Source organism: Takifugu flavidus, chromosome 21 (genome assembly GCF_003711565.1).
Source record: "Takifugu flavidus isolate HTHZ2018 chromosome 21, ASM371156v2, whole genome shotgun sequence".
In the NCBI taxonomy this organism is placed as follows: domain Eukaryota; kingdom Metazoa; phylum Chordata; class Actinopteri; order Tetraodontiformes; family Tetraodontidae; genus Takifugu; species Takifugu flavidus.
The window spans coordinates 1,363,645-1,505,069 of record NC_079540.1 but is presented as its reverse complement, the minus strand read 5'-3'; the positions used below and the strand labels follow the sequence as shown (position 1 = coordinate 1,505,069).

At 46.5% G+C, this 141,425-nt stretch overlaps 6 protein-coding genes, 3 long non-coding RNA genes and 1 other non-coding gene across 15 annotated transcripts; 3 read left to right on the top strand and 7 right to left on the bottom strand.

Annotated features, from left to right (window-relative positions):
- The first annotated feature begins 23,385 nt into the window (after nt 1–23,385).
- jarid2b (jumonji, AT rich interactive domain 2b) lies at nt 23,386–92,363 on the top strand. Its single transcript, XM_057020165.1, has 18 exons — nt 23,386–23,991; nt 57,718–57,841; nt 63,659–63,788; nt 73,291–73,502; nt 79,263–79,478; nt 81,655–81,899; nt 84,343–85,786; nt 85,858–86,405; nt 87,543–87,635; nt 87,746–87,864; nt 87,965–88,035; nt 88,105–88,219; nt 88,313–88,418; nt 88,492–88,674; nt 89,157–89,287; nt 89,371–89,557; nt 89,688–89,795; nt 89,912–92,363. The coding sequence occupies exons 1-18, from the start codon at nt 23,947–23,949 to the stop codon at nt 90,137–90,139; spliced, it is 4,305 nt and encodes a 1,434-aa protein (XP_056876145.1). The 5' UTR covers nt 23,386–23,946; the 3' UTR covers nt 90,140–92,363.
- On the bottom strand, nt 27,558–32,119 carry LOC130517941 (uncharacterized). The gene is made up of 3 exons (XR_008947858.1): nt 31,881–32,119; nt 31,474–31,544; nt 27,558–28,003 (listed from the first exon to the last, which is right to left on the bottom strand). It is a non-coding gene; the product is annotated as an uncharacterized LOC130517941 (long non-coding RNA).
- Nucleotides 92,364–92,934: 571 nt separating the features above from the next.
- On the top strand, nt 92,935–93,006 carry trnam-cau (transfer RNA methionine (anticodon CAU)). Its single transcript has one exon. It is a non-coding gene; the product is annotated as a tRNA-Met (tRNA).
- A 459-nt stretch (nt 93,007–93,465) lies between these two features.
- dtnbp1b (dystrobrevin binding protein 1b) lies at nt 93,466–107,745 on the bottom strand. Of its 2 annotated transcripts, none has more exons than XM_057020166.1 (4): nt 107,400–107,745; nt 97,118–97,285; nt 95,071–95,208; nt 93,466–94,982 (listed from the first exon to the last, which is right to left on the bottom strand). In XM_057020166.1, exons 1-4 carry the CDS (start codon nt 107,443–107,445, stop codon nt 94,657–94,659), a joined length of 678 nt encoding a protein of 225 aa, XP_056876146.1. In that variant the 5' UTR covers nt 107,446–107,745; the 3' UTR covers nt 93,466–94,656. The 2 variants fall into 2 exon arrangements, with proteins under 2 accessions (XP_056876146.1, XP_056876147.1); XM_057020167.1 differs by having other exon boundaries at nt 95,071–95,199; nt 107,400–107,744.
- A 953-nt stretch (nt 107,746–108,698) lies between these two features.
- Nucleotides 108,699–111,292, top strand: LOC130518008 (uncharacterized). Its single transcript, XR_008947890.1, has 2 exons — nt 108,699–109,994; nt 110,205–111,292. It is a non-coding gene; the product is annotated as an uncharacterized LOC130518008 (long non-coding RNA).
- Nucleotides 111,293–111,955: 663 nt separating this feature from the next.
- LOC130518009 (uncharacterized) lies at nt 111,956–112,663 on the bottom strand. The gene is made up of 2 exons (XR_008947891.1): nt 112,531–112,663; nt 111,956–112,419 (listed from the first exon to the last, which is right to left on the bottom strand). It is a non-coding gene; the product is annotated as an uncharacterized LOC130518009 (long non-coding RNA).
- A 5,039-nt stretch (nt 112,664–117,702) lies between these two features.
- Nucleotides 117,703–118,804, bottom strand: LOC130518006 (homeodomain-interacting protein kinase 2-like). The gene is made up of 4 exons (XM_057020300.1): nt 118,703–118,804; nt 118,533–118,589; nt 118,279–118,415; nt 117,703–118,166 (listed from the first exon to the last, which is right to left on the bottom strand). Exons 1-4 carry the CDS (start codon nt 118,778–118,780, stop codon nt 117,794–117,796), a joined length of 645 nt encoding a protein of 214 aa, XP_056876280.1. The 5' UTR covers nt 118,781–118,804; the 3' UTR covers nt 117,703–117,793.
- Nucleotides 118,772–120,612, bottom strand: LOC130518703 (homeodomain-interacting protein kinase 1-like). Its single transcript, XM_057021522.1, has 5 exons — nt 120,602–120,612; nt 119,677–119,896; nt 119,406–119,597; nt 119,137–119,318; nt 118,772–119,055 (listed from the first exon to the last, which is right to left on the bottom strand). The coding sequence occupies exons 1-5, from the start codon at nt 120,610–120,612 to the stop codon at nt 118,854–118,856; spliced, it is 807 nt and encodes a 268-aa protein (XP_056877502.1). The 3' UTR covers nt 118,772–118,853.
- A 2,382-nt stretch (nt 120,613–122,994) lies between these two features.
- On the bottom strand, nt 122,995–128,537 carry LOC130518002 (uncharacterized). Of its 5 annotated transcripts, XM_057020294.1 has the most exons (13): nt 127,585–128,531; nt 127,354–127,472; nt 126,778–127,081; nt 126,597–126,673; nt 126,400–126,452; nt 126,210–126,249; nt 126,064–126,131; nt 125,891–125,980; nt 125,453–125,766; nt 125,148–125,326; nt 124,854–125,026; nt 123,610–123,824; nt 122,995–123,530 (listed from the first exon to the last, which is right to left on the bottom strand). In XM_057020294.1, exons 1-13 carry the CDS (start codon nt 127,766–127,768, stop codon nt 123,295–123,297), a joined length of 2,052 nt encoding a protein of 683 aa, XP_056876274.1. In that variant the 5' UTR covers nt 127,769–128,531; the 3' UTR covers nt 122,995–123,294. The 5 variants fall into 5 exon arrangements, 4 of the variants coding, with proteins under 4 accessions (XP_056876274.1, XP_056876273.1, XP_056876272.1 ...); XM_057020293.1 differs by having other exon boundaries at nt 126,064–126,249; nt 127,354–127,469; nt 127,585–128,533; XM_057020292.1 differs by having other exon boundaries at nt 126,064–126,249; nt 127,585–128,532.
- Nucleotides 128,538–130,157: 1,620 nt separating this feature from the next.
- Nucleotides 130,158–132,774, bottom strand: LOC130518702 (homeodomain-interacting protein kinase 2-like). Its single transcript, XM_057021521.1, has 9 exons — nt 132,764–132,774; nt 131,838–132,057; nt 131,567–131,758; nt 131,298–131,479; nt 131,092–131,215; nt 130,862–130,981; nt 130,692–130,748; nt 130,438–130,574; nt 130,158–130,326 (listed from the first exon to the last, which is right to left on the bottom strand). The coding sequence occupies exons 1-9, from the start codon at nt 132,772–132,774 to the stop codon at nt 130,158–130,160; spliced, it is 1,212 nt and encodes a 403-aa protein (XP_056877501.1).
- Nucleotides 132,775–141,425: the final 8,651 nt, after the last annotated feature.

Below are 141,425 nucleotides of genomic sequence, written 5' to 3'. Positions count from 1 at the left end.
TGAACAAAGAAGGTAGAAATATTCCTACAATCCTACTCACTCTCCCTAACATCTGTCCCAATTAGCCTGTCAGGAAGACCAATGAAACCCATTGTGGGCGTGTCAGAAGGACAATGTGGTCCAGAGTCCATTTATCTCCATATGTCAACGGGTAGAGGCCAGGCTGAGAGCCACATTCTGGCCACGGTTAATGGGCCACTGATGGACGCACACAGGCAGGTGCTGCTTCTGGAGCCTGAAAAATAGACCTCAGTTTATTCGTTTGAGTCATTCGCTGTGATCCACTTCACACATTCCTCCCGCACTCCTCCATTTTTGCGAAATGTCAGTTAGGAGCGAAATGCCATGACGTTCCAACGCTTTTGTCTCTTGCTTCTTTGGTTCTGACTGTTTCCTGGCACTGATGCATCTTGCAGCTGCTTTCAACAGTCCAGCTGAAGCTTTGCTAGACGTTATGGATTAATATGACCTGGATAATTGGGAACCTACCCGGACATATCAATTAGTCTTGATAAGTCTGGGATTATAAATGCTGCCTTTGATCGTCAATTGATGAGGTGATGGAATGGATGGACGGACGGACGGACAGATGGATGGAGAGATGCATCATCTATATGCCTGCAGACAGATTATTAAAGCAATGCAATATTCCGTCAAGGTGCAATAAATTCATTACACATTCCTGAGCAGCCGCCGTGCTCTCATCTCATTCCCAGGGTGACAACGATCAAAACCAACAGCCGCAAATCACATTTGGACCAAATAACTGTCAGCTGGGGTAGATTAATGAAGGCAATACAGTCCTTTGTGGTGAAATGATGGTGTGTGACAGTCAGCGTGGGACAGTGTGCTTTCACGCCTGCTTTGGAAAAACAAAAGAAAAAAAAAGGTTGCGCATCTGCCTGGATCTATTATTGGCTTGTATATTTCTGCCTCCGCGCTCACCTGAAAGCTGCGTGACAGTCCTGGTCCATATTCAAATGCAGACGGCGGCGCGTTCTCTGAGGAGGAAAAGAGAATAACTGAATAGCTAATGTGGCTGAGAGTGGAGCTGACTTGTTTTGGTTGCCTTCTGCAGACGGCTGCAGAAACAGGCGCAAACATGGCTGAAATCTACTGAAATAGAGCCGCGTCAAAATGTTACACATTTACATTTTAATCATTTAGCAGACTGACAGTGAAAATAGTGAGAAAAATGGCAAATTAAGGTCGACTTGTTGAGTGTATTTACAGGAAATTCAATCCCATTGTTTCACATCAAAGTGCCAGAGCTTGTTATTTCCTTCTTCTTCTTCTTCTTCTTCAGCAGAATTGAGTGAAACACCTGCTGCCTGAACAGGTGTGATGCTATCCCTCTCTGAGGATAGATCCAAACACTCCGACTCACTGAGGTGTTAATTAAAAGGGAGGGGGAGGATGTAAGAACAGCTTCTCCAGCCCTCCCTGAGCCGGGACGGCAGGTTCCCACTAACGGGTGTCAGATTCCTCAGCAGAGGCTACTTTTCTGTCAGCCTGGCCTGTTTTTCATGTCAAACTTGCCTCTTTTCCTTGTTTCCCCCCAACAATGTAGGTCAGGAAGCTGCAAAAAAAGAGGCTGTGTGTTAATTTTTGGTGTCCAAACCTGCCAGAACGTCTATAAATCTATAAACACACTTTTTCCAGCTTCAGCGGTTTAAAAAAAAATGACCTCAGTGCATCATTTTTGGGCCCAAAACCTGCAGCGTTAGCACCGGCGGCTACCGCAAGAATTAATTGTTTAGCGGTGTGTTGTCAAATCCGCTCGTGGTGCCATTTTTCAGGACAGACACGCACGTGATGTGTGTGTGAACGCAGCGTGTGTGTGTGTGTGTGTTTGTGTGTTGGACCAGTCACGTTTTTTTCACCAGCGCCGAATGCCAAAAAGATGCAATCGTGAATGAGTGTGTCAAAGATGCTCTGTCATTACAGACGTGGGAGTGTGCTGAGCAAAGTGTGTGTGGCATTTTGAAAAGCTGACTCATTCACACACACACACACACACACACACACACACACACACACACTGATGTCTCGCAGCCCTCTCTCTGTCTGCCTCCTGTTTACTTTAAGCTCATGTTTTCCTTTGTGGCTTGTTTGAAGAGGATGAGGTCTGCTTGCGCGGCTCCTCGTTCTCCCAGGAGCGAGCGTGTGTTGTGGCCTGTCATTGCCTGCACGTGCGTCTTCCTGTCTGCGTGTGTGAAATGGAGGCATTTAGCGTCGTGGAAGCAGTTGTAAATGCTTCTTGCCGCGCGGCGTGTTCTGTCTTCTGCCAATTTGCGTAATGATCAGCCTGTTTTCCTGTTCCATCTTCGATTTCTGCACATATAACCACACATGACGGAAAAGTGGGTGCACGGGCTTTGAGTGTTTGTCGGGAACACTGGGTTGGATGGTTTTCAAGAACAGGCCTGGAATATTGGCTTGTGCGATGTTTAAGGTTAACAAATGAAGGGCTGTCTGTGCACTCAGAAAGGTGAGGAAGCCCTGCTGTGTAGCATGTATCCTGATTAATTTAATGTTCCATCACACAAGAAATGGATGGAATGGAAATGGAAAGAAGAGGTGGCCCAAATAATATTACTTTGTGTGGAGGTGTGAGTGTGTCTTTTTCAACATGTTTTCACAAATTTAGTAGGAAAATACTAATTTTACTTGAAAATTGGGGACAATTAGGAGAAGTCGGGTCAGTTTGGCACCATAACTTCAGAGGAATGTTTGAGGGTTGAGACAATTGAGGCTAGTTTGAATTCAGTTTAGGTTAGGGATTAGGACGAGGGGAGAGAACTGGGAAATGTATTAAGTCCTACAAAGATAGACATAAAGATATGTGTGTGTGTGTGTGTGTGTTTCCTGGTCTTTGGAGGCCTTTTGTGTCTCATTTGGTTTTGTTAAATGTTACCCATGTGGAATAGAAACAGGTGTTATGTGTTGTTAATAATTACTGCATATTTCTCTCTCTCTTTCTGTGTGTGTGTGTCTGTGTATGTGTGTGTGTGTGTGTGGTCCCATATGTTTTTGATGGGTATTTGGACAGGTGACAGCATGTCAAAACGAAAAAAACAACAGGCCTTTTGAATTCCCCCGTGGCTCCGTTTGCAAATACAGAACAGCTTTTATCCAAACTAATTTGCTCTTTTTCACATTCCTCTTTTCTCCATGGACACTTTGCCTCTTTCACTCCTCCTGCCATTTGTTTCGCATCACCAGTTAAACGAGACGTCCCCCGATGCAAATTGTGCATCATGAACTGCGCAAAGACGACAAAGAGCTCAACATTGTTATTTAGAAGATTTTCCCAGTGATTATTAAAAATGTCCCCACAAGTACTGATGCGTAAATACAACTGGAATGCCTTCCAGGTGGGTTTCACTACACTAACAAAAGTGTACTGCAGGCATGCCAAAGTCACACTAATCTCTTAATCCACGACTCTCAGTTGAGGGCAACTTTTGTTCAGAGATTTGCATTGTTCCTCGCTGCTCTGACATCTGCCTGCAGTTTCTCCCAAAACAAAAGCATCAATCCTTTTGCTGGTAAAACCTTATGTGCAACAAATGCGTCCCCCAGCGGACCCTCCCCGGCGAACACAATCAAATAAACAATGCGGCTCCTTTCACTGAAAAGCAGAGTGCCTATTAGAGAGAGCAAACGACCTGATTGTTGATTGTGTTAGCATGTCTGAGTGCCTCGCCAAATTGCCCACAAGGGTTGAACGCAGGAGTATGGAGGGGAGGGAGGGGTAGGAGGGGTAGGAGGGGAGGGGAGGGGAGACAATCTGGGGAAAAAAAAAAGAAATAACAAAACTCTTGACTTCGAGATGAGAGGGAATAAATGAGTCCTCGTTGTGAGACACAGGAATAGATTAGCCAGGTTTCCGGGGGTTGCAGCGTGATTACAGAGCTATTGTTGCTCTTGGAATATATCATATCACAACGTCTCCTGCAGCTCGGGCTAAATAAATCTGTCGTAATCCCCCCCGGTGAGCCCCGCCGGTTTCACGAGGGCCTCCTTAACCAGGCTAATTAAAACTCTTCCTTGTCTTGCCTTCTCTAAATGTACATGGCAGCAAGCATTGCATGTACCCCAACCCCCATAAAGAATGAACACACACACACACACACATACATATACACACATTTGTATGTAAAAAAGTGCCAGTTTGTAAAAGGAGACCGAGAAATCATCTGCATATCCAAATATGTGGTGTTTCATTGATGACCCATTTTATCAGACCACACACACACACACACACACACACGGAGTGAGAGAGAGAGAGCAAGAGAACAACTCTAGCTTTATCAGTTCAACAATTATTGTCACTCGGCTAATTATGAAAGGCAATTAGCCCTGCTTACATGGCAGGGCCGAGACAGGCAGAGAGGGAGACGTTGGGGGGGGGGGGGGTTGGGATGTTTTCCTCAGTATTTTCAGATTAGCATTTTGAAAATTGGATGGGAGGAAAGACGCTGGTGTTTCCAGGGAAATAATGTGTCCTCACGTGGGAGTTCTTGTCACTTAATCATCTGGATTTGTTCAAGGTGACATGCCGGCTGCACCAGGGAGTTGACGGTCCAATTCCTCCTTTGGGGCGGAGGGTCCCTTAATGAATGGCTGTGTCCTCGGGCACCCTGCAAGCACCGATCCTCAAGGCACAAGAGATGGATGAAGTTTTTTTTATGAACTTATTACACTATATACAGTGTGTAGAGAGAAAAGAGGATGATGGGAAATGAACAGGATGACATGCAGTCAAGGTTGCGAGTCGGATGTGAAAGCTGGCACCGGTGATCTCTCTGAAGGAAAATCTCATCTGGTGATTACAAGAATAAGGAACAACAGTGCTGTGTCATTCTGAAGTGACCAAAGACTTTCTGTCCTGCTCAAGGACCCTTTTTAAAATTACTTTTCTGCTAATGGGCCCACTTTATTACTGTCCAGACACTTGGTTTTAATTATTGCCTAAATTTCTCACAGGACAAAATTTTACCTTAGCAGTTGAGTAAATGGATTGGACGGAGACTATTGTTTATGTTATAGAAACATGTAGTCTAACAGCTGGCTTACCTAACTCCCTTTCTCTCCCCTAGCAAACTTCTTTTTTTTTTAAAAAAACTGCATGTTGCAACAGTTGTTGTTTTTATGTCTTTTTTGCAGGGTGCATGCAAGAGCCTCAGAGCAGTAGTGGACGGCCCTGCCACAGAGACGGAAGAAGCCCAGACTAAACACGGTGATGTTGATCGATTGTACCCAAGATCTTTGACTCCTTGCTGCTGCTGCTGCCTGAGTCCACCCCCATCACCTTAGAGAGGTCAATGACGGTCCTCATTTTTAACACTCCTCAGCACTTGATCTGAGGCCAGAACAAATGAAGGTTTTCCCCGGCTTTACTGATGCTAATGAACTAGTTACAGAAATGGGAGGATGGAGGCGCCAACAAAAATATGATGCATAATTTTTGCTGGAGTTTTTGAGCCCTCTGGTCAGGGCAACCGTGATTCGCCTCCGGGAGGGTAACTGTTGTCTGCATTCAGGAATGTGGGGGAGTCCAGCTGCGGCGGGATATCCCCTTTCGCTCTGGGGTAAGAAGAAAAAAGGACAGGAGGAGAGACCTTGTGGGGCCTCCCTCTCAGGCATGTAGGGGGGCGACATCACGTTCCACTGGCCTACTTCCAGTTCTTAGAAAGCCTGAACAAGCTAAATACTTGGAAGGTAACCAAACAGCCACCAGAGACATAGTCCAAACCACATTCAGGTGGGACAGCACAAAAGTGTGACTTCTATATGTTCTTGAAAAAAAAATCATCCTCTACACAGATGATGACATTTGAAATCCAAGTCTTCTGATCGAAGACCTGATGCCATCCGCTCACTTTCACACTTCCTCCTGTGCATCCTTACGAGACTCTTGCAGTTGCGTGCATGCCTCTGTGTTGGCTGAGGGTGTGTTTGGTAAATCTCACCACTTGTGTTCCCTTGCATTCTTATCCAGCTTCAAGCCCAAGCTGTCAGGGACATGCTGTATTTACACACAATTAGTTGGTTGCAAATTTGTTTTGACAGGGGTCTTCGAGGGATCGGAGACCTCCTCATTACTACTTTTCCCTCTGGCATCTGTCAACAAACGGAGAAAAAATACACCACAAAGTTGTATTTATTTTTGGTGTAATCGTTAGGATTAAGCTGCCGTTAAATCCTAATCCTGCCTGTGCCCCTTCTCTCTATCTTATTGCCTCCCCCGTTACCCCCACATCTCCTTTCTCCTCTTCTGCCCCCCTCAGCCTCCTTTGCCGGTTCTTCCCTGCACCAAACGCTTTTAATTTGTCAGGGAGGGCTGGTCGGGTTCAGGAGGTTTAGTGAGAGGCACTCGTTCAGAGCAGCTTTGAGCCTCTGCCAAGCTCTCGTTCGCATTGTTCTGCTTACAGTTGGGCTTGTCCTCCTTCCCTACTCTCTCTCTCTGTATCCACCACGTTCGTCGGGATCCTTTGTTTTTGTCTTGACTATGGGGGTTTCTCCAGCGTCTGCCATCCTTCATCATTTTTACAACAAGGGAATTGTAAAGAAGGAGGAGGTCACTTGTCACAGGGCCAGTTTTTTTTTTTTGGGGGGGGGGGGTTCTTATCCGCTTTTCCATGGACGCACAATGAGGCGATGTCCGTGCAGAAACATACGCCCGTGTTACCAAAACATTGAGGAGGTAAGATGAGGAGGAGGGGGACACCAGAGAGGGGTGAGGGGGGTAAAAGGGGCAACTTCGAGTTCCCTGTTTTCCCCCTTCCCTTATTTCCTCTTTGCTGCTTCGAGGTTCGTTATATAGCAGGAAATTGGGGATGTTGTGGAATTCCCTCCTGGACCAGGACAGCCCCAAAAGAATCTGAGGACTAATGTTTATGTGAGGGAGACATGAGTAGATAGCCAGGAGCTCTGTAACTGATGTCTGTAGTGTATGGACTTCAACCTGGCGGCGTAATCCAGCTCTCGGGGGTGAGACGGGCAGCTCGTATGAGTGGTTCAGGAGGCAACTGACAGTCGTGGAACACTCAGAGATCTTGGTCCCACTGATGAGGAAGCCCATCTCTCTGTCTGTTAGCTCTGCTTTCCTCTATGAATTATGATCTTAAAACTGCCCACCTCCCCCCAACTCTGTATAGATGTCCCCAGTCAGTAGCTCCCCATGCAAACAGTAGTGTGGACAAGATGTCTCTTTCCCCTCAACAGACTGGGGAGTTTGTCAGAATATCTTTGGGACTGAGTGAACAATTTGCTCATTTTTGCCTCTGGGTCTGTCAGTTTGTCATCAACCATTGCGGCACCTTGAAAACCCTGAAACCACATCCAAGGTGAAATCATTCTGGAATAGACCCGTTTAGTTTTAGTTCTGTATCTTCCTGCCAATAAATAATTTACATGTGTGATGTATGTGTCTGTTCCTTTGCACCTTCCTGTCCTTCTGCCCACCTCTCCCTCCTTGTCTACCCAGCCAGCCATCAGCACAAGAGTCCCACCCTTATGGACCTGGACCTATTTAAGGTTTCCTACTGTTTAAAGGGATTATTTCCTGTCGCTTTTGCATGGGTTTCCTTAAGGCACCGTGAGGTAATTTTGTATTTTTGTGATTTTGTATTTATGTATTTGTGCTTTTTTTTTGCATGATTCCTGATTATAACTATACAATTATGTGCTACATAAAAAGAACAGAGAAAAACCCAGATCAATGGATGAAACCAAAGAAGAGAAGGAATGAAAGAGGTAGAATCAGAGGGAAGCACGAGGACTGCAGCAGAAAAGACAGAGATAAACAGTTGAAAGGAGACAGGGAGGCAGCGCAGAAACTCCAATAATGGAGCAGATCAGATAACCGCTTCTCTGAGGACTTCCAAATGTCCTTTTATCTCAGGGAGAAACGCCGATATTAAAAAGTTGGGAATGAGAAGGCGCCATCACAGACCACGTTTACAGAGGAGGGAGGTGTTCCTGCAAACTGGATCAGAAACTCCTCATTGATTCTCATTTCCAACACAGTAAAATTCCCTCGTGATAATCCTTAAAGGAAACACACACACATTCTTGTACTGCTATCTTTGTGAAGACTTTCTGGGATTTAATATATTCTCCGGCCCCCGACTAACCACCTAACCCAACCTAAACCCAACTCTAACCTCAACCTTAAAACTATTCTAAACCCTCAAACAGACCTTTGAATGTGTGAGGACGAGCCAAAATGTCCTCACTTCCCAAAAAGTGCTGACATTGCTTGTAGAATGAGTATTTTGGTACCCAGCAAGTACAAGAACAGACATGCGCACGTACACGCGCACATGCACGCAAACACACAGGTGTGAACTACAACTGTCAATGAGATAACTAACTGTTTACATGGAGGGTAATCGAGGGGAATTCTGGAATACCGGATACGAATAATCCAGTTTCCAGCAAAATGATCCCTAGTTATTGTTGGTTATTGGCCTGTCAGAGGAGCTAATAGCAGCAGAAGGGGGTTTGATAAAGTCATTGACATAAATATATTTCTACTTTTAAAGGCGGCTGGTGGATGGACAGTTTTTCTGCATTTATCGGATACTCAATTGAAATCATCATAGACACACGCTTTCTAAATGCTGCTCTGTAATGATCAAACTGAGCAGATCAAGTTTAAACTTACTTTGTTGTCATCTTCTAACAAAGAACTGACAAAGTAGCAACTGGATCTGTCATCCTCACATCAGTCCAAACCCTGAGAAGCTGGGGTTCCCCATAGGCCGGAGTAAAAGATCAAATAAACTAAAACAGCATTGGCAACTGGAGGACACTGTTGTTAATTGATATACTTAAATTAAACTTCCTGATGCAATAAAAGCAGAATCTTTCATCACAAAGCAGCCTTGAATGTTTTTGCAGGCATCCAACTATAAATGTTAAAATGCTTCAGAAATTTGGCCTCTTTTGTTGGTTGAATGATTTGATCTGATCAAAAACACCCAAGAACACATTTGTGATGTAGAGTGTCTGTATTAGTGGGTCATGAGCCCCTTTCCCACCGGAACAACCTCAATCTTTGACCTTAGGTTTTAGAATAATGGGAGTTCCCTTGCGACAGGTAGGTATCTCACACAAATATCGTCTTGGAGCAGCCCACAACAGTTTGGTGTCCTCAGTTCACAGGAGGAAACGTGACCAAGCCGTGACTCCTCCAGGCTTTTATTCTCTCTAATCGCCTGGGAAAACAGGAAATTACAGGGGGGGAGGGGGATCCAAAAAGCCTTGTTGCTTGCATGTACTTAGGGTGCTTTTACACAACACCCCCACACCTATTTAACACATTCGACTCTCCTTTTGTGGTTCAATTTTCCTTTCAGCTCTTTTTAGAGGTTTCTTCACGCCTCTGATGTAACCGTAAGTTTTACTACCGTTTAAATGCTGCTGTAAACCTGATTTAAAGGGCGACGTCAGGACTGCAACTCCGTAGTGGCAATCAAATTCTTTACAGCCATGTTGCGTCAGCAGATTTGGTCTTATTTTCTTTATATCCTTGCGTTGCTCTTGAGATTTGACCGATTTTTCTTGTCCAACCTGCCTTGGACCCTCCGAAAGTACCCGTAACACTACCTGCCTGACTTCTTCATCAATCACTCCCTTTCCTTCCTCTTCACGGCATTCACACTGGCCTCACTCACTCCTTATTTCATGGATCATGCACCCTCTTATCCCTCTGTGTGTGTATATGTGTGAGAATGATGAGAAACATGAGATGCGTGTAACCTGATCGTCAGACACCTCCAGTGTCTCTCCTCTCCTCTCGTCTCCTCTCCTTGAAGGGACGTTAATGGTGGGCGTACCTAGATCCCTGCGGCATCATGTGCACAAACGCACACATGCTGTAGCCTACGCTAGCGCCGCTCCGCCAGCCTCTTCGGTGTCTCATTTACAGGGCTGTGAAGTGTTGACAGTTGCACATTAAGGAGACAAATTAGGCTGCATTTCCTGATGAGCAAGACGGATGTTCCAAAATTACTAAGAAGCTCCCAGACTTTTTTGTGATGTGCAGCCAGATTATTTTTTTGCAAGTGCTCTACCCTCATATGAAGCAGCAAAAGCTCTCTTTTACATCTAAATGTATCTGTTATTGTAACAGTGTGATGATTACCGAGCAGAACAGCTCGGTTCTGGGTTATTTCTGTTGAAGTCAAGAGTGTCTGTACTCTGGAGCTGTGGTGAGGATCCTCCAGATTAGCATATAAATACATAGAATTTTATTTTTGCATCCATGGAGGGAGGGCAGACAGGGGTTAAGTGCCCACACTTTGTTGGTTTAGCGAGTAATCTTTGATTTAGTCTGTGGTGAAGGGCAAAGCTATCATTAGGACTTCAGGCTCACCACTTGTACACGCTAATAATATAGCAGCCCAATGCTATCTGCTGGAGCTGCTGGTACAGGGAAAGTGTACCGGCAGTGGTGATATCTTACAGTATCAGTTTGGACTTTAAGAAGTGAAATTTTCTGGACCCAAAGATCTTTTAGGGGATTATTATGAAAAAAGTCCCGAACTGGATGTGTTTTCACCTGTGTACATTAGAATCCTCACCAGTAAACTGCTGATGGAGGAAGTGTGTGTTCCATCGTACAATCTGTTATTTCAGAGCTCAGGAACATTGTAGATGAAGTTGCCATATTTTTTCTCAGAGTAAAACTATGTCAAACCAATCGGTGTGTATTTTCAAAGCAGCTGCTGTTTCTGAGCGTCTCCAGTGGTCTGGAGGAACTTCTGCTACATGCTCTGCTTAAGAACCTCCAGCCGTCCTCTACCGCTGGATCCCGGATGAGATGCCAATCTCGCTCTAGTAGCCTGATTATGGGTGGGGTCGAGCCACCTCCTTTCACTGGAGGGCACTTTGCTCTGTTTTACTTTGTTCTGCTTGGGCCACACTGGCTGACGTTGGATATCACACCACAAGAATCCATAACTAAGTTAGCCAGCGATGGGCGACGTGGGAATCAGCATCGCGGCAGTCTCTGCATCCTTCTAAGAACACTTGCTAGGCTCCTACCGGTTGCTACCCCACACAGTGGTCTGTGTGTGCAGAACTCGGTGGGATGCTTTTGCTTTCAGGTTCGCAAAATATAAGTGAAATGTAGCGCATGCGCGGATGACATAGGCTGGCTATATTTGGACTTTCCTGGAATGATTTTAGTCGAGCTAAGGCGTCCACGTGCATTTTATGTCATCAAACTACAGCAGGAATTAATTTTTCTTCCGTTGTAAAGGTACTTGTGCTGGAGTGCTGGAAAATATTTACTTTCAGTTATGTTGTTAATTTAGAAATAACATGTTAATGAGAATGTATATTCTTTTTAAGTCTTTATTCCCCCAATATACAGAATGGCCTTTTTAATGTTTCTGTGTTTGTGATGGCAATTACTTCCTAAAATTAATAAAATCTCTGGTTTTATGAATTACTGTTTGTTCATCATTGTGTGGTTCCTGCTAAATTCTTACATTAATCATATTTTTAAAAATGCTACACAAGATTCTGTGTTTTTCCTTTTAAAGAGAAGATCACTTCTGAACACTCTCTTTTCAGATTCATGTTTCTTCTCTTTTAAAACAGTTTTGTATTTGTGTGTGTGTGTGTGTGTGTGTGTGTGTGTGTATTGAGATGTTTCCTGTCCCTGAGCACTTCTTTTCCTTTGTTTTTAATTTTAAGAGGGATTCAACCTCATTGTCGACAATAAAAACAACAAAGGGTCTTACACACACACACACACACACACACACACACACACACACACACACACACACACACACACACACACACACACACAAAATGATCACGTCCTTTTTAAGATGGTTTTTAGCCCACTTTTCTTGCCTGGTGTAGGAAATGGAACATGCATAAATCTGCTCCTCTTTGTTTTTTATATTTAAAAAAACTGTAGGAAATTGTTTCCATGGAGAAACGTTCCTTCTACACATTATTGCAAACATCTATGAGCTGTGAGCCCCTAAAGAGTAACTGATGAATTATATAAATTGAGTGTGTGTTTGTGTGTGAGTGTCTGTTGTTATATTTTCTACATATTTTAGAACAAAATATTCATTCTACCAGCAAAGTGAGAACATTTTTGTAAAGTCGGACCAGGTTGGCTGGGCCTCACAGCTTGAAAGGACTGTTTGAGTGTTCAGTCATGGTTTTACGTTTTGGTGGTTAGAATTGGGCTTAGGTTGAGCTAAAAGTAAGTGTTAGCATTAGGGGTTTGTTGGGATGGTTAGGGTAGCTAATGATGGGATGGTTAGCTGGCTAATGTATCATGTCAATCATGAAAGTACCTACAAAGATAGAAACACAAGGATGTGTGTTTTGTCAAAGTCTGATGGATGAAAATGCCCCGGTGCAAAGTTTCACAGCCGGGGATCGTTTGTTCAGGTTGTGTTTAAGGATTACAGATGTCGTCAATTACGCCAAACACAAACCGTGCGTTATGATCTCCATCGAACGCTCTCTAATGAGAAGGGATGGATTTCGGTTCACATTCCGTGAGTCGTCCTCTCAGCCACCGAGGACGTATCCAGTCCGCTGACAAATGTTTAACATTAAACCTACGAGTACTCAGCTGTCTTCAGCTGCAAATAAAAAAGTGTTTGCAGCATTTACCCACAAGCCATAAACCTAAAACAGATCCTCAGAATATGGCGCCTTTGTGTTCCATCCGTGTTCCCATCAGAGCGCTCAACATATTTATATAATATATTTTGCAGTTGGCTCATCTTAGGAAATCTGGTGGGTTATTTTGTCAAAGCACAACAATAGCCAGGAGAGGAGTTAGATACGTAGACTGGGGGGGTTAGAAACGTATATTTGATGACTGGTGTGACACTTCAGAAAGGATGGACTTTATTTCCTGTTTCCCCCCTTTGGTGAGGTTCCAGGGGTGTGTCTGTCTTTGAAGTTGGGCCCAACAAAATGGCTCCACTTCGCAAACATGGCCCAACTTTGCGAGTAGAATGAGGATTCTGGTGCTAAATATGCAGAATATGTGAGAGGTCCACCATGACACACACACAAACACACACTTCAAACAAATGGGACTTCATCAATGTACATCAGTAATGGTTTCAGGCTGCCCCCCGAGCCTTAATCATTTCCAGAGGGGAGAGCCAGAGTTGCGAGCAAATTACCTTGAGCGAATCAAACGCTAAGCAGATTGTGGGATAAATTCCATCTGCAGGCAGAGACATGCGAAGGACATTATAGAGATAATATAAAGAAATACGCTCACACATGCTCCCATTTCTGGTGGGTTCAAGTAAACTTGCCTGGTGTTTTTGTTCAGCCTGCGCAGGAGACGGGTCTGGACATAATCCCCGGTGACTGCGATCTAACCCGGCGCTAAGTCGTGCAAACAGAGACCAAGAGAGGTTGTCTTCGAGGAACCGCAGAGGACCTTTCTGTTGGAAACAGCTGGCTGTGTGATTGGGAACAAAGCGGCGTTGCAGGTTCTCCTCGATTGGCCATATTTCATCTGAGGCGATCCAGATGAGGCCGGGCCAACTTTTCTTTATGTCCAAAACAAACAGGGTGTTTGTTGTTCTTGGGAGAGTTAATGTAGTGTGGATGTCAAATGTGGAATTTGCAGTGTTTAGAACCAAGTCAGGCTGAAAATGACCAGGTGGCGTGGCTGCGAAAGACACGGGTCGTCCGCCGGGATCGGGGCGGGTTTCCATGAGGACGGCGATAACGCTTGCTCGCACCTGCGGAGAGATTTTTGTGCGGAGTGAAACATGCTTTCAATTCTGAGATGAAAGAGGGAAAAACAGCTGGAAAACAGAGAGGAACACAGGGGAGACTTCCTGCAAGAATCACTGACATCAGCAAAACTTTGAGCTTCAGAAATGTGTTATCTATCGGAGCACAGCATGTCCTCAAACCTGGGTAACGGTGGGGGGGGGGGCTGATCGAACTGAATAAACCCTCAAATAAGCAGCAGAACAACGACAAATGGATGGATTGTTTGTCAGGCTGGAGCAGATTTGAGACCGCGTGTGGTGACAGTTGGTGTGGCCATGTGACACCGCTTTGGCAGACTGGTGAGACCAGGACCGGTTGGCTGGATGTGGTCGCTGGGTCACGCCTGATTGGACACCGGTCAACAGCATGGCCACGCCCCTCCATGGACAGCTAATCTGGAGGTCGCAGGCGGACAATACATAAAAGGGTGTGTGTGTGTATGTGTGTGTGTGTGTGCAGTCATTTCCTGGTGACCTTCCACCACAGACACCTAACGGGTCACATGCTGTCATCATATAATACTAATGTAGTTCAGGAGCCCTGACATCGTAGAGTCCCAGACACAGTTTTTTTTTAGCATGGCTAATTTTACCATCATTCAATGGTTACTTATGCACATAAATGCGGAAATTGCCCTTGTGAAGCGAAATATTTAGACCAGATGAGGAATTTAGGGCAGTCTTTAATGACACAACTCTAGCCATTTCTGTCAGTGTGATAGGAAATATTGTTTCTTCTTTTGTTGGTGATTTACTTCCCATCATGCTGAAGACTCTTACTTAAAAAGTCTTTCTTGCTCTCTTTTCTCTTGCTTGAGTTTTCTTCCAGACACACAACATCGCTCTGTTCAAGTCCCGCTGGACCATTAGCCCCTTTCTTAAGGTCTGACCTCCATCCCTTCATAATACCAAGTTGCCACACCAGAGTGCTGCATGGAGAAACCTCACAACTAGCTTCTGTTTGACCTGGTGAATGGATGGATGGATGGATGGATGGATGGATGGATGGATGGATGGATGGATGGATGGATGGATGGATGGATAGATAGATAGATAGATAGATAGATAGATAGATAGATAGATAGATAGATAGATGATAGATAGATAGATAGATGGCCCAGTCATCTATCCCGCCCAGTTAAGAGCGATCACGTGTAACCAGGAAGTTCAAACTGACAGTCCTGACATTGAGAAACAGATGTCCTCCCCTCTCTCTCAACCACAACTCCTGTTTTCCTTATTATAGGGGAACTCACACGCGCTTGTCAAGCCTGTCTCACCCTCGCTTGTTTATCTGGTTTGCAGGATTGGCCACAACGTTTCAGCGATGTGGTCAGGAGGGCTGGCTGAGCGAGGCGAGGCGAGGCGAGGCAGCCGAGGCATCCAGAAAGAGCCTGTTTCCTGTAGGGAATATTGATCGGATCCTTCCCTTCCTCTTTCTCAGAAGAAGATGGCGAGCGATAAAGACAGTGGGGAGTGCATGGAAAGGAAATGATGAAGAAGAAGAAGAAGAAGATAGAGATAAGGGCTTGATGGCGCCACTACATTGATGGCCTAGTAAACAGATTAATAATATATCCTCTAAAATGGGGAGGGGTCCATTATAACCACAAATGCACAAGACACTGAAGCACTTTAGTCGGCGAGCCATCAGAACGTTTATTGGCAATACTCGAGTTCATCTCCATCAATCAAAAGCTATTAGACCCGTGGAGAAAAAAAAGCCCACCGACGAACCCCCCCCCGAAATACACCTTAATTGATGCTTCCACACCCATCCATCATGTCCCCAAGGTGCGACGCTGACGTGATATACGCATGTGTCAGCAGGAAACGAGCCAGCTCAACAGGCCGCCGTCCATCCGGCGAGGCCCGCCAAGTAAATACGCTAAGATGTCTGAGCTCATCCCGCCATCACTCACCACATTTTCCTCCATTCCTGTTGCAAGCCCCCCACTTCACACCTCCACCCTAATACGCTGATTTTTGTCGTTGGGTGTATGTTTTTATGCTATAAAAATAAAGAAAATTACACTTGATTGATAAACTACTCAATTGTTTAAATGTATATCCTAAATGTATATGTTAAATGTACAGTATATCAAGAGTGGATTTTCTAAATATTAAATGCACCAAAAGTACCAGGAGCCTGACAGAAATTCAGATTTATAATGCTAGCGTTAACCTCTCCGGCTATCTATGATCTAAATTATGAATGAAATATGTCACCCGAGAGCATGAACTTCCTGATTACAACGAAAACAAGCCAAGGGTATGTGAAGGACAGTACCGTTAGCAAAAATGCTATGTCTGCATTTGACAATGACGAATGGAGTTCTGAACCAGGAAAACTGTTGCACCATTTTTCATTTAAATAATCCAAAACTAATTCCAATTCTACCTGCAGTACATTATTTTAATTATTATTATTATTATTATTATTATTATTATTATTATATTATTATTATTATTATTATTATTATTATATCAGGAGTTGAAAGTAATTGATTTGACTAGCGCTCACTAACTTTCATTTCTCACTCATGCAGATCACCTCAGCACGCCAGCCTGCGGCTTACGCAATATTATGATGATTTATTTGACTCCAAACGAGGGTCACGGCAGGATCAGCTAAAGCAAAACAGGCAGAGTGTAGGCATGGATCGAGTGTTTCCTGCGTGTTTTGCCACAATACATTTTTTTAAAAAGGTCGTGCAAAAGATAACGTTTTTTCTGAGCACTGTCATGATGTCCAGCAGGTGTAGATTTTCGTATATTTGAGGGGACCGGACCGGCCTGAGAAGCCCAAGTCTCTCTCCCTGCATGCACGCGTGCTGCTACCCTGTAAACAATTCATGAGGACCCCCTCCATATTTTATCGCAAAGAAATGGATGTTTCATGTCTGGAGAAAAGGTGGCTTTGCCAAGCGAAGGAGCGCAACGGGTGAAAGAGCCGGGACAGGTGACAGAGAGAGGAAAATAAAGGCAACTCTTTCATTCATACAGTACGTGTTTACTCCTGATGGCAGGCGAGGCGTTTTTGGTTCCTTGACACATGGCCAAAACAACACCGATGAAAAAAGAAGGGAGGAATACAAGGCTGCAGAGCTTCGCACAAGCACCGAGCTTTAGCTAATGAATGTACGGCAGCAGTGGCACCTCCTCCGCAGGGAGCTGCCCTCTTAACCGACAGGGCTTGGCTGCGTGTAGTAATTGAAAGTAATGATAATTAATATCATCGGCATAATCACCGTTCATTTTTAACATGGTGGATGTTTATGGCTTCCCCTGAACGGAAGGAATAAGCAGCGGCGTGTTCTGAAGAAAGGAATCTCGTTAACCTTTGAGCCATGCTAATCTTGTTTAATATTGGGGAAACAGAAAGAAGCGGTTAGCTGCGAGTATTGTTTAGGAGATTATTCATGTATACGCCGATGCTTTTCCTCTCTACTGAACTGAGGACCAATGCTAAATCTGGATAAATTGGGTATCATGTCATGGATAACAAGTTAGGATTAGCGCACACAAATGCAGGCAACTGTAGCATACAGCAGAACATTTGAGAGGCAAATCATAGCAGTCAAATACGACAGATAAGCAGTGGGCTATGAGCAGAAACAGAGCATGTCCTCAATTTCCCCTGGCCTGTGGTTCGTTGCATACCAGCTAATGTCATTTAAGTCCCTCTGTGCAGGAAACTTGGACCAGGAAACGCAAATACATATCATGAATAGATTTGGACTTGGATATATTGTAACATGGCAGCTGATTAGCGACGCTATGATTCCAGATATGGACTGAAACTGCCACCGGTGTCATCAGTGATATACCGAGATGATTGCCCTCGGTGCAGACCAGCTCAGATCCAGCCTCCCCCAACGCCTCTCATGTTAAAGAAAAACAAACCCTGTAGTTATTCGGTTAGCACGAGTACAATCGCGCCCCTTTTACTTGCAAATCAGAGCAGAGGCTCAGCGCGAGCCAGCAATCAGACAAGGTTGCCTCCAAAACCACGAGCCTCGCAACTCCAGCCTATTAGGGGAAGAGACATATGTAGCTAAATTACGCAGCGCACCCAGGGGGATATGTAAATGTGGAGGACCTCCCGCCTGACTTCTCTGTTTTATTATGCATGGTGTGATAAGCCTCGTTTGTAAAAGAACAGGGATACTGGCTCCACGTACCACGGAGGGCTTCTTTATTTATTTAGTTTAGTTCCAAAAGGTTATCGAATGCCTCCCAAATAATAAGCGTTCCAACGTTGGAGCAGTGGGAGGATTAATTATGTTGTTCTGATAACGGCGGCCAGGTTGAAACGTTGTTCCACGGGCCGAAACACATGTTTATTCCACGGCTGGGAGGAACCGCTCCCGCTCCTACTTGTGCCTGTTTTCCAGCCAATCCAACTCTTTGCACAAACTGGCTCCTCCTGCACTTGTGTCAGGTCTTTCAGTGGCGGGTCGTCATTGAATAATTAGATATTGACAAGCATCAACTCGCAGTAATTACTGGGATAAAGGGGGGGGGGGGCACAAGTAGCTGCTTCCCTCCAACCTCTCTCCTCCTCTTTTCTTTTCTCCTGTCCTTCCCTGCGCTGCTCTCTCTTAAATACCTCCTATTTTCAATGTCTCAATCTCGGGCGCAAAACTTCTCGGCATATTTCGTTCCTCCCTCTTTCTCTCCCCCCTTCCTCGCTGCTGGACCACCCAGACTGTCCCCCCCGTGTGCTCCAGCTGTTCCCCTGCTGTGGCTCCAGTTTGTGTTACTTTGTTTCCGCATGGCTACAATTGAGGCAGCCCCCCCCCCACCCAACAACCGCGACCAATCCAGCTCTGTCTCCCCTGCTTCGTTCTTCCCCACATCCTTTTCCTCCCTCTGCTCCTGCCCTGAAAGAACTGGAGAAGGGGGTGGCTTTTGTCTCCCGTGCAGGTGTCCCAGTTTGCTGAAAAGGGGGTACAGAGGCCACGGCTGCCTACTGTTGGGGAGGGAGGTTATTCAAGCGGGGATCCCCCACCTGTGGCAGGTCTTGACCCGCGTGAGTCGACCAGTCACTCCTGGGATACAGGATCTTTGTGGGTGAACGCTAGCACTCGCTGTGTGGCTAGATATACACAAGGGACCTGGCAAGGCTGCTTGTTCCTCATGAGTGATTCATGCTTAGCGACCGAGCCACTCCAGTCCAGACCGGTTTCAGATGAAAAAAAAAAGGGAACAGGAGTGTTGAACAAAACCAAATGAGGGAAATGGACTCGCCATGGAATAAATGAGTAAACACAGAAGGCACATTGATTATTCATTAATGCGGCCCGCGTGGTGACATTGAATTGAGAAACAATGCGCATGTGAATGGAAACAAAAGCATGAATTAAAATGAGAAAAATTGAATTTTCGCCCCTTAATGATGAGGGATTTTACCCTCCACCCAGCATCAGGAGCCCAGAACAGGGCAAGTTTTTCAATTCGCACCTTGTTTTTAGTGCAAAAAAGGGTCTGGATCAGTAGCCAATAGAGCCGCAGAGGTTCTGCTGTGTTCTGATTGTCAACCACGTCGTCTTCAGAGACATTTAAGTATCCTCATTCGTTGAAGCACAGTCTCCAACTACGTATATGTGCTTAAAGTCAAAGCAACCCAGCAAATCTACATTTGGGGGAATGTGGGATGCCAGACTAGTTTACTGGGGCAGGACTCTCCCATCAGAGCTCCAAGACAATGTTCCATGTAGAGCTCACACTCTTTGCTAAGCCCATACAACTTACTCGCCACAAGCTAATTAATGTTTCAACAGACAAAAGATGGTGTTTTCCTGCACAATAACTCATTTATGCTCATGCTCAATAAAAGCATGATGAGCATTAGCTTGATTCATACGGAGGTGAATGGTGATTTCCGAAATTAACCCCAGCTTTGTTGAGATGAATGACTTGATGGGCGTTTTCTATACGGCAGGTGAGCGCGAAGCGTTGGGCCTCATTATTCAAAGACAGCAACAGCCTGGGGGCAGGGGTAAGGGTAAGTCATCCCTTGGCTCTGATCTCCAGGCAGTTCTGCATTTGGCCTCCCAGAAGGGTCAACTCAGGGTCCGCGGTGAGGACCCCACTGATCTCAGCTCACGTGCCCCGAGGACAGAGCCCCCCCCCGGGAGCCTGAGGGTGTGGATATTCCTCCTGTTGATCCCGACGCTTTGGTCCGCCTGCTCTGGAAGCGAGCCGTTCGAATAAGAAAGAACAATTGTGCTCGTATTTGATCAAATTCGACACACAGTGTCGCCGCCTGGATTTGCTTCTTGTGCAAGAAGGTGTCCAATTATTAGACTCTCCAGTCTCTGGAGAACGGGAGGTGTGTGTCTGTGTGCGGTGAGGGAGTTGTTGAAAAAATAAATTGTGTTTGTGATCTCAGCAGGTCTCTCAACGGTATTCGAGGAGGAGGGCTTGTTGGGATGGGATTACCCTCACGTTAATGAGAGTTTCACCTTGTTTTGAAGTTCCGGAGTTCTTGTATTGCTCCTTTATTTGTATTATAATGTATCATTGCTTCGAAAAGACTTTCAGCTGAAAGGAGTTTTTAACTTCCTCAATTTCCAAAAATGCGCTATTTTTTAAAAAAGTCCATTGCAGCAGCATCCTGTTTGGTAAATGACTTTCCACCGGAGCTCTAATTCCCCAAACCAGCACCAGATTGTTTCCAGCGAGCTGACTCATGGTGTCGGTTTTGTCTGATTGATAGAACCCATCTTGGCTGACCTGGGTTGACCACCGTCACCTGCACGACTTTTAAAAGGTCTCACCAGCCTGTGAGTTTCCTGTGTCCTACCCCACCCCCACAGTCCGCTGACATCACTCATGGGAACTCTGGGTATTGAGTACAAAACATCAATTTGTCTGGTCAAAGCACACTTTGCTCTTACACATGCAACAACTTTGACCACACCATAAAAAATAATTCCACGAGCACATAAATGCAGAAACACCTGCAGGATCCAACGACACTATGAGGTGATACACAGGTGAAACACAGACGCACCCGGAAGACATTTTCATCATTTCGGACAGGCAGATTGGTGCTTTTCAAAGGCGACTACATGGGTTTATTACCACAATTCGCAACCACTCAGTCACGTGACATTACCCCCACCCCCACCCAGGCCCCTCCCTTCCCTCCCACTGTGCACACAAACACCCCCGACTCTTGGCCATCGGACATCAATCTACCCAGCACCGTCTGCTAAGCCTCACTGGGCAATTAACCACATTGAGAGTGAAAGCTCTAATCAATCCCTGGCCTTCTCCTGCAAACACACACACACACACACACACACACACACACACACACACACACACACACACACACACACAGGGCTGTCCAAACAGTTTTGAAACCCAACGTCCCTCCAAGAATAGAAGCAAAACATCACAAACAGAACCGAGTAAATCACAAGGATCCGGTTTGTGTTCCTCCTACATCAGGCAGAATTGGACCTTCAGGGTCTTTCAGGAATTATTGTTTCATGTGGAATCCACTTTCTCAAAAACTCTCCTGTTTTTTTCCCAACATTTATCTTGGCCAAACATGTGACGCCTCTTCAAATCCAAACATCTCAGGAGGTGGTTTTGTTTCCGAATATTTTTTGTTCTTTTTTCTATTTTAGAGCTCGACGTGTCCTTGAAATATGAGCAGAAACATAAAAATCGCATTTGGGGCCATTGTATTCTTTGTGGTAACCATCGAAAAAACAAGGAGAGCTCACAGAGACGCCAGCTTTCAATGGCGGCCTCCTTATTTCTCCCAAATTCGGCACATTAAATCACCACGTGGGTGTAAATGTGGGCAGCGATGGGGCGAACCACTCTAAAGCCCCCTTGAGAGTGCAGGGCGATGGGGGCTAAAGAGGTGATCTTCCAGAAACTAATCTCAAAATCGGCTGCTTGACCGTGAGAGGACAAAATATAGAAGATGTAATGTGTATGTATGTAATGTGAAATGTAATGGGACCCCCCTGGATGAACCTCCCTTTCAAGTTGTTTAGAATAACTACTTAAATTCTATGCCATCATCAACGATTCTACCGCTCCCACATCTAATGACGGACAGCACACTCTTAATGGGGGGTGTGGGGGGGTTATAAATATCACACCACCCTTCAGAATTATTGACCTGCCCGCTATTGATTTGGTGTCTTTGTTTATGCATTCATGGGTAAGTTTAGTGCTTTGATCATTTGGTGCTTTACATTGATCTTCATCAAACACAGGAGTCAATGGTTCTTCCTCGCTACGCGAATGACGAAAACATCAGCGTGATCGCGTAGATTATGGAAGACTGAGCGTCGTCCGGGCAACCCAACTTTCATCAATCACATTTAACAGGAAGGAGATGGAAAATTTAAGCTAACACCAATGAATTCAGATGCTGATGAACTGGATCATTTTGATCATTTGTGAAAGACACATGATCGTACCATTAGCACCCCCCCCCCCCCCCCACACACACACACACACACACACACAACACACACACACACACACCTCCTCACTACCTCCTGGGATCATCCCACTCAGGTTATTGGAACGCTGACACAGCGAGCCCACTCCAGATGAGTGGATCGTGGACACGACTCAGTTCTTAGTCACAGCAGCGTGGGTCAAACCAAATTACGGGAACAAATACACCAACCCTCCGACACTGTTACACTCACCTCCTCATTTTGTAAAATTTGCAAAACTGCGTTCTTTCATATCAGAAGTAAAGCCCAAGAACGTGCAGTCCGTGGCTGAGGAAAAGGTCACGGATGACGTTTGATCTTAGAAAACCGGGAAAACTTGATGTTCGGGTCTGAGCTTGTTTACTCCTTGTAAACAGAGCTGATGTTCCCTGGAGCTCCAGGTGATAGATGATTCGTTTAATGTCGTTGCCTACTGACTCAATGAAGGGGAAAAAAGGAAAAAACTTACACCAACTGTCCTCCGAGTCAAAATATTGAGCTTGTGTTCCTCAACACTTAAAGAAAAAGACTCATGTAAGGTCCTGGAACGTCCCACCTTTAATGGAAAACACCAGTTTATGACATTTATGGTTTTCTCACACAGAGTCTGAGAAGTCATTTAATAGACAGTTCTGTCACTCATCCCATGTAAATAAAGTATATAATGACATTAATTTGATTGTGTTTGTTCACTTTCACGATTGTTACTTTACTTTTTTGTCAGTCTCAATGATTTTTTGTGCGTGTATTCAGTCCCTGGAACTAATGAACGAGCCCCTTTTAATCATTTAAATAAGTCACACTCTTTTACTTTCACCAAAGTAATGTTTTCAACATTCTATCATTGTCTTCATCACAACTGTCGTGAAAAGCCGTTTTGCTGCTGTGGACCCTCCTCACGAGGACGTTCTCTCATCCCAATGTGGAAAGAAACACATCAAAAGTCAAACGTCCGGATTTCAAACGCACCATTTGCGCTCATATTTTGGACGCACCTCTTCTAATCCCCGCAAACGCACAACAAAGTCGCCTCTTTAGAGGATGATTTGGCGGTGGTCCGTGTGCGGGCCCGTCTCACGCACAGTTTGAAGTTGCCGCTGAAGGCCGGAGGACGTGATAGGCTGAGGGGCCGAGGCTGAGGAAGAAAGGAGCTGCGCGCACTCAGCAGAGCAGTGCCGCTGGAGAGCTCTCTCGTCGACCGCAGGCTCCGGCTCCAACAAGACGCAACGTCGATTTCTTTTTACCTTTTATTTATTCTCCTCCTCGCCGTCACACGAGTGCAATATGTGACTTGGTGACGCCACCTCAAGCTTATTCATGCGTTTGAGAAGAGCCCGGAGCGAGTGCGTACGGACGAGAAGCAGAGCCGTTCCGGCGAATGGAACTTATTGTTGTGCGTTTGTTTTGACTATGTTATCCCCAAGTGAGTTTGGGTTCGGTCCGTCGCTGTCCCTCGACCCTTGAATCCGCGCATTCTTTTGGGATTTATAGCGAACATTTGAAGTGGAACGCCGACGGAGGATCCTGCAAAGCGAGCGAGCTCTCTCCTTCCGAAGCCGGGGATTTAATCGTCATTTGTCGGTGCTCCGGGAGAGGCGAGGAATCAAAAGAAAGAAATTCATGTGGCCATTCTCTTTATAGCCAAACATTGTTTTGGGGATTGCATAATGAGCAAGGAAAGACCTAAGAGGAATATCATCCAGAAGAAATACGTAAGTGAAGCCTTTTTCGCCCTTTTATTGCCCCCTGGCGCGGCTGCTCTTATTCAAGTTCGCTCGCTCGTTTCGGCCAAAATGCGTAAACTTTCATCGCGGACCGTGAAGGTTACAGCCGGCCAGTTTGTGCGCGATATTCTTTTAAAGGGATCGGCTTCAAGTTGGCCCAACGTGTTCCCATTTCTGTGGCTTCTCTTTAAAGAGACAGCGGTGTTTATTCGGCGGCTGCGTTGCGAGCGAGTCTCCGACACCAGACATGTCGGAGGCGATGCGGGGCTCGGCTGCTGCGGGAGGCTGCCTCGCTCGCTGCCGGTCCGATCCAGGGCGCGATGGGCCGGCACAGAGTGGCCCTGCCGCGGTCATCAAGCCGTGGGGGGTGGGGGGGGTGTTTGAATGAAATGACTTGGAATTGTTTCCAGAAATCGCTTTTGTCTGTGCGTTTCTCCCCGTTCGGAGCCGTGAAGACGAGCCTGTCGGCCATGGCTTCCATTTCGTCCCGTGCCGAGCGTTTTATTTTAGCTTTAACCTCCCTAAAAAATCACAAGAATTCGCCACCAGCCCTCCTCTCTGTCTCCAACACCAAGCATTATTGTTGAACACAGCTACTCGTCTGCTCTTTATTTTAATACCGAAGGGGTTTGGTGGTCCGACATGTTTCACAGACTGCTGTGGCTCTTTAATTTTCTCCATAAAGAGTAGGAGAGCAGCAGGGAGAAAGAGGAGGAGGAGGGGGTGTCATGAAATTCAGGATATCGGCTGAAACATTGGTGGACATTGTCGGATTGTCCTGCGGTTTCTGGGCCGGGGTCTCGGTGGGGTTCTGCAGCTCTCCCTGTGACCTTCTGTGCGCGATATCGCTGCAACTCATCGGAAACAGTACCGGTTTTTTCCCCTTTCTTTTCCCTTTTTCCCCCCAACACCGCCGGTGTTTGGCTTCCGGGGGGTTTAAACTTGCCCCCTTACATGGTGGTTGTGAGCTCGGTGCTTCCTAACGGGCTCGGAGGCTTTTTTTTAGAGGCTGTGTTCAGTCGCATTGCAGAGGAGGCTCATGTATGAAGCGAGAAGCGACCATTTTCTTTCTGCGAGTAACGCCTTGACTTTAACAAGGGGGCGAAAATAAAACGCAATAGCCTGAGGAATAAACGAGTTCGATCCCAGCTTCGTCACATTTTCATTTTTGCTTAACACCCGGTCCCTGAAATGTGGCCGGATCCATTTGACAGACAAAAACTAAGACAACTAAAGTTGTCTTTTCTACCCGGACTATAAACTTGGTTGCACGTGTGCGGGGACGCTTTTCTGGATTAATGGAAACGTTGCGTTTAATTGCAGGAGGCAGCGCAAGTCTGCTTGAGTCAGCAGGATGACCTCCCCCTTCCCAACAACACGTGGAGTCTCTCTTTATTAATCTCTTCCTACTCCTGCTGAATGTTGCTTCCATAGGTTTGAAAAGGTGGTGGCGAATAAAACACCATAGCAACAGGTTAATGCGCGCTGCACAGCTGGGGATGGGCGTCAAGTCTGCATGAATACAAGACTCTGAGGCGTTTGTGTGTTCGAATCCCCCCCAAAATGAATTTCCATTCTTGTCAGTGGTGCATATTGTTGCAGATTTTCGTCCAAAGAAAGAAATCCCTTCTGCAAATGCCAACGTACGACAACTTTTCTCACACCTCAACACAATGCGAGGGTGTGGATGTATTCGATAGAGCCCAACTTGGTCGGCAAGATATGCATAGCCAACAAGTTCTGCGTCTCTTTGGTTAGCTACAAAATTGCGGCCCAAATTTGGCCTCTTTTCCAATATTAGCGTCCAGATTCCCCTGCTAATTCGAGGCCTAATTTGTGGCGCTCAACCCGATGGCTGAATCGTACGGCCAAGTGAAAATGAAGCCGGGCTACAATAACCGGGAGTGTCACATTTATTTTGGTTTGGCCGGTTAATAATTCACCGCTGCTAAAATAATAAGAGCAGGGTTGGGGAAGTGGTTTGTTTTAGTGCGGCGAGATGAATGTTTCATGCGCGGAGGTGCATGTGCGCCGCATCTGTCGCGTGTTTTTTCGGCAGCTGCAGTTAATGCAGAAAATCTGGTCTGGAACATGTAGGCTCACAGACCGGCATCCCAACAGCCTCCAGGAGTTGACACCCCCACCCTCTCCTTGCAACCCCCCCTAAAAGGCTTTGAGACAGGACTCTTGGCCCCTAGTGATCCATCCCCTCCCCCTCTGCAACCCCCCTTAATTAGCGTAAGACAATTATACATGCTCGGCTTAACCATTTCCCCTGAAACACGGGTGCACGTTGTAACTCCTCCACCCATGACGTCTGCAGCAAACAAACACGGGACGGTATTAAAATTCATCATGAAACGGTCCAGGGCGAGGGGTTTGTCATTTCTCCGGAGCTGAACCGAAAAGACGACCCAAACGACCACCCCCCCAGGACTTCCTGCTGAAGGTGCTTGTCTACCGCTGAGGCTGCGGAGGGAACACGCACGCACACACACAAACACTCTCACGCACCTTTCTGTGTTTCAAAATGAAAACGTTAAACCAAAATTACTCCAGCTGTCACACACCAGCCGAAAGCCGCCGCTGAGGTAACGAGCGCTAATGTGTGACGTCGTTGTTGTGTCTAACCAAACATGACGCACGGTGTGCGGGTGTTTGTAGAATTGTGTAAGCGAGGGTAGCGGGAGCGCACGGCAGAGTGCAACCAGGGCCATTTTGTGCAGACGGCTCTTCCTGTAGGCCCCAGCTGGGGCTAGGCCTCCGATTCAAAGGTTTTGTGTGTGTGTGTGTGTGTGTGTGTGTGTGTGGGACAAGCCCAGCTGCTGCAGGGGCCTTTACAAATGTAAAGAGGCTGTCAGTGTTTGTTTCATCAGGCGCACAACTGATGAGGTCCAAGTTGAAAATCCATTGCGCAGTGAGTGTGTGTTGAGCACGCACAAAAAGAGGAAACAAAAATAGAGAGCGGGGGGCAGAACGGGGAGTGCAAAGGCACAGACTCTATCTCCCCTCCTCCTTTTCCTCTCTTTATCTCCATCTCTCCGTCTCGCTCTTTCGTTCTCGGCCTGTCCAAATGAAATGTGGGCCTCATGTAGGCCCGTGAAAAAAGGGTCACCGGGTTGTTTTTTCACCGTGCCGGGGCTTCGGCGCGCTTCATTTAACCTTGTGTTTCAATGCAAATGATTCTTTCATAAGCCCGTTTCTCCTCACGTGTGCAACATGGCAGGGTTCACTTCGCAACCCCTCCGTCACTATGACGACTGGCCAGACCACAGCGCACCGTGGCAGAAGTGGCTTTTTACAACTGTTTGTTTGACCACGCTGTCTTTGGTCATGTTCCACGTGCCGCCCGGCAATAATAACAAAAAACCCCAAGATCCCTCGAGTGATGCAGTGCAGCTCATTTAGCTGTCGGTTATTCGTGTTTCCAGTCAAACTTCGAGAACGCCGCGGCAGTGTCGACGAAATGGAACGGAATGCCTCAGAGGAAACGTCAGAACCCTGTTCTGAAAGGAATAAATTTGTCACTGTTTTGAGCAGAGGAGAAACGTACATCCAGATGTGTTTGCTTTTTTGGTTTTGGGGGAAGGGGGGACCTCATCTCTCCTTTCAAACTTGTCACCGAGCAAAGACTCATTTCTTGATGCGTACAAGCAGGCAGGAAGTGGTTCTTCCCACGCTCCAAGCACAGCCTCGCGTCCCCTGGCTTCATCTCTCCTCTCACAGTCTCTCGCAGTCATGCTGGCTGCATGTAGAAAGACCAGAACCAAGATGCTGACAGGATCAAAGTTTATTTATGTGGGCACTGCATCGTTATAGGCGTCCTCTGAGCTGCCGGCTTCAATTTTGGGAGGGCGACGGACGTCCGGAGGCCGAACGCATCGCCGCTCGGCTCACAGTTCCACCCTCTTCACCCTTTATTCTCTGCGCCTCCACTCGTTCGCTCTCCTCTTTTCTTGCACCTTGCTTTTCAGGATTATGTCACCCATGGCACGAACTCCTGTTACACAACATGACCTTTTCTCTTATCAGCTCTTGACACCGCGTACATTCTCCGAGTCTTTGCTAACGCACGCGCGCGCGCACGTAGGCAAAGGTCTGTGGGTGTGCACCTGCAGTTAGTAGTTAAGATGCAGCCGCGACACAAATGGGTGTGACCATCTTTGTTGCACGGCTGCGCTGAGTGTGTTTCACAGCAGTAGCTGGACACGCGCGGCGTAGGTGCGTGCGCGTGTCACGAACACCACGTGCACTCCCCGCGTGTGCGTTGTCTTTCTTCTCGGTGATTTATATCCTCGTGGGCTCGGAAGGAGAAAGGGAGGAGAGCGACAGCTGGTCGTGTGGGTGTGTGTGTGTGTGTGTGTGTGTGTGGTGTGTGTGTGTGTGTGTGTGTGGCTTATCCATTCAGGATCCCCATGAAGCTGAATCGACACTTCAGCCTTGTCTTTACTTTGGCCTTACAGGGGCCATTGAAGGGCATTCAGGAGCATTAGCATAAACAAAAAGACCCTATGGAATTATTTATTTATTTACAACATTTTTGGCTAGCTGGCTTTTTTTTTTTTTTTTTTTTGCAGAGCTCCACCGTCTTTGTCTTGCTTCACTTTAAACTCCGGAGTTTGAAAAGGTCTCTGTCTCCGCTTCCACTCGTCCGACCCTCCTAGTCTTGCGTTAGCCACGGGCATCCCTTTGAACCCCCTCCCCATCCCAGTAGCATCAGTTTAATAAACACTTTACATTTATTATCCGGCGGTCAATCCCATCTGATCCACTTTTGTGACACTATCGTCTTCACACGTCTAAAGAATTAAGCCTCGGGGGATGTAGCAACAGAGTGGTATCGATCGCTCCAGTCTCCCCTCTTTCTACCCAGAATACCACAAATTTATTCTCTGTGGTATTCTGGTAAGACTGTAAGCACATCATAAGTGTCTGGGTGCTTCGCTACATATTGTCTGATGGTGGCAGATCGTGAGATTACAGGAAGTAATCTTTTATCGTTAAGTGTACGTTTAAACTGTTAGAGCATAGCAGGCGCCTGTCCAGGCCCCCCCGAATCTTTGATTTGCCACTTTTATGACGGAGCAATACAAATCTTGTGCCAGCAGGCCACCGGCTACTCCATTCAGGTCTGTTTTGGCACGGCCCTGCCCCTGCTAATGAATCATTTTCTCGTTTAATCTCTTGTCTGGGTATTTTCCTGCGATGACTTTTCAAAACATTTGAATATCATTATGTCGCTTTTTCCACTTGTTTGAACCATTATTGCGCTACTGTTAAGGTGCTCTCGAACACAACCTTATTTTAGCACGGCGTCACCCTCTCCCCACCTATGTGTTCCCCCAACAGTTTGGGGGGGGGGGGGTAATTATAAGCCAGTGAAGCAAAGTGCCTTTTGTGACAGCAAAATTACCCATTTAGATTTCGACACTAAACTTCTTCATAGAGACGATCGCTGCTTGCTGTAGACCTGCTGTAAACGCATGACAAGGTTAACGAGGCAAGCAGGATGTCCTCCGCTACTTTGCGTTAATAAAGCTTTTTGAAGACAGAATTGTGGCACTTCTTGATATATATTTTTTTTATTTGCGGAGTGAAACGAGAAGCCGTGGAAAAGGCATTAGCCGCATCTGCCGTCGCAACTTCCTGCCAAGCTGGATTTGCCAGATAGACGAGGGGAGGTTTAATGCTGGAACAGTCAGTGGAGACGTGTGTGGGCTCTCAGGTGATACGACAGGAGCGACGAGGAGGCAGCGGCAGCGGCTTGACCCCTGGAGAGGCTTTAAAAACCGCTTCATTTGACGGCGGGGTCAACATATACAAATGTTTTATCCCATTTGTCCTACAGCCCATCAACCCTCCACCCTGGAAAGATGCATTTTCTCCCCCACAATCGTGTAATAGAATACTGAGCAGAGCTGTTTCCCACATCTCTTCCACTCTATCTCCCTTCCGTCTTCCATCTCAGCTCTTTCACTCTATTACTCAGCACAGATAGAAACAGGGAACTGAGGCTTTTTTCCTTTTTGTTGTTATTTGTGGGCTAGACGGAAGGGCTGGAAAAGTGGGAATATCTTCCCCCTCACCTAGCTGGTAGGTTTCAGATCGGTTGGTTGAGGTAGGCTGCGTGTTCAGAGATCAGACGGCCCTGCAACATGATTTATTTTGTTGCTGTTGGTTTTGCATCTCTCTCTTATCTCACTTCCCAACATCCCCCATCTGACATTCCTCCACCCATACTGGTCCACCGCAGGAAACTTTGGAGTCCTCCAGTTTGATGTTTGCACGGCAGCTTATATTAACCCCTGCCTGCATCCGCATCCACGATCTGGCCCTCTGAAGCGGTCATTTTGTATCTGCCCCATAATGCTTTTGTAAAACTTAAATAGTGGAGGTGTTGTGTTTATTTATCGTCATTTTCAGGCTGATTCCGGGCTTATTATTCCCAGGAATCAAAAGAGGTATTCAAACCAGTCTGTAGTGACAGAATTCATTGAAGGAGTATTGATTTATTTTCCATTGCCTACTGATTTTTTTTTTCTTCTTTACCGCAAGGTGTTGTTTTCCCCCAGAAAAGATTGTACCCCCGCTGTTTTTAACCTGTGTTCAATGGCTGAGGGGTTTTTGCAATTTCTAAAGGCTGCGTGATTTCCTCAAGGCCTCACAGCAGGGAGGTAGAGTGCACAGTAAGACCGAGGGCAAGGTGCCAGGTTCTAGGCTGCATGTCTGGCCAGCCTCCCCTGGCCCCGGATCAAACATCACAAGGTCTGAGCATGGGAGGGGAGGGGTAGTCCTGGAAGTCGCAGCCTGTAATCGCCAGCGAGTAGAAATCCAAAAGGATAGAAATAATCAAATTAGACTCCATCTCAGGTGGAACATCCGCAGGGACGGAGGTGAGGGCCCGGCCCGCTTCGCGACGTCCGTCACAAAAACTTTATCGAAGGCACAGGTCCCCAAAAGGCACAAAGGCTCTGCTGTTTATAGCCTGAATGGCTCGAGAACGTGGGGAGGAAATGAGACAATCGCTGGCTGAATCCAGGCCCTGCGCTTGCGTTCACACGTTCGATATGAGAAATCCTGATGTTGGTCGGCACTTTAGCGAAATTGAAACCGTGTCAGGGTAAATATAAATTTGATAGCCGGCTAGCGGGACGTTACTATGGAGACCTGACAGCACATCCACTCTCGGGCTGTCTTCTGCGTTTCGCTGTTTATTCAGAACAAAAGTAATGACATTATAACAACACTCGAATGTGTAATCCCCCCCATCAAAACAAAGTAACAGAAGTAACAAAACAGCATCAGTGTTGTGTGTTTTATAAGCATAATGTGGTAGTTTCTGTTATTACTGTGTTACGTCACGTGCAATAAGGAAAATGATGTTATCATTTCAGTGCTATACGTCTTTAAAAAAGAATCTCCGAGCGGCACGTTGCTCACGATGAAATGGCAATGTCATGTTTTACGGACCTGTATTGACGTTCCGCTTCAGCAGCAGCATCGCTTTTTGCACTTGCGTTGATTCAGAGCTGCTCCTACATCTGCTGAAATGGAAGCAGGAGAATTTGACCTGGGTTCTTCCCCTGCGCCATAGAAAAATTCCAGTACCGGCAAAATCATTCTTCACAGTAATTAATTTAAATATCTTTAGAAGCTGAATTGGAATAATACGTAGAACCGCACTGTCCTCGATTCAGTCATCTGGTTTCGTTTGATTGCAAAGTGAAACCAGTAACCTTTCACCATTTCCTGATGCTTCAGCTATTTTTAAAAACTTTAGTCAGTATTATTTCTCTTCCATTTGGTCACATTCGTCGTTCCGTCATCTTTTATTTGTCAAAAACACCCGTTGTGGTCAGAATAAAATGTAATTTCACCTTAATTTCTGGTCTTCAAGCTCCCCTCCCCTGCATTTCGGCAGGCTTCCACTGCAAGAAATTGGGGATAATTTTACGCAGCTGAGGAGCTTAACGCATGTCTCCTCTGACCAAACCTCCTCAGAAAGGGGGAGGAACTTTTAATATACCTAATGGAGTTCCTGCTCAAGGATAGGTGCTTTGGTACTGAAAAACTTCCTTGGTGGAGGCTTCAGGTTTACTTGACGGAGAGTGGTTAAACCTAGAGCACCATGTGATGTGAAACCCAGCAGAAATGGAGCATCTGCCTCGCAAACACTGCTTCTGCTTTTGTTCGTGACTTTGACTGCCATGTCTGAGAACACACAGACCAGAAACACCATAACCGCATGTCTTGTTTGACACTTTATAAGTATCAACAACACGTGCTGTTTCTTTAATATTAACACACGTGTACACAGATACAACTTGCATTGACAGATTAGAGCAAAAAAGTCACATGGGTAAAATTCCTTAACTGCACACTCCTAGGAGCTGTCGGAAACCATTTTCCCTTAGAGTATCTCACCACTTCAGCTTCTTCCATTCTGACATCAGTCGAAACTGTCGCACAGTAATCACGCAGTGATTGAAACGCCTGACGTTTCCAGGGTTCTACACCACAGTGGACACGGCCATCGAGAGCGCCAAGTTAGAGGAAGAGTTCCTGTAATGTTCCTGCAACGTTCCTGCCCCCAGTATTTACTGGGAGCTCTCGCAGTGGAAATGCGCCCATTGTCAGTCATGTCCCTTTCTGTGGGCCCCCCTCAGGCGTTAGACTTTGCCTTTGTGTGTGATAGTGCCAGAGAGTGCAGCAAACAAAGGAGGGGGTGGTAAAATATGAAGGCCTTTCCCAAGCTGTGAGGTGAGAATTGTTTCTTGATTGCACCTCATCTTTTCTGTGCCAGTGGTGTTGCCAGGGACGGAGTCCTGAGGCTCCGCTACAACTCGCTAAGCAGCGGAACTCTTGCAAAGTCTTGGCTTTGATTCATAATGTAACACACACACACAGAGGCATTCAAAGGGCTTAAGATTTTGGACACTGTAGCATATAGAGAAAATAGGCTTTGGGTATGAGGTCGGGGCAACTTGGAAATGAGCGGTTGGCTACGTGAGTGCAGAATGGTTGGATCGGAATCACATTTTAGGGATATTCAAGGCTTGTGTTTTGACATTTTAAATTCCCTACAATGCAGGTGCAATCAGGCTTTGAAGCTCCTCCAGTTTTGATCTTTCAGAAATGAGCTGTGGAATCACAGCAGCCGTGCTACTTTGAGTTATACTAAATGGGTTTACATGCACATCGGACTACATTTCGCTCATGATTGCCATGAATAATTTATGCCACCGGACTTTGCCTTCTATTTGCAAATGTGTGCCTGTCCTAAATTCTCGCAGGAATACTTTGTGTGCATTTCACAAGTACAAATAAACTGAGGGCATGTTGTCATTATTAGGCCATCTTGTAATATTTCCAGTCAGTGGTTTCAGTGGGACAAAAATGGGCCATGGCTCATTCGGCATCGTCAGCGGGGCTTGACAACACAGTGGAGGATGCGGGGGTACCTCTGGCGCAGCTAGTGAGCTGGAGTGGCCATATAGCCATTTATTTGCAAAGTTCATAATAAGGCCACTCGTTGTGTCCCAGGCTGGCTGGTGATGTGGCTGAAATGGGCACGGGGCGATTAGTTGATACAAAAAACGTGCATCGACGCGTTGCCCCCTTAGTAATTTGACTTTGTGTCCCAATGCTGGCACCAGGATTATCGACACGCAAAACACCGTTACCCACTGTGCAATGTAGCGTGCAGTGATATCCAACAGCTGTTAACCTGACGTGATTTAGCTGCTCCGTGGCTGCATCTGTTTGAAGTAATCACCATTGCGGCAATGTCTAGGATGGCCAGACATCCTCTTTGCCTCAACTATTTCCTCTTTTTGAGATCTAAAAATGTGTCCAGGTGGGTTTGTTTTTTCTGTTTTAAAAAAAAAAAAAAAAATAAAAAAAATAAAAATCTACTGGAGCCTCAAGCATTTACATTGAATTGTTTTGTTTTTCTGTGTCGGTCACAACGTAGTTCTCATATCAAAATCCAAAAGCAAGAGGCAGATCAGCGCCAATGGGCACATTTAGGGGGACCATGCTAGAAGCCTTTCATTTAAAATGCCCCGACAACCCTTTCCCTGTGCCGGAAAGACCCATGTTGATCCGGGACAACTAAACGCAGGAATAGCTTTGAAAACATCACAGCAAACAAAGCAGATATTAACCCATGATTGACGATCAGCGTTTTCTTAGCCTAGCAAGGAAAGTTGCTAAATGTTGTTAAATGTTTTTCTTCTCGCATCACAACAGGATGCTGTTGTGGCTTTCATTAGCCAGCCGCTTAGCTAGTAATCTTATCTCCTGATCCTGATCTTCCAATCTGAGCCAGCCTGGACCTGCAGCCAAGACTTCAGCAGTCACATCCCAACATACCTGTGTAGCCTGTGACTGATGATTTTGCTCGCTGAAACAGGCCCACACGGCTGGAGCGCCAGGTCACTTTTTGCGGAGGACATTGATCTCCATAAAATCTGGCTTCCACTCCCCTCTAATTTTACCCTGGTGTACCCTCTCACCAAGACCCTGATTGTTATTTACAGAGAACTGGAGCAGCACTGTTGGAAGATAATCATTTAGTCCCCCTTATGTGGCTGCTTGCTAGAGCCGCCTTTTTCCCCGATAGGGCCACATTTGTTGCAGCTCCTGTGACTTTGTTGTGTGGATATCTCCCCTGCAAAACATTTTACAGATGACACACGTTTTTATACACATTTAATATACCCCTGAGGTCGGGCTCCTGAATGCGATTAGTGCAGCTAAAATATGATTGTTGTGATATTGAGTGACTCGGCCCATATTGGATTTTTAATCGCCGTGTCAGCTTTCGGCTTGTGTGACGTTTCATTTCTCCCAATCAGCGTTGTCGGGCCCGGAGCAACAGAACTGCTCGGCAACTCTGTCATGTGGAATGGATGTGTAGATGTTGCGGGCTTGTTGCAGAATCAAACAATCACAGGAGAGTTTCTGCTGCCCCGAGGCAAATTATTCCAATCTAATGAACCCCGAATCTCAGAAATGTCAGGGGATTTTCATTACATTAGTGCCGCATCCACTTGGGTTTAAGGATTACTGATGGTAATCTGGTGGTCACATGTCAGGGTTCTCTTAAAAAAAACCGCAAAGTGGGTTTTTAGCTACTCTACTGATTTAGGTTGTGGTAACCTCTAAATTACCTGACATGGTAGTAACATGTGTAAAACCATACTTTTAAAGAGAGGCGGTATGTCTGTCTTACTTGGGGCAGTTCACCTGAATCTGAATGACTGTTTTTGGTTTTTAGCAGTGCAGTATGCTCACTTCACCTCAAGTGGCGCTTGTCTTTTACACCTGATCACCCAGGCTGCGTTGAGATATTGCTCCAACCAGGCCGTAAAAAGTTTTGTTTTTTTTTTAACATAGTTAGGTTCAGCGATAGATGTTTTGACTGACCAGGTCAGCTCTAACCCAGCTTTGACAGCTTTTATCTGGCCCTGTTTGGGAAGGCCTCTTTCAGATGTCATTGCTCTTAGCAGAAAATGGAGGCTGAGGTATTTTCTTTGAGGGAGGTTTGATCCTCTAGATAACTTATTTTCCTATCAATTGGGTTAGCATTAAGGAAAATGGTTTTACTTTATTTTGTTTTTCAGAAAGAACATCATGGATGGTTCTTTAGCATCTCTATGATCCTCTGAGGTGTTCCACAGGGTTTTGTTTTGAGCCTACACATATACATAATTTGAATTTTCTAAGCAAGCGTATTTCTTTCCTTCCCTGCAGTCGTAAGTGTGGGGGGAAAAACAATTTTCCTTCATGCAAACAGAATAGCGAGAGGACTTGGACGAGTCCCTTGTAAATGTATCTACAGCTTGACAGTGGATTTGCACATGATTTCCATAAATGAGGGTGCTGATATATGAATTACTTGTCAAGTAGATTGATTTATGGAGGCGGCTGTCGCTCACTGGCAGAGTGAGTTTATTCTGAGCATGCAGGGGCCTTCCCTACCCTTGATTGACTGGTTGACTGACTGGTTGATTGAATAAATATCTAAATGGCAAAATACAGATGGTTTCTTTATCTGCTTTTTAAAATGGTTTCGACCAAACGATGACCGACATTATTAAACGACTGGCTGCAATTCCACTTTCCTTGTATTTGTCTTTGTCCTTTTTCTGCGCCCTCTTCCTTCCTTTTGTGTCTCCGTTGCTGGAAGGTGTTATCAAAGCAGTTATTGTCAAGGCTGAAAGAGCAGGGGGCTCATGAGACCTCTTGACAATAGACGCACACTTCCCCCTCGGTGGCCTTGCAGCATTGCGTGTAGCATTCAGAAGTGTACCATAAGGCTTGTCTGTGTCTTGGGAGCACTTCTTTTTCTTCTTCTTCTCATTTTCACCTGTTTCAGCGGCAGGTGTTGAGGCACAAAATGGATTATGAAGGCCTGTAACACCTTCTCCAAAAGGCACCACAGGTGTTGGGTAATGTGATACTGCGCTGATTAAACTGGAGACCTATCAGATTGCATTTGGAAACTACCCGGTATTCCGTGAGTGGGTGCAGGTAAACCAACCTTCCATACCAGCCTGTATTTTTAAAACCTAGAGATATTTTACCTTTTTTGCAAATAACAGATGATTTTGTTCTTGCTCAGATGCCTTGCACACTTATCTTATAAGTTAGCAGGCCAGGTTCTGTTTGGTCCCTCGTTGGAAAGTAGTTTCCAAATTTGCCCGGGCTGTGTGTTCCCTTCATTGGTAGTGCTGTATCCTCAGTGCAGATGTTAAATGGGTCTTTGGGATTCTTTAAAAAAATGATAGGTTTATCGAGCCTGTCGGTAACCACAGAACCAAGAACAGACGGCGCAAATGCTGCTTTATTTGTTGGAGTCTCCATTCATGGGCAAAGGCCAAAAAAGATATGTAGCAGTAGGAGCTAACTGGAATTAGAACATGTTTGAAAGTTTGCTTTGAACAAATATGTTAAACAGGAAAGACGCATGTCCCTGGGACTGCACAGGTGGCATTTCAAATATTAGCTACTTTAACAATGTTGCGTGCATAAAAGAACAAGATGGCTGCTGGAGACTGTAGCTGCCTGTTCCCCCTTTCTACAGAACGGGAGGGAAGCGCTTCTTTTTTCTGCTCATCTTCACTACAGGAATTAGGTCTGGCACCGGAGGTCAGAGTCCAGGTCTTCAGCTACAAATTTCCTTTAACCTTGGTGACGCGAACTGCTTTACTGCTGCGTTTACGTTGTGTGAGCGCATTTGCGTTTGAGTGGCAGAGAATAAGTAGGTCAGCAGAGAGACCCCGTTCAACCCGAGCTGAGCTGCCTGCGTGTGTGTGCGTGTGTGTGAGAGAGAGAGAGAGAGGGAGAGAGAGGGAGATAGAGAGACCAACCGTGTGGGCATTTGTAGCACACTGTGTAATTTGTTTCCTTCCGCCAGGAGCTAGCCTATCCTGCCCTGGCTTCCACTCCAGTGTGTGTGTCTGTGATGACAGACACTCTGGTTAAGCTCTGTTCAGTGCCGCTGTGAGCCACAGAGTAGTCGTAGTCGTACACAGACTATCGGGGAAGGGGGGGGGGGGGTGGCACAATTTTGTGTGCATGGGAGATCTCAAGAAAAGCTGAAAAAGACATGACGAGCAATGAAAGACAAACACTCGAGAGGGAGAAATTTGACAAACAGATCTTCTGTCTCTCATGCTCGCTCACTTATCTCACAGCATGCTGCTGTTGTTGGGGAACAACAACAGTCCCCCCCCCCCGCAAGCCAATCCACTATCGCATTCCTCCCCATCCTTCCATCTGATTGGTGGGTTATTCGAGCCAGCAAAATAAAACGGGATTGATGGGTAGTCCGGGATTGGTGGGAGGAGGAGGGACGGGGGCAGGGAGAAGATGAGACCAACTCGGCCGCCGGGACTGAAATAAGCGGGGCGAGGGTGAGACCGCGTCAGTGCTGATACATTAGCGAGGCGTGTGGCAGAGTTTCCTGTGTGCACAATGACAACCGAACAATGTGGGGTGGAAGGTTGCCGCATGGCTGCTAAGCTATGACCTTTGACCTTGAGGAAACTACATTTTGGTAAATTGTGTTTTCATATTTAGAAGAGAGTGTAAATAGAAGTCACAAACATTGTGTAGTGTGTGCGCCTCTGTGAGTCTGTGTGTACCTCTGTCTCTTTAAGTTGCTGAGATGTCCAAATGAATATTGATGAACCAAAAGCACGTGTGAAATCAATGTGCTGCCAAACGCGATAAAAACGGCTCCTCGCCACCAGTCCCGTCGATGAAACATTGACTTTGGAAATGCACACTTTGCATCTCTCCTCCTCTTTTGTGTTTCGCAGCTTTAGGTCTGGACCAACTTGTAAATTAAATGTAAATGCACTTGTTCAGTGTTTGTCTTGCTAAGTGGCACGAAACCCAAGCTATGCTGACAACTTATATTTTATAACGTGCGGCAACTTGACACTTTCTGTCGGGCTGTCGGCCCCTTTGAACCTCCGATGAAGGTTGTCGGTAGCTGCCTGACAGTCGTGACACATTTCATTGCAAATGTTCAGAAGCGTACAGTGTGACTGTATGATACAACTTTCCACACGTCTCATTTTCATCCTTGTACACTGTCAATAGCCCCATCAGCTGAACTCAAGCGTCGCCGTGTACACAGAAAAGAAGCAAAAATCCCCACTGCTTTGGGTAACCGGAATTACATCAGAGAAGCTCATCTTGTTCTATTTTATTTTCTTCTGGAAGTGACTCGGCCTCCGTAAGCCACAAACTTTCACACCCACACACCCCCTCTGTGGGTGTATCGCATCACGGCTATCACCGTCTCCACATTTGTAGCTTGGGTCTAAAGGGGTTAAATAAGCCTGGAGGACAAAACAGCCCCCGAGTTAATCATTCAGAACAGCAGGGGACATACAAGGGGTTTCCTAAGCCACAACCCAGGGGCCCCTCTGCATGGCTTCCTGCGGTTTGCTGTAATAAACTACCGCCACTTCAAATATCAACGCAGATGTTGTCTGATTCTGTTCTACATTTCTTAGTCACCGTCTTCACACTTTCCTCTACAGACAGGAAGTTTTCAGATTAGTTTCCAAATGAGACTGTTGACAAGAAAAACCTCCATCGCCAATAAACATCAGGAGGGGAAAGTCTCGCTGTTTTTCCAAAATCATATCTTGCCTTTGCAAAATTCTCTCTGGCTGTTATACATAAGTTAGATTCAGTGAATAATACTTTAGGTATTCACAATTAATTCGCTGTAACTGGGATCCAAACCTGACGTGTGCGCTGCCTGTATGGTAAACTACATTTAAACATCTTGTAGTTTTAGTGAGCGTGCTCTTGTGTACGAGAGGCAACGGTAGCATTTGTTTGGAACAGCAGGACACATATTCTTTCCTCTGACATAGAAGTCTGACTTGATGGTAGAGGTGACCTGCTAGCACATGGGGAATGTGGGAGTCAGTAAATGCACTGACGCGCCCTCCTCCACGGAGATGAGCAGTGCTGAGATGATGCAAAGGAACACACTCGTTTAGAACTCCCCCGCGGTAATGAGCAAGAGTATTGAGTCTCATCTGTGTGTGTGTGTAGGCACTGAACACGGACAGAACATAACACCCAACTTCTGCATCTAAAACCAGCTGTTTGTTGGTCATAATATGGTGGCAAATCTGCTCTTGACTCATCTAGACCACCCTAATAAACCCATTATCCAGTGTTGGGGTCAAAAACCAGAGCAGGCAAGTGTGAAGAGTGACTCAGCTGCTGCCAAATATAACCTAGTAATAGCCGGTTACTGTGATAGTTTAATGGCACCCACAGCCACCAGAAAAACGGCACCATCACGAACTGCAGGATCGCTGCTCCGACTCCATATCTGATCTCTAGAGCCTGCGAAGCGTTTCAAAAAAGTTCCTGAGCTGTTCATCCAGTGTCATTCCCAGGTCATCAGATTATACTTGAGTTAAGTGTTGCACAGTTCAGGCCCCAGTGTAGCGCATTTTGGAACGCAGCTATTGGCTCTCTGGTCATGTGTATCTGCTAGCATAGCAGCACATGTGGGTAGGTGGGCGGCTGCCTGACTTTCAATGGCTTCAGTGTGCTGGTCCGTCTCCTCACTGAGTCCACACTGTGTCCAGCACTCCAGAATTCCTGGACCTTTCAGACAGGATACTGTCCCTCCCCCACGCTGGGAAGGCTCTGGTGGGAAACGGAACCGGGATCATTAAGTGGGGGAGGGACCCTGACAACTGTCAAAATTCCTGGTCTCCCACTTGGCAAATTTATGATGAAAAAACACGGTTGTCCTGCGATTCACATCATTCTGGAAGCGCAAGGGGACTGTTAGTGTGGGAAAACAATCTTGGAAAGTGGATTGGTGCGAAGGCAAGGGGTCGTTGCGCCGCTGCCCGTGCGGTTTGCGCAGCTAAAGGGCCATTCTGATTCGAGCAGTGACCCCATCCAGCATGGAGTGATGTCGTTTGACGTAGGTGCAAATACGCGGTGGTGGTGAGGAGGCAGGAAGGAAGGAGGAGGAAGCCCTGAATAATAGATGCCTGCTGCTGCGGCGCACCTTCTGCTGGCTGCAGATGGACACATACTCACCCCCCCCACACACACGCATCATCCTATGGCTGTCCATATTCTGTCTCTTCTGTAGCTGGAGTTTGACTCAATCCCAAGAGCTTCCTGGGAGTTCTAGTGGTTGTGGAGCCTAATCCAAATGCCTCCACCCCAAACCGGGAGGGCGTGTTGAGGTTTAGGCTTGCAAAACGACTTTAAGCCGATTGTTACAACACTGATGTCCAAGTTTGAGGGAGCGACTGCATTCTTTTTGAAATTATCTCTTCCTGCTCGTCGGGTTATAGCGAATGCCTCGTTTCAGGATTTCCAGGAATGTCAGGGCATCACTCGAGACGCTTTCAGCGTGACTGCCGGCGGTGCCGCGCCAGGTCTCCTATTGATCTACATTCCGCTCACTCTGTCTGTCGACGTGGAACCGAACGGACAAGAGATTGAGATTGATTTTTATGTGCGTGGAAAAATGCGAACATTTTTCTTCTGTGCCACATTATAATTGCTCGCGGTGACCTTTTGTCTACTGCGGCAAAGGGAGCGACACGCGTGGGTGTGTTGAGCATTTAGGGCAGGATAAACACATTGCAAATAAATTTGAGCGTGTTCCTCCTGCTCTGGCGTGATAAGGGTCCATGTGCCAAAACTCAGACGAACTTTCATTTTTTCCTCCTCCTACTAGTGGAATCTACAAACAACAATCTGACGAGGCTAGGCTTTGTTGCCCGAGTGACATGGGAGTATAGGACCCATTCGAGTCACCCTGTAAAGGCCTAAATGTGTGACAAATGCTGGAATGTCTCAGCAAGAAAGATGACGGAAAGCTCGAGTGGACTCCTCCTAGTGCGTTGACTGGTTAAATCAAATTGCTGAATGATCTTACTGAATTGAGTTAAAACAAAAGTGTTGTAGAGATTTTGCGGGGATGCTAGATGCTAATTTATAGCCCATTTTCCAAAATGGTCCTGTGATTTTTGCCCCTTTTCAACCACTAAAACAACAAAAGCTTCTCTGAGACACCTGGCCGCGGCTGGCACGACCAGTATAACTTGTGCACACCCACGCATAACAGCAACGTTTCCACGTTCAACGTTCCTCTGCCCCCCCCTTCCCCCTGCCAGCATACAGACATTTCCCCCGTGAGGAATAGCTGCTGTAAACCAACGATGACGCCAATGCTAAAGAGTGATTTGGGAGATTCTGACTCACACCTGACTCTGCCTCCACCCCTCCTCCCCGGTCACCGTCGGGGGCTGCATGTGATCTCTGCGGAGTGAGTTCTGTACGTCTGACTCGGCGATATAATTTCAGCAGCTACGTTTGTTGTGAGTGACGGTGTGGTGACGTCATTTCCCTGAGACGTGTGGAAGAACGCCCCCGGAGGTGTTTCCCAAAACACGCAGAGATGTGTTAACCCCCACTGATCACTCCTGTACTTGTAAAAGTTCCTCTCTTTTGTACGTGTAGGAGACAAATCTGAACGCCAACAAGTCCAGTATGCGCCATGGCTTTTTCTACTTTTATCGCCCCACTCTTCGCCGAATGTCTTTGCGAAATGGTCTGGTTTTGGTTAACATCTTGTTATTATTAGTACTGCAATTTAGCTTTGTGGTTTCAATCATCTTCGCTGTAGTTTCACAAGATTAAGACAGACAGCGACCGTGGCCAGGAAAGGCCTACAGTCGTGTGGGCGTCCCGCAGCACTGAAAGCAGAAGAGATCATATCCAGCCTGTTCTCCTTTTGATTTTGCATTTTTGTCCCTTATATTTAAGGCGGTGCAAGGCCTGCGGTGGGTTTCAGTCTAGATTGCAGTTTGAAACCTTTCCCACGGCGACACTCCGCGGGGATGGTCACAAAAGAAGAGAAGTGGCTACTGGAGAGCGTTTACGTGACAGAGTGGGGTCATTTTGGAGAGCCAGTGAAGTTCGCAGCATTGAAATAACTAAACAGTGGTCACATGGAGCTTTTTTTAAAGTCGATACACAAACATGATGTTTAAAGTTGCTGACTGACCTCATTTTTCTGGACTTAGTCCACTTTTTTCCCCGTGAGCCCGGGTGTGTAACTGCCCCACTCCTTTTGTGGTCCCGTAGGTTTGGGAATCGGAAATGTACGTACTTCAAAGACCTGCAAGTGCGTACCTGCATACTTGGGATTGAGAACCAGCTTCCATCTGCACATTCATAGCAAAGTCAACAAATAAATTTGAATCAAAATTTCAAGCAGACCCCCTGAACAGTAGAGTGTAGGAAGCTTTACCTCTGCTGTTAACTCATAGTTTGGTTAACGTCCTGACAATAAAAGGTATAGTTACCGCTACAGTGAGCAGGTCACCACTTCCCTATAGAGCAGAGCAAGAAGTGAAAGTAAATGCACTCTATTGACATTGATCGCGTTCTGGCCAGAACCAGACCATCTTGTCTCTCCTATTTAATGGGACGGCTGTACTGGAAATTACTTTTCCATTAGTATGCAGGAGCGCTAATGGGCTTATATGGATTTATAGCAGGCCGGTGAGCTTTGAATGCAGTTCGAGCAGATTATTTTAAAGCTCTTCCTTCTCTTCGAGTCTCAAAATAGCAAGTGCTGCAGTTCGTTGCATGTCAGGCCCGTTGTGTTGGCGCGCGTAATTTGGTGCTTTAAGGTGGCTTTTTGATGCCCCAACGACAGGCTAAACTACGTATGAGGCTTAAGTCACCTGACGAAGCTCACGCTCCTTCCATGGATGATGCTCCGCCCATATCGCTAGGCAGCATGACTTGTCAACTACTTTTCACAATGCATTATGGGATATATTGAGTACACTATATAGTGGTTTTGGACACATTCCTTTTTAGAATTGCTAGAAGAATCAACATAGTGTCAAATATCCATAAAGTTAGAGCTTTTCAGGGGGAAACAGGTTGGTCTGTTCCTTCTACAGATCCAATAAACAAGATATTTTAGTGGGACAGCTACATTTTGCCGCTCCAGCCTGTGTTTTAGCATGTGGCCCAGACACATTTCCATGTACTTCCTCAGCCACTTTTACTGGCTGCACATCAAGATCGGCGCTCTGTAAATCAGGCCTGACTCCTTCTGTCTTGGGCTTCTGCGGTCTGCTCATCGGCCTGACTAATACAGGTCTCCATCACAGATGCCTCGGCTGTGTGTGTGTGTGTGTGTGTGTGTCTGTACGTGCCTCCTGCTAGTCCTCAGCAGGACTGCCAGTCAGTTTGTGACTACACTCCCACTCATGTCCACATCTACTGCTTTCTCACCATTACTCCCCCCCCATCCTTTCACGGTTTTTAATATCCTAATCAAATCAGCAGAGGACATGTTCCGTGCAAGTAAATGAGGCTTTAATTGCAATATTCGCCATCCCTCCTTCATTAACACAACTTCACAGTGCGCTGCAGGCCCCTGTCTCTCTCTCTCTATCTGTCTGTCTCTCTCTCTGTCCCCCCTACCTCCCTCTCTCCCCCTTCTTCTCTTTCTCTCTTTACATGGATGAAATGAGAAAGGGGGACTTGGATGCAGGCCGGACATGAATGTGAGAACCATTCCCGGGTCACGATGTAATGTCTGGATCGAGGTTGAGTCAAACTGTGCGACTCCCTCTTTCCCACGTGTTTCCTCATCTGTGGCTCATTTTGGGGACCCCCCCAAGACAACGTTGCCATTTCTAATAACACACATACAAACATCTGGGTATCCAGGCTGACCTTTTAGCTCTTTGAATGTGACTTGGTTTCCAATAGGGGTTTGTCTTACAGCGTTCCGTTCCCTCCATTCTTCCTCCAGTCAGTGTTAATGCGATTAGGCGTGTGCCTGCTTCCTGCATGCTGTTTTCATTGTTTGTTTTTTTTCCCTTCTTTCCCTCCTCTACTTCGCCTGCTCCTCCGTCGTAGCCGAGGCAGTGCCCTGCCGAGGCGGCTCTTGTTTGGCGGACCTCTGCAGAGTGCTAATTCACTTCACCCCGACGCTGTTTGCGGTGGAGCGCTCCGTGTTCCTAATCCAATCGCAGTCACTTCAAGTCTGTTCTTCCCTTCCTCCTGTGGCCTCCGTCCCTCCCTGCTCAATACTCATCTCTGCCTCCGCTCGGCATTGCCAACACGATGTCATTTCCTTCCTAAATTGGGTAAACGTAGCAGGGCCGAGGGATTCACCGCATGTTTAATGAAGCGTAGCCCCCACTTTACCTGCCGGGGGCTCCTGAGTATTTTATCTCACCCTTCCAGTGGGTGTCTGTTATGTTTCTCTTTGCGTCATAAATATATGTGCGTAGCTCCAGTCTACCCCTGTTATGCTGAGGTGAGCCCTGCGACGGTGGTGAAGCCATCTTGATGATGGCGTGCAAAGCCTGAATTTGCACACTGGGAGGCAGAGCAGCCTTGTTATTCCCTTCTATTATATATATTACAATGAAATCCTGACATAGTGGGATACAGACACAACATTAAAGAATTTTCATTTAATTTGCTACCAGACGGTCACGCTTAAGCTAGCAAGAAGCTGAAGCCAACGTGGATTATTTAAAATAAAAACTAGTCAACCCGGCTTCCTTCAGTCGCTGCAGCTCTCCTGAATCTCCTCAGGCAGCAGATTGAGGCATATTCAGCTTCAGTGAAGCATGTGGACTTCCATTTGCCTTATTGGGATTTTTCCGGTTTATATTTAGCTTCCTGGGGGCGGCGGAAGCTCAGTCCGTAGGGGACTGAGCTGAGAAGTGGAGGGTTCTTGGCTGAAGCTCAGGTGCATCCAAAATTTGGAAAGTGTGCTGACAACAGGTGCCAGGAGTACTGCCAAGGAACCCTTTAGCAAAGAATGAACCCCCAAATGCTCACATAGGGCCCTGCTATGGACTCATCTAGACACATACCCCAACGTCTCTCATATACAGCTGGGATAGGCTCCAGTCCCCCCACCCCCCCAACCTGCAAGAGAATATAGCAGTCAAGAAAAAATATATATTTACCTTTCCTTTATCACGATGTCTGGAGTCAGAATGGTTGGAAGGCAATAATAGGAGAACAGATGAGATATGGTGAGAAATGATGACCGGAGGGGATGGGGGGTGTGGTGATGACCTCACTTGGGAGACCCCTCTGGCGGCGCCTCCTGGATGTTCTGCCCGTCTGTAATCTTCTCCTTTGCCTCCTACCTTTAGCAGCAGGCGCCAGGCTGGCCAGCTTTAAATGTGCGTCTGTGTCAAACGTCCCGAGTAAATATGCCACCATCTCCCCCAGAATGCAGGAAGCCGAGCACGTTTTGAATCTCCCAACTGATTTTTGTCTCCCGTTACTGCCGGCAGTGTGGATTTTAAGCGTTTTAAACGCCTTTCTCGCCACCACTGCACCGGGGAATCGCATCCCAATAAGGATAAGTTGAGTAAAAGACGACAGAAAACAGCTGTTGGTCCTCTAAGACCTCCGGCCCGCTGCCCGGCCGGCCGGCCTGCAGCCATATTTATGGCCTTTTTTTGGCAGGTAACCGAGCAAGTGTTTGTTACTTGGCAGTGGCGTCCAGCCTTGTTCTGCGGTTTTAACATGCTGCTAATTTGGTTAGATTCAGACAGCAGCTGTAATATTTATTGGATGATGAGGGTGGGGGGGCGTTCTCTTTCTGCCCGTTCATACGTGATGAAAATCTGACACTTGCGATCCTCAAACCGGCCTTTTTATTTGCAATGGTTGGCCAGAGAGGAACTCGCTCATAGAGGGGATTTGAATAAAGTCGACAGTTTCTGCTGATATTAACGCCAAGCGAGCGGCGTGACGTTTTCCAAGTGCACGAATTTCTGCTCAGTCAGCGTTCGACTTTTTAAAAAAAAATTTCAATTATTTTTATTTTTTTAACCCAATCCAGTCCGTTAAGGCCCGTTGTCACGGCAGCCATATTTAACTGTTGTCCCTAGATTGTTGATTCCACTTGGTTGTTATTAGCAGAGTTGGGGTGATTTGTAAATGAGCAATTATGCTCTCTCGTTTCCTCGGCCGCCCAACAGTCCCACTTGTAAATGAAATAAAGCGTTCCTCACTGAGCGAATACAGTGCGACGATTGTGTGTTTTTGAAGGAGAATATCAGTTTAAAGCGCTGTAAATCACGCAGCTCTGCTCTAAACTGCGACTGGCGCAGGTTTAAATGGTACTTTTGGGCTCAATTAAACACCGGCGGTGGACGGAAAAGCTCTTTTAATGATTTCAGTTAGCAGAAGTGAATTTCTCTTTGGCCCAGCGTCTCGTTTAAAGGGTTCTCAGTGTGGGTTTGCGCCGTTGTGACAGTGAATGTCAGGATTGCTTAAATATTTGCCAGATTAAGGGGGATGGGGGGGGTGCAGAAGGACAGGGTGTTAGTGTGCAGAGAATCCACCAGGCTGTGCGGCTAAACCAGGCCAAGAGCAACAGCTGACCCGTGCACGGCTCACAAAGTGCCACACAGCGCTAGTTCTCTGGCGAGAGGATGCTTTTTCCACAGACGTTTCACGGGCACGCATCAGTTGCAACTGTTTGTCCTCCTGCCCCCCTCCCTCTGTGCCCCCTGCCAGCTCCCTAACAGTCTTAAACAGCTGTATTCCTTGATTTGGGACTTTCTGTTTTCCAAATTAAACCATTTAAAGCTTAAAAGCTCCATGGAGACCGAACGAGCCGAGCGGCTGTGCGCGGGGGGTTACGTCTGATACTACGGTTTTTGTTGCAACCCTGGTTCGGGCAGATAAACAGGCGATGCGGGAAGGTTTTATTTCTGCACTGCTCAGTTTTTGTGGTGGGTTTATGATGGAGGAGGACTCGCCTGTGTGAGTCAGACAGCCCTCCACTCTATCACTGGAAGCAGCAGCAGCGACCCTGCAAGGCAGAGACCAAATATTGACATAGAAATCACCAGGAATTAGCACCGTTGCTGGCAGGTTTGGAGTCGCCTTCGCCCTCACGGGCCGCAGCACAGACACAGATACGTAGCGGTGTTTTTGCTTCTCGGTGGCAGGTTCATAAACAAACATCCATTAACTGCTGGTGATGGCAGGCATGTCAGCCCCCCCCCACCCCCCATCCGTGTGTGTTTGTGTATACTGGCTCTATTTCCTTACACATCGTTGACTTTCTGAAGCCGTGGTGTGGTCCAGTATTGCCCTCCTGTACCAGTCTGCCCAGTAGAATCTGACGGCACCAGACTCTTTCTGCCGTTTTAGTTTATTTGAATTTAGCTAATTAACGGATTTACTCTTCTAAACAGTTGCCTGGACTTCATATAGACGTTAGCTTGTTACCATGTTTCATTTCCTAGTTAGAACTTTAACTTTTTTTTGGGACCAGAGAAGACATTGAAGTAGGTGTGCACATGCGTGTGCATGGGGGGGGGGGGTGGGGGGATGGGGGATGGGGGGTGCACTGAAGGCTTTGTGGTTTAGGCCAAATACAACACAGCTGCCCAGCCACCCAATCTCTGTATCTCTTGCGTTTTCTGTTATACACACGCACACACACACACACACACACACACACACACGCTCTTTGAAGTTTGTCCCAGTCCGGTTGAGTGGTGCGGGGTCAGGATGGAGAGAAGGATTAACGAGGCCCCTGGTATAGATGGATGAAAGGATGGTGGGATGAATGGCTTTTATGAAGTGTTAGATGAGGAGGGGGGGCGTGCCCAGGTGATGACTGGTGTTAGACTTTACTTCTAAAGCAGGACACTACAGTCCAGAGCTCAGATCTGAGGTCCGGATTTAAGACGGCATCACTCACTGATACCAGCATGCACCTGGCAGCCTTTACTGGAGCCATTTTAACCAGTTGGTTTTGATGGATCTGTTGAAGTTTCATCATCCGGCAGAACACGGACTGACTTCTGTTCACCGTCATAGATGTTCAGGGATGAAGGGGAGACGACTGGCTGAGATCAGGCACTTCCCCCATTGAAAGACGGCGCACGTTACACACACACACGCTGCGTTTCGGAGCACGTCGCCTGGCAGCCCGGCAGTGATTGATCCACGCCATCATTGTGTATTTTACCCCTTACAGATGAAGAAAGATGATGAAAGACTGCGTGTAACAATGAGCTTGGGTCTGTAAAATCTCCAGCAACCTGCCCACGTCCCTGACGTGCAGAACCGTCCCTCTGTGGACTGAACAGGAAGAGGAAGTGCAGACACAATGCCTGTCTGTCCTCCTTCCCTCTCTTCCTCCTACAGACTCCCCTCTGACATTCCGTACACGACTTCTCCACACATGCAGATGGCCCGACCAAGAGGTTCTGAAGCCTAGAATCTAACCAAACCCCCCCATTTTGCCTGTCCTTTTATCTAAACTGTTTTATGTTGTTTGCCTGTCGGCATCCAGGCTTCCCCTTCCTCTTTCAGATGCAGCACCTTCCAGCCAATTGGATGTTTAAGTGTGTTTTTAGCACATAGCACGCCGTTAGCATTTACCGTCCGGAGCTGCTTATTTGACCTCAGCCGAGTGCCGGTTACATCACCACCGGCTGGAAATTAAATTATTTTCAAGGCGTTTTTAACAATGTGATTGCGGGTCACCGCGGTGGCAGCAGCAGCTCGCATTTATTAGGATATGAAGGTTGAAGATGATCTATGAGGCCGGACCAGGCGGAGCCGCAGCTCCCAATTCACCTTTTGAGTTTTAAATTAGAACCATGTGACCAAAAGCTCTTATGGGCAGAGGATTTTCTCCCCCACTGGCAGCTGAAAGGAGCCTCTTTCTTTTCTCTGCCCTGTTCCTCCGAAGCACTTTGTCATGTAAAGAAGCCCTTATCTGCCCCTGATTGGGGGGTAAAGAGGCTGGGGAGAAATGCTAAAATAGCTCCCCGGGGCCAGCGGAGATGGACGTATGGTAAATTGGCCATTTTGACTGACGGGTCTTTTGTGCCGCGTGGCTCAGACCCGCCCACCGATGTGTCACCGAAAAGCTGAACTTTGACCCCTCTCCGGCCACCTGCTTGCCCTCAACCCTTGACCCCTCCGGATTCATTTAAAGGGCCAATAGGATGTATAGCTTTAACTGCACTTTTATTTAAAAATCAACCTTAATAGAGTTTAAAGCGGCGTGTAAATGCAGCTGTTGCGTTTTTATTCCCTCCCCAGTTCATCACTGGTCTCGCCTAGATTGAGACTCATGGCGAGGAACCGGCGTGATCCTTCTCGCAGAACGCCGCAGCTAAGTGAGTTCTTATTAAGGCGATCTCCCACCAGCCACCTCCTCTGATTCTGGCCCCCCCCGCTCCTCACGTATTCCATTTGCTCCGCCGCGTCTCGTACGGGGCCGGGCAACAGTGACAGTTTAATGGACGAACCGAGGGCAGGGAAGTGTAGCGATTTTCACGAGGCCTGATTTAATTTCCACCCCATTTGAGCAAAATTGGGCCGTGGCGTCGGGGTAAATAAACAGAACACATCTGGGGTGTAAAAAATGAGAGATGATGCAGCATAAAAGAATGAGAGGCTGCTCTCGCCGCTCACAGATACAGTGCTTGTGGTTGGGATGCACGTGTGCAAATGCACAAGCTTCATTTCACATTTCTGGCGGCGAGTCCCGGTTTCCCCAATATGGACGTTTCTGAGAGTTTCCGCTCCAGCCCGTCTCCGAAAGCCTGAACCTCGTGGCGACATAAGTGGGGATTAGTTGCTATTGTCTGAGCAGAACACACAACAACACAAACAAGACAAACCCCACAGTCGTACGTGTGCAAAAACACGCTTTTTGTGCGGATTGCGCTAATGAGCACTTGTGGCTTGTGTTGCCTTCACGGCAGTTGGAAAGTGGTGTAATTTTGAGTGTTTTTGCCCCAGTTTGGTGCTTGTTTTAGCACTGTAAAAAACAGAAAAAACCCCGAGGGCGTGTGTTCATCACACAGCCTCTGAATTAGCTTCCCGGGTGCAAACATCGGAGTTTTCCAGCAGGACCAGGTGAAGGCGGGTTTCCTGCTAAATTGCAGCGTGTCGCAGCCGAAGACGATGACGTGTAGGTGGGAGCCCTTTGCTGCCGTGCTTTTAAAGACCCGGGTGGTTTGCTTTGATTCACATGCGAGTGACATTCGAAGGCGTGCAATTAGCGGCCCACGTGTGCACGCTCGGTCAGACGTGCACGGGCTCGGAGCGCATTAATTTGCCTGTCAGAAAACGCCGGGCGGGGCGGGGGCTCCGGATGTGTACCTCTCAGAGTGTGTGTGTGTGTGTGTGTGTGTGTACATGGCGGTGAACAGTCTGCCAATAATGATCCGAGCGAGCACTTGCATAGCGTGTGCTGTTGAGTCCCTCGCAGACGCTCGTGTGCACGCGTGTGTGCACGGAGCTGTGACACGCTTGTTAGCGAGATTGTCAGCCAAAGAGGGAGACGTGACCTTACATGGTCCGTACGAGCCGCTCCGCTGTTGCTGTCATCGGGGGGAAAGTGTCTCTTGGTATAGATTCTCAAAAATGCGTTTGGGGTTAATCGGGTCTCTGGTGGGTGATGTCGGGGATCTTCCCAGCGCCGGAGCCCGATAAACACGTTAAAGTCTGTTATATTTAAACACGCCAACGCGCGGTGGACAGCTGAGACTCGGTGTTGATACGATCCGGTCCAGTCCAAATAACACGCAGGAACGTTCGACAATATTTAGTCATGTTTTGAGCTTGTTTATGGTCTGGAGCTGCACACTCAGGCAACGGCTGCGAGCAGCTGCACACACACACACACACAGTTCACCCATTTTAGGGCCAACATGAGCATCTGAGGCCTTGTCCACATCCACAGAGCGCTGGCCTGGTTCGGGCCTGGCTAGTTGTTGGGTTAATATTGCCACCACCTGTGCTGCCGACCAGCTCAAAAGTGGCCACACAGGAGCACTGTGCACCTCCCCTCGCACGCCATTCTGCTGCCTCTTTTCACTTTGAAGGCCTAGCGTGTGCGCGCGCGTGCACACATGTAGCTTAGCTTCCCTCCGAGTGTCTTCGCCGCAGCCCCTTTGTCTCTCTGCTGCGCAGCTGGTCTGGCGTGTTTGACAACGTCATGATCTATCGGCTGTAATACACATGTGCTGCTGTTGGTTCTGCTACCGAAGCTGCTCACCAGCCGTGCACGCACACATATGATGCATTCGCAATATTATAAGATGGGAAAGTAAACGTGATGTAACCAGCTAAGGTTTTCCTCCTTCCAGAAGGAGGCTGAGAGATGTAGGAAGGTGTAGCGTGATCCGGCTGGAGGAACGTGGGAACTTTAGCAGTTATGAAAATAGCGAGGAGCTTCATTTGTCAGGCTTGGCTGAAGACCACGGCCGGGCGAACCCGATCGATCTCCTCGCCACCCTCCTCTCACCCTGAATCTAAAAATGAGCGCTGGTGAGGCGGCGTTTGCGTCGTTCTTCTCCGGCCGCGTCAGTTAAGCTCCTCAGATGGCGCTCCGGGTCGTATCCCTCCGCCTGCTCTGTCGTGTGGGCCAGCGGCGGCCTTTTTCACGTCCCATATCGTTTTGTTTGTAGGTCGTGGAAAAGGAGCATTAATGAGCCTTTCTAGTAAATCAGCCCGTCTGAGCCTGTGCAAACTTCTGCGAGGGTAGACGAGCGTAAAGCCCGAGGCTACGACTTGTTATTGCTGCCGCTGTGTAAGTGCATGTGTGTGATGTATGCCTCTTCCTGCCTGATTGTTTACAGGCCTACCTAACCGGATTCCAGATGTAATCCTAAAGTCTCTCTGATGAGTCCGACTGTCCAAGGCTAACAAGGAGACTTCCTCGACGCCCCCCTCAGGCGGCGTCCTCACACTTACATACAAATGGCGTCTCCCTCCAGTTTCGCAAGCGGATGCTGCAGAAGTGACCAGAGTCTGGTTGTTGTTTGCGTATAAGCCTGCAAGCCTGGAGGCTGCGGCTGTCAGACAATGCGCGGGCTAATGAGGTTACTCTGGTTCCTGTTTCTGCCTTCCTGTCTCCTCCTCGTACTTGTGGGAAGGCTCCGGCCTTGTTTTAGCACGTGTGTATGCGCCGTTGCTTGCGGATACATGCCAAAACAGCTTGGTGAGTCCTCCAGAAGAGTGTATGATGTGTAGATGCATCAGAAACAAGCTGTTTTTGCAGTGTTTACAGTCCCACATTCAGACATGCCATAAACATCCCCACCAGCTGTTGTAAAGTCGGAAGATTGTCATAAACTTAGCACTCGGGCGGCTTTGAGAACAGCGTTCGTTTGGCGGTAATGCTTTGAAAGATATAAACTACTGTTATTGACGGCTGTAGTCGTATTTCACGTCTCCGTGCACGGAGGAGGTTACAAGTGCAGCTCTGTTAAGAGGGATCAGCGGTGGGGTCTTCCAAGGCCTCCCGCGGGAATAGGGAGGAGGTGCGGGAGCCATTGACACTGCCGCCGTGATGGATGCGGCCGCGTCGAGGAGCCGTTGATCAGACGACAAGGTGTAAATGACACGGCGGCGCACCCGTAGTGCGGCTGTGCTGGATTTGTTACGCCGCCTGCTGCAACGCACGCATGGGGGGTTGCTCTCGTTCTCCTGGACAAAAACGCCACATGTAGCCCAGCCTGCGCTGAAAACATAAAAAGTCCCCTCTGCCGAGCGCTAAAGAAACCATAGCAACAGAGCGGCGAGCAGGCAGGGATCCCGCCACGGAGCCGATATCGCGTCGTTACGCTAGCGCTTCACTTTTACGAGAGACACTTAAAAAATTCCCACTGCAACGATTCCGCCGGGTGGTTCTGGAGTCGTGGCGCAGAATGAATAGAAAGCAGTTGCTTTGACTCTTATTGTTCCTCTGGTGCTGAGCGGTGCCGCCCGTGCCAGCAGCAGACGCTACGGCCCGAAAGGCCCATTACATCATCCCAGATTTATGCACTTAACGGCACTTAATGCTAGACACGAATACCGGCATTTAGTGGGTTTATAAAAATAGACGTTTCTGTCTGAACATCTTTGTAAGGGTCAAGGGTCAGATCCTGGGTCGGTGGGCCACATGGTCAGTAGGGACGGTTTGACCCAGTCAATTCAAACCACTGGTATCACAGCGTCCGTGGCCCGACAGCAAACGGAATGCAAAATAACGGCGGGGGCTTACGCGTCGCCCTCATCTCCTCCAGTCTTGCAGATGGAACTGATCTGATCCCTTTAATCTACATTTCGGGGCTGTCCGGGGGAAGGTCCCGTGGCAGGCAGACGCATTCCAAAGCGGTGAGATTGTGGCCTAATGAGGCGATTATATAGGGCTTCCTCCCCGGCAACCCCACAACCTCGCTCGCCTCTTCACGGAGCGCCCGGCTCCTCTCAGCATCCGGCCTGCGTGAAGCCAGGAGGGTCGTGGGGACCAGGATGTAGTTAGAAAAGGAATGTGAGGAGACTTTTTCCCCCCCGAGTGAGTCGCCCGGTTGTTTTAAATTAGTGCTAACCAGCAGGATCTGGTCCCCATGACTGTAAGTGTCGGCACACAGTCAGCATGCTAGCTAGCGTGTTCTGTGTCGGGCCACATGCTCGCTTCCACCCCTGCCGTTCTGCACCACTGCGTTAGCTAATCTGCATCCTGGTCCGGGATTTCGGCAGATTTCCTGCAGGATCTCAAGCGACGCCCCCGCTAACGCCACACGATGGTCGCAACCCGACTGACGCCTCCAGCAACACGTCGAGGAATTAAATGAGCGTTGCAGCTTTAATTTGCAGCACTTTTTTTCTCTTTTGAAAGCTATAAACTCCAGACCGTCATCTGGACCCCATGTGTTGGCAGAAGACTAAGAGGATGAGGGGGGGGCTAGCTGACTACCGGATATGGTGTCCGAAGCTCTGCTTTAATCGCACGGCCTCTCTTGTGCACTTGTGCACAGCTCCTCTCTGCTCGCGCTCTGAAGGCGAATGTGTGTTAGGATAACAGATTTTTGCTCCGGTTTTGTGGAGCAGATCGCAGCTGGCACATGGCCCACATTCCTCCGCCATGACATCCTCGCAGTCGGCAGCAGCGGCCGCTGCTATTTTTAGAAGCGCCGGCGAGGGGGCTGAGGTGCGCGAACGTGCTCGCACGGGAGGTTTTCGTCCGAGTGTGTCTGACTGTGATACGAAAAGAAACCGGGATCAATTGTGAGAGTTTGCGTTTTCACGCCTCTTGTGTGCGCGAGCAGCAGCATAGGAGCCGCAGAGCGCACGTTGGCGCTGCTGTGCCGTCACACTCGCACGCACAGGCCCGGAGCGAGGCGCCTCCTTAAAGGCGCAGCACATGCCTTCCCCTCCTCCAGTCTGCATCAGGACGAACTCCACACACCTCCAACGCCCCTCGGTCCCTTCCCGTGCTTGGTCCGCTACGGCACACGGCTCTAACCTGCCGGTTTATTAGATCCAGGTTTTACTGGATGTATCCCTACGCCTCGCTGCCCTTCAAGAACCAGGCCGACGAGACGCAACATCCGCCGCTCCGCTCGGCGCCGCAGAAGCAGTCCACTTTGTTCCCTCATCAGCGCTGAGGGTTATTAGGTTTGCCCGCTGTGTGGAGATGATTGTGGACTGGAAAGGCTGCGTTTATGAAGTAGATGCAGCTGCACGTTCATCCAGCTGGATGGACGATGCTAATGAAGGGGCAGATTCACCCTCCCAGGGGGGATTACCTGGCCTATGAAAGTGGGGAGAGGGGTAGCTGCCTACCCAGGGGTGAGGGGGGGGGGGGGTCTCATGTTTGGCTACGCATGCAGGAACTCGGATTGTTGAAAAAGGTTAACGGTAGAATTGGGTGTAGGTTCGGGTTCATGGGTTAGACTTGTTCATTATGGTAAGGAGCTGGCTGAAGCATTATGTCTAAGAAAGTCCTCACAAAGGATGGAAGTAGGAGTGTGTGTTTGTGTGCGTACCAGGTAGCAGCTTGCTGTCAGTGTGAGAACACTGGCAACAGCCCAGAAAACAAATCAAACATCAAGTTCCACTTGACGCAGGCGGAAGGATACAAATTACTCCACGTCCAATTAAACAGAGGCGACAGCATCTCGGGATCAATAATCTGATATTCCACTGAACTGCTGAGGTTTCACGCCACGGCGGCCGCGGGAGGGCACGAGCTTTCGAGCGTCGCCCGTTACGTGCACGGATGCAGGAAACATCTGCGGGCCGGCGCTGATGAAAACCAGATCGAGGGAAAGTAAACACGGGAACATTTTCAGGTCAGATTCTGAGGGGAGGGAGGAGGAATTTGTGTGCCAGGTGAACGCGGTGTGTGTGGAGGTGGTGTGTGTGTGTGTGTGTGTGTGTGTGTGTGTGTGTGTGTGGGGGGGGGGGGGGTATCAGAGGGATGTCTGGGTAACTGACAGGTAGCTGGCAGGATTGCACATGCATGTGGAGAGAAGGGATTATTTTACAGCTCACCACGATGGAATACTTGACCCACTGCTTGTCTGCATGTGTAAACACACCCGATCCAACAACACTCTCACTCTCACCTGCTGAAGATGCACCAAACAGAGTAAACACGCTACTTTCCTGTCAGGGCTGTTCCAAATCATTGACGGCAATCTTCCGCTGGTACCGACCGTGTTGATATCCTCTCAATTTGACGATTCCCGATCTTTCAATAGACGCTAATGTGACAATTTAGAACAATTATGTTCCACATAATCCGGAGCCTCCTTTCTATCGGAGGGATGTTTATTATTTTGCCGGGATTTTGCGAATCCCTGACGCATTTCCACCAAAATTACCCAGGTAATACCTCGGCCCAATCCCAGGATTTCCTTGAAAAAGTAACTTCTCAGATACGAAACAAATTTGTGAAGGCCTTAAGAAGCCGGAGGACTTTTTTATTTTTTTATTTTTAGGGTTGCAAACCACGCAGATTAGGCCAAATATTCTTTACCCAGTTAAATAATTTTTTGGTAATTAAAGTATTGGTGGAAACGCACATGAGTAAAATAGCTGGGTACTTGTATTCATATCATTCTTGTTGCTGTAGAGAGAAAAAGAGCTAACATGCAGGAACCCCGCGCTAGCTCACTCTAAATGGAATGCGCTGACTGTTCCGTTGTTATTACAGCACCGATAAAACATCTTGGAGTAATTATTTTGATGTGAGACGCTTAATGCAGCCGACTTCAAACCCTGAGTCAACTCGACGAAGCAAGGACGCTCCCAGCGCAGGTTTCCTGACTCAGACAGGCGGATGTGTGCGGGCTGGGATGAGCCGACAGGATCAGAGCGTTCCTTTAACATTTAAATAATTAGCATAAATTGGCTTTTGGCTCAAAGAAAGTTTTTCTTTTCGCAAAGCTTCCAGCTGATTCGGCTCGCCCCGTAGCTCATAGAAAGAAAGAGCTATTTCCATTTTCCATTATTTATTAATACCTCTTTGTTGTTGCTCATGTCCTAATCTCATTTCCTTTAGTCATTAGCGTTGTTCAACATCAAACACAGCTGCCGTAGCAGCACGGGCCGCGGAGCGAGGGAGGCGAGAACGTATGGTTATTACCATTGGACTCTCACTAAAGAGGCTTTTTTTTAACAATGCTCTGAAATTTTTTAGGGAATATTTGCAGTGTGAGCGGAGCAACATTTTTGTTGGTGTGTTTGAAACTGAAAAAGAGGCCGGCGTGGTTGCAAAAATTAGGTGGTTTTTTTTTTTTTGCTTTTTCGCGTGACTTGGTGACCTCTTTTACAAAAACATCTTCTGTCTCCATCTCCCCGGGAGAGATTAACGCCACATGAACTGGCGGTCCCATGATGCTTTTTTCATTTGCTTCCTAACTATTCATCACCCCGACGCTCCGCTATCATTGCATTGTGGTGCGACGTGAAGCCTTTGTGCATTGTTATGCTAATGCTGTCGCCCCGTGTTGCTGGTGCAAGCTAATGCTATGTTATGCTAATTTCATGCCAGCGTTAATGTCATGATGTAGCGAAAAATGGAAACTCGGTACAATATGTAAAGGAGATTTTTTTTTCTTACAAAACCTCAGTTTTTCGGTCAGAATTTATGCATTTCCACGTTAAACAAATGTATTTCCAGTGTTTGGGTTATCACTTTTATTTTGATATGCTAAGATATGCTAATTTGACACTTGTGTGTATTAATGGCTTTCTGTTGTCGGTCTGCAATCTTAGATAAAAAAAACAAAACAACAACACGGTAATTAAGAGCTGTTTTAATTAAACTCTGTTTTGTGTTGACCCATTTTCTTTGTCTGGATGTGTTGGCAGGATGACAGTGATGGGATCCCATGGTCGGAGGAGCGGGTTATGCGAAAGGTGCTTTATCTCTCCCTAAAGGAGTTCCGGAGTGCACAGAAAAGGCAGCTGGAAGACGGAACTCCCAACTCAAATGGTAACCTCGTACACACCTTTCCTGGTACATGACATTTGTCTGTTTGTCCTTTTATTTTTGGCAGCAATTCTTGCTTCCTGCGCAGTTTTTTTTCCTCATTGTTTTTGTCAGTTTTACACATCAAATATAGGAGCAAGCAGAAGCGACTGTTTTCACCTGGCTCATTAGTTGTGGACTAGTAGAAACCCTTGTTTAACTTTAGCTTTGAGAGATTTTTACAGTAGGACTGACACAACAAAAGACAAGGAGGAGCACATTGAGCGAGAACCAGGTTTCTTCCTGGTCTTTGTTCAGCACCGGTACATCCAGTCAAAGAAAAAAACAAAACAACCCACAGCCATCCAGCAGTGAACTTCACACATGCTTCAGAAGCTATTCTCAGCTGACATTAACACAACCCAGATGCTGACAGAAAGACACCTAACCATCCAGCTATGCAGGAACAGGCGCGCAGACAGGAAGGATCCCTGCTTTGAAATCTAGCTTATCTTTTTTACATGGCGCTTTTTTTTTTACCCTTTATTCTATCTGTTCCACACCTCCATTTCTCCTCTCCACAGTCCTCCCCCTCTTTTTCTGTGTGTCTGTCTGGCATCCCATAGCTGCCACCCCAAAGCTTCTCCGGGCCTTTCAAGCCACCGCGGGTAGCTGACCTTATCGCCTGAATAAAAATGACTCGTTAGAAAGCATGGGCAGCTCGTGGCGCTGGGGGTAACTGTGGCGGCCTGTGCTGTGACACAAAGGGGAGCTGGTCTGAATAGACGGGCCCCGCTGATTTAGAACGCTGTGGGTTTATGGAGGTTGCATGGGCGGCACAGTTTCCTGGCTGGCATAGATGTCGCGGCGTATCCGTCAGCCATTTTGGAGGATCGTGCGCAGCATGCGCTACATCCTAAATGGACAGCTCCTGCTGGTTTACAGGGCTGCCAGTTAAAGTCTGGTTTTATGTCAGTGCCTGAAGTGCTTCAGGTTTTGCCTCACATAGGCTCTATTAGCAGCCTGTTTGATGCTAATGCTACATGCAAATAGTTGTTATGTATTTAGATGAGATAAATTTTGGATTACAGCTGATTGTTTGAAAGACTGTCTGGAGATGGATAAAATCGCTGTTTTGTTGTTTAGATGATTCAAAGTGAATATGACGATGCAGGAACTATTTTTTCCAGATAAAACCCTTCTTTAGTGTCAGCACATATGCTAACTGCGAACTACTCACCTTTAATCTGGAGCCCAGCACCGTTTTTATACCAGTAAATGAGGCCAAACCTCAAATATAGCTCGACGGCCATATTGGACTGTCGTTGCGGAGCGCTCAAGGATCTCTCACGTCCTGCCTCTCACTTTAAGACGCTGTGCCGCAGAACACGCTAGCTGTTATAATAGGAGGTGTGGCAGTCTGCACGTGTGCATGTGTGTGTCCCGCACGACCATCTTCCAGCCAGTGATGATTCCATCCCTGCCACCGCTTTTCCCCCTTTCCCCCTCTCCATCACACTTCCTGCCTGTCCGCCTCACCACCTGTATTATTTAACAAACGGTGGCGTCTGTCACCTCGTCTGGGCTTCTGCGCATTTACCCTTCACAGCCACACTCCTCCTCCTCTCATCTCCCTCTATCCTTCCGGTCGCCTCTCCCCGGATGCGGGGTCTGGTTACACATCAATAGGACTCCGGTTACAGCCTTCTCTGCGTGCTGCCGCCTGCCGCTCCGTCTCCATGACCTGCCTCCACGCCCCACCTTCCTCATCCGTCTCCCCTTCCCTCACATCCTCCCCTCTCTGCTTTATCCTTCCACACCTTCTGTCCATGCAGACTACGGTATCTGTCACCCAAACCCTCCCTCTGTTCCTCTTTTTTCCCACCCTTCCTGTACCGCGGTATCTTCCTCTCCCCGTTTCCCCCCGCTCTTTCCTCCCTCTCCATTACCCTGAGTGTTATTGATGGAGGAGCTGGCCGTCAGCCAGGGAAGACGGTGCTCCACATTTGCCCGTTCCTCCGACTGTTGCCTCTGTTTCGTCGCTTGTGTCTGCCCGCCCGCCCCAGGAGGTGCTGTTCTTATCTGTTTCCATGCACGCTGCCCCTCTCTCCTCCAGCACTCACTCTGCTGTCACTCTGCTGTCTCTCCACGTTTGCCGTGCACGACCAGAGTGGCAGCCATGACACCATGATGTGGCCCTCCGTTTTCTCTCTGGAATTCCAGTCGTGGGGGAGTTAAATAATGATAGTGTTCTCGCCTGGAAATTGGATAATGTTGCTGTAGTTTCACGTTGTTAGCCCGCTAAAAGGGAATCTGGAAGCGGAACATGGTGTGACAGCGAGGATGACAAAGTCGAGCTGAGCCAAACTAGGCTTTCAGATGGATCTCGACAGAACAATGAAGTGCAATTTTGGGAGGCCGCTGTGATACAAATGTGGATGCCTTTCTTACGCGGATGGGGCTCATCATTTATGCTTCGGCGGACTGTTGTCAGGTTGGCACTGCAGCTTACCATGGGGAAGGGGGTAGAGGGCAGATCCGGAGGAGTTCTATGACTAGGATGGATGGCGAACACATTTAGATCACCTTGGCCAGAACTATAAAAGTTACAATACAATAACAAGTCGGAAAAGTGACAACTGGGAAGGATGTAGTTTGGAAAAACCGTCACAGCTCCCCTGGTCTGTGTAGGGTCTGCAGGCCCACCGATGCAATACCTGTGCACAACCCCTGTAGCTACGCCGAATCAGTTACCCACAGGATTAGAATCTGTTAGTGGTGGTGAGTTGCCGGGGTAGGGGGGCCGGGCACACACCCAACTGCCGTCACAGCTCAGCACGCCGTAAATGGTTAGCTTGTTGGCTAACGGTACTTAAGGTATGAGTTAATGTCAATGCACATGTTGAGCTTCCGGCTACATTAATATAGAGGCAGGCTAATATAACATGATCATTTAAAGCTGTGCTAATAAGTCAAACCAGGTGTGCAAACGTGCGTTAAGAAGCGGCGGTACAACATATACTGCCACCGGAGTTGTAACGACAGGCGACGACCCAGTTCTACAAGGCCCTCGATAAAGGGACTTTCTGCCATCCCAGGTGAAAGCAGTGATGTAGGTCATTTGTGGAGAAAAGTGGCCTGAAGGTCTTGTAAAGTGGAGATTATCTCTCGCAAATGATGATGATACCCTTGTGATTGGTTTACGCAGCGGGTACAGGTGATCGCCCGAGACGTGTGCTCCCAAGGGCCCTGTGAGGACCTGCCACTGCCAGTGTCTCATGCTGGCCTCACTGGGTGCTGAAAAACGTTGGTTGCGGTGCGCTCCACCTCTGTTCTTTTTGCCTTGAGCACCGAGTTCTGTCCATCGAGGTTAGAGAACAGAGGCAATGCCTTTGACCCCTAAAGCTTGACACAACATCTTCAACCATTAAAGGATCCATTTCACGGCTTTGGAACTCATAAAACACTGGTTCTGTGCATTTGGCTCGTGGCAAGTGTCGTGCAATATTTTTGGAAGCAGTTTCTAAGAGAGGAACAGTCTATTTATGGCTTTGTGAAAACTGCCAGACGATCAATTTTAGTATCTCCTCTGAGTAAAAAAAAAAAAAAGAAAAAGCCTGGGAATGGATACTATTGGGGATTTCCCAAAAACAAACCCATTGTTTTATCAGATTTTCCTGTATTTTTATTTGAACACAGACTCACAGGATTGCTTCAAAGGTCAGAAAATAGAATGTAAGCACTCAAAAACAGGAAGGGGATATTAGTCTCTAACTTTAGAACTCTTGTGAGTGGTGCAGATTTGCAGAAGTCGATTAGACCTGCTACCGCACATCTGTCGCCACGGCAGATTCTACTGTCTATCATTTCCTGTTTCTCGGGCGAGGCATTTTCCACATTAACTTTCATGAATTTCACATAAGGGTTGTCACTCTTTCTGAAGGTATGACTGCTCCGTAGCTCCGCTCGGTGCTGCCGCTCACACTAATAAGCTCCCCTCAACCCTGTGATATGCAATGCTACGCTATCTACCTCCGCTCACGCCTCCCGCGCTCTCCGGAGACTTCTCCGAGGTGAACGTAGCGAGGCGATGAGCTTAGTTAAGCACACATAAATTTGATTAGAACCCCTACTGGGATGCCCCCCCCTTCCTTTCCACCCATGGCCCATTCAATTTCTGACATTACCCTCAGCATCTGTCTGCCATTTCCACCCTCTGACTTCCCAGGATTCCCAGCTCCAGCCCTCAGAGGCTTGCTGATGTGCACCCAGAATATGTTAAACAGGTCTTCAGAGTAACTAGGAGGACTGGGGAAGAGTGAGAACACAGTCCCCTGTTCCTTTATGATCCGTGGGGACAGGATGCCTCAACCAACCCTGAGCCCAATCAAAGAGCTCTTTTCTTTATTTTTCTGTTTTCTTCGTTTCACAACAACCTTCAGGTCGCTCTGAGCGAGACTCTTGATTGATTAAAGGCGCACGGAGCCTTTCGTGCAAAGCTTGACATTGTAAGCCAGTGATTCACTCCTGCCCTATAGTCTTGCGGGCTCTCCCACCGCCAACGTAAAGCACTCACAGCAGGGCAACGACCTTAGTCATCACACCGGCGCTTGTTAAATCCCGCCACAGAGATGCGTATCCGATGACTGTCCTCTTTCAGGTCCCGGCCTGCATTGAGCGTGGAAGAGAAAAGATCCCCAACAAGCCCGTGCGTAGCGGCGTCCGCCTGCGCGAGCCCTCTTCTAGCTCGGGACGTGCTTAGAAAATTGGCGAAATCGGATGCTTGAAAACAGTTTTCACCTGCTGTCCCATTGCTCATCCTCATCCTGTCCCCCACACTATCATTTAATCCCTCTGCTCCTCCCCGTTGAATATTGTTTAGACGACGATGCCCGGGCTTGTTCGCGGGTAGCCTCTTCGCTAGCACGGTATCATTTCAGGTGCCTCTAATTGTAACCCCTGCCCCAAAGTTGTTATAACACTTCTATAACCTCCACACTTGTTTGTTTGCTGGCTCTTCTCCTGAGCATTAGTCCAAGGGGAGTGTTGTGTCTGTTTTAGAAGCGAATTCTTTGCTGTTTAACTGGGCAACCTTGCCTACCGGTCATGCCTAGCTCCTGTGAACACAGGCCAATGTGGTTTCAATGCAATTTAATTGTTGTTTCAGTCAAATGGGGGAGAAGAGGCATCAGAGGTACTGACAGATGTCAAGTTGTCTGTGGATTTTAATTTTTAAATGTGCGTTTTGGACCTCTTCCTCTGATGTTGCCCTCATTTTCCTCTACGCTTTCCACAACCCTCTTTTTTTTGTTGATAGCTTGAAAAGCTCTGACAAACCTCCGGCTGTTTCTCCGATACAGTCTGCTCATTCACGCGCCGCCGTAGAAACCGGCGCCTCTCTGAGATCTGAACCAACTGTCGCACAAACTGCCCACGAGGAAGCGCAGCCCCGTGATATCGCTTTAATTTTCCCGTCTCCCTTAATTACCATCGACTTCCTCTCCTCTGTTTGACCTAATTTGAATTCTTGGTTCTTGTTGTTGCTTTTGATTTAAGAATCTGTCTGGGGGGCCTATTTTGTTTGTCTGACTCACTCACTAAATATTTAATTAGGGCTCTGTCAATTGGGCTCACTTAGAATGTCAAGTCCAGCAATATCTGTTGACTGGCCTCACTGCCTGGGGCTTATTTATTTATTTAGTAATTATTCTTTGTCGTAGATCCGGAGCACAGAAAGAAATTAATTCTACTCACGCCGCCATGATGTTGCACGCCGTCCTTTCCTCTCTGCTGTTGGGTCATCAGTCTTGGCTGATTCCTTCCTGTTGCTTCTGCTTCCAGGTGCTTCTCTCCTCGCCAATGGGCAGCTGAATGGGTCGGGGTCAAAGAACGGCCACAAAGAAGACGGGTCCTTGCGCTCCCAGGGCCTGGATGGCGGCAAGTACTGCGAGGACGGCCCCGCCAAGAAGAGGTGAGACCGCGCCGGGTTGTCATCCGGGTCGGGAGACAGAACTTGGTACAACAGCAAGTTTGTTGCTGCCGCCCTGCTGGTTTATATCGAAGGCCGTGTTGCACTCGATGGTCGGTGTCCGGGTTACACTTCAGCCCCTTCTCCACCAACACTTTTATGACCAGAAATGTATTTATTTATTATTTATTCCCACCACACTTGAAGTGTTCCAAGGTTTTTTAAAATCCCGGGTGAATGATGGATGGTCCTGCGATGGGGAGGGAAAGGCTCTGCTTCAACGTGTGTGTTATTCTTGGAATCCTTGTGTTTCAGACTTTTCAATGTGAAACTCTTCCAGTCTGCTTCACACGTGCACTGAACCACTTGGTATCACTGCGCAGTCCTGGAACTGAGTGGTGGGGAAGCAAACGCTGCTCCGGTGGACGGTTGTAATTCCTTTAATGCAGGAGATAGATTTTCAAATCACAGGCCGGAAAATATGATTTAAAAATAATCACATTGTAGAGGGAAATAAACACCCACCCCCACTCACACAGACACACACACACATACACTCATTCACACACACACACACACTCTAACTAAGCACACAGTAGCAGAGCAACAGTGATTATTCTCCTCTTTTATTCTTATGCTTTTATTGCCACTCACATTTTTTTTCATTCTCGCTACGGTACTGATATGTGTGTGTGTGTGTGTGTGTGTTACTTGTACATGCTAAATCACTTTACCAGCAAAGTGGGGACATTTTGAGGAAATGGGAATATTTGGGCTGGACCTCACAATTTCAAAGGGCTGTTTAAGGGTTAAGACATGGCTTTAAGGGTGAGGTTAATGCTTTATATCTATGAAAGTCCTCACAAAGATAGAAGTGCAAGAGTGTGCATGCAATCGTGGATCTGTGTTGTTTTGTTCTGCTGACTCTCTCTCTCTCTCTCTCTCTCTCAACCACACACAGTCATACACGCACACACACACACACACACACACACACACATACACTCATTCACACACACACACACACACACACACTCTAACTAAGCACACAGTAGCAGAGCAACAGTGATTATTCTCCTCTTTTATTCTTATGCTTTTATTGCCACTCACATTTTTTTTCATTCTCGCTACGGTACTGATGTGTGTGTGTGTGTGTGTGTGTGTTACTTGTACATGCTAAATCACTTTACCAGCAAAGTGGGGACATTTTGAGGAAATGGGAATATTTGGGCTGGACCTCACAATTTCAAAGGGCTGTTTAAGGGTTAAGACATGGCTTTAAGGGTGAGGTTAATGCTTTATATCTATGAAAGTCCTCACAAAGATAGAAGTGCAAGAGTGTGCATGCAATCGTGGATCTGTGTTGTTTTGTTCTGCTGACTCTCTCTCTCTCTCTCTCTCTCTCTCAACCACACACAGTCATACACGCACACACACACACACACACACACACACACATACACTCATTCACACACACACACACACACACACACTCTAACTAAGCACACAGTAGCAGAGCAACAGTGATTATTCTCCTCTTTTATTCTTATGCTTTTATTGCCACTCACATTTTTTTTCATTCTCGCTACGGTACTGATATGTGTGTGTGTGTGTGTGTGTTACTTGTACATGCTAAATCACTTTACCAGCAAAGTGGGGACATTTTGAGGAAATGGGAATATTTGGGCTGGACCTCACAATTTCAAAGGGCTGTTTAAGGGTTAAGACATGGCTTTAAGGGTGAGGTTAATGCTTTATATCTATGAAAGTCCTCACAAAGATAGAAGTGGAAGAGTGTGCATGCAATCGTGGATCTGTGTTGTTTTGTTCTGCTGACTCTCTCTCTCTCTCTCTCTCTCAACCACACACAGTCATACACACACACACAGTCATACACACACACACACACACCACACACACACACACACACCCTGACAGGGCATCAAAGCACCAGTGTAAAGCTCGGGGCGTGTTCTAGGGGGCCGGACTGCAGCAGATGTCCTTCTGTAATGAGCGGCCCATACTGGGCTCCATTCACAGCACATCCAGCACCTGCCCGTGTCCCCTTAGATGTCATTTGATAGCGCAAACTCAAAATCCCAGTTATTTCAACCTTTCATCTACCTGGCTTCAAACCAGAGGGGTGCCTGTCTGGAGGAAAACAGAAGAAATAGGACGCTGTTCTTCAGAGCCTCGGCACATTGGGAATAGTGGTTTTCTTTTAATCACTCTATCAGGTGATCTTAAAGTCACCTAACTAACAACTAGTGTTGATCTTTGACCTCAGCAGAGTTCAAGAACCTGTGAGATAAGGCTTGGAGGAAGTGATCGCTGGGAAATGGACACGTATCATATTCTGTAATGAAATGCACCTGCTCTAGCCTACAAAGGCTAATGCTGTTACAAGCGTAGTGATTTTAGCATGTGTGTGTGTGTTCTGGTACTCGCTACATTTTGAGAACCAAAAATACTCATTCTACCAGCAAAGTGAGGACATTTTCCTCACAGCTTTAAAGGGCTATGTGACAGTTTAGAGATGGTTTTTGAGGTTAGAATTGGGTTCTGGTTAAGGTCAGGGAGTAAGTTGGGATGTTTTTGTTAAGGTAGGGAGCTGGAGAAAGCAGTATGTCTGTGAAAGTCCTCACAAAGACAGAACTCTCACACACACCCTCTAACTGGTCTCTGATGCTAATGCCAAATATCCCTTTACAAAGCTCTGTGCGTGCATGTGTGTGAGTGCACGTGCGAAGGGTGACTCCGCTGCCCTGCTCTGTTCCTGAGCAGGACTAACAGGGAGGATTCCAGGAGTTTTCACACCTGGCACAGCCGAGACAGGAGGGAGGAGCGCCGTTGCCGCTGCCTCCAGTTCGCAGCGGCGGAGGGAGAAACTTTCCTAGTTTGCAGGGAGGATGAAGGGATAGAGGGCGAAGAGAGACAAGTGGGAGGAGGAGCAGCACATGAGAGGCAGCGAGGTGGAGAAAGGAAAGGAGGCAAAGACAGAAGGACAGGTGCGGCTGGTTATTTTGGCAGGAAGCGTCCGCCTTTAGAAGTCTTTGAGACCGACTCTGTGTTTGCCTTCCCATGCTCCCGAGATCGTTGGAGGAGACTGGCAGCACCTCCCTTCAAGCATGCTGCTTCATCTCCCCCATGACCAGCCTCTCCCAGTAGGATTCACGTGCCAAAAACTGGGACACACACACACACGTGTGTATTACCAGCAGTGTTTCTTTGTCCCAGCCATGGTTTACTGACCTAAATATATCCACTCACCTCTGATTCCTGCACCTGCAGGTGTAGCTTTCCATTAGCAGGAGAACAGAATCCCTTTGTCCTGCCCCCTGCAGGACGTCCCGATGACCGGCAGCCTTCAGAGGAACCGGCTCCCACCGTTGTTGGCGCGGCGGGCTGCAGTTATTCTGGAGCTCATAGTTATTGTCTGATGTTGCTTTGCGGCATTTGAAGCAAATTTGGCCTCATTTCTCAGCTGTAAACAGAAACGTTTCCGCTATCGCGTCTCCTCTGGTCCATGTTCTACTCCGTGCTCAACTGCGGGTTGAAACAAAGGTGTGAAGTGCTCTAGAATCACCCGGAAGCGCGCCTGTGTGGATCCCAACTTGAGTGGCCCCTCTTAAAGGAGACATTGGAACTTATTTTCTGCCCCCCCACACTCCCATTGAACCCCACTTTTGGCTCTATTTGAATCCGTGCCTCTGTTGTCTCAGCCAAGACACACACTCAGCTGCTGCGGCTTGTTTTGTTTCGACTTAATGAATGCCAAGTGTGTACACACACTCACTCACACGCGGCACACACACACAGGCTTGTCTAACATAACCATTCCCTCTTGTCAGTAATGTAAAATCACCTTTTTTCTGTGCTGTGGGATTGAGTTACTGTGTTTCTACAGCAGAGTTCTTGATTGTATCTGTTGATGGGGTGCAGAGACGCACGTTTCTGACTTTTCAGTAACAGTAGATACTTTTGGGCCTTTTAAAATCAGAAAAATTTGGAACCCAGTTGAAGTTCTGGTTTCCATCTTTTTTTCTCCGCTCGTGCCGGCTCTCGCTGTCTCCCAGCCTTCTGTCGCTGGCTCCAGCCTGCGTGTCTGCATTTCATTTTCCAAACCCTCCTCTAAAACCCTCGCCGTCGCAGCGGCCTCCGCTCCTCTGATGTCGCATTAGCCGTCCACCGCGGTGCACAGCGGCGCTCCACGGTGCTACGACCCTGATTTCCGCTGTCAAACACAAGTGGCAGAGCCGCACTTGGCACGCAAAATGGTGTATGTCATGCTTTTTTTTTTACATAATGTGGAATTCACGGCAGTTATTTTTAGATTTTGTGTAATGAGTCTTTTGGGTCCTTTTATACCTGAAGTAATACACAAGCCCCGCCCATAACAAAGGGGCGGGGCCAGCCTGTCAATCAGGCCTGCGCTGAGCTGCCACTCATGTTGAAGCTTTTGATAACATAACAGAAGGATTTATTATTAAATACTAATGAATAAGGTTAATAAAGTCTGTATTTAATCATATAGAATAATCTCATGGAAAAATTTGAACTGTGAATGTAATTAGTACATTTAATTCTTGAAATTTAATATGTTGGTGGGCTGTTAACGCAGGACCTCAGTTGAGACAAGGCAGAAACATGGCATCTTCGCGTGTGTGTGTCTGTGTGTGTGTGTGTGTGTGTGTGTGGTACCTCAAACATCTACCCCAGTGTTGAGTTCTTTCAGCTGTAAATTGTCACTTTATCAGAAATGCCTTCACCGATGTAGCAGAGATGATGTATTTAATGTTGTCACTTGTTCTAGATGTCTGGTTTGAGCCCCCACCCCCCACCCCCCACCCCCCACCTCCCCTCCTGTCTGTAGCCTCGGGGTCTCGCGTCTATTTAAAGCCTCTCTGGATCCAAACAGCATAATGAGCCTGATTGCGGAGCACATCTCCAACCATCTTGGTTGTTTATTGACCTAACCTGGCTGCGGCTACCCCCCCCCCCCCCCCCCCCCCCCCCCGGGGAGGGGGGAGGGATGATTTCAAGAGAAAGGCAGAGGTCAGAGGTCGTGGAATTTGAGTTTAGCTTACATTGTGAAGGAATCGCAAACAGCCCCCGAGAGGTGGACCTTGACCGCTAAACAAAAGGCCGTGCATACGCGCAGCCTTTTATCTTATCTGACTGGGGGGGGAGGAAGCAGGGCAGGATGCAACTGTGGAACTCATTTGTTTCTCTGCTGTTGAGCACCACACGTCTCACAGCAGCGCCAACATCTGGATGTGTTTTTCGCCTTACTTAAATGCCACTTAGGGACAGTCGCTTTACAGCGCGGCTGCGTTTCAGGTGGCAAAGAGGACAATGGCTGACGTCCGCCTGACCTAATGGAACATTTAGAGATTCACAGAAACGCGGCTAAGCTCACGCCGCTGTCGCGCGGCATTTTCTCTCTGCATCTGCCTATCCGGCCATCCCCTCTCCAGTCCAGTCGTTCGGAAAAAGAAGGGACAGGGTAGTGAAAATCCAAGGTTATGTTTGAATATACACGCCAGCTCTGCGTGAATATGAGCTTCTCGATGTACTGACATCAGCTGACAGCTAAATGCTAAAAACCATCTAACGGGTAGAAAGGCTCCCTCGGCGTGTTTTCCCTTCCAGTGACCTTGGCTCCTTGCCTGATGGAGGTGCTTGTTTGTGCTTGGCGTGCACATGCTGAGTGTTTATGTAGAGGCAGTAAAGACCCTGTTTGCATGTGTGACGGACAGAAAGGTCAGCAGGTCAGTCCCCAGTCGGCTTCAGGTGTGGAAGTTTGTCTCCAGTTTGTCCTGAGCACAGCTCCAAGTTTCCACTGCCCACACTTCTCCCTGTCATGAGTTAGCAAACATGTGTGAATATAAGCTTAGGGGTCAGAGTGATCTCTGGAAAGAGGATCTGACTAACGTGAGGTTTAATGTGTGGAGAAAAGACATTTATCAGATGCAAGTTTGTGCTTTTCACACATGTGCTTTAATCACCATTCCCACATGAAGGTGGTGCCACTTAGAGTGTAATCACACTGTAAATACTGTTTTCACTCATTTATCAGCCGACATACTTCATAGGGAGACACACACACACACACACACACACACACACACACACCACACACACACACAACACACACACACACACACACACACACACACCACACAGACAGGAGGGAGCCAGCTGCAGCATGAGGGTCTTATCAGGAGCTGGAACATCTGATGGGGTCTTTCCTGAGTGGTTCCCGTGTGTTCCTCTTCATGCTTCCTTCATTCCTCGGTCTAATATAGATCTCATAACTGTCCTCGGAGGTGAGGTAGAACCTACAGAACCCGGGATGTTCTGAGCGGCGTCCAGCTACAGGCTGCACGCCGTGTTGCTGTTGGCGTGCTGTTGAGTTTGCGTGAAGAGTTTGACGACTTTTCCGTCCGCTGTCAGAGGGTCAGGGGAGACCTCTGGATCTCGTTCGGTGATTCTCCGCCGGGGCGGACGTTGGTCTGGAGCTGTCACCATGGAAACCGCCGTCATTTGAAAGGTGTTGATAAGGCGGTGACTAAAGACGGTCCTTGAAAGGTGGCTTGGGTGCGGGCGTGTGATCTATGGGGTCCGTCCACACCGGCGGGCTCCCTTTGGCAGTCTGAATCACATTAAAGCCACTGAAGGTCGTTTTTCTCCCCGCTTACTCTCTCTGTCCGCTGTCTGCCACCTGCAACATGTTTTTTTTGTCTTCCCTCGTGAATGAAAGGTAAAACATGACAAAGCCCTTTATCGTCTCTGTCTCCCTGCTCCTCCTCACTGTCGGAATTGTCAGAAGGTTGTCACTGGCTGTCTCCGGGATACTCAATGCTACAGCGGCTACAGCGGCAGGTGTGATGTTAGACATTAGCGCAGCCGCTCGGGTGGTAGATGAACGGACGTTGGATGGATGGGATGGATGGGGGGACTGATGGATGAGAGCGGGATTACAACATGGGTGAAAGGTCCATTTTTGCTTCTCAGATTGTTCTTTATTTAGGCCAATCATTCTAATTTAAACTCAACTGAGCCCTAGCTAACGTCTGTGAGCAGTCATCCGGAATCCCCAGAGCTGAATCGGCGGCTAAAGCTAATGGGAATAAGCTCAAGTTTCGGTAACTGTAGTTTTTGTTACCATGCTGCCAGCTTGGCTTGTATTCCTGTGGAAATTTTACAATCCTGCCTTTTTTTCAAGCAGTTAAATGGATCTGGTCCATTTGTGTCATTAGAGCAATAAAACTATCCAGGGTTCAGCTTACCAAAAAGGCTTTATTGAGAGCTCCGTGTCTGCTCTGCTTACTATTTTAGAGAGCTTACAGCACGCTGCTCCCTCCTCTGCAAAATTGCATTTTCCATGATTGAATTTGTTGGATAGTAGGACAGCTTAATGCATATTATGGCATATTAAGGGCACACTAGTGTATTGTGTGTGAGTGTGTCTGTGTGTGTGTGTGTGTGTGTGTGTGTGTGTGTGTGTGTGTGTGTGTGTGTGTGCGCGCCTCACTTTTGGACCATTAATGTCTACAAGCACGCGTCCACGTCTGCACTACATGTATGCTTGGCCCTGCCAGCATTTTTGTCTGTGCCTTATTATAGAAGAGGGGGAAAGTGGATTAAAAGATGCGAAACCAGATTAACATCAAAAATAAAGTCTGTGTCGGAGGGTAGAAGGCTGCAAAATGCTTTAAGACTGATGTAAATGTTTATTGCCAAGCAGTTTTAAATCGTTTTCGCCTGCAGAGCTCAGAAAGCTCCGAGTGAACCCTCGTTATTTTTTGTTTCTCTGCTCTCCGCTCGTGTGTGTGTGTGTGTGTGTGTGTGTGTGTGCGTGCGTGCGTGTGCGTGTGCGTGCCCAGTGTGTAATCCCTCACCTGTCCTTGTCGTTCATCCCTCCGAGCCACGTCCTTCGCTCTCATCGCTGCCTGAAGAGCCAAAAGTTTCACAAGGACGGCGCTCGCGTCTGCCGTGCCGTGCAGGAGCGATTCTTGGCGTCCGCGTCTCCAGTCCAGTCTCTAAAGTAACCTAGGAGATGAGACAGCGCGGCGCTCACGTGGCGTGCTGTTCCTCTTTGTTGTGGCAGTAGTAACCATTCAGGGATGCAGGAAAAGGCCTTAAGGGGTGGAAGAAGATTGTACTTTAACTCGTCTTTTTCTCCCATTTATGGTCACCATCATTTCCTTTAATGCTTGAAATTTTTCGAGATTTGCATTTTTTCCTTTGATGTGTTGTTTTTCTTGGTCTGGATCCAGGTTACCTTTTGTAACCCCATAAACAAATACCTTAAATAAATAACAACAGTAAGGGTGATTAAACTACTGCTTCCAACAAATCAAACCTGCTCATTTATTCTTCCGACCTATCCCGTTCAAACGCGCCAGTATTTCCTCGTGCGTGTTCGTCTCTCAGTTTCTCACGTGTTGAGCTCGCGCCCGTCTCGCCGCAGGTAATCGACACATTCTGACACCACGCTGTTACTCCGATTGAAGTGTAATCGGAGTTCTGCCCTTTCTCGCCACACCAAATGCTTTGTCTGTGTTCTCCAGACATGATCCTATCTGCCGCATGCTTTGCTCTGGTCCGTGGCAAATTGACAAATAATGCCGGGATATCACATTGCTTATATCGCTGCTGCGTGACAATTCTAGCATTGCACACACGCACACACACACACATGAAATCTTGGAACACGATTGGATAGTGAGCTGTGTGAATGTGTTCTTGTGCGTGCCATGCTATTTAGTGGGGACCGTACTTCATATTTTACGACAGACGTGAGGACATTTTTAGTAAATCGGGTCATTTTAGCTGTTCTCACCACTTCAGAGGTCTGTTATCTGGGTTAAAGGTTAGATTAGAAATGGGGTCATGTTAAGAAAATTAGTTCTGATGGTAAGGGGCACGGCAATGTCTATGAAAGTCCCCACAACAACAGAAGTGTGTGTGTATGTGTGTGTGTGGGGGGTGACAAATAAGCCCATCACTTCGCTTCGACATCCACTTCTTTAATATTCTCCTCCTTCACTGATGCGCAGCGTGAAATAGAGAGAGAGGAGACGAGCGGAGAAATGAGGGAGACACTTGGCTGCCTTTGTGCCCCCCACAAGAGCGTGCGTGTGTGTGTGTGTGTGTGTGTGGTGGGGGGTGCAGGAAAAATTAAATGGCTGAAAGTGAGACCAAAGATAAGGAAACTTCATCAATCTATGGCAGGATGCAGTTGATTTTACAGACATTTGTGTTTGTTTAAAGGTGCTGATGCAGCTATAGCTGTGTGTGTGTGTGCGTGTGCGTGTGTGTGTGTGTGTGTGTGTGTGTGTGTGTGAGGAAAGGGCGACTACTTGCATGCATATATTTATGCAATAAATCTAATCATTGAACTCAAAGTTATGTAAAAATGTCATTTTCTGGGTCCAAAAAGTTCTGATGATTCTGGTTTGGTAACCAAAGTTGACCTGCTCTCTGTGCTCCTCCTCAGACCTCGGCTCCAGGCCCAGAGGAAGTTCGCCCAGTCCCAGCCCAACTCTCCAAGCACTACACCCATCAAGGTGGCCGACACGGGCGGCCTGGCCGCCGTCTCCTCCTCGTCCCTCTCATCGCTCTCCCTGTCCTCGCTGTCCTCTTCCATTCAGGACCTGTCTCGCCGCAAGCCTAAGACGGAGGACTTCCTCACCTTCCTCTGCCTCAGAGGTGAGAGCTGAAGGAGACGTAAACACGTGGGCGTGATGGCGGCGCTGCGGAGCGCTAATGTTAGCGGTGTTTATGGAGCTCCAGGCTGAAGGGTGGACATTTCGCTTCTGTTTGGCAGCTCATCGGCAACCCGATCTGTGCTCTAACACTTTATTCTTATTATAGAACCACGTGCACAAAGAGGGGTGTGCACATTTCTTTGTTGCTCCGCATTAGTCGGCAGATCTTGAAAAAAGTTGCTTATTCCCATGGAAGCAATGCAGCAACCGTAGTGGAATACACATATTAGCCGGGTTCCGCTCGGGGGTTTCCTCCTGTTAAAATGGCATTTTATTTCTTCCTTATTTCTTTATTTGACCTTGATACCTGCTGTATTTCTTTAACACCCCCCCCCTCGCCAGCCTCCCTCTCTCACTGGTACCAAACAAATCCCTCCGTCTTTCCCTCCGACATTAGCGAACTACTCCTGTTTCTCCTACTTTGCGCTCTGCTGGGCCGTGAAAGTAGAAGCAAGTTCAGTCACCAAACCGGTTCTGCTTAAGCTCCGAAGTTCTGCACACTTTGGGGCCCAAAGACCTCAGAATGTGGAGAAGATCTCTACCAAAAACTTCAAGGAGGTTCTTTGAAGGAGCGCGAGGATCTTAAAATGCCTTTTTGAGGAGTTCAGGCGGGTTTCTTATCTCTTGGAGCTTCATGTGTACCTGGAAATCTCTCAAAAAGAGGGTTTTGGAAGGAGCTCATTGTTTCTCCAAGGACGTTTTTAGATGAGTTGATGTTGGAAAGCTCCAACAGCACTTTAGAACATCTCAGCCGTGTCTTCTGTGACTTTTTCATTTGATATCAAAATGCTAAATTCCTGACACACTTGAATAAATCATAAGCGTTACTCTCCTTCCCATCATCTCTTACATGAAATATTAATAGGAAGAAGGGCCTGCATAATAAAATAAAGTTTGGGGCCGTTCTCGCTCACCTTGTCCTTTGACTTTTTGTCTTACTTTACAATTTTTATAAAGCTCTCCGCTAATATCCTCGTCTCTTTTCTTTCCCAACCCGAATTAACTCATTTGGAAGAGAAAGACGCCGCGCTTCAGGTTAATTCTCTGTTATCATTATTAACCTCTGCCCGTCTGCCAAAGTAGGCTAAAGCCTCAGGAGAGCCACTTTCGGTTTGAAGTACGCTGAGAAGCTGCGGCTATACGTTTCCATCCTGACGAGAATATTCTCATTATTGAATGTCGTTTTAACCTTTCAGGGGCTCATCGGAGGATGCGTAATTGGAGGTTGCTAAAAGTGGCTGGAGTGTTCTGTGAGAGGGGCTGTGATTTCCATATATAGGCCAGGATTTTACATAGGCTGATGATATAATGTCCCCGATGCTTTGAAGCTGAGATTATTCAGTGTTCTAGATGCTAAGCTAGCCCCTCCCTTCCAGCGCGCTACGCTAACGAAGTGAAGGTTTGCTTCGCTTTCACGTCTTTGTAGTTAATGTTACGAATGAAGCTTAATAAGCTGGTGTGTGTGGGGGTGTGTGTGGGTGTGAGTGTGTGTGTGTGTGTGTGTGTGTGTGTGTGGGTGTGTGTGGGTGAGTATCCAGGCACTGGGGATGACATTTTCTTTTGTGACACTTCTTCTGCTGGGTTTTTTGCCCTTGGCCTCTGGTGTGACCCACATCCGAAGACCCTCACCACAGAGAATGTCAGCACAGCCCTCGAGGGTGCACGCCTGTGACTGTGCGCCCTTGTGCACTTCGCCCCCACAGTGATTTTGCTGCTAACTTCCTGTGCTCTGCTGTTCCACGTATTTACACAGAGTATATGAGGACATCGCCATTAGGCCGGCTAATCTCGTCAGAGGGCTCGGAGTCTTTGAAATCTCTCAACCATCCTCCCCCCCCTCCTATTTAGGATTCTGATTCGTATCTCGCTTAGAAACACGCCGGGCTGCTTCGTGATTGCATCCAAAACTCTTTTTGACAGACTCTGACTCGGTTTAAAGCACAATCTCCCCAAATCGCTCCGATTTAATGTTGCTTTGCGTTTATTGTAGCGATGGAAGGAGCAGCGTCGCAGCATCTCCCCCCCCCCCACAAAAACAACCTCAATTTTTGGGCTCCATCCTCGCTCGGACGTTGGCGAGGTGTAAACACACACGCTCTGCAGCGTTCTCCTTTCTCAAACATTACGCCCCCCCCAAGGGGCGCGACTCGAGCTGACAGCCACACAAAAGTGTTTAAGACATCTCGGATTTGAGCAGCAACGCTAAGCAACAAGCGAGAGGAAGCGTGACGCTCGCGTGTCTTCCTGCGCCGTGACTCAGGTCTCTGCCGCGCCGCTCGGCCGTACGCACTTTAGCATCCAAATGTAGCCTGGAACTGACAAGATCACATTCTTCTGGGGTTTTAAATCTCACCAGAGGCAGTTTTGTTGCTTTAACTGAGGAAGTCGCTTTATTACCTCCGTTTTGATGCAAAAGGGAGGTAACCAGAGGTCAGGTACAGCCTGATTTCTATCTGTTGTATAGTAGGATGCATCCCTGCCCCCCACGCTGCCTACAAATTATATTTCCTATTTATCTAACGGCCTCTCCTCTCGCACGCTCTCGTGTTCGCTCCTTCCCCGGCGTCCCAGTATGGTGTTTATGTGTGGTCCAGGCCTCAGTCGGGCTGTTTATATCCACGGAGAAAGCCATTTGGGCTGCAGCCAGACTGTCTGCCTCTGGTGCCATCAGCCTTGGGTGTAGTACCGTCGTCAGCCGGGTGGTGGCAGCACTCAGCGAGCACGCTTTAAAGATCGATCCGCCTGATTGACAGGTTAAAAATAGATCCGGGGGTGAACGGCTGCACAAACGCTCCTGGAAATCTCCCTTGTTCTCTTGTTGCATAAGGTGAATTTGCAGGAGTGTGTGCCTGTGTGTGTCAGCTCCGCTGTTTCTGCCCCCTCTCGGGGTCGCCGGGGCCAGAATCGGTGCACCGCCCTGACCTGGTGAACTCGGATTCCTGGAACACGAATAAACACGAGACAAATGTCAGTTCCCACCTTTGGACAGGCTGCTGATCTTCAGGATTAACTTTGAAAGTCATTTTAGCAAGTTGCTATGCTGGTATTTTTATTGCCCTCCCCCCCCCCCCCCCCTTCCCCACCCCTCCCCCACCCCCACCTCCCATAAAGTCAACAAGTCCAACCCCCACCCCATGACAGACTAAAATACCTCCCAATTGACTATTTAAATAGTCGTCATTGTGTCATTTACAGTTTGGGGACAAAAAAAAGGAGCTAGAGAGGGTTTGTAATTACCCCCCCCCCATCCCTCCATCCACCCAAGAGCCCCGTTCAAGATGACAATCCTAATAGTCTCTTTCAGACCTAATTATGATTTGTCTGCAGCCGAAATGAGGTGGATAAAAAGCCGATGTAATTGGGGGATTGAGCCAAAACCCTGTTGGAGGTCTTAAAGAAGTAGTTGTTTTGTGTGTGTGTGTGTGTGTGTGTGTGTGTGTGTGTGTGTGTGTGTGTGTGTGTGTGTGTGTGTGCTGATGTATCCAGGATTATGAAGCCTTCTTTAGTGGGAAGAGTTCATATTTGACTGTTTGATCTGGAATTCTGTCCCAACTATTACTTTGGATTCTCTGCATCCTTTGATCTTTTCCTTTGATGACCTTTTGTTACCAGCGGTTTTCTGAGCGTTTCAGCCGTCGGTTTTATGTTGAACTTTAAAAACGTTGGCCTCCTGTCTACCCCACTAACCCGAGGCCATCCCAGCTTCTACACCATGTCAACTTGGATTTAATGATCTTTGTCAAAGAAGATCGATTTCTAATGCACATTATTAAAAAAAAAAAAAAGAATCCCGATCCTATTCTCCCTCATTCTGGGAGTGTGTGTGTGTGTGTGTGTGTGTGGGCGGGGGGGGGTTGCCCCTGTGGTCTGTTTGCTGTTGTCCCTCTGACCCCAGAAAAAGCTGGTAAATTACAGTAATTTAGCTAATAAAGCAGGTCATTAGAAGCTGATTGGGTAATTGTGAGCGTTTGCTTCTTCACCAGTAGACAAGGATTCAGGTGTGTGTGTGTGTGTGTGTGTGTGTGTGTGTGTGTGTGGTGTGTGTGTGTGTGTGTGGTGTGTGTGTGTGTGTGTGTGTGTGTGTGTGTGTGTGTGTGTGTGCTAGTTATCCCCCCTCTGATCAATCCTCTTAAGAGTCAGAAAATTGTCTAAAGAGGCTGCGTGACCCAGCGGCCCAGGGGTTGAGCGGTGGTGCGGCACGCCTCAGGCCCAGACCAGCCACCCTTCGCTCCCTTTGTGCTGCTTTTCAACGTTAATGTAAGCAGGTAACACTCACGCAAATCTGCTGCCACGACACGTTTTTCCCCCGTCTGGCTCTCCGGGGAGATAATTAGAAACTGGCAAAGCTGCTGCATAAAAGTTCTGATCCAAGGCACAACAACAAGGACTATTAGCAGACGGTTCTTCTATTTTTGCAGTGTTGCGACAGCCTTTGATGGGAGTATGAAATGACTCTTAGCACTGTTAATGGTCTGGCGTCGCCTTTTCTGTCAGCTGTGCGTGAATCTGGCGTCGTTCTGGTTCTGTTGTGTGTTTGTGTTGAAGGAAATGAAATGATTCTGCCGCTACAGTTATCGTGAGCCTTTCAAATCTCCAAGCCTCTGCTGATTCTCACTGTCAATTTAAGGAGTCTTTACAGCTTAATGCAGGCTAAATTCAGCCTTCCAGGGGATTAGCTTCATTTTAATTAGCGTATTTATGCATCGCTGCTCATCGATGTTCTGAAACACTGCTGCCTCCTCAAATGTCATCAAACCCCCAGTAGTTGCTCGAGCTCTGGAATCCATCTGTGACGATCCACGAGGAGACGGATCCGACGTTTCCCCTCTCCGAATCGATCGCGGCTCGGGGTCGGTCTAAACCAGCCGACGGCCGGCGCCGTTTCTCTCTCTCAGCCGGCTGTTTGCGGGCCGATTTACGAGCGCAACATTATGTGATTTAATAACACGGCTTCGAGCTTTATAACCCTTTATGAGTGAGAGAGGAGCCCGCGTGTGCGTGCTGGCATTCGCCGAACGTTATTGGCTCTCCGCCGCCAAACACGGTTTTACTTCCTTCCACAAACGCGCTGGGCTGGATCCCTCCGCGAGGGCCATGAAAGTGATTGAGAGCGACAGGAAAACGGGGGAAGATTGTCGGGTTTCTCCTTCAATAAGGGCGGGAGACTGACAGTAATCCTGACAGATTCGGGATTGTCTCGGCGTCGACTCCTCTGATTTTTGATGTACAGTTAAGAGATTTGAGCGCATGCAAAGTGTCTGTGTCCATAAAGCTGTCAACATCTTCCACGCTGTGGAACGCCTGTCGGAACCCTCCGTCAGGAGCAGATTCCACGCTTGTGTTTCGGTTTAGCGAGCGTTGCTCCCCAAACTTTCAGTGCATTGATCGGCGGGCTTCCTGGGCAGACATCGGCACCATGCGCTCCCCTCTGTGCATTCCGCAGCTCCTCCACATGGTGGAGAGGATCAGGAGGGGCAGGAATGCTACCGGTTTAGCTAGGCGGCCATGTGATCGGTCGTTTGATCTCTGGTGTAAAAGGTTGAGCGGAAAAGGTGCGACGCTATTGACCGGCGTGGCAACCATGTCGCGGCGTTGATCAATAAACCGATTCCCTCCTGGATGAGGACAGGGTCTTGTATTTTTTTTTTTTTTTTCTAAAACCCTCCTTCTCATCCCCCCTCCTCCTCCTCCTCCCACACAGGCTCATCAGCCCTGCCCAGCAACATCGCCTACTTTGGAAGCTCCCAGGAGGAAGACGATCTGGACGAGGAGGAAAATGAGGAGGAGGAGGAGGTGAGGAACGGAGGCGGGGTCCACCTTCACAGTGGGGGAAGCAGCCAGGCGCCAGCCACCTCCTCCTGCCACTCCACGCCGCGCAAGGGCAAGCCCCCCACCAGGCAACCGCTCAACGGGCACGGTAAGGAGGGTGGACGTTTAATCCCGCTGTTATTCACCTTACTTTTGTGGTTGAAGCGCTGCTTTCTGCTGCGGGTTGTCACAAATGAACAAAGTGATGTCGTTTCCACCTGCCGTGATCTTTTTTTTTTACGGAGAAGATGCCAAGAGACGAGCTATTTTTGGCAACAACAAATCCGGGAGGGGCTGAAGTCTAAACGGGACGGACGAAGGGGAAGGGGCAGAGCTGGAAAACAAGGTTTTCACCATTTATCTCCGAAGGGAAAAGTGCATTAGCGGAGAAGGAGCTGCGAGCGAGGGAGAGGTCTGATGACCTCATCCTCTGAAGCGCTCCTGTGTGGATTTTCCCAAATTTTGAGTCCTCATTTTTCCACCACGGAGATTGAAAAGGCCGCATGGGAGAACGGAGCAGCGCCGAGTCTCTTTCCACCCCAATTAACACATAGCTCGCTTAAGCCCTAACAAGGTGTTTATGCACACACTGTAACAGCTGGCCGGGGCCCTACACACACACACACACACACACCCACACACACACATAATGCAGTGACAGCATATGTGGGGGCCTTGGGGAACACAGGCCTGTGGATGAATGCACAACATTGAGGGGAACCGTTTGCACGGACCTTCCAAAATGTTACCGCAGCAACGAGAGAAACCAAGAAACAAAACGTGAGACCAGAGTGGACATTTTCGGAGCCGTGCGTATTAAAAAACAAAGCACTTCTGGGACAGTTTATGGAACCGTCCATCTCTCCCCAGCAAGCACTGAAGTAATACAATCCTTCCGGCCCTTCATTTCCCCCTTGAACTCCCCCCCTCGTCGCCGCCGCCGCCACATAAGTTCAAAAGGTCGGCTCTCGTATGTCCTCGTCTCAAGTGGAATGCAGAGGAGGGCAGAGAGGCTGGCGGGATTAAGAGAGGAGGAGGGAGAGCCATCGCGTTGTTTAATTTGCTGACAATATCTATTGGCCTCATGTGCCGCCCCCCCCCCCCCCCCCCATCCGCAAAAACCAACCTGTAACACTATCCGCACATTCGGACTATGAGGGGAAACCTGTTTGAACGAATCCAGGCTCGCTGTGCGTTAGGATAAGGAAGGAGACTCGGCCTCCTCCCTTATCTCCTACAGCAACACTGTTTGCAAAGCATCTCGGCGCCTTCGCGGCGATACGCTAAATAAATAGATAAGAGCCAAACAGGCGGGCGCAGTGTGTAAGAGATAGAAGGGAAGGGGTTAAGGATGTTTAAATGTCGAAGCGGCGTCCTGTCTCCTCTCCTCTGGGCTACGTGAGTATCAGCAGCGGGGGCATGAAGGGAGGAGGAGAGGAGGTGGGACCAGGAAAGAGAGAAGCATGAAACACGGGGCGCTAGGAGGAGGCAAGCATCAGCTCCCTCCTCGCTCTCGCGTGGCCAAGCTGAATGCAACGGCTTTTATTCGGGCTCGCTGCTCAGTTAGCTTCTAAATATGTCAAGGGTCGTGTTTTGGGATTTTTTTGATTTCGCTGACAAGCGCCGGGAAACACAGAGAGACACTTTTACTGACAGAAAATTGCGCTGATCCTTCGCACAACAGTCTTTTCCCGCGAGCTGGCCTTGCACGTTGCTGTAAACACAGCATCCGTCTCTCCCCCTGCGCCGCCTTTACAAACGAAATGAAGCTGGAATCGGCGCGGCGGGATGCCAAGGGGGGGGGCGGCGCTGATTGCGCCCCCTCGTCGGACCTGTTCAGTGTCACGCCGCCGCGGCTTGAACAGGCTCATTGACGGGTTTCATAAAGATGTTTCCATGCAGACCTTAAACCCCGCATGTTTTGTTGATTGAGGTCTGAACAGCAGCCAAGCGCGCGTCACTCTTTCTGAGCAGACGTTTGCCAGCGGGCACTGGGGTTTGCTTCCTGGTGGGGGGGGGCACAGTCATGTTGACAGAGTTTAAATACAGTAGCCCCTTGAAACAAATGTTGCATTGCAGTTGTGAAAATGCATCAAGTTGTGTGGCCAAAAGGCCAAAATGGTCTTCATCCCCACAAATTTGGGCGCAGAGGTAACGGTACAGCAGCATCGGACCATAAACGCTGATATAGTTGGAATCGAACTCGTCAATTTCACATACAGGAGTGAGTTGGGGGGGGGTTGGATCAGCGGCCCACAGCTGACTCCTGCGTTTCTCTTCCGCAGTGTTCAACAGCCATGCTAAAGCAGGGACCAGGGAGAGCCTGAGGCCTAAAGCAGGAACTCACGGCAGGGACGCGCCCGCCCCGCCGCTGCCGCCCCCTCCGCCGCCCCCTCCGCCCCTCCTGAGGGAGCGCAGCGAGCGAGCGGAGGCGCGGGAGCACGCGAGGGAGCTGCAGGCCCTGGCCGCCGGCCGAGGCTCCGCCAACGGGCTGCCGTCGAGGAGGGCCGCCGAGGAGCTTCGCAAACAGGTACTGCAGCTGCGGTTACATAAACGGAGGACGCCAAAGCATAAACGGAGGACGCCAAAGCACGTGAGAGGAGACTGTAGACGCAGAGAGTTTGTGTGGAGGTGAATGGCTGGCGTTGATGCCGCTGTGACTCAGGGTCCTGTATTTACCGCCTGTTCCTCTCTGACAGTAATGATCATGTTTTGGCTCAGCGTGACTGCAGCTACTGTATATTTAGTTATGCTGGCCGGGGGCTCCGGCTCCTCCCCTGTGGCGCTGAGCGGGTTTCAAAGAACTTCGTGCAGCCAGAGAAGGGGGGGGCGCGGACGGACGGAGTTGAGGTCTTTATTAGGAAACTGCTTCCTTTGTTTGTGTACTCTTGGCTCGTTCCTGCCACCCTTCGTTCTCTCCCCTCACTTCCTTTCTCTCACGATTTCACCCTTTGTCTCTTTCTGCACTCTTCTTCTTCCCTTTTTTCATCCTTCTAGCGGATGGATCTCGCCCTTGACAACACGACTCCGATCATTTAGAAGGATTACACCCCCCCCCCCTTTCAATTAGCACCAGCGGTGTGTCTTAACCGTGTGTGTTCAACACACACTTCTACCCGCGACCAACTGTGAAAACACAGGCTGAGCCATCTGAAAGGTTAAGCAAAGATGCTGCTAACAAACTAGAGCTGGTGTGGACTTTTTCATTGAGCTGGAACCCTCCAGCCGGAGGCGGAAAGATAAACGCTTCTGTTGATCTGTTGCCTCATGTTGTGTGTGTTATTAATCCCGAGCTGCGGTGACCTTTTTCCCGCTCCCTAAAAGTCACCCAGCTCATCACGTCTCATCCCAGCGAGACAGGGAGGGGGGGGGCAGGCTTGGTCTGGAGTTCTACCTCGCTACCAAGGTGTTCCCGCCGTCGCCCTGCAGAGGGCAGAACTCGGGGTCGAACCATCTGTATCGGCGTGTTGTTCCACCAAGTCAGATGTCCAGTGGGCTGCTTGCTGCCAGAGCGCGCACACGTATCCATCCGCGGGGCTGTGCAACGATGAACTTTCTCCTTTTGTTTCTGATGGCTGGCTCCTGCAGATGTTGCCTGTTTAAAAGTCTTCCTGCCAGCACTCAGCTGGGCTATAGCAACACATGATGTCATCTAGACCCACCTCCCTCTCCTGCTCCCTCCCCCTTCCCCACTCACATGAAACTGAAATCCTGCCTGTGTCTGCGCGCGTGTGTGCGTGCGCGCGTGTGTGCTCTTCTTTTCTTCCTCGGGCTTGCGTGTCTCTCTTCCTCCGCTCTTCAGCCTGCCCGTATCTGAGTGGCGTCTGATTTCCACATCCTTCACCACGTCGCAGTGTTAGTTTTTTCTCTCGCAGTCCTGTCACTTCTCCCATAGCCTTGCATTAATCCTCCCTCGCCGCTCCGTTCCGTCCCAATTTTCCACCAGACCCAATAAACAGGCGAGGGAGAGCGTCCGAGCTCGCCCCCTTGTGGCAGGAAGTCGTCACAACCGCGTCTCAAACCTGCTGCTGTGTCAGCAACCCGGGCCTGGTCGCAGCGTCGCAGGTGTTCTTTTGCTCCAAACTGAGCCATAAACTCAGATTGTTGATTTTTAAAATGATATGATATTTTTACTATGATTTAATATGTATGTGCCCCCCCCTTTCATTCTCACTCCCCTCACTTCCTCCTTCCCGCTCTCTCTCCTGGTCACCTTGTGTTTTTTCTGAGCTGGTTGGACAATGACTGACGGTGCTGGGGCTAGGTTTCAGCCCCCCCACCTTATCTTTTAATGGCCCGGTCTTTGTGTCGCCCCCGCCACCTGAGACAAACACAACACAATACAGGCTACACACACACACACACACACACTCGTGCAGCACAAGAGCCCTTCAAAGGCGAGCCTGTCAATGGGACGGCTGCCACCTCCCTCCCGTGGCGCCTCGACTGTGATTGATAACTCCATCTCTCCTCCTTCCTTTCCCCTTTTTTTGGTTCAGTTCCAGCCGGTCGGCACAAAACACGCTTCCAGATCAGGCTCAGGGATGGAAACAGGGGGGAAAGCGTGCCGTGGATGTTAAGAATTAAGGCATGAAAATAGTAGAACTGTGACAAACTTTCATGCAATGCCAAAGGTTATACATTAAAGACGAATGAAACAGGCTCCACTCGTGTCCCGATCTCTGTAGGCCACAAATGAAGATACACACCCGTTAGATTTGATAGTACAAACACCGATTTATGGTGTTTAAGGCGTACATGACAAATACTAATGTTGTATTTGTCCATATGGGGTTTTGCTCTATTCCTCTGACCTCAGCGCTTACCTCATACTGGTCTGCCATCTGCCACCAGTAAACCTCCGAGGAGTTTGTCTCTCTGTTTCCTTTTCATTTCCTCACTTCCTGTGCATTGTTGGCATTGCGTTGTGATGGGATTGGCCTTATTTAACACATGTGTTCCTTTCATTGCAGGTCTCTAAGGTGAACGGGCTGACCCGGGCAGGCTCGGCGCAAGCTGCTGGTGGTGCTAAAAAAAGCCGCGACTTCCGACTGCCGTCCAAAACTGTGAAGAAGTACACAGCCACCGTGTCCAAGGGCCACGTCACCTACACCAAAGCCAAACAGAGAGAACTGGGCAAAAAAACCAAACTCGGCAGCAGCAGCAAACACAACAGCGCCGCCTCGGCACCGTCGTCAGCGAACAATCACAATCAGCACAGCCAGCCAGCAGCCAGCAACGGTCTGGCCAACTCAGGAAAAGCATCGGCACCAGCCCACCACAGCAATGCAAAAACCCGCAAACAGGTGCTATTATCCAATGGGCTGCACAATGTGACTGTCGGCACACGCCTCAACGGCAGGCTCAATGGGCAGCGGCACAACGCCCTGGTCAAGGAGGACGGGCAGAAACTGTACCAGCGCCAGCAGAGCCAGGGCGAGTGCCTCGGGCGAGAGGGGCTCCGCAACTCCAAGCGACGCCTGGAGGTGGTGCTCAACTCGGTGGGGATCGTTGAGCAGAAAGCCAAAAGCAGTGGCAGCGAGGCCAAACGGGCCAAGGTTCAGACGGCGGCTCTGGAGACGCGTAGCAGCAGCAAGAAGATGGCCAACCAAGAGAGAGCGGCCGCCCCCGCCACGCCTGTGTCGAACGGGCATAAATCGGACACGCCCTCCTCTCCGAAACACCCATCTCCCGCGGCGTCGCCCCCTTCTCCTGCTCCCCCCCCTCAGCCGACTCCTTCTACACCAGCAGCCAGCGCGGAGCCGGTGAACCAGCGGCCGAAGCGGGCGTCAGCCGGCAAGCTGATGTTGATTCGACAAGCACAGCAGCAGCAGAGCAGGTCTCACGGTCGGAGCTCCTCCTCTTCCTCCCCTTCATCAGGCCAGAATCAACCACAGAACCCCAGTCGTGCCAGCACTACCTCAGACCCCCAACAGACCTCCGAGTCCTCCTCCAACGCCTCCTCTCCACTCTTTCCTGCCAACAATCCCGGACAGCTCAAACCAGCAGCGTTCCGATCTGCGGACCGCGACAAGGAGTGGGAGCGCGAGAAGGAGCTGACCCGCCAGAAGGAGCGCGAGCAGGAAAGGGAGTGGGAGCGCCAGCGGAGCAGAGCGGACGGCTGGCCGGCCCTCGGAGAAGCCCCCGTCTTCCGGCCGGTGCCGAGGGAGTTTCTGGACCCGTTGGTGTACTTGGACGCCGTGAGGGAACAGGCCGAGGCCGCCGGGATATGTCGAGTGGTGCCGCCGCCGGACTGGAGGCCCGAATGCAAACTGAACGAGGAGATGCGATTTGTTACACAGGTGCAGAGGGTCCACATGCTGGGCCGACGCTGGGGCCCCAACGTTCAGCGGCTATCCTGCATCCGCAAGCACCTCAAATCTCAGGGCATTACCATGGATGAGCCGCCGGTCATTGGTAGGTGTCCCGGCCCCACGGTGAGCCTGTGTGTCGGTGCGTGTGAATGAACCCTGTCTCTGTGTACGCAGGTGGTTGCGAAGTGGACCTGTCGCGCTTTTTCCAGCTCATCAACGACATGGGCGGCATGCAGCAGGTGATGGACCTGAAGAAGTGGACCAAACTGGCCGATCTTTTGCGCATCCCCAAGTCGGCGCAGGACCGGCTGGCCAAGCTGCAGGAGGCGTACCTGCAGTACATCCTCTCCTATGACTCGCTGAGCGCAGAGGAGCGCCTCCGGCTGCTGGCTGAAGTGCTGCAGGAGAAAAAGAACATGGAGACCCGCCGGGGCCCTCTGGAGGGTCTCTCCGACTCCTCCGCACCGAGCGCGCTGGTGCTGCCACGCTACGAGCCCAAGAATGGGCTAGCGGGCGGGATGGTGGGAGGGGCAACGGGGCACCATCGCACCAATGGAGTATACCACCATCTGAAGGAGCTGGAGGCTCAGGTCAAAGCAGGCCGGCGCCGGCTCTTCACTCAGGAAAAACAAGGCAAAGAGGACAGGCAGCATGTGGAGGAGGCGCAGCAGGAAGAGGAGGACGGCGGCGTCCTTAGTGACCAGCACAAATGTATTTACAAGGTGAGCAAGAGGACGGTCTTTGCTGATGAAGCACAGAGACGCCAAACTCAAAAACGCAGCGTTTACTCGCCCGCTGCGTCCGTAAATGTCTGAATGTAGCAGCACACAAACGTCTTCACTGTTTACAAATCAATCAGGACTCAATTTGCACTTTATCTCGGACGCACGCGCCGCGCCACAAAGGCGGTCCTTGGCGACGGTGCCGCTCCGTTGACGGCAAACAGACGACTTCTGAGCGCGAAAGAGTAGCGGGATTCACAGAGCCGCTGTTCCAGCTGCTGGTACGGGCGGTGTATCCCCACATCCCCTGGCAGCTGTGTTGACTCTGGCTGGCTGAAATGTAGGTCAAAGAGAAGCCCCCCCCCCCAAACCCCGCCTGCTCCGTCTCCCTTTAAATCACCTCCCTCTCTCCTCTCCGTTAGCCCCCCCCCCAGAGTCCAGCCTTCTCGCCAACAGACTCGCACTCCGTCATGCTCGATACTTTCGTCGAGGCCTCTGACAGGAATTAATGCACCAGCGGCGACAGTCCAGCAGCTACAGGTTGCAAAACTGTGCGTGTGTGTGTGTGTGTACACTCACGCGCGTGTGTGTACGAGCACGCTATCGTTTATTTACACGTCAATCCCAGATCTTGTTGCCTTAGATGCTAAACTCTGGACATTGTGCCAATAAAGGAGGATTGTTGCTATTTAGGACGATCCCAGTGTCTGTGCAGACCCCAGAGGTCTAACTGGACTTCACCGGGTCTCTGCTGAACAATCGTCCGTTTGTCCAAGTCCGTGTGACGTGTGTAGTGGCTGTCACCGTCCCCCGGCCCCCCCTCCACTATCCTCAGACTTTATCAGGAGTGGCCCCCAAGTGGAGGTTCTATTTCACTTCTCTCAGAGGAACAAAGTGCACGTCGAGGGTATAATTATGTCTCATTACACCATGAAGGCTTTAGACGAGCGCTGCTGACGTTTTTTGCCCGTACGACTCGGTCAGGCCTGGACTCCGGCGCTCTGGAACCCTGTAGCCGTTGGAACGCCGTTGCTAATTCCCTACAGTTTAATCCCAACGCATTTCTTTCTATTTGGTCCCGGTCGACTGGGCACATTTCCGATGCTAAGTCTCACGCTGAACGTCTCTTTGTTGCAGGGGAAATCGGTGTCTTTGACCAACTTCTTCAGGATAGCTCGGAACACCATGACCATGTGCTTTAACAAGGAACCGGGAGCTGCTGAGGTCGAGGTTAGCGTGCTAATGTCTGCGTCAGCTCTTGATATATATTTATCAGCCGTGCACTTCTGGAGGTGTGAAACCTGTATCGGGCTGATTCGCCCCCCTCTTTGTTCTCTCAGCAAGAGTACTGGAGAATCGTGGAGCAGAGGGACTGCCACGTGGCAGTGCATTGTGGGAAGGCTGACACTAGTACACACGGCAGTGGTTTCCCCACAGGAAAGTCAGAACCCTTTTCAAAGTAAGTAACCCGAAAAGCTTCCCAGCTCACTCCAGCTGCGTGACAGCGAATCTAAGCAGAGGAATCTCCCAAAGTAACCGTGTCCCGATGTGTTCCTCAGACACGGATGGAATCTCACTGTCCTTCCAAATAATTCTGGATCCATTCTGAGGCATCTGGGTGCTGTGCCTGGTAAGTCTGCTTTAAAAAACCCACCTGGAGATTTAAGTGTAATGCTAAAACCCCCGTTTCTCCCCGCAGGGGTGACCATTCCCTGGCTCAATATTGGCATGGTCTTTTCTACCTCATGCTGGTCTCGAGACCAAAACCGCCTTCCATATATTGATTACCTACACACTGGTGCTGACTGCATTTGGTATGTATGGACCTTTGGAGAAATGTGTTAGAGTAGCAGTGATTTCGCCTACACGTGCCTTTTAATTGTGAGCCCTGGGCGTGACCCCTGCAGGTATTCTGTCCCTGCTGAGGAGAAGGCAAAGTTGGACAAGGTGGTCCATACACTGCTTCAGGCCAACGGCACCCCAGGACTAGACATGCTGGAGAAGAACATCATGGTCAGTGTCTGCGGCCGAACCGTCACACCTCTTTTGTCCGTAGAAAGTGGAATCATAACATTTCGTCCCCCAGATCTCTCCGGAGGTGCTGTGCCGCGAAGGCATCAAGGTTTACCGTACGGTGCAGCGGAGCGGGCAGTTTGTGGTCTGCTACCCCGGTGCCTTCGTCTCCAAGGTTTGCTGTGGTTACAGTGTGTCTGAGACGGTGCACTTTGCCACGCCACACTGGATGAACCTGGGATACCAGGCTGCCAAGGTGAGCAGATGGATCCCGATGGGCAGAGCAGCGCGGGGCACGCGTGGAAGTCACGCTGTCACGAGGCCAAAATATCACCCCGTCATTTCTGTTGCGCTCGGGATGCAACACTGCCACCCCGTGGACAGAAGCGGCTACAGCGCCTAAAACTCTGGTTCTTTCTTTAGATATTTATTGTTCTGAACGTTAAGGTGTCATTTTATCACATATTCCTAAGAGGATGTCTGTTTATAGCACAAATGGAAGAAAAGTAAATATCCTATTCTGTCATTATGACCATTAGAATGATGAAAATATCAATATATATCCCCCACACCCTATTGAATGCCTGGCTGAGATGGCTCTCGTGGGTAATTGAACATTCATACAATATTATGTGTTGTGTTGCACGGCCGTAAACATTAATTTGGTTACTCTGCAGCCAGAACAATAGCCAATATAATTCCTGCTGACTGATTAAATAGCACGGATTTTGTGCGCAGGACCTCAAGTGTCGTCGCATAGCAAAACCTTTCTCCATGGAAAAGCTGCTGTACCAGATCGCCACAGCTGAATCCAAGCGGGACAACGGCTTTCTCCTCACCACCATCTCCACCCTCCTCAAAGACCTCAGGTGGGCGGTGTGGTGCAGATCAAAGAAATCCAATTTGGCCAAGCTAGTCTTCCTGCCCTGATTCAATCACTGCGTCCCAACAGGAACATTGAGCTATGTCAACGGCAGGAACTTTACAAGGCCGGTTTGCTGTCCTCCGCCCGCTACGGCACCCACGACGGTAACCTCGGCCCCGGGGAGGGACGTAAAAAGCCCCGCGGTAAATGGCTGGCACTGGAGTCCTCGGAGAGACGCTGCCAGATCTGTCAGCACCTCTGCTACCTGTCCATGGTGAGAGAGCGCGCTGCCTTTTATCCTCCAACAACAGACCGTCAATCCTCCGCGAAGCGCCGGCTCGCACGCCTGCCGGAGGCGACGCCTATGTGAGATGTGATTTCTGACTCCGGTTTTGGTTGCGCAGGTGGTTCAGGAGACGGACAACGTGGTCTTTTGCCTGGAGTGTGCACTGCGATACGTGGAGAAGCACAAGTCCTGCAGGGGCCTCAAGATGATGTATCGATACGATGAGGTAGGCCGTCGCTGCCGTCCACTTCCCCCCGTGTCCACACGGGGGAGCCAGAGGAAGGAGAATCTTCCTTTAGATCAATGAGATCAACAGACTTGTTTGATTTGCGTCCCCATCAGGAACAGATCAACAGTCTGGTGAACCAGGTGTGCGGCCGGGCCATGGTGAAGAACGGGAGTGGCGGCGGCGGCGTGATCGTCAGCAGAGGAGGGGGAGACCCCTGCCACGGATTGAGCCCCGGCAAAGCATCGCCAGCGAAGCGAGGGCCCCAGAAGCGCGCCACAGTCGAGGTGTCCCTGGCACGCCTGTCCTCCAGTCACATACCCAAGGCCGCCGCCGTGTCCTGAACGGGGGAGGGGACACCTTGACTTCACTGCCCGGTGCGCTGTGCCCACATCCTCCACCCCTCCCCTAAAAGAAATGAAACCTACCAAACTCCACTTTTTTTTAAAAAAAAGAAAAAAGCAAACAACAAAAAACATCAAGCAGGGTCACTATCAGCCCCCTGCTCGACCTCCTGATATTTAAGATCGATTGTTTTTGAGCTTGAAAATCTACTCACAGAAATATTCACCGCCCCCCTTAGTATGACAGGCTTGTTTGTATAAAAAAAAAGAGTAAAAAAAAAAAGAAAAGATGTCTTTTTTGCACTAGTGTGAAAGAAACATTTGTTTTTATCCTCGGTGATTTTAGAACGCGGTTATGTCGTCTTTTCATTCAGCATTAAGTGTGACGAGAAGACTACCTCCAGCACTCGCCCTCCAGGGGGAACTGGGTTACATTTGATACCTTCTTCTTGCATCACTCATCCCCCCTCCTGAGACTGAAGCCCCCCCCTTTCCCATCATGCATCACTCAGCTGTGAACGTGGGACAGACGATTTTTTTAATTTTTCCCTGAAATGAAGGCAACATTGTTTTATTCACCCAAAGTTTCCTCTGTCCTTGATCAGAGGAGGAGGAATCGTCTTTTTTTTTTTTTTAAATAGATTTTTTTCTTCTAGTTGCAGCTCCTGCATCGTTTCCTTCTGGTTTGAAAGGGGAGGGGTGGTCATGGAGGTAAAAACTTGAAAGACAGACCATGTTGGTTCGTTGTTTGTTCTCGTTTATCAAGGTTTTTTTTTATTACTTTCATTATTTTGTGCTTGTTTCCCTCCCCACAAAGTCATCTGTGTCCTATTATTGTTTTTATCATTGTGGATGTTTCTATTTGTCACCGGATGTGAGCGGGGGGGGCTGCTTGACCCCTGAAAGGTCACCGCTCCCCTCGTCGTCCGGTAGTATGGAGGGATCCCTCGTTCGCGAGCAAGTGAAAACTGTGCCTGAATCTTAGTGAGGAGGTCCATTTTTATTGGTGCTGTTGGTTCTTATTACTGTATAAACAACACAAATTAAAAATCTGGGGGCTAGCGTCTGCCGCTGGCTAATTGCTAGCCGGCTTGGCCCCGCCCCACAGGGCAGAAAAGGCTTCTGAGGCTTTTCTGGTTCTAGATGTGCAATCGTGTTAACATTCCATTCTTCCAGTCCTCTTGTTTCATCTGTACCAGTAAACATTAATTATTATATTATTATTTTGTTTTGTTTTTGATTTTGTCGGTATCTCGCGTAGAGCCACTAGTCAGAGTGTAAAATGTGAAATATTAAATTCAAGTTTTTTTTGTTTTATTTTTAAAAAAAATCGTCCTTTCTTTTGGCTTTTGCATTTTCCCAGATATATAATAAGTGATTTTAATTTTTTTTTTTTTTTTAGATACGAGAAAGTCCAACCGAAACAAAACATCTTTTTTTTTTTGTACATAATCCTGTAAATTTCTTTAAATACTTGAGCCTTTTTCTGGGGTTAAGTAGATGAGAAAGGAAGGAAGAGAGGAAGAGGAGTTTCTGAGGAGAGTGCTTGATGAAGAAAAAGCCTTACATTACCCTTTCTTCATCCGTGTGAGTTTGACGCTTACAGGGTTGCTCTGGTAAACGTGTATAAAAAAATTAATTAAGTGCTGCTTATATCACTGAGAAAGAAGATATAGAGTAGCAGATGACTGCCCCCAACTTAGTTTTGTTTGTTTAGCTTTACTTTTTTAAAGAAAAGGGAAAAAAAAGGTGCGTTCACAAAAAAAAAATGGGTTTTTACATTTTCATTACTGAAAATTCAACAAAAATGTAGTAGCTACTCATGTTGCACTGAGCTTGCCAGTGGTGACTGTCAAGGAAAAATCCTATAATCCAGTTTGTTGGTTGTCGTCCCTTGCAGAAGACTGAACTGTTTAGGACTATTTAAAGAAATACCAAGTCGGGTGTTTTTCAGCATAATAAAAAGTGGTTGTCAAGTTTTTATGGCCTTACCAGATGTTTTATTCTGATGGGATTTCCTTTAAGTTCTCTTTTGTTTGTTTCTTCCATTTTTCTACGGTATAAACTACTTGCTCACGGTGGGGTCTCTGGTGACTTTATTTATTAGTGCCGCAGCTCGGCCTTTCCCCCCCTCGGAAAGAGTCTCTCATGTTGGTTATATTGACTTTTTTTTTTTTTTACTTTTGAAGTTTGTACTTAAGGTTTAATAAAAACTTACCGACAATTCACTGTTGCTTTTTTCTGTCCTGTTTGACACCTTTTGTAAACTTTTCAATATTGAGGGGGGGGGGGATTTTCCATATATTCCAAATAGCTGCTACAGGGAGGGTACGCAGAGCCAGGTCGCCCCCTGGATGGCCAGGTCATGCTAACACCCTATGTGAGCGTTTGTGGGGTTGGTACCTTGCTCAAGGGTACTTCAGCAGATGCTTCAACAAATGTAATGCTTGGAATTGAACATCTAGTTGTTCGTTAGCATGAAACACTCCTTCATCTGTCCCATAGCAGCAAAATATAAACACTGTTAGCAGAGGATGGTTTCGATCCATCGACCTCTGGGTTATGGGCCCAGCACGCTCCCGCTGCGCCACTCTGCTGCCTTCAGAGGTGAATTTGAACATTCCTGATCAGATTATCCCAATGATCTGATTACCCCAGGACAGATGTCTTGTATCATCACCACTCTGCTACATATCAGCGACCAGAGTTGCTCTTCTAGATTAAATCCAATGACTTGATAAAATGGTAAATTATCAGATTTCATTCACAGTACATGTGTAGCGTCTGACAGGAGCAGCAGAGTGGCGCAGCGGGAGCGTGCTGGGCCCATAACCCAGAGGTCGATGGATCGAAACCATCCTCTGCTAATGATAATTAAGATTTTTCCTACTGCTCAAGCTTCATCCACTGCTTGTCACATTCGTCTCAGGTCCTTTCAGGCCTGTTTGTGCATAAATCTGATAAAAGCAAACACATTTTTCACCATCACAGTGATGATCTGATCGTTAGAAGCTGCTTTTATGAATGAAACACTTAATAAAGTTAAAAGCACTGTAGCAGAGGATGGTTTCGATCCATCGCCCTCTGGGTTATGGGCCCAGCACGCTCCCGCTGCGCCACTCTGCTGCCGGAAGATGGAACAAGCATGGAGCCAAGATGCCCATCAGATAAGACTATGACAATTTGCTTAATCCCAGTTTGGATTTTATGCTCATGTAACCGGGCCCAGTGATCGGGAGCTTCACTTCTCCCCACTAGATGGTGCTCAATCTTTCAACATTTCCCCTTTACAGGCTTGTAATAGTTATTTTACAAGAACTCCAATGCAAAGTCAAGGTATTTATTATTTGAAAAGAAAATAGACGTACTTCCTCCGAAAAAAGGTGCTGTTTGAGTGTGAGTCAAGTGATTCTGAGAGCGCTGGACGCGTGTGAGCGCTGTGCTGCAACACCAGTCACAACGAGACACCGTTGGCCTTCAAACGTCCTTTACTATTGCTTCTCCTCCTTTTTTGCTGGGAAAACAACTGTAAACATAGACGGACAACAGCAGAACCCAAACATCTCCCGCATGGAAATTCACTGCAGGTCTTTCCGTTTGCTGTCCACGCCTCCACGGCCAGGCTGTAGCAGAGCCGGGCATCCGGAGAGAGCACACGGGGGCCGTTAGCATGCTGGAAGCCCATGCTGAGGGGACGGCCTGCGGGAGGGTGGCGAAAGGGAGCAGTAATGCAGTTACATCACAAATATGTCAACATTTCTGTACAGTAACAAATACGTGGATACACATGAACCTTCTGAGACTCATCAAGTGCATTCTGGGAATTCATACTGGGGTTTGGTCCTCAATAAGACGAGAAGTTCACCCAAATATTATTGGATAAAGGAATGGCAATGGGGGAACTCTCCTGTGTGTGTGTGTGTGTGTGAGTGTGTGTGTGCGCGTGTGTGTTTGTTTGTTTGGCAACAATACGATAGTATGCAATACATAAGCTAAAGCCAACAGTACAACTTATGGCACTAAAGTATTATTATTATTATTATATTACAGGTAGATGAAAACTCACTTTAATTACGAACTGTGCGCCCCCTGCTGGTCATTAGTTAGGCGAGTAAAGATTACAGATATTTCATTAGAAATTAATAGGGCCTAAATTTGTCTTTACTGTAAATTTGTGGATTCTGATTTTATTTATTTTTTACCTTAACACTTTCTTTAATTTAGGATAAAAGACAGCAATCATAATAAGGAAATTGATCAAATCTATTGCAGATTTGACCAATACATGCATATAATCTGTGATTTACGTATAATAATAAAGGAATTCCAGGACAGGATTCCAGATCTGTTCTATATTTCAAACTGTTGGTCTTTTAAGGCAAAGTCATGTGGCGGTTAGTGCAATCTCACTTGATTTCCCAAAAAACCCAAATCATTTTGAGAAGTGCCAGTGTTGATCTGTGTGTGTGTGTGTGTGTGTGTGTGTGTGTGTGTGTGTGTGTGTCTCCAGTCTCTCTTCAGTCCTTTGGCCTGTTCTCCTCACAGTCTGTGCTGCTCTGCTCCTCCGCTCTGTCCAGCAGCGCCGTGTCCACGTGCACCTCCTCTTCATCCAGGGTCACCACAACGGGGGGTCTCCTCCGCCTCGAGCCCACAACGCCTCCCCCTCGCTCCTCCTCCTCCTCCTGCTCCTCCTCTTCCTCCTCTTCCTCCTCCTCCCCGGCCTCCGTATCCTGGCTGGCCGAGTCGGTGCAGGTGGATGAGAGGGAGGACAGCTTGTGGCGTAGCTCGGCCTGCGTGGGGACCTGGAGGCTGATCTCTGCTGTGAAGGACTCCACATCTGGACCTGAAGGTAAAAAGGGGTGTGTTTAAAGAGGTATGCATGTGTGTGTGTGTGTGTGTGTGAGAGAGAGAGAGAGTGACTGGGTACCCACCAGGCGAAGCTGCGCTGTTATCCTCTGCCCCAGAGTGTAGAAACACATCCAGGGCTTCATGGTCCGACATGTCCATTAAATCCATCTGCTCCAGCATGTCCACATTCACCTCCATGGAGGACATGCTTCCTATTGGCTCTGGACACGACACGGGACGGCATGACATTAGCATCATGTAAACCCAAAGTATTTGCCAGGAGCTAGCAAGGGGCTGAGTCCAGGAAGAGATCAGGTTGTGTGTCCCGTTTGATGCCAAAATTTAAGATGGATGGTGGTTGAACAGTGACTCAAACATTAGCTACATTAGCCAAACATTAGCTACAAGTGCCAAAGCATCACAACAAATAATGGATTAGCAAAAGGAAGCGATGACAAGATACTTATGACAGCAAAAGATTCAGACTCATCCTCAAGCATTGCATATGTACATTTAAAATCCTGTTCAGGGTTGCTATGGCGATCTCAATAGCACAGCTACACTAATGTGAAGGTTTTCAGCATATATAGTTTATGATATAGTTTTTATGGCATATATTACTAAATACTATATAGAAATAGTATAAATGTACAAATTTGTATTATAAATAAAGATGTGGACTCGTGTAGAATCAAGGGCATCAAGCAACAACAAACATTTGTTGGCTTTTAGCAACAAATTCTCTTTAGTTATTCTCGTATTTTGTTGTTAAAATGAATATTTTACTTCACCATTGATTCGACACCGTCCACTGCATTTTTCCGGCATGCAGCCGAGCAAAATAATGTTTGCAGAAATGATGAGTGAATGAAAACAGCCATCCCAGGGGTCCTAGCTGGTCGCTAACTGGTCACACTATTGCTATCCTTCACCTCCCTGCTGTCCTGGATTCACCACCTTGCTGGGGTGAGGACCCCTGGAGTAAGACCACAATGTGCTGCATGCGTCACAAACAGCCAGTCAGTTCACTGTGGTGGTGGGGGGGTGGGGGGGGGGGGGGTGACAGTCGCGAGCAAAGGGAGATGATTGGCCAGCGCACAGCAGTGAGAGACGTTTTCATTGGCTACCGTACCTCAAAGAAATGAGGAGAGTGGAGCAGGGCAGCACAGGGAGGGAGAGAAGAAGAATGAGAAGGAGAAAAGACCCCAGTCCTCCCTCCCCGAGTCCTTCAGATACACATACTAAAGACCCCAACCACAAACAGGCACACACCAGTCATGAGTCCTCTTAAGACGGCTTACGTTGACCCCAAAAAGAAGGTCCTGAGGGCCACAAATATGAAGGAAAACAAACGCGCGCACACACATACACACGTGACCCATTTGTGTGGCTCCTTGGTAAAAGCATTAAGGTGCTGAGACCAGAGCATCAATTCCACCCGGCTGCCTGTAAATGTGCTCTTCTTTTAGCCCCTCTGTGACCTTCCCTAAAAGGCTCCTGCTGGGGGGGCTATTGCAGTGAAATTACAGAGGAGAGATAGAGTAGAGAGAGGGAGGGTGTGTTTAAGACCCTTCAGATTAGACCCTTTCTCTCTCTCACTGTACAGAATCTGTGTGTGTGTGTGTGTGTGTGTGTGTGTGTGTGTGTTCCACAGCCCCCGTCTCCTCCTTCCTCTCTGCTCCACAGGCCTGTATAATAAAGCATTTCCAGAGGATTAACAGAGCAGGATAGATGAATGGAAGGAGAAGACGTGGCCCAGAAGACTCCGGTCTTTCTGAGTGCACTGTGGGGTATTTTAGAACAGGCTTTTGGCTCTCCTGCTGTTGGGGGTAGGGGGTGGGGTGCAAAGCACAGCAGATTTCTTGTAGAAAACCAGCAGAAGACACCGTTTTCGAGTCATTCAAGGTGCGGCGCCCTGCTGCTGAACTCGGTTCAATCCTGTGACACTGAGCTGAAGTGTGAATGTCTCGGTGGACAGAAGGTGTAGACGCTGTGATCCAGCCCTGCGGTCAAAGACACCAGTGTTCCCAACCCTCACAGTCAATATTTGCGATTCTCTGCGTTTTTAACTCCAAACCAGTCCTTAAATGTGGAGAGGACGTGTGTGACGAGCACGCATCTCACTCTCACCTCTTCTCTCGGTGATCTGCAGGTAGCCGGTGGACAGGTACTGCTCCATGTCCTGCTGGAAGGCCTCCTCGAAGAACTTCTGCCTCTCCTTTAGCTTGACCTGGGTTGGTGGGACACCTCCCTGTTCTGCCCCAGGGACCCTCTGTGCGTGCTCTGTATCGGACTCCACTGGGAGAGAAAAGTGTGGATGAGAATATGCTCAATTCAAGCCAAATTATGATTAAAAACACATTGTCCTTAACAACAAGGCTTTTCCCAGCGCTGCCAATTTAAGGCAAACTGGTGGCGTGTGTGTGTGTGTGCATTCTCACATTTGGTGCATGTTGAGCACCAATAGTCATTTTACCAGCCAAGTGGGGACATGATTGTCCTTTTGCAAAGCAAGACAACTGGACTTTTAGACTTGATTTTAGAGTTGAGGTTAGAGTTCAGTTTAGTTTAGGGTTAGAGATGGTTCGGGTAAAGACCCTATACTGGTATACTGGTATTATATGGTACTATATCTATGGAAGTGCCCACAAAGGTAGAAATGTGAGCATCAGTGTGTGTGTGTGTGTGTGTGTGTGTGTGTGTGTGTGTGGCTACAGCCTCCAGTCTCTGTCAGTCTGTCTCTTTAGTTTTCTCATGGTCCCCTGACGGACGGCAGGATTATGTAAGACTCGCTGCTGATGCTAACCGCTGTGACAGACGCTGGACCACAACGCAGGACCCGCCTGACGTGCTGAGAGTTAAATTAGACGGTGTGCCAATGTGAGTTTCCGTCTGATCATCTTCCCCCCGCGGTCCTCAATGAGACATTTAAACCTAAAATAAAACAAACCCTCAACAGTTTGTGCAGATACGTCTGACGAGCACAATCCTGATTGATGAGACTGGACGTGCAGCAAATGGATACATAATGAGGTCAGGTGGACGACCCCCCCCCCCCCCCACACACACACACACACACACACACACCCTCTCTCTCTGCCTTGTGTCCAAATATCATAAAGGTTGTGTTATTAGATTCCGCCACGAAGGAAGTGGTTGTGAGGTGAGTGAAGGGGAAGCAGGGGGTCACTGTTGTTCAGCTGTAATCAGTGGTCAGGAACATTCATAATACGGCTCCATCATGTCCGTTTGTGCCTCCCTGATCACATTTGGATCCTTCGTCTGCCTGAGGCTGGCTTTAGCCCATCCACCCACCTGCTGGACGTGCAATTCTCATCTTTTATTTCAGGCTCTGCTCTCAACCAGGCTACAAAACATCCAGCCGAGATGCTGATCGTCTTCAGAGAGGATGAATGAAGGTTTCTGTTGAAATGTTGTGAAGTATTATTAGGATCTGTCCTCAGAACCATAAAACCGCAGTGATTCATGTGCAGGAAGACACGTGCATCTGCTGATGACTCCCGTCTGTGTTGACGCTGGTCCCAGCAGATGTTGCCCAGTAAAGTGACATCAAATAAGCTGTTAGAATGTGGAGAAATCAGCCATGTTACTCTGTTCCCGCCAACGTGGCGCTTTATTAACAGCTGCTGCGCGCATGCTAACAATGCTGCTGCGGAAAATGTGTCAAGTAGGTGTTTTTTACCGATTGGTACATCTAAAATGCTCAGTGGTTGATTGTTGATCTACTACTGTGCCATCAACACTTCATAATAATTAGCATCCTGTCTAGCTTTGACTGCAAAGGATGATGGGATGTATCCCTTTCTTAAGGAGCATCACTTCTCCACTACTTTTCACACTGCATTATGGGATACTTTCAGTCGACTCAGTAGAATACAGCGACCCTGACTTTATATTGATACAACCCTACAAGATGCCGTACACCCTAATTAGCACACTATATAGGGAATAGGGGTGATTTTGGACACAGTGTGTGTTTGTACGTAGCATGAGAATATGTACGTCACTGAAAGTGAGGACATTCTGGGGAAGTTCTAATAAAAGGTTAGCATTTAGTTGTGGTTAATAGTGTAGCAGCCAAAATACCCGCTAATATCTGGCTTCATTAGCTGGTGGGACTGAGTGTGTTCGCCGTTCAGTTCCGGCTCACACCACCTTTCAATAGACCTGGATTTTTATTGTTCGCGAGTGTCCGGATTGATGCTTTTCCGGTGATCTGCATGGAAAAGCGATGCTACTGCTAGCTTCCTCCCTTGTAAAAAGCCGTGTGCACACATTGCTTGTAGCTTGGAATTGGCTTGGGGGGGACTGGGGGCTGAATTACGTCTTTAAAAGTCCTCACAAGTGTTTGTGTGTTCATGCTTTTGCAGCTGTGTGAGTGTTTCTTGTCATACACAATGTTCTGCCATTAACGTGCTGATGAGCTTCTGTTTCCTCGCAGGTACGTGAGATTTTCTGACTGAACCTCTTCCAGGATGTTAAACAGCCTCCATAAATGCCAAATCCGCGGGGGGGTCGGGAAATGCAGCCGAAAAGCGGCGAGGAAGCGTCAACATTGAAACAAGCTTCCAGAAATGTGAAGCTGACACTAAAGCGCACACTCGAAAACCCCCGTTTCGTTCATCTTCTCAATGGACCTTTTGAAGACGCTTCACGCATCACAGTCGGAGCTCTGCCTGGAATCGCCTGGCGTGATCTTTCAAATGCAAATAAGACGCTGGCATATGCAGCTTAAATGGTTTTTAAAAAACGCTAACTGCTGTTTTCGTAGACGCCGGCATCTCTGTGTAGGAATCATCCATGTTTCGAGTCACGAGCGAGAAGCTCAGCCAGTGAACTGGCCACCGTCGTGTTCTTGAACGCAGCCGTAGACCCGGATCCTGGCCTCCAGCATGTAATGATCCAGATGTTATGTCCAGAAAACCAGCAAACACTGCGGCGACACTTAAAAACACAGAGTTTGATCACAAAAAGTGAGCCGATTATCTGAACTTTGAGTTAAAGTGCGATAGAAGTTGTGTCAATGTACGTGTTACATTTGTTTACAACAGTTTACATCATATCACATCACCAAAGAGATGAAAACTTCAGAATCTGGGAATCAGGCTTCTGTCCCGGGTGGATTTGTTGGTTTGTCTGCTTGGATCTGCCAAATATTCCACTGGGAAAGTCAAGCTGAAGACAGCGGAGAGATTCTTCTGTATGCCCTGTTCACTAGAGCCCTGGTATTTTTAGACACACACACACACACACATACTTGTACTCCTAACTTTGATAGACATAACACATAACCCCACTCCTAAACCCAATCTTCCCTTTATGAGGTCTTTCAAGATTTGAACAATTTCCTCACAAATAAGGACTAAATATATGTTTAAAGCAGGAATGCAGCATCAGAGATGCCTCTAGTGATCAAACCAACTCATTTAGTTTGAGGATCCATATAATTGCATTGAACTGAAGCCTTTGAAGACTGTGGTGGAGCAGAGAAAAGCTCAGAGAAACGGGAGACGTTACTGAGAGGGCCTAAATTGTGCAGAAACATACAAGATGGTGGGAAAACCGAGTGGATGGGTCACAACTGGCTGTCTGTGGAATTAGGGACGGACCAGTGAGATTGATGGGGGGAGGGGTGTGCAATTCCACACCTGTTCTGGGCATTTTTAACACAGGCGTCTCTAAGATGATTGTACGTTCATTTATTTTAAAAAAAGAGAAAAAGGCAAATTAAAGTCATCACACTCGCCACCATCTTTAATTCATCACTGATTACCTCAGTTATTTCCCCGGCCTCCTTCCAGCGCCTGAACAACAATTTTACAGCTGGTGCACCGCGGGGGATTTAGATGAACCCCTGGTCTAAAGAGCTTAGAGCCACTTTTGATAGAAAGCCGTGAAGCTAACAGAGCGTTAGCAACAAATAAGCACAGCACTAAAATCAACTTTGTTCATTCTTGTCATCAGTCAGGCCCCCAGCTATGGAAATTTAAACATTATGGGTTCTATTTGCTGGAGTAAAGATGGATATGAGCAGACTGAGACTATGGAGGAAAGGGAAATACATAGTGTATATATTTAGCTTCCGTATCCTGCTGCCTCGTGACATTCAGCTCAAAACAATTCCTTTGCTGCGGGGCATCTGGCCTTTACACGTGTGTGCATTCCAGCATTCGCTGTGTTGCCGAGTTATCACACAGTCACGCAGGCTGTGAGAAACTAGCTAGCAGGAGGGGGAAGGAAAGGGTGCTGGAACCCGTCAGGGATTCACTTCAGTTTGATGTGGACAGAAGGAGCCGCACGAAAGCTTGTTGGACATAAACGCACCACAAACTGTTCGTGAAGATGCACATTTTTTGGTTTGGATGGAGCGTTTCGGCGGGACCATCTGTCCAGACCTGCATCTGAGTCTATGAGTGCAGCACAAATGGCTCGACTGGCACTTCTAAAGATTACATAACACCAGCCTGGCGTCTGTGGCCATAAACCTGGAGGAGACGACAATTTGTTTCACGTGTTAGCGCCTGACAGCACGACGTCAAACAGAGGATCCATCCATTCATGAGGGGGGGAGCAAAGGTCGATGGTGAAAGTGAGGGCACCTTATCTCGAGGGGTCAACAGAGAAGGACACCAGCACACCTTTGCTCACTGGTTTATTATCAGGATAAGCAAACATGCTGCACACGGCTAACGGTAGCTAACGGTAGCTAACGGTTCTGGCCTGTGGGGGAGCAAGTGACAACTGTAAATGTGCAAAAGCGCCAATTCTGGGGCTAATCAAAATTTTGCAGTTGCTGTCGTCACGTCATTGAATCAATCTGTCTTTTCAAACAAGGACTAAATGAGCCTCAAGAAGAATGGAAGGGCTGATTATCCACATGCTTCCTGCGCGCTGAGATAAATACAGAGACACGGCACTCAAATCAGCATTCAGCCGATGCGCTCCCGTGCATGCTACGTTAGCCTGTGCCGTGGGAAACAGATAGAAATGCAACCTTTGCATAATAGGAGGCAATTAAAATAAAGCCCACATCACTGCTAATGTGGCTGGAACTATAAAAAAGTGGAGAATGAAAGGCTGTTTTTTGTGAATTACTCACCAGAAAGGGGATTTCACACACTGGGGAGGAAAAGGTCTTTTTAATCACAGAAAGAGTGCTAATGGCTGTAAGTTCTGGGTGCTACAATAGCAAATGTGGCTGATGTGGGTAGCAGGCTTCAGGCTACGTTTCAATCCTGCACCAGCTGCTGGGATGTTACTATGAAACCATTTAAAAATCCAGTTTTGACAGTCGGAGGAAGTGCTGATGATTTGGAAAGAGGGTGGGGGGTCCTCTCCTGAAAGAGCAGCGTGAAGATAAGTGGACCACGTCTGAGACGCGCGCTCTACTGCTATTTCGAGGAGGAAGAGTCCCCCGTTCAGACAGGTTTTGATGCATTATGCAGGAGACTCGTCTCCCCCCCGACCGCAACGGCCATGACCTTACACGAGCGGACACACTCAACACGCCACGACTGCGGACGCCACCTTTCCTTTGTAACCTTGACAAAGTGAGACGTTCCAGATCTACACCGAACTCCAGACGGGTTCCTCTCAAGGATACAGAAGAAAGTTTTCACACAACTCCTCCCAAATCTAAATCCGAAGCTTTCTACGGGATTCCGGGTGGAAGCTGTTGTGTATCCCCCAAAAATATTCCTGCGCCAAGTTTAGACGTCAAAGAGACGATCAGTGTTTTACACTTATGGTTTTATGGAGGTGATTAATTCATGAAGGGTGTGAAACAAGCTCCTACTCATGTTTGCTGCTGAATCTTTGATTAGGACTCATGTTGAAAGGGAGCCAGAGTGTTTGATGCTTCTGGTAAATGATTGATTGGTTTACATGCAATAGAGTCTGGAAGAAACGGGGGGGGGGGGGGCGTGAACAGACGTTGGGTCATACGGTATGTGAGATATGATGAGGCTCCATGCAGAAACTCTGCAAAGAACTGTTGCTTTTTAAAACTAAATATTGGAAACACAATATTTCACTAAGGCTGAAATGTTCACAGAACTGCCACTTCATCAACAGGTTAGCATTAGCAGGTTAGCATTAGCACATGATTGTGGACATGCTAAGGAAAACATAATTTATTATTTTTCCCTCTCTGCTAAAAATCCCCCCCCCCCCCCCCCAAGCAGGAAAATGCACATCTAGAAGAAAAGCTTTTGAACATGCCGCAACAACGGCAGCAAACGTGTCAGAGCTGTTTTTACTAAGCTTTGTCCCGCTGCGCTCCACTTCTCTGTCAGTGGGCATTACGCTCAAAATCATCGTCCCTCTTTTTCCTTCCTCTCTCACTCCAACACTCACTGACCAAAGGCTCACGTGTTAGCTACTTATGTACTGATTATAAGCTTTAAATAAGAAAAATCCCTTCATTTTCTCACCTAATTGACCTGTATATTGTTAAAATCTTAATTATCGGTAATTGCTGCACGTGTTGATTAGATCACAGGCTGGCCACTGTTAGCCGTGGACATCGCCACCTTCCTCTGCCACCGGTGGGTCCCCTGTGGGCTGCAGCTATTAAAATCAAACATTAATAACATTGTTCTCCTTGTAGCGAAGCAAGAAATCACTTCTGGGAAGCTCCCAAGATGGGATGATAGCATCGTTGCAGATGGCTCCAGATTAGCACCACATGATGCTAACTTGTCCGCCGGTTTCCTTTTTCATCAATAATTCCAAGGAGGATTTCTTGTATTGTTTGTTAACCAATGGGCTGGTACCTGTGTCCAAATGGGAACATTTATCCACCCCAAAATACCTAAATACCCATGATTCCATCCGTTGTTTTCTTGTGTGAGGCTACCAGTGGGAGGTCTGGCACACAGGAAATCATCCCTTCCTCTCACAGGCCTCCTCGCCCTGTTACAGTGTGACTATATCCTCATTTCTTCCGTGTCAATTGTGATCATGTAGTTGCAGCAGATCTGCTCGCGCTGATCTGGGATCTGTTTTAAGCAAAGCAGAGACGGAGGATGGGGGGGGGTTGCGTTCCTTGACCTCAGCACAAATGAAAGGATGGGAACAAGCGGTCCTTGAACGCCTCATCTCTCTGTGCCTGACCTCAGTTATTCACCAATAGTGTAATTAGACACAGAAAAAACACACACTCACGAGGATTTCTGTATGGAAATGTTAGTGCGGAGATCATTGGAGCAGCATCGTTGGCTGTTTGGGCCCCCACCCCAATACCCCAGAGGGGTGGGAGGAGAGCGAAAACCTTCCTGCTGAGGACAGACACGATGACGGGGGACGGAATCTTCAGGCCATCTGTGAGCGGATTTCGAAGGGAAATTTGTTATGACGGCAGATCAGACTCTTGTGAGGTTGAAGGAAGCTGTGTGTGTGTGTGTGTGTGTGTGTGTGTGTGTGTGTCCACCCCATCAGTCCACCCTCATCCCTCCATCCTTCCACACAGAACAACGGACACACCGCGCCAAGCGAAACTTTCTTGCCGGTCCATCGTTATGGGTAACCATGGCGATTAGACCTCGCACACATGTGAAGAGGTTCAACGCCTGATGGCGTTATAAAGGAAACCATCGTGGCAGGTGTAAATCTTTTCAGTGGGGCAGGTTAATGTGTCTTTTTTCATGACTCGCTCTCATTCAACCCCTCCACCTGGCGTCTGCCATCCGGTTCACCTCTCCTCCTCCTCCTCCTCTTCCTCTTACTCCTCCTCCTCTTCCTCCTCCTCCTCCTCCCCTCTCTGCTCCATCCACTCGTGTTTGAAGACATTGAGTTCCTCTCACTCAATGTGTGAAAACGTCTGTAAATCCCAGGCGGCTGATTAGCCAGCGTGAAGGAGCAGACGGTGCGTTCGGGGCTTTGCCAACAATGTCTGTTGAACCAGGTGGTCGGTTCTGGTGAGGAGGGGGTCAGAGGAAGGAGAGCATGATTCTTATGTCCCCTCTATCTTAAAAAAAAAAAAAAAAAACGGTACAAATTTGCATGAAGTGCAAATGCTAGAACAGCATTAAAACGTAGTAATGGTTTAACTGATTTCATGTGTCGCCCTGGGACCGGATTTAACTCTATTTTTGTGACGCTACATCTACAGCTGCGCACGTATTGTGAAAAATCTAAAGTCACTCTCTGTCCTTTACTTTGACCTTGAAATGCTTGCTGTTTCCACATCTGCACCAAACCCAGGAGCCACTTGCTCTGATCCGTTAATGAAATCTCCCGTGAAACAAAGTAAGTAAGGTGTAAACATGCTGCTGGGAATGTGAGCGACATTGTGGCGAGTAGATTGAGCTGCACAGAAGAATCGTGCATACATTTTTTTTAAAGTCGTCATAAATTGCTGCAATAGTTTTAACTTGGCGACTTCAGCCGGGCTGCTGATTGTGGCCACCAAAATGTCCAAAAAATGCAGTTTCAGCCAAAGGCAACATCCCCTTCAGACCGTAGCCGACAGAAGCAAATTATTAGGCCCTCGTGTGAGAAGCCATCCAACATGAGGAGTATTTCTGGCTGTTTGAACCCCCCGAAGGGAGAAAAGGGTTCTTTCTGGGGGACTCAGAAGTTGAGTTTGCTCACAGCGTTAGCGACCAGGAGACAGGAGGCGGCGGCTACTGCGCTCCGCTGCTCCAGACCCCGCTCATTAAAGCAGCACAAAAGACTAATCACATCTGCACAGCTTTGATTTACATGCAATTAAAGTTTCATGTGAACGGAGATAAACCAGGCAGGGAGGGGGGCAGGGAGGACAGAGGATGGGGGAGGACAGAGGAGATTAGGGAGCAGAGATAGGAGAGCGGAAGTGATGACACGGCACATCCATCTCGGTGGCAGGAGCCTGCTGTTGGTCCTTTACAGAGGACACAAACCGATGCAAACTCTGCTGAGCGTCTCCTCTAAAAATATTCCTGCTTTATTAAGAGTCCATAAATACTCCATAATTATGCTCTATTTTTGTCCCAGACAATGCGGGGTTGAGCGATTGTTGCACTTTCTTGTTCAGCTCTGTTCGCTTTCATTTGCTTTAATCCTAAATTATTCTTGCTGGTGCTGAGTTGCGGTCCTGGAGCAGCCTAAAGCTGCCTGACCTTTCCGGATAAAGAGACTCTCGTACGACAGGAAGATGTAATGTGACGGATGCGCGCCGACAAGGAACAAGAGTTACACAAGAATAAGCAAGCGCACTCGTCATCCGGACAACCGAGCACGGAGGCGTTTTTAAGAGGATAATAAGCTTTGGAGTAGTGCTCCTCCGGGGGAAAGGGATGATGGGTAATTGTGAGATGTCCAGGTGAGTTCTAATAGTGACGGTAAACGCGAGAGCAGAGATATAAAGGAGCCTACGTTCCCTCTGCAGGCGCGTGTGTGTGTGCTCACATTAAGTACATACTGCGTACCAAAATACTCATTCTACTAGCAAACTGGGGACATGTTTGCAATGTGGGGCCATTCTGTCGGGCCCTAAAAGTTCAGGGCACTTTTAAAGGGATAAATGACAGTTTTAAGGTTGAGGATTCTTAGAAGATAGAAGGTGCTGGGTGATGTGTTTTATCCATGAAGGTCCCCAAAAAGATAGACATGTTCGTGTGTGTATATGTGTGTGTGTGTGTGTGATGGAGGACAGTGTTCCAAGTGCGTGGTCACCGAGGTCTTGAATGAGTCAAAATGACTCACATCACTTTATCAATCACCCACTTACACTTACTTACAGTAAAACACTCATTTCTATGCATGTGTGTGTGTGTGTGTGTGTGTGGGTGTGCTATTCATGCGCTAGAAAAACATTCAAGCCCTCAGAGTTCCACACTTATAGTTCCTTTGTTGAAAGTAAAGACCGGAAATCAAAAGATTTCACTGATTTCAGCTGAACTGAACTCGATTCAGTTCATCTTTATTTATACAGCGTTTGAAAACAATCACGATCGTTTCGAGGCGCTTTACAGAAACCCAGAGCCTGACCGCCAAACAAGCCACTGTGGAAAAGAAACGCTCCCTTGTACCAGGAAGAAACCTCCACCAGGACCAGGATCATATGAAGACAAGATAAAGAGAGACAAATGGAACTGGGATCTCTCACCATCTCTGCACCAGCGATACTTAGAGGGATGCAGAGACCTCTCCGATCCATCCAGCATCTGGTGACAATCCAGGAAAGAAACTTCCCACACGCACCCTCCCACACTCCTCATCTTAGCCAGCTCTCCTTTAACACATTAGCATCCACACAGGCCAGTGCAGGAGCCCTCTCTTACTTTCAAACTGTTCCTTCCCCCCCTCACAGATTAGCTGTAAGCTCGCGCAGGAGCCAGAGGATGCAATGCTGAAGCGTGCACACCAGCCCTGCTGCTGACAGAAGGAGGAGAATAAAGTCACTCACGGGAGTTCCTCTGGCTGCCGTCTGTTGGACCCGGTGTGGTGGACATCCCAGCGGGGTGCTGTTGTTGCCCTCACAGGATAAACCGAGCGGGAGGGTGATGGTGGCAGACGGCGCAATGAAAAAAATAAAAAAAAAGGGAAGGAACTCTGCGGATCACACCTGCCCACCGTGCGCCCTCCTGCCGTTGCCTCTCATGCTCCCACCGTTTAATCAAAAGCTGCACATGTTCCAGAAGAGCTGCAGAAATGCACATGTGCACGCCGATGCTGCACCAGTGTGGCTCCGGCGCGGAGAATGCTGACACTGACAGTGGAGAAGGAGGCGAGTGTGGAAGAGAGCGGAGCGTACCACTGGCTGCTGGGAGGGGAGGGGAGGAGGGGAGAGGAGGGCACACACACACACACACACCACACACACACACACACACACACACACACACACACAGAGCACTGTCAAAATCTAAACATCTGCCTCCTGCCTGAGGAAAGGACACTGTCATCTTCCTCATTAGCATGATGCTGTGAGGAGCATCAAAGCCCCCACCTCTCCCTCCCTCCTTTTCTACCTCCCTGAGACCCCCCCCCCCCCATCCAAAAAGAAGAAAAAAAAACCTGGTTGCCAGTGAAGGCCACATCAGCATCTGCAAACTAGTTTATCTCAAAACAAAGAATTTGCTTTCGTGTTGTGTGATGAGGTCAACAGGTCAGGGTCGGGGTTCTCCCCGCAGTGGCGCCCCCTACCGTCCTGTCTCCCATGTTGGACATCCCTCCGCTGGTGGACAAGTGGTGAAAAGACTAGTAAATGCACAGAAAGGAACTTCTGAATCAAAGAGTTGTGAAATAGACACACACCATAGTAAGAACTAACTTTTTTGTGGGAAAATCCTCAAAAAAAGCACAAAATAAACATTCTGAATTGGGTAAAGTCACAAGGAGAAGAGCATTGATAGAGAAAGACCTGGTCTTCTTATTCTGTCTGTTTCATTTGTAGCTGAAATCTGTCCTTTTTGCTTTACATTCAGCTGCCTTCTAGCTGTTTTCACACTCATGGGCTGAACACACGCTGGTAAAGTGAAGGTGCCAAAGAGCTGGAACGCCAGCTCAAAGCTGCAGATCCAGCATGGTGAGAATCAATAGATGGTGAGTCACTCCAAACACACACGACCCAGACCTGAGCATCATCGTTATGCTGCAGCGCTGTCCTCGCCGCTCCAGAATCTGCTGGGTCCCACCATAAACACCAGCAGCCTCGACTGATAGCGTTAGCTTTCAGCTGTGCGCAAAGGGAAGTGACCCTGAAAAATCCCGGATTTCCTAATGAGCTGCAGCTCGGAATGGGAAAAAGTGCCATGTTGGATTCATGGCAGACGAGGCGGTTATCCAGCAGCTAACAGAAGAACATTCAGACTTTTGCTTTGTTCAGGGGGCTCCTCTCACATGCTTATTAACCTAAACTCATCCCATTTGTGGACAAGCTGAAGTTCAACATGCCCACGTTGCGGCTTCTTGCTGCGCCCGATGAAAAGAGACGAGAGACAGGCTAATTTGACATGAGGACAAGCACAAGTATTAGCTTGTCATGTGGTTTTAGATTGATAAGACTGAGTCTTTGCACATCTGTAAGCAAATCTTTCATCTTTGGAGCAGAGGGGAGGTGTTAGCATTCATGCTAGCTGCTCTTTGTGCTTCTGCCTGTCATCGCCTGCGTAGCCAATGTTTACCAATTTAGCTTTAATGCTAACCTGGTTTACAATTGATGACTTGTGTCCATTTCTTTCATTCTATTATGGGTTCAAAACATGAGAGTGAAAGACATGAAAATACAGTTGCCGTGGAAACTGGAATCCTGCATTCCATAACAAATTAAATTTTGGAGGTCATTCACACACCTCTTTTTTTTATACTTTTGAAAAAAGAAAAATTCAACAAGAAGTTGCTGGTCTGCTTTTCTCTCCGCCTGCTTCTGGGAAATAAGTGAAATGAATTAAGTTCCCCGTTACATCAACTGGAGTTGCTAAACAATCAAGCAGCCGCTCTCATCAGTTCTGAGCGCTCAGCGGTCTAATTCCATGTGATGTCTTTATTACTGCACATCATCGTTGTGTTTTGTAAATGATTTATTATAGCTCTAATCCGTTGCTTCGTATAAAATGTGGGTTAAATTGAAACAGATGCAACCATTTGGTGCATTAGCCTGAGGCAGATTTCCTCCGCTGCCCCCCCCCTCCAAGAGTTTGCCATGAAAACATCCAGCAAGAACAAAATCTGCTAATATTCATCCTATCTGATAAAAATGATCATAATTAGCAGGTTGTGTGTTCCCATTCTCCTCCGTTTTGTCTTCCCTCAGTTTGGAAACTTAGAACCTGTGGTTGAAACACGCGTGGGAGCTGCTGCTGCCGCTGCTCATCCTCAGGGAGCATCTTCATGGTGGACGAGTCGGTCACAAGATGCCTGTGAGGTGGAGCATTTTTATGCATCCATGCCAAGGAAGGATCTGTCTAACAGGAAGAACCCTTGAGCAGGACCGAGTTCATGTGGAGGAACGCCCCTGCTGTGGCGAGGACAGAGAAGAACAGACACATCAGACATGTTTGTGAGTTCTCCACTGCAGAGATTCTCTGTCACTTGATTTCCTTCTGTGTGGGTGTTGCTGGTTGCTTTGCAGTTTAGCACCTGTTCTTAGCCGCCTAATGCTAATGCTCGCTGACTCGGTTACATAATCTGCACAAGGAAGTCCAGAGCAGGAATGATCAGTACACTCAGAGCAGCCTGCTACCTTCAATTGGCCCGTTTCTCTGTGCAGAACGTCCCGAGCTGCGTCTTATCAATGGAACTCCAGCCAGGATGGAATAAAATGATTCCTTGACTCATGTAACTGGATCTTGCACGAGCGTAAACCAACTTTTATCTGCTGGACTCTAAATGTCCTCTCTGCATACTGATGACAGAAGATAACTCGCACAAAGGCTGGAAGCTGTTGCCAGGCAACTCTGTGCCTCAGGCAGTCCTCTTCTGTTTTCCTTCCCTCAGCAGGATCACGCTTTCTTTGACATCAGTGAGAAAAGTAAAACCAGGCTCAGAGTTCCTGACGGAGGAACAGGATGATGGATTAACTGTTGCCCTCTGTTCACATTATCCAGTGACAATAACACATATTCTTTTATTAATATGTGTTCTTTGTACACCAGCATTAGTTCCGATCTGTTGCCCTCGTGCCCTGTCGGTGGTGGTTGGGTTCTTGGACACTGATCTGTCTGTCTGGTCTCGTTTATCGCCCAACGGTGTCATTTTGTTCGGGAAATAACCGCAGGAACTGTCACACTCCATGCGCGAGCTGCGTTTTGCAAAATTACTCCTCTTCGATCTGATGCTGTCCACATCTAAATAGGGATTCTCAGCCACTCCCTCCCCTCGCCTTGGTTAAAGATGCTGGTTTCACCCTTAAAGAGTTTAATTAGAGGTGAAAGAACTTAGATCTGGAGGGCGTGTAAAGCTGCCCAAACGCTCGCAGACCAGGAGGTCACACACACACACACACACACACACACACACACACACACACACACACACACACTAACAGAATGGTCAAAACTCGTGCAACTTGATGATTGGACTGTATCCGTTGGGTAACGTATTGCATCACTTCCTGTCTTCTCAATAGAGTTTGTTGGTGCACTGTGCATGGTGTGTGTTGGAATCACTTTATTTAAAATTGAATACTGGGGAAATTGTAGTTACTCGATAACAACAAGGAGAAATATTAAACAAATACAGGACTCTACTACTACTGCTGCTAATTAGTTGCCAGGCCCTGGGATTCTGTAAAGTGCCTAGAAACAATTTTGTCTGTCACAGACGCTATATAAATAAAGATTGATTGATGGCAAATTTCTTCCGTGTCCATGTGAGGGTGACGTTAATTGTGATAGGGACTTGTCTCACAGGGATGGAAAATGTACAGATTTTAGTTTATAGTAGCAGATGAAAAAAGAAACACTGAGAGAAGGTGGTGGTACATGATTATTTTCTCTATCATTACTGTGGTGATTTACACTGAAAACACTGGTGTGAGCAACACAAACATCTGCTAAGGATGATTGTGTTGATGATTGTGCAGGATTAATTAAAAATAGTTGTTTACAAGTAGTTTGTGGATATCCTGTATATCTTTATCAAACATATCTTTAGCAGTTATTAGCTGTTTCCTGTCTGCTTTAGCAACTGTATACAAACTATTTATTCATCAGCTATATCACTATTGCCCAGAAAGTTGGGCTAAAACATTTTTGGCCTCTTAAATTATGTTAGTTTTGCAATGTTTTTATCTTCTAAGAATAAAATATTTGAAAAAACATATTAAATATGTTACTCCAGGTTTGTGTGCAACAATAGGCAGAGTAAATGGGACAAAGTAAAAATCGGTCAACTTTTCCTCAGGCACAACAAAACAAGGGAATAGGTTCCCAAATAATAATTATATTAATTTGAATGCACCAATTAGTTGTTTGATTTTCTGTAAACACTTTATGGTCTTAAAAAAAACAGAAACCAATGTTTAAAATAATGAAATCAGCTTCCTTTATTGTAATTCAGGGTGAATATGTGATTGAAAGACCAGATGGGACTGTCCCCCAAACATATGTGTTCAGGGAGTCTGTTTCTCTCTTTTCCTGCCTGTGTATTTCCTTCTTCTTTTCAAAACTTTTTGGCTGAACCTGGGCACAGCCATCGAGGTGGAGCAATGAGGCTCACCATCCTTCCCATCAGGCAGCTTCCTCTGAACAGTGGAATTATCATCATTTATCTGTGTGTCCGTCATTGGTGTCACTCGTGACTGAAATTTAGGCCGCTTGGAGTCTTGACAAGTTGGGTCGTCATCGTTAGAGTCACGATTTCTTTTCTGCCCTGTTTTTAACTGGCTCTCTTGGTTCTTCTGGGGGTTTTCACACTGCGACTGCAACGTCTGTCCATTTTCCTTGCTGGCAGTGACCTCTAGCTCTTCAGAGGTAGTCCCCACCCTTCAAGACACAAATACATGACTTAAATAATTATCTGAGATCCTGCAATTTTTTCAAATGTATAAATCAAAGGTTTTAGGACTGAAATGAATGATCTTTGTGTAGACTTACTCAGTGTTTGTCAGAAAACCATGATGCAGCAGTTGAGCTGGGGTAATGCGCGTAGCAGGATCTAGGTCAAGCATTTTCTTGAGCATGTCAAACAAAAGGACCAAGTCCTAGATTTTCACTGTCTTTTGTAGGGATGTCCTGGAACAATAAAAATTGATTTTAAAGTAGTTAATACCCTGTAAATATATTCTTTATGCTATTAAGAAAACGTTGTTACATTGATGTGAATAACAAATGAAAACTGGAAAAACATACGCTTAAAATGTCATCCAAAGAATCCAGAAAATGACATCCTGTTGTTCCGTGGCATTTCTAAACAGATAACAGAAAAGGAGTTAAGGACAACAAAATAAACATTCCTACCTATTAATTTGGGGGAAAATTAGAGTCCGTAAGAATATCTTAGAAAACTACCACAGATACCTTTAGTTTCCATGATCGATTCCCTGCGCACATATATTCTTAAAGAATTGCTTCGTATTTATTCCTGCATCCAGCATTCGATTTGGAGGTTGACCTAGTAGCTCCACGATGCTCCTCATCTGTGGTGTAAAGAAAACACCACGTCACAATATTCACCAAAAAAAGTTTATGTTGCAGAAAAGTTCAAAGAAAAGAATGAAGTAAACTCCAAATACTACAAATATACTTACCATGTCATACTCATTGTCCCCATCAAACAGCGAAATCCCCAGGTGTAACTTGGCAGCCAAACAGCCCAGAGACCACATGTCGACAGCCTCTGTCAATGGAAGACCCAAAAGGACCTCTGGAGACCTATAAAAGGGTGTTAATTGCTTTTTACAATGGGTTATTTATAGATTTCCGTGATTTTAAACATTTGTAAAAATAATTACATGGAACAGAGGGCCTGTATAACTGAGCCCTGTGGTATGGAGGAGGCAACAGTGGCAATTCCAAAGTCGATAAGTTTGACTCTGAAAGGCTGCTTTTCATGGTCCACTAACATAATATTGTCCAGCTTTATATCGCGGTGAGTCACTCCCACGCTCTTCAGAGATTGAAGTGCAATTGCAAGCTTAAAGAAAATAAAACACTTTCAGAATACTTTTTCAACATTAGATCAAAGGGCTATTAATGAAAAAGGAAGTGCAGTGAGATGTACCTGTTGGACAACAGATTTGATTGCGTTTAGAGGCAGAGGACGAAAATCGTTCTCCGCCATGTAGTCAAAGAGACTTTTGTCCAGGTACTCGAAGACGAAGCAGAAATACCCTCTGTCAAAAAAGGCTGCGTGAATCTGGACAATGTTGCATTTTTCTGCATCCAGTCTTTGAAGCCTTAGCAGGGCTTGTATCTAAGGAGACAAATGTCAAGGTTCACCTCAATTAAACCACATACAGGGGCAAATAGGAACAAAAGTTGTTGTTACATACTTCCTGCTCTACACTATCATAGTAATCTTCTTCTTTCTTCATGACTTTGACTGCCACAGTCTTGTTGTCTCTCAACCTTATACATTTGACTACTTTGCCAAATGCACCCTCTCCCAGAATGGACTGCACCAGATAATTGGTTTGTCTGGAATAGAGGATGCTTCCAATTTCCACTATGTTCTGCTCGTATGCGAAGGGATATGGACACCAATGTTGGTAGCTATGTTAGAAGAGAGAAGAAAAAAGATTAAGAGAAGTCTCCCTTTAAAATCAAAATGGAGTACAGAAACTCTAGGGAAACACTGATCTCATGACAAGTTGGAGTCATTATAAACTATCAAGCAGCTTCAGTATCACCTTAAGCTTCCCCTCACTGCACAGTGCCCATTTACCAAAGGACTAAGCCACCCTAACAACTGTATCCAAAGATATACGATGCCTGCTATTTCTCCCCTTACACCATAAAAATAACCCATAATTTAGTTTTTTTGTCGCAGAAACTTTATGAGCCGCTTCACTCATAAAGCTGCAGTAGAACAGCAATAAAAGGATGTACGGGCTTCCGGTTGATTTGGGGACATGGGTTACGATTATATTTTTGTAGATCTTGTCTGCCAATTTTGTCTACCTATGTCTGCGGTCACTCTATTCTCAAAATAAAATTATTTCATGTTCATTTCCAGACAACAATATCAAATTTTCACCACACCTCATGTATGTGTGCATTGTCATGATTTTTTGTGCACAGGTAAGGGTATATAATAAAAATATAACTTGTCCAATACTCAGACACTAAAATAATCATTAGAGAGAACGTCATCAGGTCCACCATTTTGTCAACAACCTTCAATCTCAAGGCCAGACATTTTATTTTTAGCTAATGTAAATTTCCTTGCCAAATAATTAAATGATCAAAACTTACCAGTGTGCCATCTTTTCTGTAGTGCTGAGTAGTATGTTTGTTATGACTCTACAAACCAGAATATTTCTAAGCAGAATGAAACAGCCAAAGTTATTCCTATCTTAAAACCTTCTGGCAAACATGTAATTCAAATTGTCGACCAGTTTCTGTATTACCCCAATCCTTACAAATACTGCATAAAAATTACCAATGTTAAACTCTGTCCTTTCATACCAAAGCTCAAAGTCTATAAAGTGGGCTTTTATTAATATATATATTGTCTCAAATATCAGACATGTTCAAAGATCAAAGACACGATATCCCTTTACCCACAACCCCTCTGTCACCCTTTGTCATTTTATAAAGTACTGGCTTTTTCGCTCGTTGTCATCGTGGTGCCCCGAAAACCAGGTGTCCTTTGTAGACAATTGGAACAGTTTTTGGGGAAAACCTGGTCTGATTAGGAGAAACGTGTCCATCCCACCCGGGAGGAGGAGTATGTTAGCTTAAATGAATCTACTCCTCCTACCCATCTTAATTATCATATTCCTGGTGTTATTGGTCAAGGAGTGGCAGCACTCTATCACTCCAACTTATTACTTAATCCAAGACCCAAACACAGCTCCAGTTCATTTGAAAGCCTGACTCTTGGCATCACCCATCTGAACCGGAGGACAGAAAAGCCACTTCTGTTTGTAGTTGTATATCGGCCCCCTGCTGGGCCACATTCAGAGTTCCTGTCTGAGTTTTCTGACATCTTATCTGACTTGGTCCTCAGAACAGATAAAGTCATTATCATTGGAGACTTTAACATCCATGTAGATGTTGTAAATGACAGCTTTAGAAATGGTTTCATTTCATTACTTGAGTCAGTTGGTTTCCTCCAGCAGATAAATTAACCAACTCATAACTTCAACCACACCCTAGATCTAGTTCTGACTTATGGTGTTGAGGTAGAACATGTGTCAGTGTTTCCTCAGAACCCACTCCTGTCTGATCATTCTTTGATCACTTTTACATTTAAGATAAAGGATTCTTCTATCCTCAGAACACAGTCTTACTGTAGCAGGTCTACCTATGCATAGGAATATGTGGAGGACATGTTCTCTCCCATTCTTCTCCATTTCTTATCCTGGATCTACAAATGTGACGTGGTGTGATATTGCACACCACGTTAACGTTGCATTTGTAATGCAGTCGTCACACCTACGGGTTGTTTCTATTGCACAATTAACTTGGATTATTTCACCGTTAAGAAGCCTTTGGTGGGAAGGTTTGAAGGCGTTGGTTCATGAATGGCTGAAGTGCTGAGAGATGCTGCGTGTGAAGATTCTGGCATCTACAAAGACAAATGCATGAACATCAATAGAGAAGTTAAAATCTTGGCAAAAAAATCTAAGAGAAGAAAAAACAAATGGAGATTTTGGAGGCTCTAAGATCAACAGTTTACATGAAAGCTTAATAAAGAAATACAAAAAGACATAGTCAGAGTTTTACATCTTTGACTAAATGAATGATATTTTAAAGCGGAACTAAAACGTTTCACTGAGTTGATCACTAAATATTAATAAATGTCTCCACCTGCAGTATTAATAAATGTCTCCACCTGCAGGTAAAACCCGAAATTGCAGACAGTTGGCCGCCGAAAACTTAATTATCCACAATTCCGTGAATGAATGAAGTTCTGAAGCATGATTGCAGGATGTTGCTTTGTTTGTTCATCATTTCCCAATTTTTTTGTGTTCTACCATCACCCAAGTCACAAGAAAAGCTGCCTTATTCTCAGTCCTCAAATCCAGATTATTCTTTCTTATTCCAAATGGTGGCAGTGTTGCTCAAGGAATTCTCTCTCTCTCTCTCTTTCTCACACACACACACACACACACACACACACTAACAGAATGGTCAAAACTCGTGCAACTTGATGATTGGACTGTATCCGTTGGGTAACGTATTGCATCACTTCCTGTCTTCTCAATAGAGTTTGTTGGTGCACTGTGCACGGTGTGTGTTGGAATCACTTTATTTAAAATTGAATACTGGGGAAATTGTAGTTACTCGATAACAACAAGGAGAAATATTAAACAAATACAGGACTCTACTACTACTGCTGCTAATTAGTTGCCAGGCCCTGGGATTCTGTAAAGTGCCTAGAAACAATTTTGTCTGTCACAGACGCTATATAAATAAAGATTGATTGATGGCAAATTTCTTCCGTGTCCATGTGAGGGTGACGTTAATTGTATAGGGACTTGTCTCACAGGGATGGAAAATGTACAGATTTTAGTTTATAGTAGCAGATGAAAAAAGAAACACTGAGAGAAGGTGGTGGTACATGATTATTTTCTCTATCATTACTGTGGTGATTTACACTGAAAACACTGGTGTGAGCAACACAAACATCTGCTAAGGATGATTGTGTTGATGATTGTGCAGGATTAATTAAAAATAGTTGTTTACAAGTAGTTTGTGGATATCCTGTATATCTTTATCAAACATATCTTTAGCAGTTATTAGCTGTTTCCTGTCTGCTTTAGCAACTGTATACAAACTACTTATTCATCAGCTATATCACTATTGCCCAGAAAGTTGGGCTAAAACATTTTTTGCCTCTTAAATTATGTTAGTTTTGCAATGTTTTTATCTTCTAAGAATAAAATATTTGAAAAAACATATTAAATATTGTTACTCCAGGTTTGTGTGCAACAATAGGCAGAGTAAATGGGACAAAGTAAAAATCGGTCAACTTTTCCTCAGGCACAACAAAACAAGGGAATAGGTTCCCAAATAATAATTATATTAATTTGAATGCACCAATTAGTTGTTTGATTTTCTGTAAACACTTTATGGTCTTAAAAAAAACAGAAACCAATGTTTAAAATAATGAAATCAGCTTCCTTTATTGTAATTCAGGGTGAATATGTGATTGAAAGACCAGATGGGACTGTCCCCCAAACATATGTGTTCAGGGAGTCTGTTTCTCTCTTTTCCTGCCTGTGTATTTCCTTCTTCTTTTCAAAACTTTTTGGCTGAACCTGGGCACAGCCATCGAGGTGGAGCAATGAGGCTCACCATCCTTCCCATCAGGCAGCTTCCTCTGAACAGTGGAATTATCATCATTTATCTGTGTGTCCGTCATTGGTGTCACTCGTGACTGAAATTTAGGCCGCTTGGAGTCTTGGCAAGTTGGGTCGTCATCGTTAGAGTCACGATTTCTTTTCTGCCCTGTTTTTAACTGGCTCTCTTGGTTCTGCTGGGGGGTTTCACACTGCGACTGCAACGTCTGTCCATTTTCCTTGCTGGCAGTGACCTCTAGCTCTTCAGAGGTGGTCCCCACCCTTCAAGACAACAAATACATGACTTAAATAATTATCTGAGATCCTGCAATTTTTTCAAATGTATAAATCAAAGGTTTTAGGACTGAAATGAATGATCTTTGTGTAGACTTACTCAGTGTTTGTCAGAAAACCATGATGCAGCAGTTGAGCTGGGGTAATGCGCGTAGCAGGATCTAGGTCAAGCATTTTCTTGAGCATGTCAACAAAAGGACCAAGTCCTAGATTTTCACTGTCTTTTGTAGGGATGTCCTGGAACAATAAAAATTGATTTAAAGTAGTTAATTACCCTGTAAATATATTCTTTATGCTATTAAGAAAACGTTGTTACATTGATGTGAATAACAAATGAAAACTGGAAAAACATACGCTTAAAATGTCATCCAAAGAATCCAGAAAATGACATCCTGTTGTTCCGTGGCATTTCTAAACAGATAACAGAAAAGGAGTTAAGGACAACAAAATAAACATTCCTACCTATTAATTTGGGGGAAAATTAGAGTCCGTAAGAAATATCTTAGACAAACTACCACAGATACCTTTAGTTTCCATGATCGATTCCCTGCGCACATATATTTCTTAAAGAATTGCTTCGTATTTATTCCTGCATCCAGCATTCGATTGGAGGTTGACCTAGTAGCTCCACGATGCTCCTCATCTGTGGGTAAAGAAAACACCACGTCACAATATTCACCAAAAAAAGTTTATGTTGCAGAAAAGTTCAAAGAAAAGAATGAAGTAAACTCCAAATACTACAAATATACTTACCATGTCATACTCATTGTCCCCATCAAACAGCGAAATCCCCAGGTGTAACTTGGCAGCCAAACAGCCCAGAGACCACATGTCGACAGCCTCTGTCAATGGAAGACCCAAAAGGACCTCTGGAGACCTATAAAAGGGTGTTAATTTGCTTTTTACAATTGGTTATTTATAGATTTCCGTGATTTTAAACATTTGTAAAAATAATTACATGGAACAGAGGGCCTGTATAACTGAGCCCTGTGGTATAGTGGAGGCAACAGTGGCAATTCCAAAGTCGATAAGTTTGACTCTGAAAGGCTGCTTTTCATGGTCCACTAACATAATATTGTCCAGCTTTATATCGCGGTGAGTCACTCCCACGCTCTTCAGAGATTGAAGTGCAATTGCAAGCTTAAAGAAAATAAAACACTTTCAGAATACTTTTTCAACATTAGATCAAAGGGCTATTAATGAAAAAGGAAGTGCAGTGAGATGTACCTGTTGGACAACAGATTTGATTGCGTTTAGAGGCAGAGGACGAAAATCGTTCTCCGCCATGTAGTCAAAGAGACTTTTGTCCAGGTACTCGAAGACGAAGCAGAAATACCCTCTGTCAAAAAAGGCTGCGTGAATCTGGACAATGTTGCATTTTTCTGCATCCAGTCTTTGAAGCCTTAGCAGGGCTTGTATCTAAGGAGACAAATGTCAAGGTTCACCTCAATTAAACCACATACAGGGGCAAATAGGAACAAAAGTTGTTGTTACATACTTCCTGCTCTACACTATCATAGTAATCTTCTTCTTTCTTCATGACTTTGACTGCCACAGTCTTGTTGTCTCTCAACCTTATACATTTGACTACTTTGCCAAATGCACCCTCTCCCAGAATGGACTGCACCAGATAATTGGTTTGTCTGGAATAGAGGATGCTTCCAATTTCCACTATGTTCTGCTCGTATGCGAAGGGATATGGACACCAATGTTGGTAGCTATGTTAGAAGAGAGAAGAAAAAAGATTAAGAGAAGTCTCCCTTTAAAAATCAAAATGGAGTACAGAAACTCTAGGGAAACACTGATCTCATGACAAGTTGGAGTCATTATAAACTATCAAGCAGCTTCAGTATCACCTTAAGCTTCCCCTCACTGCACAGTGCCCCATTTACCAAAGGACTAAGCCACCCTGACAACTGTATCCAAAGATATACGATGCCTGCTATTTCTCCCCTTACACCATTAAAATAACCCATAATTTCTAGTTTTGTCGCAGAAACTTTATGAGCCGCTTCACTCATAAAGCTGCAGTAGAACAGCAATAAAAGGGATGTACGGGCTTCCGGTTGATTTGGGGACATGGGTTACGATTATATTTTTGTAGATCTTGTCTGCCAATTTTGTCTACCTATGTCTGCGGTCACTCTATTCTCAAAATAAAATTATTTCATGTTCATTTCCAGACAACAATATCAAATTTTCACCACACCTCATGTATGTGTGCATTGTCATGATTTTTTGTGCACGGGTAAGGGTATATAATAAAAATATAACTTGTCCAATACTCAGACACTAAAATAATCATTAGAGAGAACGTCAATCAGGTCCACCATTTTGTCAACAACCTTCAATCTCAAGGCCAGACATTTTATTTTTAGCTAATGTAAATTTCCTTGCCAAATAATTAAATGATCAAAACTTACCAGTGTGCCATCTTTTCTGTAGTGCTGAGTAGTATGTTTGTTATGACTCTACAAACCAGAATATTTCTAAGCAGAATGAAACAGCCAAAGTTATTCCTATCTTAAAACCTTCTGGCAAACATGTAATTCAAGTTGTCGACCAGTTTCTGTATTACCCCAATCCTTACAAATACTGCATAAAAATTACCAATGTTAAACACTGTCCTTTCATACCAAAGCTCAAAGTCTATAAAGTGGGCTTTTATTAATATATATTTGTCTCAAATATCAGACATGTTCAAAGATCAAAGACACGATATCCCTTTACCCACAACCCCTCTGTCACCCTTTGTCATTTTATAAAGTACTGGCTTTTTCGCTCGTTGTCATCGTGGTGCCCCGAAAACCAGGTGTCCTTTGTAGACAATTGGAACAGTTTTTGGGGAAAACCTGGTCTGATTAGGAGAAACGTGTCCATCCCACCCGGGAGGAGGAGTATGTTAGCTTAAATGAATCTACTCCTCCTACCCATCTTAATTATCATATTCCTGGTGTTATTGGTCAAGGAGTGGCAGCACTCTATCACTCCAACTTATTACTTAATCCAAGACCCAAACACAGCTCCAGTTCATTTGAAAGCCTGACTCTTGGCATCACCCATCTGAACCGGAGGACAGAAAAGCCACTTCTGTTTGTAGTTGTATATCGGCCCCCTGCTGGGCCACATTCAGAGTTCCTGTCTGAGTTTTCTGACATCTTATCTGACTTGGTCCTCAGAACAGATAAAGTCATTATCATTGGAGACTTGTAGATGTTGTAAATGACAGCTTTAGAAATGGTTTCATTTCATTACTTGAGTCAGTTGGTTTCCTCCAGCAGATAAATTAACCAACTCATAACTTCAACCACACCCTAGATCTAGTTCTGACTTATGGTGTTGAGGTAGAACATGTGTCAGTGTTTCCTCAGAACCCACTCCTGTCTGATCATTCTTTGATCACTTTTACATTTAAGATAAAGGATTCTTCTATCCTCAGAACACAGTCTTACTGTAGCAGGTCTACCTATGCATAGGAACATGTGGAGGACATGTTCTCTCCCATTCTCACCTCCTGAGGCCTGTTTGTTCCTGACAGCCACAGTGATGGCAACCGTCCCATGATATGGCCCTTCAATATCAGCTTTGGAATGTTTAAACACAATAAAAACTGGGTTTCTTATTTTAGCCACTAACAAACTTGAAAATCTAAGCCAAACAGAAATAAACCTTTAATAGATTCTAAGTGACATGAGCGTGTGATGAAGATCAGCTGTCAGAACAAGATGAGACTTCTATTGAGAAGAGCTTTATATTGTTCTTCATGCAGCCTGTTCTGATAATAATTGAGTTTGCAGTGTCTTGTATATCAGCTGCAGGCTGCCGGTGCTGGTGCTCAGCGGCGTGCATGAGCTCCTCTACACTCCATTTCTTATCCTGGATCTACAAATGTTAACGTTGCATTTGTAATGCAGTCGTCACACCTACGGGTTGTTTCTATTGCACAATTAACTTGGATTATTTCACCGTTAAGAAGCCTTTGGTGGGAAGGTTTGAAGGCGTTGGTTACGGTGGCCGAGAGGTGCAAAACACTTTAACAATCGGATGACAAAATTTACAAATGACGAAACACTTTAACAAGCGGCTGAAACAAATGTATAAATGGCGAGGTAAATGGCCTTCATCAAGTAATTTGCCTTTTACTTCATTCATTCAGTTATACATATGTATATGCTTAAAATTATCATTACTTTTACCAATTTCCATAGGAGTCAGTTCTGGATGGAGCTATTTGCAGACCTTAGAGATGCCGGATACTTCAACGGGAGTCATGAGCATCAGTGTCTACTGAGATACTGCTTTGGTGATGTCATTCAGGAGGACTTGGATGAGTGTGTTGGATTGTGGAACAGCCACAGGATCCGGCCCTCCAGAACAGCATCATGTCCAGGAGGAGTGCCCAATGAGCTCTACTACTTACCACACCGGTAATATTTGATGGTAGATTATCTGCAGTAAATTTGTTTTTCAAATAAATGTAATAATATCTTCTGTGTAACATAGGTTTGACTCCAGAGACTGTGGATTTCAAATTGAACAGACTCAACTGGATGCTTTTCCTGAGGCTCACCTGACAAGAGCTCCATGTGGGGATGCAAACATGCAGGAGTACCTGGACTTGGCCATGCAGAGCAATCAGTTACAGAAGGCAGAGGACTGGCAGTCTGCAACTGAGCTCTATCTGAAACTAAAAGAAATTACTCGGCTATGATTGAAAAGACATTAGAAAGGTGTAACTTGTACACAAAGTGTCTTAATTTGTCACCCGCAGCATCCTTATTTTACAGTGGGAAATATGAATAAACATAATGCGTAGTAATGAGCATGGATTTCCTTTTTTTTTTAATAGATAAAATCATGAACTACAGTTTCCTGAACAGAACAGTTTCAGAACGATGAACACCCCCCCCCCCCCCCCCACAAATAAAACAAACTTACTTTAACATCAAACACTTGCAACAAAACACATCTTTAACAGGATCTTACTTTAACATCAAACACTTGCAACAAAACACATCTTTAACATCACTTTAACAGGCTCTTACTTTAACATCAAAACACTTGGAACTGCACCAATGACAACGGCATAAAAAGCATTTTTTGAGTCCAATATGGCTCATAAACAGCCAAATCCTGGACTATTCTGAATCCCGAAGTCCATTTGTGCCTTAAAAACACTGTAGGAATCCAGGATTGGTAATTTCAACAAGTTAGAACACGTATTAGACATTGGGAACGGAGAGCCATCCAGGAACTCAATTTTTGGCAACGGTTCCAACCCAGAAGGAGGAAGTGATGTCAGCCCTGTGGCAAACATCAAGACTTCTTCCACTGACACAGCAGCCTCCCCTTCTGCAAAGAAAAAAATGTTCAGGTAGGTATACATGGCAATGTGCTTTTCCAAGTAGTTATAACCAAAAACAATACAAACCTTGACAGTCAAGGAGATAGTCTGCCCAGTAGGCCAAGGTTAGACTTTCTTTTTGTCTCCTGTTGCTCCCTGCAGGGCTGACGTCAGGTGTAAAGAGTCTCTCAATGTCAATGCCAGTTAGTCTCTTTTCAGAGTGGCACAGAACTGGGATCAGCAAAGAAGGGTGTTGCTGCAGTGCTGTCAGAAACTGAAGAGCTGAAAGGCCATCTTTGAATCTACAAAGTGAACACAAACACTTTCACTGCTGTGTAGTGCCAACAGCAACAAACAATTAAACTATCTAAATTGTATTATCTGAAGTTTATGTATTTAACGAGTTTATAAGGTTATATTTGTTTGTTGGATTGAGTACAGTGATCCCTCGTTTATCGCGGGAGTTACGTTCCAAAAGTAACACGCGAAAAGTGAAATCCGCGAAGTAGCAACTTTATTTTTTTAAATTATTTTACAATGCAATACTGAACAGTAGAATGAAACCAAACATCAAAACCTGTTTTAAAGACCAAACTTTGTTTAAAACAATAATTTTAATATAGTAATACTGTACAAGATTGGAAACATTGTCACTCGCGTATTTCACGGTCCCAGCTGTGCCTCTGCGTCCTGACTCCGCTCCGCTGTAGCGTCTGTTTCTACTGAAGGCGCAGGAGTCTTTCTCAGAGAAGAACATTGTTATAGGCAGTTGTTGGCGCTCTTTCTTTTTCTGGGCAAGAAGATTTTTATAAACGGATATGCCACCTTCAATTATATTTGAGAACTGCAATGAACGACTCATCAAAGGGTCCCATTCTTGTGCCGTGCGCTGAAGTTCAGTGGCCATTCTCACCATGGTTGCTAAGCGACCAAGTGTTAGTCCGTCCTCCTCCTCTTTATCAACACGTGTGTCTTCAATTGAAAAAATGCAAACGTAAAGTTGGCAGAATGTACAGAAACGAAAACTGTTGACAAGCGAAAAATCAATACAGTACAGCGTCAATATTTTATTTCTAGACAACAGTAAAGCCCCTGAGCCAATCAGGATTCAGAGGCACTGTAAAAAAAAAAAAAATCCGCGAAGCAGCGAAGCCGCGAAAGATGAACCGCGATATAGCGAGGGATCACTGTATTTATAGATTAGCATAAGGCAGAGAATGGAGAGACAGACATATAGGCTAGCAGTTGAAACACCATAGATATACATGCCACGAGACATTTCAAGCAAATTTGTTTTCGGGAAGGGCGAAAAAAATGAAAATTGAATTTACCTGTCAATTACAGATGAGTTGCGTTCAATAATGTACCATCGGACGTAGTCTGCCACAAGGTCCTTCTTTTCTTCAACTGAAGTCACGTGTCTCAGACAGCCTGCTGTCTGGAACACTGTGCTGTGTCTCATGATGCATTCTTGCAGAGCATCCAACGAAGCAGCATTCTCAATCTGAAAGACAAAAAAAGAGAAACATCACAATCAATATTTGGATATCCTTCCATATTTTTTATTCAGTGACATGCTGTAACCATGGTGTGTTCTACCAAACTGTGCGTTATGCTATTCTCACCTCTCGCAAAACTGTCCTTATTTCCTCATCAGTTATTGCATTCACTGTTGACTTGAATGAAGGCTGGCCAGCAAGATACTGCACAAGATCTTCCGACAGGAAATGGGGCCCTGGACCTCCATGCACCACTGATACCGCTATCATCTTACCTGCCATGAAGTATTCATCCTCCCTAACAGCTGCAAAGGAATTCATATTGCAAAATTAAAACATATATACACTTGAAGACGTCGAGGAAAAGAAGCAAATGCAATGTGATTTACATATATTTAATTAGTGTAGTGCACATCTAACCCTATGCATACCCTTTGCATTGTAGACCAGGAATCGATGTCCATCTGGTCCATCGAAAATGGGCCGATCTTTCAGATGTCTCATAAGAAGAGTGAAGAATTCTCTTCTGGGACCACCTGTGTCAATTCCCTCCTCAAAAACACCAGCATCATCAGTAAATCTTACCAGCATGTCACATTTTTCTGTATATGTTGTACGCTTGAAACCTCTGACCGCTCCATCCCAAACATTAGCCCTGGAGATGTTGAACCTGCTGACCCTTTTGTGATCAATGGGTAGTGACAGGTTTGCCACAATGTCGGGCAGTGTAATGTTCATCTCCTCCCTGTAATGACAGAAAATGATTTAATTAATGGGTATCAACACACAATGAACCCTTTTAGCAGAATTAGTTAAATACCAGCAATACTTCACAACAAAAAACTGGAATGCCAGTCAGTAGTTCTTACACTGCAGTGTGTTCCAAATTCTCAACATCGACCGCAACCAGATCCTCATCCATGTCCTCAACATCTGGTGCATACAGGTCTGTGTAGTTACTGTTGGAAAATTAAAATCTCTACATGAAAATGTCGTAAAAACATAAAATTCCCAAATAAATTCCATATCATTTATTACATACCTGTAGCAAGAAGTCGTGGCTGGATTTGTTTCAGGTCGATCCATATCTTCAGCGTCAGATATTACTATCTGAAAAACAAATGAAAACGTATGAAATAACAACAACGGAAGTAAGGAATTTCCAGCTGCCACAGCCGGCCCAAATACCTGACCAGGCTGAATTGTTGATGAATGTCCTGGTGCATCTCTGAAACATGATTAAAATGGCAAAATTATTACATTATTTATTTCTGTCCTTCAGGCAAGATTCCTAGTGCTTGACTGCCACTAGAAAGGACCTCTCATTAAATGTCTGACTCCCTCTTTGGCAAAGGCTGGGTGCCAAAAATGCACTGACCTTTCATGTTCCGGTATGTTTTGGGGAGTACTTTGGTTTTGTGGTTCAAAAACCTGACAGGAAACACAAATTTATCAACAATTAGTCTCAGCTTCCATAACGCGTCCCTCATCATTTACAGTATATATTAATACTGGAAGGTTGTCAGTTTTGTCATTGATAAATACATTTATATCTAATTGAAAATAATGGCTTACCACAGTGTCAGCTTGATTAAATTCAGCTGAGCTCCTTGAAGTCAGGACAATTTCAGAATCAGAATCTGATTCCACTGCTGCAAAAACAAAAAAAATCCACAGATCATGTAGCTAAAGGCAAAATGTCCTTCAGTGCAGCATCTAAAATAGATAAAATGATTGCATCATGCGATCCACTAACCTTGAAAATGCCGTTCAAGGCAAATAAAAAAGGTGATCCTGCTATATGGCCTCCCAAGTTCTTGTTTATACTCTGCCAATTTGAATGGCCTTTCTGAACCAGGCACATGGATCACCTCAGAGCAGTCTGGATACAAAAGGACATAAGTCCCTTCTGGTGTGTCCTGGTGGAATGTCCTCATCTTCTGGACTGCTTTGCTTAAGATGTCAGGTGCTTCGATATCAGGGTCAACAAATAACGGAAGTGTTCTCCCCCTTAGAGGTTTCAGAAAAGTCTCATGTCGCACCATCGTTCCAATGTTTATCTAAAAAATGAAGAAGGTACGGTTAATTTCATGTACTATAAAAAGTAACACAAAAGATTATACATACACCAGCACTTCCAATTAATTATGGAGAACATGGAGTTGACATTTCCCTCCATGTTCTAATTTATGTCAACACAGTTTCATAGTTAGCCGAACATGACTGGAAACTACACTCCAGATACAGTAGTTGCACTGTCTTGCCTAGATCTATTTTTGAGTTACCCCGAGTCAGACAGTCGAGTATTGATAATACAGTCAGTACAACAGACCTGCACGTGTTTTCTCTCCTTAGCCCGATGTCTTCCCCCGTAGCTATAAGACTGACGCTCATTGGATTTTGAATTTCTGTAATCCAGGAACTGCTTATATGACGGCAAATGTTTATCTGCTGAAATTAAAGCCAAGTTTACAGAAAGTTAGAAAGTTAGCAGCCGCTAACCAGTGGTACAGCTGATTCACGTTGTACGTACTTCAGATAGCGACGGCTATGTTACACTTACTTCGCTTAGCATTAACAGGCTGTTGAGATACGGTGGCTTGAGACGTCCCCGTTACGGCTGGTTCTTCAGTCTGAGCTGTGGCATTTAAAATCGCCAAAGACCGACCACAGAAACCACAAATCGGCGTCAATCTGATCAAATGTTTGCCACAAAACGGGCAAAAGGCCACTTGCTTGTCGTCCATCCTGCGTCACGATGAAGTCCTTACCCGCTTGCGATTCAAATGATGCGATTCAAATGATGCAGTTGGTAATTCCCTTTCCGGCTGAAAAAGTACGTTGGTAATACCCTTTCCGTAAGAAAAGTAACTTGTAATTTTGTTTTCTGCCGGCTGCTTTTTCTTACGGAAAGGGTATTACCAACTGTACCGACGGAACGCATCCATTGGCCCAACTGTACCGACGGAACGCATCCATTGGCCCAAACGTACCAAGGGTCGGTAATTCCCTTTCCGGTAGAAAATCCTACTTGCAAATTTGTTTCCGCAGCTTGTTAAAGTGTTTCGTTACTTGTGAATTTGTTTCAGCAGCTTGTAAAAGTGTTTCGTTACTTGTAAATTTGTTTCAGCCGCTTGTAAAAGTGTTTCGTCATTTGTAAATTTGTTTCAGCCGCTTGTTAAAGTGTTTCGTCATTGTTAAAGTGTTTCGTCATTTGTAAATTTTGTCATCCGATTGTTAAAGTGTTTTGCACCTCTCGGCCACCGTAGTTGGTTCATGAATGGCTGAAGTGCTGAGAGATGCTGCGTGGGAAGATTCTGGCATTTACAAAGACAAATGCATGAACATCAATAGAAGTTAAAATCTTGGCAAAAAAATCTAAGAGAAGAAAAAATAAAAAACCAAATGGAGATTTTGGAGGCTCTAAGATCAACAGTTTACATGAAAGCTTAATAAAGAAATACAAAAAGACATAGTCAGAGTTTTACATCTTTGACTAAATGAATGATATTTTAAAGCGGAACTAAAACGTTTCACTGAGTTGATCACTAAATATTAATAAATGTCTCCACCTGCAGTATTAATAAATGTCTCCACCTGCAGGTAAAACCCGAAATTGCAGACAGTTGGCCGCCGAAAACTTAATTATCCACAATTCCGTGAATGAATGAAGTTCTGAAGCATGATTGCAGGATGTTGCTTTGTTTGTTCATCATTTCCCAATTTATTTGTGTTCTACCATCACCCAAGTCACAAGAAAAGCTGCCTTATTCTCAGTCCTCAAATCCAGATTATTCTTTCTTATTCCAAATGGTGGCAGTGTTGCTCAAGGAATTCTCTCTCTCTCTCTCTCACACCACACACACACACTAACAGAATAGTCAAAACTCGTGCAACTTGATGATTGGACTGTATCCGTTGGGTAACGTATTGCATCACTTCCTGTCTTCTCAATAGAGTTTGTTGGTGCACTGTGCATGGTGTGTGTTGGAATCACTTTATTTAAAATTGAATACTGGGGAAATTGTAGTTACTCGATAACAACAAGGAGAAATATTAAACAAATACAGGACTCTACTACTACTGCTGCTAATTAGTTGCCAGGCCCTGGGATTCTGTAAAGTGCCTAGAAACAATTTTGTCTGTCACAGACGCTATATAAATAAAGATTGATTGATGGCAAATTTCTTCCGTGTCCATGTGAGGGTGACGTTAATTGTGATAGGGACTTGTCTCACAGGGATGGAAAATGTACAGATTTTAGTTTATAGTAGCAGATGAAAAAAGAAACACTGAGAGAAGGTGGTGGTACATGATTATTTTCTCTATCATTACTGTGGTGATTTACACTGAAAACACTGGTGTGAGCAACACAAACATCTGCTAAGGATGATTGTGTTGATGATTGTGCAGGATTAATTAAAAATAGTTGTTTACAAGTAGTTTGTGGATATCCTGTATATCTTTATCAAACATATCTTTAGCAGTTATTAGCTGTTTCCTGTCTGTTTTAGCAACTGTATACAAACTACTTATACATCAGCTATATCACTATTGCCCAGAAAGTTGGGCTAAAACATTTTTGCCTCTTAAGTTATGTTCGTTTTGCAATGTTTTATCATCTAAGAATAAAATATTTGAAAAAACATATTAAATATTGTTACTCCAGGTTTGTGTGCAACAATAGGCAGAGTAAATGGGACAAAGTAAAAATCGGTCAACTTTTCCTCAGGCACAACAAAACAAGGGAATAGGTTCCCAAATAATAATTATATTAATTTGAATGCACCAATTAGTTGTTTGATTTTCTGTAAACACTTTATGGTCTTAAAAAAAACAGAAACCAATGTTTAAAATAATGAAATCAGCTTCCTTTATTGTAATTCAGGGTGAATATGTGATTGAAAGACCAGATGGGACTGTCCCCCAAACATATGTGTTCAGGGAGTCTGTTTCTCTCTTTTCCTGCCTGTGTATTTCCTTCTTCTTTTCAAAACCTTTTGGCTGAACCTGGGCACAGCCTTCAAGGTGGAGCAATGAGGCTCACCATCCTTCCCATCAGGCAGCTTCCTCTGAACAGTGGAATTATCAGCATTTATCTGTGTGTCCGTCATTGGTGTCACCCTTGACTGAAATTTAGGCCGCTTGGAGTCTTGGCAAGTCATCGTTAGAGTCACGATTTCTTTTCTGCCCTGTTTTTAATTGGCTCTCTTGGTTCGGCTGTCGGTTTTCACACTGCGACTGCAACGTCTGTCCATTTTCCTGGCTGGCAGTGACCTCTAGCTCTTCAGAGGTGGTCCCCACCCTTCAAGACACAAATACATGACTTAAATAATTATCTGAGATCCTGCAATTTTTTCAAATGTATAAATCAAAGGTTTTAGGACTGAAATGAATGATCTTTGTGTAGACTTACTCAGTGTTTGTCAGAAAACCATGATGCAGCAGTTGAGCTGGGGTAATGCGCGTAGCAGGATCTAGGTCAAGCATTTTCTTGAGCATGTCAACAAAAGGACCAAGTCCTAGATTTTCACTGTCTTTAGTAGGGATGTCCTGGAACAATAAAAATTGATTTAAAGTAGTTAATTACCCTGTAAATATATTCTTTATGCTATTAAGAAAGCGTTGTTACATTGATGTGAATAACAAATGAAAACTGGAAAAACATACGCTTAAAATGTCATCCAAAGAATCCAGAAAATGACATCCTGTTGTTCCGTGGCATTTCTAAACAGATAACAGAAAAGGAGTTAAGGACAACAAAATAAACATTCCTACCTATTAATTTGGGGGAAAATTAGAGTCCGTAAGAAATATCTTAGACAAACTACCACAGATACCTTTAGTTTCCACGATCGATTCCCTGCGCACATATATTTCTTAAAGAATTGCTTCGTATTTATTCCTGCATCCAGCATTCGATTTGGAGGTTGACCTAGTAGCTCCACGATGCTCCTCATCTGTGGGTAAAGAAAACACCACGTCACAATATTCACCCAAAAAAGTTTATGTTGCAGAAAAGTTCAAAGAAAAGAATGAAGTAAACTCCAAATACTACAAATATACTTACCATGTCATACTCATTGTCCCCATCAAACAGCGAAATCCCCAGGTGTAACTTGGCAGCCAAACAGCCCAGAGACCACATGTCGACAGCCTCTGTCAATGGAAGACCCAAAAGGACCTCTGGAGACCTATAAAAGGGTGTTAATTTGCTTTTTACAATTGGTTATTTATAGATTTCCATGATTTTAAACATTTGTAAAAAATAATTACATGGAACAGAGGGCCTGTATAACTGAGCCCTGTGGTATAGTGGAGGCAACAGTGGCAATTCCAAAGTCGATAAGTTTGACTCTGAAAGGCTGCTTTTCATGGTCCACTAACATAATATTGTCCAGCTTTATATCGCGGTGAGTCACTCCCACGCTCTTCAGAGATTGAAGTGCAATTGCAAGCTTAAAGAAAATAAAACACTTTCAGAATACTTTTTCAACATTAGATCAAAGGGCTATTAATGAAAAAGGAAGTACAGTGAGATGTACCTGTTGGACAACAGATTTGATTGCGTTTAGAGGCAGAGGACGAAAATCGTTCTCCGCCATGTAGTCAAAGAGACTTTTGTCCAGGTACTCGAAGACGAAGCAGAAATACCCTCTGTCAAAAAAGGCTGCGTGAATCTGGACAATGTTGCATTTTTCTGCATCCAGTCTTTGAAGCCTTAGCAGGGCTTGTATCTAAGGAGACAAATGTCAAGGTTCACCTCAATTAAACCACATACAGGGGCAAATAGGAACAAAAGTTGTTGTTACATACTTCCTGCTCTACACTATCATAGTAATCTTCTTCTTTCTTCATGACTTTGACTGCCACAGTCTTGTTGTCTCTCAACCTTATACATTTGACTACTTTGCCAAATGCACCCTCTCCCAGAATGGACTGCACCAGATAATTGGTTTGTCTGGAATAGAGGATGCTTCCAATTTCCACTATGTTCTGCTCGTATGCGAAGGGATATGGACACCAATGTTGGTAGCTATGTTAGAAGAGAGAAGAAAAAAGATTAAGAGAAGTCTCCCTTTAAAAATCAAAATGGAGTACAGAAACTCTAGGGAAACACTGATCTCATGACAAGTTGGAGTCATTATAAACTATCAAGCAGCTTCAGTATCACCTTAAGCTTCCCCTCACTGCACAGTGCCCCATTTACCAAAGGACTAAGCCACCCTAACAACTGTATCCAAAGATATACGATGCCTGCTATTTCTCCCCTTACACCATTAAAATAACCCATAATTTCTAGTTTTGTCGCAGAAACTTTATGAGCCGCTTCACTCATAAAGCTGCAGTAGAACAGCAATAAAAGGGATGTATGGGACTTCCGGTTGATTTGGGGACACGGGTCACGATTATATTTTTGTAGATCTTGTCTGCCAATTTTGTCTACCTATATCTGCGCTCACTCTATTCTCAAAATAAAATTATTTCATGTTCATTTCCAGACAACAATATCAAATTTTCACCACACCTCATGTATGTGTGCATTGTCATGATTTTTTGTGCACGGGTAAGGGTATATAATAAAAATATAACTTGTCCAATACTCAGACACTAAAATAATCATTAGAGAGAACGTCAATCAGGTCCACCATTTTGTCAACAACCTTCAATCTCAAGGCCAGACATTTTATTTTTAGCTAATGTAAATTTCCTTGCCAAATAATTAAATGATCAAAACTTACCAGTGTGCCATCTTTTCTGTAGTGCTGAGTAGTATGTTTGTTATGACTCTACAAACCAGAATATTTCTAAGCAGAATGAAACAGCCAAAGTTATTCCTATCTTAAAACCTTCTGGCAAACATGTAATTCAAGTTGTCGACCAGTTTCTGTATTACCCCATCCTTACAAATACTGCATAAAAGTTACCAATGTTAAACTCTGTCCTTTCATACCAAAGCTCAAAGTCTATAAAGTGGGCTTTTATTAATATATATTTGTCTCAAATATCAGACATGTTCAAAGATCAAAGACACGATATCCCTTTACCCACAACCCCTCTGTCACCCTTTGTCATTTTATAAAGTACTGGCTTTTTCGCTCGTTGTCATCGTGGTGCCCCGAAAACCAGGTGTCCTTTGTAGACAATTGGAACAGTTTTTGGGGAAAACCTGGTCTGATTAGGAGAAACGTGTCCATCCCACCCGGGAGGAGGAGTATGTTAGCTTAAATGAATCTACTCCTCCTACCCATCTTAATTATCATATTCCTGGTGTTATTGGTCAAGGAGTGGCAGCAATCTATCACTCCAACTTATTACTTAATCCAAGACCCAAACACAGCTCCAGTTCATTTGAAAGCCTGACTCTTAGCATCACCCATCTGAACCGGAGGACAGAAAAGCCACTTCTGTTTGTAGTTGTATATCGGCCCCCTGCTGGGCCACATTCAGAGTTCCTGTCTGAGTTTTCTGACATCTTATCTGACTTGGTCCTCAGAACAGATAAAGTCATTATCATTGGAGACTTGTAGATGTTGTAAATGACAGCTTTAGAAATGGTTTCATTTCATTACTTGAGTCAGTTGGTTTCCTCCAGCAGCAGATAAATTAACCAACTCATAACTTCAACCACACCCTAGATCTAGTTCTGACTTATGGTGTTGAGGTAGAACATGTGTCAGTGTTCCCTCAGAACCCACTCCTGTCTGATCATTCTTTGATCACTTTTACATTTAAGATAAAGGATTCTTCTATCCTCAGAACACAGTCTTACTGTAGCAGGTCTACCTATGCATAGGAACATGTGGAGGACATGTTCTCTCCCATTCTCACCTCCTGAGGCCTGTTTGTTCCTGACAGCCACAGTGATGGCAACCGTCCCATGATATGGCCCTTCAATATCAGCTTTGGAATGTTTAAACACAATAAAAACTGGGTTTCTTATTTTAGCCACTAACAAACTTGAAAATCTAAGCCAAACAGAAATAAACCTTTAATAGATTCTAAGTGACATGAGCGTGTGATGAAGATCAGCTGTCAGAACAAGATGAGACTTCTATTGAGAAGAGCTTTATATTGTTCTTCATGCAGCCTGTTCTGATAATAATTGAGTTTGCAGTGTCTTGTATATATCAGCTGCAGGCTGTCGGTGCTGGTGCTCAGCGGCGTGCATGAGCTCCTCTACACTCCATTTCTTATCCTGGATCTACAAATGTGACGTGGTGTGATATTGCATTTGTAATGCAGTCGTCACACCTACGGGTTGTTTCTATTGCACAATTAACTTGGATTATTTCACCGTTAAGAAGCCTTTGGTGGGAAGGTTTGAAGGCGTTGGTTCATGAATGGCTGAAGTGCTGAGAGATGCTGCGTGTGAAGATTCTGGCATTTACAAAGACAAATGCATGAACATCAATAGAGAAGTTAAAATCTTGGCAAAAAAATCTAAGAGAAGAAAAAACAAAAAACCAAATGGAGATTTTGGAGGCTCTAAGATCAACAGTTTACATGAAAGCTTAATAAAGAAATACAAAAAGACATAGTCAGAGTTTTACATCTTTGACTAAATGAATGATATTTTAAAGCGGAACTAAAACGTTTCACTGAGTTGATCACTAAATATTAATAAATGTCTCCACCTGCAGTATTAATAAATGTCTCCACCTGCAGGTAAAACCCGGAATTGCAGATAGTTGGCTGCCGAAAACTTAATTATCCACAATTCCGTGAATGAATGAAGTTCTGAAGCATGATTGCAGGATGTTGCTTTGTTTGTTCATCATTTCCCAATTTTTTTGTGTTCTACCATCACCCAAGTCACAAGAAAAGCTGCCTTATTCTCAGTCCTCAAATCCAGATTATTCTTTCTTATTCCAAATGGTGGCAGTGTTGCTCAAGGAATTCTCTCTCTCTCTCTCTCTCTCTCTCTCTCTCTCTCTCTCTCTCTCTCTCTCTCTCTCTCTCTCTCTGTCACACACACACACACACATTCTATTTAGATATGTGATGCATGGGTGTGTTCAGCATGTGCTGCTGGGGTAAATACATGTACAATCTGTCTGTTTAAAGATTGAATCCTGACTATCTTGTCATCATCTTCCTGAAATGATGTCATTGTTACTCTGGCATTCTGGCTGGAATCACTCAGTCGAACCATCAGGAATGGTTCAGATGCAAGTTTATGCCAACAGCTCAGATGAAAATGAAACTTCCATGTGGACGGCTGGAGGGTTTTACATTTTTACTGAAGCCTCTTCCAGTCATGTGAAAGTTCCGTCTGGATGCAACATGAGGACATATTTTAAATAGAATGTTAAAAATAGGCAGAAAAGACACGGAGAACACTGAGTACTTCTAATAATAGGAGAGGTGACTTTTCCTCCTTCGGCCATGTCTGGGGTCAAACTCATGAAGCGCTCTTGTTTACTGTCTTCAAGCGTTACATCTCTGCCTAAAATAGATCTCATCATGAATTCCTCTTCCGCAGAATTAAACATTTATCGCTGACATGTTGGCCTAAATAAGAGATGAGATATAAAACAAGGACAAGGCTGCTCCAAGAACAGACCCTGTGGCTGTAGGCTGAAATCAGCAGCAGCAGTAGTAGCAGCAGCAGCAGTAGTAGCAGCAGCAGCAGCAGCAGCACGCATTCTATTTAGATATGTGATGCATGGGTGTGTTCAGCATGTGCTGCTGGGGTAAATACATGTACAATCTGTCTGTTTAAAGATTGAATCCTGACTATCTTCCCATCATCTTCCTGAAATGATGTCATTGTTACTCTGGCATTCTAGCTGGAATCACTCAGTCGAACCATCAGGAATGGTTCAGATGCAAGTTTATGCCAACAGTTCAGATGAAAATGAAACTTCCATGTGGACGGCTGGAGGGTTTTACATTGGATCTGGATTTAAGCTGAAGTCGACTAGTTTCTGTCAGAAACCACTTGCTCATTCTGGGGAATGTGGGGCACCTTCGTACACTCGGCTGCAGTCATGCTCCGGGAAGAAATTCCCCCCACACACACATAAAAACAGCTGGAATCCCATCGCGAGGCCCAGAGAAGCCGCTTCATTCACAAGGAGAACATGGCTGCAGTTTTCAACATCCTGATGACGTTAAAAAAAAATAATAATAATAATAATTTACCTTCGCACCCCAGGAGCAGTTTATTAGAATCAACTCCCCAAATTCCATAAAACCGAAGGATAAAATATAAATATAGCACAGTTTAACCAACAATGTTATGAGAATTACACACAAGGGAACATGATTATATAATTAATTTATCCATTTGAACAAATAGGTGCAGCCTTTTCTGGCTTCTTTCGCGGGGCTGAACAAGTGTGCTGAGCCTTCAGTCAGCTGGTCCCCGAAGGAGGATGGCGACAGAAAAAGCAGGAGCAGACAGAAGACTTGAGAAGTTCTGTCCCGGGGGCCCGCGAAAGGATGTCTGACAGATAACGCGGGCGAGATATCACACGCGTGTCATTTTGAGGCCGCGGGGCATCAATGCGCATCAAGATTCTCTGGTGTCAGAGAAGTGCGGGAGCCTGCCGGAGGAGAACGTGATGATTCTGCTCCGAAGCGTCTCCACGGATGTGCTGCGATGCCTTCAGTGACCTGTTACCTCCTCGCACCCTCGTGCATGACCCCGACAACCTTGATTTGACGCGATGGAAACGGCCAATCGGTGTGCTTCTCTGCACGATGGTGGGTATAAACCGGTTGCTGGAACCAGTTCTACCCTGGGGTTCCGTCCTACCCGCTTTAGCTCAGGTGCTGTTACAACTCGATCACCAATAAACCTCATCAGTTGAAAAGGCTTTTAAGCCACAGTGGCCGCCGCCACGCTGGCGAAGCGATAGCACAAATGATGTCATCATGTACGTGGACTGTCACACGACAGATAACAGACATCAGCGCAGATAACGAGGCCAGGTCACATGACATATAGCCCTGCCTGAGCCCTTTGTGATGGTCTTCCATGGGTCGGGTTGATTAGAAGTTTGAGTAACTATCAAGTTTGAACATTTACGGTGTTTTACGGGCTGCAGATGAGATCTTCTTACACAAATCGCTGATGTTGTCGTTGAGGCTGAGCATGTTCTGTAGTTTGCATAAGGGAACAGATTAGATATCTGATCTTACTACCCCAACACGGTGCGCCGAGGCTCGAAACATCTGTGAACGTGAGGTGAGCACAGTTAGCCAGAGCAACTCTTAGCGCCGGTGCTCATGAATATTCAGAAATACCACTGTTTTATTTCCCTTATCATGACATTGGCATTGCCAGATAAAAACAAGATGCTGCAAGCAAGCGATCAGATATTCAAACTCCCCGCTCGGCTCCCAGTCTGAGACGTGACGGCTCTGCGGGGTAAAGAGGTAATCAACGAGGAGGGTGATTAGCGTGATTGACGTAAGAGGAGCAGACAGGAAGAGCACATCAGAGCGAGAGGAGGGAAACTTCGGATAACGTCTCCACACTGCAGTGATTTTCCTGAGAGCCTTTGGGTCTGGACCATTATTGCATTTTCCGATAAAACCGCCCAGCTATCTCTTCCTGAAGCTGTCTCACGCAGCTTTTACTTTCTTTGTTCTGGGGAAAGGCGAAGCCGGCCTGACTTTTCCCGCTCGTTCGCATCTTTAGAAGTCAGAGTTCATTCTTACCTGCTGTTCTGGCCAAATCCTTCAAAGGCCAAATGCAAGTTTGGTATTCAACAATTAAAAAGCTTTTTCCAAACCATCATTCGGAGAAGTGTGGAACATTTTCACTCTAAAGATGAATCCCTGGGAATCAGAAGGAACAAACACTTGGTTTTGGAATTTTAAAGTGGGGAAAAAGAGGAGACAGCTCGTTTTAACACTAAATGAAATGATTTCTCTTTCATGTTACATCTCACTCACCCGGGGGGGGGGGGGGGGGGGGGGTTTCTCTGTGGAACACGCTCCGACATCTGCGTTCATTAAAGCATGGAAATTAACAGAGCTGGGAAGATGTGTGAGCCAGCTAAAGCACCATGCTGCCTGTGCGAGAACCTATAGAATGTATAGGAACGTATAGGAGAACGGCAAAGGAAAAGACTCCAACTCGCGAGCAGTTGCAATTTATAGCTTTAGCCTCGTTAATGTGCAGGTTTTTGGACTGCAGGAGGAGGCCAGAGTACCTGGAGAATGTGCGCATAGAAAGGTCAGAGCTGGAAGCGTCTTGCTAAGAGGCTACGGTGCTAACTGAGTCAAATCAGGGCCAGGAAACGCTCCACCCCCGTGGACAAATGCTCCCTCCGTCCAGGCAAAATTTACTGTCTGATTCACTTATTGTGTGGCCCCAAAAGAGAAAAAAGGATCTTTTAACCTCAGCATGGAGGAGTGAGGTGTGGAAAAATGGGATTTAGGTCAGGAGCCAAAAGATGCACTTATGAAGCAACAGCTTCTCCTGCAGGTGGAAGGTCGTCCCTGGCTGCTGAGAGCTTTCCTAGGGTCAGGTTTCACCGGAACGGATGCGGGGGAAAGGGCCCTGTCGGACAGGTTTCCATAGCGACGGGGCTTGACCTCAGGAATAACAATATAAATGCAAATGTTGATTTTTAGGCTTTACAAATATGGTTTTATTACAATTTGAAGAGAATCTCCTGAACAGGAGAAACATTTGCAGCAAGCAATGTCCTTTGCCTCCTGTGTCCTCTGCTAGCATTTGCAGCCCATCACACCATTATGTAACCGTCTTTGGGGTTGTCACCCCCCAGCGCCGGTTTACAAACACACTTGACGGACGGGATCGAACATCTGCGCCCCCCCACCCCGGTCTGCAGGTTGACAGTTTCCCAGCATGCCACACGCACGGAATGATGCCTTTTAAAATATTAGAATCCTGCACTGAAATTTTAAAAAACACGGATTGAGATGGTGATTAAGAAAATGTTGCATATTTAATGCAATTTTTCAGCGTTTAAAACAACTACTAATAACTGGTTAAAGCGTGAGTGTTGAGCTGGTATTTGTTAACTAAATGCAGTGATGAGAGCCACTATATTCTGAGGCTTCATGAATATATGCATGTCGGGGAGAGAGACGGGAGCTGATTATGGCGTCCGTCAAAGTCAGGACGAACCCAGAAGGGTTAAAGCTCCTGTTTGATCGAGATCCTGGGGGGTGGATTCCAGTGGCGTGATAGAAATGTAGATCCAAAGTCCATACAGACAGGAGATCCTCTTCATGTTGACACTAGAGAGCCAATCAGACGCTGCATTCAGACCACAGCGCAAGAAGCTCCGAGGCTTTCGTTTTTACGTAACCCCACGGGGTTTTTTTAACTGTTGACGATGAAGTCGGGCTGCTAAATGCTCCATATGAAGATGAGAACATGCTATTTTCCTCACCATCTCCTCAAACTGGTACCCTCCCCCTGCCCATTACTCATTAGCGACATGCTTGATTACCACCCGAGGTGCTCAATTGCTGATATTTGGTGCTAAAGGCGCTCTTTTAAAACCTGAGTTGTCTGTTTTTTCCCCCAACATTTTCCATTAAAAAGAGTGTAAAAGCTGGATAAAGTCATGCGGTATCTCTGTCGCCCCCTCTGGTGCTGGGCGGCAGTGTTGAACTAAGCAGCCCAAAGTGTTTATTTCTCTAACCAGTTGGGTGGAATCTAATAACTGGCAGCCAAACACTGATTGGTCAGTCGGTTAGGTGAGAGTAAAAATTGCTAACGTTGCTAACGTTAAGCTTTAAACTTTAAAGCCTTTTTTGACCCGATGCAGATCATTTTTTGTCTTATTGTCATGCACATTATAATCAGGCAGTGTTGCTAAATATTTAGCAGTGACAATGATGCATTCAGGTGACATTCGAGTGTCCTATTGTTGCAAAAAAATAACCCCAAACCATCACAAAGCAGTTTTTTTTATTGTTCGTAAATAGATGACATATTCTCTTATCTCTTTGTTGCCTCCCACACATGGATCCAGCCATGTATGAAATGTTCTCTGAGCGACCCACAGAGGCGGAACAACAAACATTAACTCTGACAGCGCCGAGTTTCTGAAAATAGCCCCTCTAATTACCGAGTCAGTGCGGTCTGTAGCTGAACGCAGCAAGTTCACGCCCATCACGCCAAACAGTCCTCATCATTAATCAGGCAAATCTGGGCCGCATCTAATCAGCAGTCAGGCAGATTAGGAAGTGACTCTTTTTTATTATCAGTGGTTGAAAGATCTGATTATGGGCGGTGGAAACGACCCGCGTCACAGGCTCCACCAGTCAGTCCGTCAGTTTTGGGCTTTTGGACATCCACACTCCCTCGGCCAGCTCGTGAGCTCTGTCTGACAGTTTCCACTCTGCCCAGTAGCGCGCCTCTTCCCTCTCTTCTCCCGAATCCACCAGCTCGATCCTCAGGAAAGTTTCCTTCTCCAGGATCATTGAGGCCAGCATCGGGTCCGGGGCTTGCCGAACCCTCGGCAATCTGGACGTCGTGCAGGAAACGCCGCACCCACGGGCCGGAAGGCTTCTGATTTTGACTTCCTCTTCATCCTGTTTCACATCTGCATCATCTGAGGAACACGTCCATGAAGAGCTCTCATTGGTTGAGCTGTCAGGTGACTCTGCGTCCTCTGATTGGTCTGCGTCGACACGGCAGGCCGGTTTGACGCCACTTTGCCTGTTGATGGTCAGGCAAGGCGGCCATCGGAGGGTCAGACATCTCGTCACCGCCAGCCAAAGTTCCTGGGGCCTGAACAAGCACGATCTCTGAGGCCGGGTCGCTTGAAGGAAAGCGTCCTGCGTCTCCCGCCGCGTGGATTCTCCCGCCTCTTCTGTCTCCAGCGCCTGCGTGGTGAACACTCCATTGGAGCCCTTTGGCGGCGGCTCCTCGCCATCCTCATTCCTTTTCTGATCTTCTCCAAAGCTGAAGGAGCTGCAGAACCTCTGGCTCCTCTTCATTCTATGTTTGACCTCCACATCTGAATCCGATGACGAATCTCCTTCATCCGATGAGCATCCTCGCTCTGAGGGACGGTGGCTGGACCGCTGACTCTCTTCAGACTCAGAGGAGCTGCTCGCCCTCTGGCCTCTCCTCATACTCGGGCACTGGAGCGTCCGCTGTTCCCTAAACCGTCAGCCTTCTGGCGCTGTTCTTCCTCCTCTCCTCACAAGAGATGGATCCAAGAGGATGAAGGAATGGAATCAAAGCTGCTGGAGCAACAATGGCTGCAGCAGCTCTGGGTACATTCTGACATAACTGCCGCTCCAAGAGGCGCAGCTTTGCTTTGGCAATGGCAATGGGCAGTGATGATGCTGTGATGTCATGCCCACACACACACACACCACACACACACACACACACACACACACACACACACACACTCCTGCCTAGCTATGTGTTCACGCTCCAGTCGAGTCAGCAGT

Bases quoted from the DNA above. Each gene is read 5' to 3' on its own strand.
- jarid2b (XM_057020165.1), top strand. From the start codon at position 23,947: ATGAGCAAGGAAAGACCTAAGAGGAATATCATCCAGAAGAAATAC. The intron at 85,787-85,857 runs GTAGGTGTCCCG...CTGTGTACGCAG, and splicing joins GGATGAGCCGCCGGTCATTG to GTGGTTGCGAAGTGGACCTG. The intron at 89,288-89,370 runs GTGGGCGGTGTG...GCGTCCCAACAG, and splicing joins ACCCTCCTCAAAGACCTCAG to GAACATTGAGCTATGTCAAC.
- dtnbp1b (XM_057020166.1), bottom strand. From the start codon at position 107,445: ATGTCCACCACACCGGGTCCAACAGACGGCAGCCAGAGGAACTCCC. The intron at 97,286-107,399 runs GTGAGTGACTTT...TTTCTCTCCCAG, and splicing joins CGGCAGCCAGAGGAACTCCC to TGGAGTCCGATACAGAGCAC. The intron at 94,983-95,070 runs GTGGGTACCCAG...TTTTACCTTCAG, and splicing joins TAACAGCGCAGCTTCGCCTG to GTCCAGATGTGGAGTCCTTC.
- LOC130518006 (XM_057020300.1), bottom strand. From the start codon at position 118,780: ATGCTGGATGCAGGAATAAATACGAAGCAATTCTTTAAGAAATATATG. The intron at 118,590-118,702 runs GTATCTGTGGTA...TTATCTGTTTAG, and splicing joins ATCGATCATGGAAACTAAAG to AAATGCCACGGAACAACAGG. The intron at 118,416-118,532 runs GTATGTTTTTCC...TTATTGTTCCAG, and splicing joins CTTTGGATGACATTTTAAGC to GACATCCCTACAAAAGACAG.
- LOC130518703 (XM_057021522.1), bottom strand. The intron at 119,598-119,676 runs GTATGTAACAAC...TTGTCTCCTTAG, and splicing joins ATGATAGTGTAGAGCAGGAA to ATACAAGCCCTGCTAAGGCT. The intron at 119,319-119,405 runs GTACATCTCACT...ATTTTCTTTAAG, and splicing joins TCAAATCTGTTGTCCAACAG to CTTGCAATTGCACTTCAATC.
- LOC130518002 (XM_057020292.1), bottom strand. From the start codon at position 127,768: ATGGACGACAAGCAAGTGGCCTTTTGCCCGTTTTGTGGCAAACATTTG. The intron at 126,250-126,399 runs GTCAGTGCATTT...ATCATGTTTCAG, and splicing joins AACATACCGGAACATGAAAG to AGATGCACCAGGACATTCAT. The intron at 125,981-126,063 runs GTATGTAATAAA...ATTTTCCAACAG, and splicing joins GCCACGACTTCTTGCTACAG to TAACTACACAGACCTGTATG.
- LOC130518702 (XM_057021521.1), bottom strand. The intron at 131,759-131,837 runs GTATGTAACAAC...TTGTCTCCTTAG, and splicing joins ATGATAGTGTAGAGCAGGAA to ATACAAGCCCTGCTAAGGCT. The intron at 130,982-131,091 runs GTAAGTATATTT...CTTTACCCACAG, and splicing joins GGGACAATGAGTATGACATG to ATGAGGAGCATCGTGGAGCT.